General features: G+C 37.7%; 1 pseudogene; it reads right to left on the minus strand.

Moving 5' to 3' along the window:
* Positions 1-15,958: 15,958 nt before the first annotated feature.
* Positions 15,959-96,938, minus strand: LOC136386338 (maternal embryonic leucine zipper kinase-like; annotated as a pseudogene).
* Between the last annotated feature and the right edge of the window lie 47,241 nt (positions 96,939-144,179).

Below are 144,179 nucleotides of genomic sequence, written 5' to 3' on the forward strand. Positions count from 1 at the left end.
TGACCCCAAAAGTGACTGACTTGAACCTCAAAGTTGCTTGCTACCTTTAGCCCAATGTTACTGGTTTAAGCAAGAATTTACTCACTGTGCTGTAGCCCCTAGTTCAACGCATATATGAGAAAGCAATCAATGAACAACTAAGGTGCTGCAATGAAGAATTGATGCTTCTCAATTCTCTCCCTGCCTGCCTGTACTTATCTGTCTCTGTCTCTGTCTCTCTATTTCTCTCTCTCTCTTACACACACACACACACAGAAATCAATGGCATTTTTATATTCTAATAATAAACTTTCAGAAAGAGAAATTAAGAAAACAATTCCCTTCACTATTGCAACAATAGAAAAATAAAGTAACTAAGGATAAATTTAATCAAGGAGGTAAAGAAACTTGTACTTAGAAAGTTATAACACATTGAAAAAAGAAATTGAGGAAAATACAAATAATAAAAGAATATAGCGTGTTCACGGATAGGAAGAATAAACATGACTTAAAACGTCCATTCTACCTAAAGCAATATATAGATTCAATGTGTTTCCTAGTAAAATACCAATGGCATAGTTTACAAATCTAGAACAAATATTCCAAAAATTTATATGAAACCAAAAAAGAATCTGAATAGCTTCAGTAATCTTGAAAATAAAGAACAAAGTGGGAGGCATCATATTTCCTGTTATAAAGTTATACCACAAGACCACTGTAATCAATAAAGTTTGGTACTGGCATAATAACAGGCAGACACATCAAAGTAACAGATCAGAGAACCCAGAAATAAACCAAGACTTTACAGTGAATTGATATTTGACAAAGAAAGCAAGAGTATACAATGGAGTAAAGACAGTCTCTTTAATAAATGGTGATGAAAAAATTGAACAGGTACATGCAAAAACTAAAACTAGACTACCAACTTACACCATTCACAAAAATAAGCTTAAAATGGATAAAAGACTTAAGTGTAAGGTATGAAATATAAAAATCCTACAAGGAAACATATGCAGTAGACTCAATATTTCTCATGGCAATATTTTTGCAGATATATCTCTGTGGGCAAGTGAAATACAGGACAAAATTTAAAAATGGTACTATATCAAACTAAAAAGGTTTTTCACAGAAAAATACATCATTAACAAAATAAAAAGACAACCTAGTGAGTGGGAGAACATATTTGCTGATACATCTAATAACGGGTACAACCAAAATTTATAAAGAACTTCTAAAACTCAACATCATGAAGGTAAATAATTTAATTAAAAAGTGGACAAAGTTTCTGAATAGTCACTTCTGCAAAGAAGACATAGCAGATGACAAATAGGCATATATATCTGTATAAAAAGTTCTATGTCACTAATCATTAGAGAAATGCAAATTAAAACCACAATGAGATATCATGTTACACTGGTCAGAATGGCGCTCATCAACAAAACAACACAGAAGAAGTGCTGGTGAGTATGTGGAGAAAAGGGAACCCTCCTGCACCGCTGGTGGGAATGCACAGTGGTGCAGCCACTGTGGAAAACAGTATGGAGATTCCTCAAGAAATTAGAAATCAAACTGCCTTTTGACCCAGCTATCCCACTGTTAGGAATATACCCCAAGAACACCATAGCATTGTTTGAAAAGAAGAAATGCACCCCCTTGTTTATGGCAGCATTGTTCACAATAGTGAAGATCTGGAAACAGCCCAAGTGTCTATCAGTGGACGAGTGGATTAAAAACTTTGGTACATATATACTATGGAATACTACTCAGCAATAAGAAATGATGACATCGGACTATTTACAACAACATGACAACATGGATGGACCTTGATAACATTATACTGAGTGAAATAAGTAAGTAAATCAGAAAAAACTAATAACTATATGATTCCATACATAGGTGGGACATAAAAATGAGACTCAGAGATATGGACAAGAGTGTGGAGGTTTTGGGGTGGAGGGGAGGAGAGGGAGGGTGTTAGGGAAGGGGAGGGGCACAAAGAATACCAGTTAGAAGGTGACAGAAGACAATTGGACTTTGCATGATGGGAATGCAGCATAATCAAATGTCAAAATAACCTAGAGATGTTTTCTCTAAACATATGTACCCTGATTTATCAATGTCACCCCATTAAAATAAAGAAAGACCAATCAGGAAGAACCAGATAAACATTTTGATCAGTTAAATGCAGTTTGCATATCTAGTGAATAAAGATCATCTTGAGTCAAATTAAAAAAAATGTAATATATCAGTGGATTTCTTTTCTTCAACTACAAAATCAGGGTTCATTCATTTATTCAATACTTATTAACACCTTCAATATGCCAACCACTTTTATAGGCAATAGAGGTACACTATCATTGTTAGAAAATTTTTAGTAGCCTATAATTCTATTACATTTATTTATGACACATAGGTAATTTAAAAACAAGCAATTATATAAATATAATTTTGACAACTCATGAGCTTTCTTGACTGTGGAAAGGAGAGCTGAAGGTGAAGAACTGGAGATGTTTTAAAACTGATTTTAACAAAGGAGCCAAGTTCTTATTTGCTAAATCTAGAGGACATTTTCTTACTAATTTTGTGAGTATTGCTATGTGGCATGTGTGTTGAGACAAGATGGATAGATTGTGGATATTCAGGTGCAATTGGTAAGGTGTCACATGGTAAGCTCAAAAAAAGGAGGATAAGATTTGAGGCAGTTGAGATGGAAGGGATCAGGAAAGATGCTATGAAACTGAAATACAGTTAGAAATGAGAAATGGTAATCAAACCACAACTACAATACCTAGTTCTAGAAGACTTGGAGTTTGTAAAGATTAAGAGTTAAAGATATCCACTGAAGTCCTTCCTTTCAGGTAGTCAGTGCCCTGCATTCATTTTTTCTATCCTTAAATTAGTAGATATCTGTGCATAGCACTGCCAGTTAATATAGTCAGGAAACCCAAAGGACTCACTTTGCCTGAAGAACTAAGAAATGAACATTTTGTTTTGTTTTAAAGCAGAATGAACTGCTTTAAATACAGTCATTTGAAGTAATTTTTTTTTGTTTAAAGGAAATGAGAGATGAATGTGGGCAGAGAAAATTACTCTCCTGGTGTCAGGAAATCCTAATAGAAAAATAGTGTTCTGCAGGCACCCAGCTCATATAAGGTACTTATGTAAAACCTAGCAAAACACTGGGCTTGTTGCAGCTCAATATTAGCTCTGTTTCTGGAACCATAAAGGGGGCAGATAGTCTCAAGAGCATCTTTTTAAAAAGTTAAGCTTGACCAAGCAGTGGCACAGCAAATAGAGTTTCGGCCTGGGATGCTGAGGACTCAGCCTTGAAACCTTGAGGTTGCCGGCTTAAACATGGGTTCACCAGCTTGAGTTTGGGGTCCCTGACTTGAATGTGGGATTATAGATATGACCTCATGGTCACTAGCTTGAGCCCGAAGGTCACTTGCTTGAAGTTCAAGGTCACTGACTTAAGCTTAAAGTCTCTGGCTTAAGCAAGGGTCATTCACTTTGCTGTAGCCCCCCCATTCAAGGTACATATGAGAAAGCAATCAATGAACAACTAAGGTGATGCAACAAAAAACTGATGCTTCTCATCTCTCTCCCTTTTTGTCTGTCTGTCTCTCTCTCTTTCTCACTAAAACAAATGAACAAACAAACAAAAAAAAAGAAACCCCAACTTTGACTTACAATGTAACACTGAATATCATTTCATCACTTAACCTCTTCTGTTATGATGAGTTAAAGCTATAAAATCCACCACTTGAGGCTGGTGGCTCACTCAACAGGGACAATACAGAGTTCCTTCTTGTAATAAATGACACAATATTTGTGGACATGACTTAGTCTGTTCAAGCTGCCATAACAAAATACCATAGAATGGATGATTAAACTACAGAAATTTATTTTCTCACAGGGGTCCCCAAACTATGGCCCATGGGCTGCATGCGGCCCCCTGAGACCATTTATGTGGCCCCTGCTGCACTTCCGGAAGGGATACCTCTTTCATTGGTGGTCAGTGAGAGGAGCACTGTATGTGGTGTCACGTAGAGTACTACTTCCAGTGATGAAGGACACATGTGTCACAGCTCCGGAAGCATGTCATATCACTTGTTACGGCTAGCAGTGACAAATATGGAACTGGACATTGACCATCTCATTATCTAAAAGCAGACCCATAGTTCCCATTGAAATACTGGTCAGGCCCTGGCCGGTTGGCTCAGCGGTAGAGCGTCGGCCTAGCATGCGGAGGACCCAGGTTCGATTCCCGGCCAGGGCACATAGGAGAGGCGCCCATTTGCTTCTCCACCCCTCCGCCGCGCTTTCCTCTCTGTCTCTCTCTTCCCCTCCCGCAGCCGAGGCTCCATTGGAGCAAAGATGGCCCGGGCGCTGGGCATGGCTCTGTGGCCTCTGCCTCAGGCGCTAGAGTGGCTCTGGTCGCAATATGGCGACGCCCAGGATGGGCAGAGCATCGCCCCCTGGGGGGCAGAGCACCGCCCCTGGTGGGCGTGCCGGGTGGATCCCGGTCGGGTGCATGCGGGAGTCTGTCTGACTGTCTCTCCCTGTTTCCAGCTTCAGAAAAATTAAAAAAAAAAAAAAAAAAAAAAAGAAATACTGGTCAGTTTGTTGATTTAAATTTACTTGTTCTTTATTTTAAATATTGTATTTGTTCCCATTTTGTTTTTTTACTTTAAAATAAGATATGTGCAGTATGCATAGGGATTTGTTCATAGTTTTTTTATAGTCCGGCCCTCCAATGGTCTGAGGGACAGTGAACTGGCCCCCTGTGTAAAAAGTTTGGGGACCCCTGTTCTGGAGCCTGGAAATCCAAGATCAGGGTACCACTATTGTCAATTTCTGGTGAGAACGCTCTTTCTAGCCTACAGATAGTGTGTGCTCACCTGGGCTTTTCTTTGCTTGTGCATGTAGAAAGTTTACAAGTTCTGTTCTTGTAAGGGCCCCTATCCTATCATTCAGGCTCTGCCATTCACCTCATATGACCCTATTTATCATTGACAAGCCCCCATCTTCAAATACCATGCCATTGCAGAGGTAGGACTTTCACATATGAATTTGGGGGTAAGGGAGACATAATTCAGTTTATAGCAGGATGCTTCTTGCTTCTTGACAGCCTTACCTACATGTAAACTGACAAGGATGAGGTCCTTTTTGGCTGCTGCCATGGTTTTTATTAAAGGATAAAGATTACCACAAACTCCAGAAACACCTAAAAATATGCACAAGCTCTTTTTGTTTAGGGATTAGTGTCAAGAATTACCTCTTCCTCTTTCTCTTATATCTTAAAGAAGTTACAAACACCAACTTGACACCAATTTATTTTTAGGACTACTACCATAATTTGTGAGAAAGAAAAAGCAACCTCTGACATCCAAAGCTAATTTGACATCCACAGCTAGAACTCAATATTTACAAGCTGGTCTGATGCTAGATTATTTTGCTTTTCTGATGGGCACAAATAATCTAATTTACTTCTCACAAAAATTAGGGGATATTTCAAAATAAATATGAAGTGATAAAATATCCCCTAATTTTTGTAAGCAGAGTAGAATATCATTTATCAACAAAATTATTCTGAAACCATGATGATATAAAATAAGACAAGGTCATTTCATAATTTTGTCTAAACACAGACAAAATCAAGGTCATTGTCCCATTTACAAAACATCTAATCATATAATTCCTCCACCATATTTCACTATCCAACCTAAAATAAACCCTTACTTTCTTAGATCCTTCTATAAATCAGCCATCCAAGACCCAAATTCTGTATAAGTTCTTTTGACCACTCTCTTACATATGGTTCCCCATGGTATAGGTTCTCTCTTACTGCAAGGAGTAATCAATCCAAATTTTTCAACTACAGATGTCTTCCTGGTGGTCTTTGACTAAAGGGCTTTGGTATAAGTGTATTTCTGACCTCCGATAAAAAGCAGAACAGAAGCCAAACGTCCATCTGACAGCAGGTTATGTATTAAGAATTGTAGTTCTTCCAATCTTTTTTCCCAGATACACTATCCACTGGCTAAATCACTGTTGTGTGTTCAAGTACTAAGCCCTGGCTCTATTCCCTGCTTCCTACCAGCCTTAGGGTGTTTTCTCTCAACCTTGTAGAGTTATTTGACTAATATCTATGACCTGGGATGGGCACTTGAGAAGTAAGAATCTAACCTACTTCCCTGAAGTCTAGGCAATATAAATGTTCCATTGGGTTCTAAAATATTTATGGTTATTCATCATCATCCTTAAGAATTAAACTATTTTGTTCATTAAGAGACTACTCAGTTCTATATCATTCTTTCTGACTTGTGCCTGACCCACATCAAAAGAAACTGAAATTTATTTGTTTAGTTAGTCAAACAAATTTGAGTTGAATGTCTAGGCTGGGTAGAGTACTATATAAGATACATTTAGAGCCAGAGTCAAAATGATGAAACAATTTTTTACCCAAGTATCTGTTTAGTAGGAAAGATACAATTATATTGGGAGGCAAAATAAAATGTTGCAATATAGGAAAATGGAAAGTGCAGATACTTTTAGTATAATTTAAAGGGAAATTGGTCCACATATTTATTTATTCCATTGTTATTTTATCTTCCTAAATAAATGGAAAATTATAGTTAGTTCTAGTTGTTTTACTTACTGTTGCAATAAACTGAATATTATGGAAATTTAGAGTTAAATTGATTTCTATCATGTGTGTTAAATTTAGAGTTAAATTGATTTCCATTCATATTTTGAAGAAGCTAGGAGCTTTAAAATATGGTTGTGCGATTTCTTACAATCACCAATAGTATCTTAATTTAATATGTACTATAACTAGTGCTTCTCTGGGATATGCTGCTTTTTCAATATTTTCTTAATGTCTTTGAGTAGACTTAAAAATAACTGAATACAAAAATTAAAACCCAGAATTGGGAAAACAATGGTTGTTTATCAAATTAAAACCCAGAATGAGGAAAACAATGGTTGTTTACCAAATTATATTTTGAAGTTATAAACCTTTTATTATATTTAAAGTGGGAAAATACACAGGTTGTCAAGCTAGTTATGAGTAAAACTAAAAATAGAAAACAAAGTACTTTTTAAAATTTTTATTAATTTTTAATTTATTGTGTTTACGTAGATTCAAGTGCCCTACTGAATACAACTCCCTCACCCCCATGCTCGTGTCCATTTTTATAATCCTTTTGCTCCCCTCCCCCTAACTCCATCTCCCCTTCCTCTAAGATTTGCTGTCTTGTTATCTGTATCTCTGTTTTACATATATAGTTTCAGTAATCCCTTTACCTTCTTTGGTCTCATCCCCTTATCCCTCTGACTACTGTCCCTCTGGTCCCTGTGACCCTACCTCTGCCTCTATTCCCTTCCTCAGTTCACTTTGTTCATTAGATTCCACATATATGTGAGATCATATGATAATTTTCTTTCTCTGCTTGACTTATTTCATTTAGCATAGTAATCTCCAGGCCCATTCATGCTGTCACAAAAGGTAAGATTTCCTTCTTTTTTACAGCTGTGTAGTATTTCATTGTGTATATGAACCACAGCTTTTTAATCCACTTGTCCACTGCCAGATACTTGGGCTGTTTCCAGATCTTTGCTATTGTAAACAATTCTGCAGTAAACATGGGGTGCATACCTTCTTTTGTATCAGTGATTTGTTATTAGGATATATTCCTAAAAGTGGGATAACTGGGTCAAATGGTCAAAAGGCAGTTTCATTTTTAGCTTTTTGAGGAAACCCCATATAGTTCTTCACAGTGGCTGCACAAGTCTGCATTCCCACCAGCAGTGCAGAAGGGTTCCCTTTTCTCCACACCCTTGCCAGCACTTATTGTGTGTTGTTTTGTTGATGAGCACTATCCTGACAGGTGTGAGGAGGTATCTCATTGTGGTTTTAATTTGCATTTCTCTGATTAGTGACATTGAACATTTTTTCATATGCTTATTGGCTATTTGTATGTCCCCTTTGGAGGAGTGTTTATTCAGTTCTTTTCTTCATTTTTTAATTGGATTGTTTACCTTCCTGGTGTTGAGTTTTACAAGTTCTTTATAAATTTTGGTTATTAACACCTTATCAGACATATTTGCGAATATGTTCTCCCATAGTGTGTGTTGTCTTTTTATTTTGTTCATGGTGTCTTTAGCTGTGCAAAAGCTTTTTAGTTTGATATATTCCTATTTGTTCATCCTGTCCTTTATTTCACTTGCCCGTGGAGATAAATCAGCAAAAATATTGCTACAAGAGGTATCAGAAAATTTACTGCCTATGTTTTCTTCATGATGTTTATGGTTTAAAGACTTACATTTAAGTCTTTTATCCATTTTGAGTTTATTTTTCTGAATGGTGGAAGTTGGTGGCCTATTTTCATTTTTTTTGCATGTACCTGTCCAATTTTCCAAACACCATTTATTAAAGAGACAATTTTTACTTTATTGTATGCTCTTACCTCCTTTGTCAAATATCATTTGACCATAAAGGCATGGGTTTATTTATGGGTTCTCTGTTCTCTTCCATTGATCTGTATGCCTGTTCTTATGCCAGTATCAAGCTGTTTTGAGTACAATGGCCTTGTAGTATAACTTGATATCAGGCAGTGTAATACCTCTCACTTTATTTTTCATTTTCAAAATTGCTGAGGCCATTCATGTTTTTTTTTTGTTCCATATAAATTTTTGGAATATTTGTTCTGTATCTTTGAAGTATGCCTTTGATATTTTAGTAGGAATTGCATTGAATTTATAGATTGCTTTGTGTAGTGTAGATGTTTTGCTGATGTTTATTCTTCCTATCCATAAACACCATACATGCTTCTACATGTTTGTGTCTTCCTTGATTACTTTTATCAATGTTTTATAATTTTCAGAGTTCAAATCCTTTACCTCCTTGGTTAAATTTACTCCTAGGTACTTTATTATTTTAGTTGCAATACTGAAAGGGATTGTTTCCTTAATTTCTCTTTTAGACAGTTTATTGTTGTATAAAAATACCACTAATTTCTGAATTTTAATTTTATATCTTGCCACCTTGCTGAATTTATTTACCAGGTATAGGTGTTTTTTGATGGGGACTTTAGGGTTTTCTATGTACAGTGTCCTGTCATCAGCAAATGATGATAATTTTACTTCTTCTTTTCCAATCTGGATGCCTTTTTTTTTCTTCTTCTTGTCTGACTGTTGTGGCTAGTACTTCCAGAACTCTGTTGACTAAGAGTGGTGAAAGGGGGCACCCCTGCCTTCTTCCTGACCTTAAGGGGACTTCTTTTAATTTTTGCCCATTAAATATGATGTTGGCAGTGGATTTGTCACAGATGGCCTTTATCATGTTGAATTATGTTGCCTGTATTCTCACTTTGCTGAGAGTTTTGATTATAAATAGGTGCTCAATTTTATCAAATGCTTGTTGTACATCTATTGATGCTATCATGTAATTTTTATCTTTTCTTTTGTTTATGTAATGAATCACATTTATTGGTTTGCTAATATTGTACCAGTCTTGTCTCCCCAGAATTAAATTCACTTAATCATGATATATATATTTTTTCATTTATTCCTGGATCCAGTTTGGTAATATTTTGTTGAGAATTTTAACATTTAATTTCATCAGGGATATTTCCTATAGTTTTTTTTTTTCTTTTAGTGTCTTTGCCTGGTTTTGGAATAAGAATTATGCTTGTGTCATAAAAGGATTTTGAAAGTCTCTCCTTCACTTGAATTGTTTGAAATAGTTTGAGAAGGATAAGTATTAGCACTTCTTTCAATATTTGGTGAAATTCTTCTGTGAAACCATCTGGTCCAGGACGTTTGTTTTCTGGGAATTTTTTGATAACTGTTTCAATTTCATTTGTGTAATCCGTCTGTTTAGGTTTCCTGATACTTCCAGATTGAGTTTTGGAACACTATATATTTCTAAGAATTTATCCATTTTGCTTAGGTTGTCCAATTTTTGGCATACATACCTTCATAGTATTTTCTAACAATCCTTTGTATTTCTGTAGTGTTCAGTTGTTACTCCTCCACCTTCATTTCTAATTTTGTTTATTTGAGTCCTATCTCCTTTTCTCTTGATGAGTCTGGTAAAAGGTTTATCAATCTTGTTTATCTTTTAAACAACCAGCTCTTAGTTTCATAGATCTTCTGTATTTTTTTAAGCCTCTATATTATTTACTTCCACTCTGACCTTTATTATTCCCTTCTTTCTTTTTCCTCTGGGCTTTATTTGTTGTTCTTTTTCTAGTGCTTTTAGATGGAGGATTATGTTGTTTATTTGAGCTTTTCTTGCTTCTTTTTTTGTGTGTGTATGTGTTTTTTTGTATTTTTATGAAGCTGGAAATGGGGAGAGACAGTCAGACAGACTCCCGCATGCGCCCGACCGGGATCCACCCAGCACACCCACCAGGGGGCGACGCTCTGCCCACCAGGGGGCAATGCTCTGCCCCTCCGGGGCATCGCTCTGTTGCAACCAGAGCCACTCTAGCGCCTGGGGCAGAGGTCAAGGAGCCATCCCCAGCGCCTGGGCCATCTTTGCTCCAATGGAGCCTCGGCTGCAGGAGGGGAAGAGAGAGACAGAGAGGAAGGAGAGGGGGAGGGGTGGAAAAGCAGATGGGCGCTTCTCCTGTGTGCCCTGGCCGGGAATCAAACCCAGGACTTCTGCATGCCAGGCCGATGCTCTACCACTGAGCCAACCGACCAGGGCCACAGGTTTTTTCTTGCTTCTTAAGGTATGCCTGTAATGATATGAACTTCCCTCTCAGGACTACTTTTTCTGTGTCCCATAAATTTTGAGTTGTGGTATGTTATTTTCATTTGTTTCAAGGAAATTTTTTATTTCTCCCTTGATCTTTAAATCAATGATCCTCTTTTTTCTCGATTTCTGTTTCTTTTGCTCTTTTAATAGCAAGCCCCTTAACATTTCTTGAAGTACTGGTTTGGTTGTAATGAATTCTTAGAGTTTTTATTTTTTATTTTTGTCTTGGAAACCTTTTATTTCTCTTTCAATTTTAAATAATAGCCTTGTTGGATAAAGTAGTCTTGGTTTTAGGTTCTTGCTTTGTCCATCACTTTGAATATTTTTTTCAATTTTTTCTTGCCTCAAGTGTTTCTGCTGAGAAGTCAGAGGTCACCTTATGGGGGTTCCTCTGTAGGTAAATAACTGCTTTTTTCTTGCAGTTTTTAGTATTCTTTCTTTGTCTCTTAACTTTTGCATTTTAATTATTATGTATTTTGTTGTGGGCCTCCTTGGGTTCACCTTTAATGGGACTCTCCATGCTTTTTCAACTTATGTGACTTTTTCCTTTATCAATTTAGGGAAATTTTCAACTATGATTTCTTCAGATAGTTTCTCTATTCCTTATTTGTTCTCTTCTCCTTCAGAAAAGAGATGCAATGTTGTTTCTCTTCATGTTGTCACAGAGCTCTCTTAAAGTTTCCTCTGACTTTTTGAGCCTCTTTTCTTTTTGCTACTCTGCTTTCATGCTTTCTTTAATCTTGTTCTCTAAATTGTTGATTTGATCCTCAGCTTCATCCAGCCTGCTGTTAATTCCTTCTAGTGTAGTCTTCATTTCTGATATTGTGTTTGTCATTTCTGACTAGTTCTTTTTCATGATTTCAATGTTCTTTTTAATGCTTGCTATCTCTTTATTTAAGTGTTCATTATGTCCATCCATTTGTGCTCTAAGATTTTTGAACATCCTAAAAATAATTGTTTTAAACTCTGCATCTGGTACTTTGGTTACTTCAATCTCATTTAGTCCTTTTTCTGGATATTTCTCTTGTTGATTCATTTGGGTTGCATTTCTCTGTCTGCCCATTTTGTCTGTGTATTAGGTATCATTGTCTGACTTTGAAATTTTTGTGTGGTCTTTATGAAGAAGATGGACTCAGTGGTACTTTCCTCCAAGCCACTTGTTGTTTTGTTTTGTTTTTTGTTTTTGTTCTAAGTATGCTTCTTGAGGGTATTATTTTTCCTCTTAGTGTATGTGAGTATTAGATGCAGTTGGTCCTTTTGTGGGTATTGTTATCCCTTCAGGCTCACTGGCTCTAATGGTCATCCTTGATTATGTTTATTACACACAGTAGATTTTTGTCCTGTTGGTCATATTTACTCTCCAGAGTGTATAATGCCTGCTAGACTCCACCTTTGGATGTGCTGCTTGTGTAGGTAGTTGAGTCTAGGGTTGGTGCTGTCTGCCAGCCACTACTAGTAGAGTTGGCTTTCGTCCTTCTTGGGTTTGTGTCAGCTCTTGTTTGTAACCTGCTATAGGCTACCAGTCTGCAGCTACTGCAATTTTTGCTATTTGTGTCTGTGTTTTCTGGGTCTGGGTTCTGTAGGAGAGGCCAACCTTTGTATAAGAATCGGCTTTCTTCTGTTTAGAGATGACAACCGCTTCATAAAAGACTCAAGTTCTGTAAAATTTGCCTCCATTTTTCAGCTGCTACTCTTCCTGTTGCAGTTGCTTGGTCGTTCCACAGAGTCTTCTGTAGTAAGACTGTAGTGTTGGCTCAGGTTGGCCTCACACATCCAATCTCTCTATATGTTGCACACTTGGTGAGTTAGGGCAGCTTAGGTTGTGAATCCAATATTTGTGGGATCCCCTAATTCAGGAGTTTCTTTGTCAGGAGCTCAGTACAGTGAATGTGGTCCTTACTCCATAGCTTGATCCCTCAGCCACTCCTGGATACTCAAAATTTATTTCTCTCCAACAAGATAAGCAGTAGGTTTAGACTGAGTGTGGCCAACAGTCCCCTCTGTGGATGTTCTTTCAGCCATTGAGACCCCATTCTCAGGGAGGAAGACTGAGAGAGTCTTGTTCTGGGGATGACTGTACCCCTCCCAAAGGTGGCTAAGCCCCTCGACCAGATCCAACAGTAGACTCACAGGGACCCAAAGTTTAAATGTTCATGCTCCAAGACTCTCTCCTGTCCTTCTGTGGACTCAAACCTAGCAGAAAAGAATATCCATCACCCAGGCCACCTGACTGTAAAGCTCCACCCTATCCAATGCACATGAGCCACTGTACTGGTGCTAATCACAGAGAGTGGAACTCGCATCAGCTGAGCCCAGTGTGATGAGTTTTCCTTAGGGATCCACTCTAGCAAGGGTTATTAGGTCTAAAACCAATGTTTTCTGCAGCTGGCTCCTGGATGTGCCAGCCATGGGCCTCCCAAACAGGAACTCAGCACAGGCCAGTGAGAGATACTGCCAGTGACTGGCCCTGAACAACCTTTTTGGAGATACAAGCAATTCAGAGTTTGTGGTTGCCTCTGCTGGACCAGGTATACATAGAAATACCAAGCTGCACCCCTAGGCTGGCTTTTACCCACCTGTTCCTGGGGGAAAGTCCATGCAAATGGCCAAGTTTCCCTGAGCCTTGCCTCCTACACCCTGTCTGTTGGCTGCTTGTTGGGCTCAGCCACTGGGGGGGGGAACCTCTGCTAGAGTCTGGAGCCTATGGCACTTCAGTGATTAGGAAGTGTGATGGGTGTGGTTCTGCCCCTTGGCTCCAGGTGTCAGTCTGTCTAGACTTTTTTCATGGACCTCAGTAGTGTGTGGCCCCAGGATTCTGGTGGGTGTGACCTCTGAGACCCAGATTTGTGGTATGCCCCTTCTCTAAACCATTTCAGCTGAGTCACTTGTGAGATGGAAACACCAGTCATAGACTCCGGAGAATGTATGGGAAAGCTCCAGTCTCAACACCAGAAAACTGAGTCACTGATGTGCCCCCTGCTTCCTGGCCTCTCAGAACGACCCATCGCCATGCCAGGTAGGAGAGACTCCTGAGTGCGGAGCAGCTGCTTTTCCCCAAACTGATGCCACTCAGAGGGGATTGCTCCACCCAAGAAATATGGCACCTGCAGTACTGGAGAATGACTCAGCACAAGGGTTTTGGGGCTGTACCCCACAGTGTCTCTCCCCGGGCTTCAAACTTTAAACTCTCCTTCTGCAACTCTAGTCCTCTCAGCTCTCCCCTGCCAGAGCCCTGAGTAAGTATATGAATGAGATTTTCTGCAAGAGCCCTTTAAAATGGAGTATGCATCTGAGAGCTATGTCTCTTTTTGCAGACAGAAACCTGGCTCTTTTCACAGCTAAATACTGTCTGGGCCCCTCTTCTAGGCTCTGGGGCTCTAGACTGAGACTCTGGGCCTGAGGCTGAGGACCCACACCTCTCAGGGCAACCCACCCCAATGTGAGAGTCCCTCTGGACCCACAGCCACTGCTTGCTCATGGGAGCTGGGCAGCCATTTCTGTGTCTTTGCTCTTGCTATAAGTCTCGGTGTGGATTCTTTGGTGATCCTTGGTTATAGACTCCTTTTAGTTTAATCAAAACTTGTTTTTTCAAGATAATTGTTCTTAAGTTGTAATTAAGTTATAATCCAGTTTGGTCTTGGGAAGTGGCAGTTGGAAAGTCTGCCTACTTCATCACCATCTTTCTTCTAAGAAACCAAACTTCTTAATTCCTAGTCAGTGCTGTTGGTATTAACTTTCCATATTAGCCAATGCAACACAAATTTTGATCATCATTATTTCTTTTACAAAATATTTCCAGTTCCCTGGGGCATATTGCAGAATCAATTTTTTTGAACCTTTGAAGTTAAAGTTGCTCTTTGAAGTTTGGGCTTCCTAACTATTTGAAGTTAGACTTGCTATTATGAACTGTGAGCAGAAGGAATGTGTGTCACTTCTGGGTAGAAACTTTAAGTGACAATATATGATTCTCTAAATTTTCTACTTTTACCTTCCACATGGGCAGGTATAGAGGTGGAGCTTTTCTCAATATGAATTACTGAGTAAGAACAGCATAGAACAGAACCTCTTGCTGACCTATAGTGAACACATAATGAAAATAAAAACCTTTGTTGTTCTAAGCCATTGAGATTTGGGAACTGTTTGTTATACTGGCATAACCTAGCTTATCCTCTTTGATATATATATGCATCTGTGCTTGTAGTCACATAATATACAATCTCCCCACCCACAGATATACACACACATTCAAGACTAAGAAAGTTGACTTTCACATAAATGGTATCTACTCCAAATGAAATAGTATTGTCTGAATGACACATTTTTCCTTCACACTTCTATTCCCCTTGCATAAAAAAGTTATAAGCTGCTCTAATTCAAGCATAGAATTTTCTGACAAGTGATGTTCATCCTGTAGTGGTTTCCAACATCTTAACTACTCACAAGTGCATTGTATAGCTTTCTCGGTGCCCTGGAAAATGCAATAATAGTCTTTTTGTCTACTGTGGAATAATATTCTTTCTAGTTAAAAACAAAGCTTAGAAACACCAGGCTCTTTTTTAATAGTCACAGATAATTTTATTGCAGAAAGAAATTATACATTAAAAGAAGACATAGCCTGATCAGGCGGTGGCACAGTGGATAGAGCGTCAGCCTATGATGCGGAGGACCCAGGTTCAAGACCCTAAGGTCACCAGCTTGAGCGTGGGCTCATCTGGTTTGAGCAAAGCTCACCAGCTTGGGCTCAAGGTCATTGGCTTGAGCAAGGGGTTACTCGGTCTGCTGAAGGCCCATGGTCAAGGCACATATGAGAAAGTAATCAATGAACAACTGAGGTGTCACAACAAAAAACTGATGATTGATGCTTCTCATCTCTCTCTGTTCCTGTCTGTCCCTATCTATCTCTCTCTCTGACTCTCTCTTTATCTCTGAAAAAAAATCATACTTAAGAGCTTACATTCACATATAGAAGTAAATCTAGGAAAGTTATTAGTTATTAATATACAAAGCCACATAATTAAAAAAAGAAAAAACAGATAATGACATATGAGCTGGCCTTAGATTCACCATAAAATGATATATTTTATTCAAAAACAAAATTATATGGGCCTTTAAGAACAAGTTTGTCATTCCAATGGACTTTGAAATAAACTGATTATATCAGTCTCTGTATCACACCCTTAGTCATCCAGCAGCATAAAATCCATTCATTAATTAAACCTTGAAGTTAAATAGGATGTCTTCCACTGAACTCTTGTAAACCCAGACATCACCCTTAAGTTGTTGCCTCCTGATACCCACTCCATCACGTTTTTGAAGCTGGCATACTTCTAGTTCAAAATGCATAGTCACTTTGCCAAAATCTGATGTTGTTAAACACTTCATTGTGTAGCCGTTTTGTACAAAGTCCACATTAAATAATAATTCAAGAGTTCATTTGAATTCACTAATCTGGCTATAGTAACACTGTAGTGTTCTTGGCCCAACTTTGGCAGAGTACCTCCTTCTGCTCCAAGTAAGCACAGTGATAACCTTATGCAACCTCCTTTCAAGGCTGCCAAACACTTTAATTCCTTTTCGTTTTGGAGTATCATTTACATTTACTTAATTGACATCCAGTTCCACTGAGCAACACTGCCTCTCAAGGCTAATGATACCTGTGATTAACTTCTCTGTTGATGCCAAATTTACTGGCATTTTAATTGAGGTTTCTTCAGGCTCTGGTTTCTTTTGAGGATGTAGTGTAATAATTTGGTGTAGTGAGTATTTCTTTTTTATGCTGGTTCTTATTAACTGAATGGCTCTGGAAGTATCAAGCACTCTTCATTCTTTTTTTTTTTTTAATAATTTTATTTTTTAATGGGGTGACATCAATAAATCAGGATACATATATTCAAAGATAACAAGTTCAGGTTATCTTGTCGTTCAATTATGTTGCATACCCACCACCCAAAGTCAGATTGTCCTCTGTCACCTTCTATCTTGTTTTCTTTGAAGCACTCTTCATTCTTTATAGTGGACTTAGGAGTATATGTACATCCTCTTTGTTCTTTAGTTTATTAGTAAATGTTTTGCATAAAACTGGAGTTACTGATTTAGATTCCAGCCCATTTATCCAATGCTTGGCAAACTGTGGTGTTTCAGGAGTAACCGTACCTGTTGATTAATCATCTTCACACTATTCATAGTCAATTAATCAAGTGATATAATTTTCATTACTTGTGGTCACATCTTTTAGACTCAGATTCATTAACTTGATGATTGTGAATGGAGAACCACTGACTTGTCCACAAAAAAAAGAAAGAAGCCTTAAACAAACTTGTTTTCCTTGAGCCTTCTTGGCTAGAAGCAGAATATAAGTATCTATGAGATGGTTATATTGCCACAATGAAATTAAATCCTCCAATATTTGCCTGTTTTTTTCTGTGATGTCTGGAAAGTTCTGTTACAAAACTTCATCAAGATGAATAAGATAATTCTTGCTTTGTCACTCAATAGGACAATTGTAATCTTGCATGATCCAGGATGTTACAGATGGATGTTTGTGCTTTTATGATGACACTGAGATTGGAAATTATGTAGTCACTGAATCAGTTTTATGTGCACTCACAAGCAGTTGTGCTAACCCAAATTAAACGTAGAGGTTACACAGTAGAAAAAGCCTTCTATACATATATTTTCTCCAAGCAGAGCTTTATGCCCTCATTCCTCTTATTAAAACTATGTGGTAGAATAAATAACTTTTTTTCTATTTATTTGGAGTTGATCAAGAAAATCAATAGAGACATTTATTGCTTATGCAGGTATCACACAGTGGTGGTTCTCAATACTCATTGCACATTAGAGTCACCTTAGAAATATCAAAATTGTAGATGCCTGGGCTTAATCCACAGACATTCTGATTTAATTAATCTGATGTGGGTCATTGACCTGAGAATTTTGTTAAAGTTTTTTAGATAATGCTAATGTATAGATCCTTTGAGAAGATTGTGTGAGTTTCTCCAGAAAAGAAACTTTGACATGAAGATGTACATGCTGACAATTTACTGGGGAGTACTCTGGAGCTCAAAATTAGTTGGGCAATGAAGACATAGAATTGATCATTAATGTTCCACTAATCTCCCTGGATATCTTACCAGCATCTCCATGTATCTTTTTGCTTTGAGAACTACTCTCATTTACTTCCCCTCTTTTTGGTGGTTTCCTGCCAGGTAAGAAATCCGTGTGTGTGTATTTGTGTGTGTGTGTGTTTATTTGTGTGTGGTGTGTGTGTATGTACCACTACATACAGTATAACTAATGTATAACTACATACAGTATCTACATAACTTTATAATTACATACAGTAAAGTTCATAATTTTTTGTGACAGAGACTGAGGGAGACACAGTGAGAGGGACAGATAGGAATGGAGAAAGATGAGAAGCATCAATTCTTTGTTGTGGCTCCTTAGTTGTTCATTGATTGCTTTCTCAAATGTGTCTTGACCCCAGGGCTACAGGAGAGTGAGTAACCCCTTGCTCAAGCAAGTGACTTTGGGTTCAAGTCTGCGTCCATGGGGTTATGTCTATGATCCCACACTCAAGCCAGTGACCCTGTGCTCAAGCTGGTGAACCTGCACCCAAGCCAGATAAGTCCCTCTCAAGCCAGCGAGCTTAGGGTTTCAAACCTGGGTACTCTGCATCCCAGTTGAACTATCTATCTACTGCACCACCACCTGGTCAGGCCATTAATCTTAAATGTATACACCTCAACAAAACTTTACATGTCTAGGCACCTGTATAAGCACATAACATATGAAAATATATAGCATTTTTAGATGTCCAGAGAACTCTCTCATATCATTTCCAAGTTAATATCTATTAATTTTCCTATTTTTGAATTTTTTAAAAGTGGAATTATACAGTATGTACTATTTTGTGGCTTCTTTTGTTTAATAACTTGACAGCAAGGTTTATGTTGGTATTTGTGACAGAGACTGATCTTTTTCATCATTGTGTAAATTATTGTATGAATACATAATAATTTATGTATCAGTTCTATTGTGTTGACAATTCTTTTTTCCCAGTGTTTACCTGTTTTAAATAACCCTGCAATAAACATGTGCTTTATGAACATAAGCTCTCATTTCTCTTGGATATATACTCAGTTGTAGAATGGTTCATTTAAAAAATGAAGGATTTTTTTTTAGCTTTGGTAGAAAATGCCAACCAGCTCTGTTTTTGTTTTAAACTAAATTTATATTACAATTGTCATACAATATTATATTGCTTTTAGCTGTATAAAAATAGTGATTAGACACTTTTGTCAGTTATGAAGTGATCACCCAAAAAAGTATAGTACCCATCTGACACCACACATAGTTATTATAATATTATTGACTATATTTCCTATGCTGTACTTTACATACTCATGAACTGTTTTTATAAAGTGGCAATTTGTACACTTTAAGCCATTTGCCTTTTATACTCATTACCCCAACTTTACTGCCAAATTTATTCTCTGTATCTATGGTTAGTTTCTATTTTGTTTTTTTTTGGATTCCATAAGACTGTGTGGTATCTGTATTTCTCTGCCAAACTGCTTTATTTTCTCATTGAATTTATGAGGTGACATATGTTTACAAAACCATACAGGTTTAAAGTGTACAACTCAACAAAACATCATCTGCACATTGTATTATGTACCCATTACTCCAAAAAAATCTCTTTCCATTCCCATTTATCCTCCTTTTGCCCATGTCCACTTACTGTAGCCCCTTTTCCTCTGGCTATCACAACACTGCCATATATGTTTATATATATATATATTTGCCTAATTCCTTCACCTTCTTTCATCCAACTCCTTAACTCCTTTCCCATTTGATTGCTGTCAGTCTGTTCCATGTATTCTGCTTTCAAAGTGGCTGTACAATTTTACACTCCCAATAAAAATATATAAGATTTCTCATTACTCTACATTCTCAACAAACTTGGTATTTCCAGTCTTTTTTAAGTTTGAACATTTTAGTACGAGCATCTGGGAACGAGTTTATAATCTGTACTCTTACCTTCTCTTTGAAGTTAAAATTTACCAACCCATATTTTGATAAAATAGAAATAGCACAGTAATATATGAGTAGAGTAGCAACAGAAAACAGTAATATAGGACAAACCCACTACATATATGCAATAAGTAATAGTCATTGAACATCATTTCAAACCTGACAAAATAAATAGTAGAAACTTAAGTCAGGAAAAATGGGACTAACAACAATATTTAATGAAATAGTATAATAAAAACCAATAGAATAAAAATACAAACACTGGCCCTGGCCAGTTGGCTCAGCGGTAGAGTGTCGGCCTGGCGTGCGGAAGTTCCGGGTTTGATTCCCGGCCAGGGCACACAGGAGAAGCACCCATCTGCTTCTCTACCCCTCCCCCTCTCCTTCCTCTCTGTCTCTCTCTTCCCCTCCCACAGCCAAGGCTCCATTGGAGCAGAGTTGGCCCTGGGTGCTGGGGATGGCTCCATGGCCTCTGCCTCAGGTGCTAGAATGGCTCTGGTTGCAACAGAGAAATGCCCTAGATGGGCAGAGCATCGCCCCCTGGTGCTCATGCCGGGTGGATCCCAGTCAGGCGCATGCGGAGTCTGTCTGACTGACTCCCCATTTCCAGCTTCAGAAAAATACAAAAAAAAAAATACAAATAGCCAACAAAATAATTTTAAAAATAAAAAATACACCACATAGAAAATTATGACAAATGTGGGATAATACCACAAGAAATATAAAAGAGTTGAGATCATATAAACTAGTTATATCAATGAATGTAAATGAGTTTGTCACTTTTTAATAGGAATTAATTTTCAAATTTGTTCTCAAATATTGTTTGCCTTATGCTACATATACACAAATAATAAAACAAAGTGATTCATAAAGATTAAAATAAATCTAAAAAATAGCAGAGTATATATCTTATTTAGATATGTGGAGATGTGTGAAAGTATCAAAATCTTAAAAAGGGGAAAGCAGTTGTGTCTATGGAGGGGTCTGTGACAAAGTTCTCAACCTTGGTGCTCTTTGAAATTTGCTATTTGCTGTGGCAGATTCTCCTGCCAGTATCTATCCCGGCCTCCAAATAGTGATAACTAGAAATATCTCTGGGCATTGCCTATGGTCTCCTGGGTGGCAAAATTATCAGTGGTTAAGAATCACTGGATGAGATAAAAGAACAGAATTCATATTTGTCATAAACACTTACAACTTAACTTTAAAAACTATGTACTTATATATAATATAATAAATACTAACTTTATTTTTTAAAGTATACCAAAAATAATACAAACCAGAAGAGCAAGGGTTGCATTCTTTGTATCAATGTGTTCAAGGAAAAATAAACAAAACACAATATTTACTGATGAATTTAACACATGAATCTCAACCAAAGACAAGTGGACCAAAAGAAAAAAATTATATATATGTCATGAAGATATATGTCAGTAAAGATATAGAAGACCCAGGAAATATTAATAAGGTAAGTCACAGTAAGTCATGTGGACTTATTTTTAGCTTTATACCCAAATGTTATAAAATATACCTCTTTTTCAAACACATACAAAAATTCATAAAAATGAAGCATAAAATATGTTACAAAAAAACCTCAATATGTTTTCTACACAGTTTTTCCCCCTTTTCCCCCCTTTTCTTAACCCCCTCCATTTTCCTCTGGCTATTGCTGCCTTGCTGTCTGTATATATGTGTTATGTATATATGATTTTGGCTAATACCTACAACTTTTTTGATCCTGCTCCCTTTTCTTGCTTCCCTCTGACAGCTGTCCATCTGTTCCTTTTCACCCTGCTTCTGTTTCTATTTTGTTCCTCAGCTTATTATGTTCATTAGATTCCACATATAAGTAAGATAATAAGATATTTGTCTTTCTCTGCCTGGTTTATTTCACTTAGTATAATAACCTTCAGGTTCATCTGTTTTAAAAAGTAAGATTTCCTTCCTTTTTATAGCCACATAGTATTCCATTGTGTAAATGTACCACAACTTCTCTATCTACTCATTCACAAATGGACACTTGAGCTGACCTTCAATTTGTTTTATAAAGTAGAAATATTATCACAAAATTTTAACAGTGCAGTAATAAAATCAGACAACAAAAAGAATTTTTTGAGAATTTTACAACTTTATAACTCATTCTTCTGTAGAAGGAGAAATATAAATCACAACTGTACAAAGACTTGACTTGAGGGTGTGAAAACACAATACTTTGTACAGAGATGTGTTGCAGAATTGGGCACCTGAAACCCGTATACTTATGTTAGACAGTGTGACTCCAATAAGTGTAGTAAAACTAAAAAACATCAAAACTGTTGAATTTCTCAAAAATAATAGCAGACCTGTGGCAGTATCTGCAAAGGTGCCCTTCATAATGCTGTCCACCTGAGCACTCAAGGGATAATATACTTCTACCTTAGGTGGCCAGGTGTGGGTTGCCAAAGGAGTTAACTGGAGGTTCACCTCTGGCCCCTTCCTCATGGTGTATGGTCCAGGACCAAGTCAAGGTCTCTCATTCACGCAGGACAGAAAACTATGTGGGCTATGGTTAAGGTGTGGAACTTGCCTGTGTCCTATGCAGAGGTACTTGCAGCCTGTGAGCAATGTGCAGTATGTTCCAAGGAGCACCCTCAGAGACCACTGGTGTCACCTGGAAAAATCCAGAGGGGTCATGTTCCACTGAAACGATGGCAGATAAACATCATTGGACCCTTACCAAAGTCAAAAGGGTACCAGTATGCAGCCACTTGTGTAGATACTGCGACCGGGCTGCTTGCTGCTTGCCCCGCCCATAACCCTGACCAGAGGGCAGTCATACAGGCTCTGGACTGCCTGAGTGCTCCATATGGGTGACCGCTGGTCCTTGGAAGTAAAAATGGTACCCATTTTACTGGTTCAATGGTGAGGCAATAGGCTCAAGAGCTAGGGGTGGACTGGAAGTACCATGTTTCCTACCACCCACAGACTGCTGGTATCATTCAGCAGTATAATGGACACTTAAAGCAGGGAATGTGACAGGAGGGGGGCACCAGCTCCCTTACTGGATGGACACGTCACTTGTGGACAATAATCCTGATTTTGAATGAGAAACCTTGCGAGGGAGCCAGCTCCAGTGGAAGCCCTCCTGCATTGTGCAGCTGCCTCCATTTAGTTAAAGATATGCACCAAGGACATTTTACTCAAGCCAAGTTTTGGACAGCAGGGAAACATGCTCTTGCCTGCCCCAACAGCCCTCCTTAAAGGTCAATAGCTTTAATGGACTTGGTCCTGGACCATACAGCATGGAGAAGTGGCTAGAGGTGGACCTCCAGTTAACTCCTTGGGCAACCAGCACCTGGCCACCTAAGGTAGAAGTGTACTATCCCTTGAGTGCTCACGGGGACAGCATTATGAAGGGCACCTTTGTAATTTCTTTATGGCCAATAATGAGTTCTCTTATTTTATTACACATAGAATCAGCAGATCGTGGTGTATTGGCCAATAAGTTTTGGTATGCCCACACAGGGTTGCCTCTGGTACCAGATACTATGCTCTCTGCAGACAAAACTCTGGCCTATATTCTGCCAGAGAAAAAAGATTAGCCTCTCTTGGTGCTGTTGACAGTTCATTTCACCCATAGCTTTTGATTTGTTAATTCTATTGCTGTAGATTTTTGTTGTTGTTGTTTATTTTTGTATTTTTCTGAAGTTGGAAACAGGGAGGCAGTCAGACAGACTCCCGCATGTGCCCGACCGGGATCCACCCAGCATGCCCACCAGGGGGCGATGCTCTGCCCATCTGGGGCATTGCTCTGCTGCAACCAGAGCCATTCTAGCACCTGAGGCAGAGGCCATAGAGCCATCCTCAGCGCCCTGGCCAACTTTGCTCCAATGGAGCCTTGGCTGCAGGAGGGGAAGAGAGAGACAAGAGAGGAAGGAGAGGGGGAGGGGTAGAGAAGCAGATGGGTGCTTCTCCTGTGTGCCCTGGCCGGGAATCGAACCCAGGACTCCTGTACTTCAGGGCAATGCTCTGCCACTGAGCCAACTGGCCAGGGCCTCTATTGCTGTAGTTTTTACTATTTCTGTTTATGCAATGTACCCCACTCCTCACACAGTGACCATCATGGAAGATACCAGTGATTTAGATTGTAAAGTAAGCAAAAGGGGTAGAATGTTGGTCAAGTAAGTTTGTAAATATGATATATATGTTTGCTCACTTTGCTGTGTGAGACAGGCTGTAAGCTGACAAAGTCATTATAGACTAAAGCTTAGTTTTAAGACTAAACCTTTCCCTTTCTTCTAATATTAAGGTCTTCTCAAAACTAAGCTTTTCCCCACACCCTTGACTGTTGCATGATAGGGGTGCTGCACTCTTATGAGGAATCTCATTTTTGCCTCAGATGAGTGACTTTGTATCAGAGACTTCCTTATTTGTATAATGGCTTAAAGTCTTTAATTTTTTTTTTCTTTTCATTTTTCTGAAGCTGGAAACAGGGAGAGACAGTCAGACAGACTCCCGCATGCGCCCGACCGGGATCCACCCGGCACGCCCACCAGGGGCGATGCTCTGCCCACCAGGGGGCGATGCTCTGCCCATCCTGGGCGTCGCCATATCGCGACCAGAGCCACTCTAGTGCCTGAGGCAGAGGCCACAGAGCCATCCCCAGCGCCCGGGCCACCTTTGCTCCAATGGAGCCTTGGCTGTGGGAGGGGAAGAGAGAGACAGAGAGGAAAGCGCGGCGGAGGGTGGAGAAGCAAATGGGCGCTTCTCCTGTGTGCCCTGGCCGGGAATCGAACCCGGGTCCTCCACATGCTAGGCCGACGCTCTACCGCTGAGCCAACCAGCCAGGGCTAATTTTTTACACTGTAAAATGAAGCAGACCAGGAGCTCTTGCTCACTTGCTCAGATTACTGCCATCAGCATTGCAGAGGAGAGGCAGCCAAGATAGTGAAGTGCTGAAAGAGAAGCCAGTTTGTGCAGAGTTTGTGTAGAGAGAAGGAGATGGGAAACAGAGGTGAATAAGGCTGGTGGGGCCTTTGATTCTAGGAATATTTAGATGAGTCAGTGGCTTTGGGAGCCATGAATGGAAAGGGAAATGTTTTCCCACTAAGTATTTCTCACCTGCCAGGTATGAGCTAGAATTAAAAGTAATGGCCAACCAGTTCTTGGCTCTGTTGTTTCATTACCATCTGTCCAAATCAAATGCAAACCTGCACGGGCCAGGAGGCTGTGATGGTGGCCGTGGCTACTGATTTTATAATATGGAAAACAAAGTCATGGCCAGTTTTAAAAATTGTAGTCTTAAATACTAAAACATAAAAATAAAAGAATGCCTATAAATGATCTCAAATCTATAAAACTAATAACACTATAATTCAAAAGAAAGCAGACTGAAGAAACCAATTAAGATAAAAGGAGGTATAAATGAGGTAGAAAACAGAAAAGCAACAGAAATAATAATTCAATCAAAATGCTGTCCATGCAAAGTCAACAAAATAGATGAACCACACTAATGAATCTAGTTAAGAAAAAAGGAGAAACATCCCAAATATGCAAAATAAAAATAAATATGTAGGAAATAAACATTGAGATAGAGAAATTTTTTAACCATGAGTCAGCTGTTTCTTATGTTACCAAATCCTGGATGTTGCAACTTAATATATACGATCTACTAGACTTGGTTGAAGTGGCTACTGTTGCCAGCATCAAAGTCACTTCTGCAGCAGAAAATCAATTTTCCTGCTACTATCTCCTTTGATACCCAGATGCTTCTTCTGTGACCCTCCACTGGAATGTAGATCATGGAAGCTGCTCCCTAACAAATTAAACTTTAGAATGGATATGTCTAAGTGCATAAGCATGACCTAGCTGAATGAACCTGAGAAAACAAGTTGCCTAGGTTTTAACATATAAAAATGAGATTCAAATTCTCTAGATATATCAAAGATACTCAAAAAGTTCTGGACAACCATGTCAAATATCAACTTCAAATGTTCAACGTCATGCCTGTCTCATGAAAAATTACAAAATCACTTGTATTAGCAAATAATTAGAAATAACTCAAATACCTATCATTAGAGAAATGGCTAATTAAATTCTGGAAAATTCTTACTTTGACATATTATGTAAAAATATAAAGATTGAGAAAGTTCTGTATATATTGACAAAGAATAGTATCTAATAAGACTGCAAACAAATTTAAGATATAAAAATATATGCACTTGTATGTACATATGTGTTTGTGAACATTAGTAGCATAATGTTATTTATATTCATAAATATATGTATAAATATATGCATATCATTTTATATAAACACAGAAAAAATACTGAACAAATATACATCTAAATGTTATGTTTGATTACATTTAGGTAAGAGAGACTATGGTGAGTGTTTGGGGCACATCAAATGGAACATTCATATTTAATTCTCTATATCTCTCACTATATAAATCTATTATCATAAGGTTATATTTGTATTTGGTTAGTGAATTAAAAATTAAAGGTATAGTGAAGAGAAAGATTTATAATTAAAGTAAGTAATACATATGATGAAGTTTGAGCCCAAGGCTGTTAGTGGCCAAAGTAAAATTAACAGCATTCTCGGGTTTTTTTGTTTGTTTGTTTGTTTTTGTGACAGAGAAAGAGAGAAAGACAAAGAGACAGAAAGACAGAAAGGGAGAGAGATAAGTAACATCAATTCCTCTTTGCAGCACCTTAGTTGTTCATTGACTGCTTTCTCATATGTGCCTTGACCGGCACGTTACAGAGTAACCCCTTTCTCAAGCCAGTGACCTTTGGGCTTAAGCCAGTGACCATGGGGTCATATCTATGATCTCCTGCTCAAGCCAGCGACCCTGCACTCAAGCTGGTGTGCCTGTACTCAAGCTGGTGACCTCAGGGTTTCAAATCTGAATCCTCCATATCCCTGTCTGAGTCTCTATCCACTGCACCATCAGGCAACATCCTCAGTTTTATACGTTTCCTTGTCTGTGATGAGAGGGAGGAATTTGAATCCAATTACGCTGGGCATCAACATTTTACCTGGTATAAAGGTATGGTGTATAATACAAAATAAACATTTGGCCTTTATTCCTATTTCCTGACACCAAACTCCTAAAACCCTTGGAATTCCCTGAGCAATAAGAGTGTCTTCTGTATGCTAATGAGATGCCTGGTAGTTGGGGCCCCTAGTTAGGGGCCTGGTAACCATAAAGTCCAAGCCATGATTAAAAGATTGAAACTTTTGGCCTGACCTGTGGTGGCGCAGTGGATAAAGCGTCGACCTGGAAATGCTGAGGTCGCCGGTTCGAAACCCTGGGCTTGCCTGGTCAAGGCACATATGGGAGTTGATGCTTCCAGTTCCTCCCCCCTTCTCTCTCTCTGTCTCTCCTCTCTCTCTCTCTCTCTCTCTCTCTCTCCCTCTCCCTCTCCTCTCTAAAATGAATAAGTAAAAAAAAAAAAAAAAAAAAGATTGAAACTTTCAGCCTTCACACCTCCTTCCTCTGGGTAAGGGAGAGTGCCAGATAAGTTTAATCAACAATGACCAACGCTTTACCTGACCTGTGGTGGTGCAGTGGATAAAACATTGACCTGGAAAGCTGCAGTCACCAGTTCAAAACCTTGGGCTTGCCTATTCAAGGCACATATGGGAATTGATGCTTCCTGATCCTCCCCCTTGTGTCTCCTCTCTCTCTCTCTCTCTCTCTTTCTCTCTCTCTCTCTCTCTCTCTCTCTCTCTCTCCTCTCTCAAATGAATAAACAAGGTCTTTTAAAAAAAGGAGAAAAACAATGACCAATGCTTTAATTACCAGTAATCACATATACATGGTGAAATCTCCTTTAAAAACCCTATGTGGTCTGGGCAGTTTCCAGATTGTGGAAAATACATCGATATTCTGAGAAAGTAACTCACTCAGAGAGGGCATGAAAACTCTCCAGCTCTTCTCCAACATCTTGCTCCATAAATCTCTTTTATTGGGCTGCTCTGAGTTGTAGTCCTTATAATAAACCAATAATAATAAGTAAAACACTCTCCTGAGTTCTGTGAGTCATGAATCTGAATTTGGCTATCAGATTTAGAGCCAGTCAGTCAAAAGTATGGGTAGCAAGCTAGAATTTCTGATTGGCATCTGAATTGGGGCCAGGCAGTCTTGTGGGACTGATACTTCAATCTGTGGGTTGTGTCAATTTGAGGTTGTTGGTGTCAGAATTAGATTGAATTGTCTGATATCCAGTTGCTGTTGCAGAATAAGAGAAATTATGCAGGTCACAGAGTTTTCTATGCTCTAAGTCTGAAATTAGTTCTGGAGAATAAAGAGAAATTTGCTTTTCTGGGTTATGAGGGTTTTTTGTTTTTGTTTTTGTTTTTTTTAGTGAGACAGAGAGGGGGACATATAGAGACAGACAAGAAGGAAGAGAGAGAGAGAGAGACAAGAAGCATCAATTCTTTGTTACAGTACCTAAGTTGTTAATTGATTGTTTTCTCATATATGCCTTGACTGGGAGGCCACAGCAGAGTGAGTGACCCTTGCTCAAAACCAGCGACCTTGAGCTCAATCCAGTGACCATGGGGTCATGTCTATGACCCCATGTTCAAGCCAGTAACCCTGTGCTCAAGGTGCTGAGCTTGCATTCAAGCTGCATGAGCCCAAGCTCAAGCGGCAACCTCAGGATTTTGAACCTGGGTCCTCAGCATCACAAGCTGATGATCTATCCACTGCTGGTCAGACAATGGGTTATGAGATCTTGAAACTCAATGAGTAATGTGTGGGTACATGACTGCTCTCTTAAGCTTGAGAAACAGCTAAGAAAAAATATATTATTATAAAATTTAGGTTGACTGAGGTAAGACAGGTTCAGAGAGGAAAATCAAATAAAAAGACAGTGGCTAACATTTTCAAGTATTTTGTTGTAAATGTGATTAAATTATGAAATTTCACTGCCCCTTGTTATACAAATCTCTAGTATGTAGAGCCTGACACTCGCCTGTAAATGAAGAATGTATCTTCAAGGGTCAGAAGGAGTTCAGTTCACATATGGTCACAAGGTTTTAAATCAGGGGTAGTCAACCTTTCTATACCTACCGCCCACTTTTGTATCTCTGTTAGTAGTAAAATTTTCTAACTGCCCACTGGTTGCACAGTAACCATGATTTATAAAGTAGAGAAGTAACTTCATAAAATTTATAAAGCAGAGTTACAGCAAGTTAAAGCATATAATAATAATTACTTACCAAGTACTTTATGTGGGATTTTTGCTAAGTTTGGCAGAATAAATCTTTATAATACAACTTACTATAGTTAAATCTATCTTTTTATTTATACTTTGGTTGTTTCGCTACTGCCCACCATGAAAGTTGAAATGCCCACTAGTGGGTGGTAGGGACCAGGTTGATTACCACTGTTTTAAATTGTGACTGATTTGTATTCATCCCCTCACTTGCTTTTGATTTTGAAAACAACATCTAATTATTTTCAATATGCTTCATTCAACACACAAGTTACGTGTCTGTGTTCATGGACAGAATACCTGTTTTGAAGTAAATGCCAAGTATGAACAAAATCTATTGTAATTGGTTGTTCATACCTGTTTATATGTATTTCTTTCTGGGAAGATAAGATTGCACTCAGAAATTGTGCAAACTTATTTTAAAAACCCTTATCATTTCCTGGTGTTAGTCCTTCCCTAAAATTAGCTACTATCCAGAAACAACTGTTGGGGATAATCAAAGCATATGGAAATGCTTTATTTCATCAGAATCTTAAGTTTCTTAAAGACTGGAAATTTGGATATTGTCATTATTTTCAGATCTAATAATGGTTTATTTTATTATTAGAGATAGAACTTCTTATTTTTTCTGTATCTCTCAACACAATGATAAAATTAGATAAAATCTATTTTCCTCTTCAGTTATATGAAATCATCTTAATCATTAGCCATTGAAAACATTTTAATTATCAATTTATGAAGAAAGTCAAGCTTGGCAGACAGGCAGAATGTAACATCCTCTGACATTTGGTTAATATCCTTCAATGTATTGCTATAATAGAGCTAATATATTTGTGAAATACAGATAATTTAATAATAAAGTTTTATCTAAATGAATAAACATAATATTTAGGTGTTGTCATTATGTAGCAGCAAAGAGTTACTGAATTTGTATCATGATTAGTGAGTGGAAAGTTGATGTACATTTTATGTTTGGGCATAGTAATGGGAAAACTTGTCTACTCAGTTAATTGATTAAATATGAAAGCTTTGTTGAGTACTTGTGTTTTAAAATCACTGATGACAAATGGCAGTGATATAATGAGGTAAAATGGCACTTATACTTGAAAATGACAGTGACCCCTCCATTTTATTAGCCAGATAAAGTGTTCTTTATTGTACAATGCTGGAAGGTAGACACAGAATACAACTTCTAAATTATGGGGGTGCAAATTATTCTAAAGATACTTCTAATTCAAGGCTGAAGTGAGTAGAAAACTAAGGATTAAGAGAATATTTTTAACTCTGATATTGTTTTCAACAAATTGTTATACTCTTGGTGATACTCCTGAACCCTTGAGGCTATCTGCTGTGCAAATTTATTTTAAAATAAGTATATAATGTCAAACTACTTATAATGAATAAATGGTTTTAAAATAGAGAGCAAACAACCATACTGGTATTTTAATAAAATTAATCTGAAGTGTAAACAAAAAGACTCACTTTTTTATTGGTTCAAACTCTAGGGAAAAAAGAGCTTTTTAAAGTTTTATTTATTGATTAATTTTAGGAAGAGATAAAAAGAGGAAGGGAGAGAGGAAGAAACATCAATTTGTTGTTCCATTTATTTACACATTCATTGGTTGGTTGTTGTATGAGCCTTGACCAGGGATTGAACTGGCAACCTTGGTATATTGGATGACATTCTAACCAACTGAGACCTGGCTGAGGCTAAAAGATCTTTAAAAATTTTTTTTATCAGTGCTCTTAAAATAAGATTTTAAGTCACAGCTTGTAACAGACAATAAGATTTTTCTAATAGTAAGCATCTCTGTTATGAACATTCTGTGAAATTCAAAGGGCATAAAAATTCATTTAATGAAAGTAAACTGCTTATGTGAGAGGGAAACTAAGAATCATTCAATGAAAATGTAAAATTTTTAGATCAGAAGAAAAAGTCATAAAAATGGGGCTTGTGCTATTATCAAATAAATTTGTTTCTATATCATATATGAGGAAAGGAAGCAGAATTTTGCAAAAGCAACTAAAACCTCATATCCACTTTACCTATTCTCAAGCAACTTGGACAAGCAGAAAAGAGACGAGATCAAGACACAGTATGTGGGTAACTAGTCCCTGAGTCTTCAAGTCTCAGTTATTACTCTGATTCATTTAAAGGACTGAGTACAGATACCTAGAAAGGGCAATTAATTATTGAAAGTTCCATATCAATTCCTTTTTACCCTACCCACCCTTTTGGAATATATACCTCAAAGATTTGTGTATTTATTATCACAATCAAGACACAGAATAATTCCATAACCCTACAAAATGACCTCATGCTATGTGTTGTTATAATCACACCTGTCTTTATCCCAACTTCTGTTATCCAGTGATCTGTCTTTCCAAAATGTCTTATAATTGGAATTATGCAGTATGTATGCTTCACAGACCTGTCTTATTCATGTAGCATAATGCCTTTGAGATTAGTTCATGTTGCTCCATGTATCAATAGTTTATTCTTTTTTATGGTTGAGTACTATTCCCTTGCATATCCCAGTTTTTAACACTTGGGCTGTTTCCAGTTTGTGGGAATTATGAATAGAGCTGCCATGAACTTTCATATACTGGTTTTTATATGAACATAAGTTTTCATTACTCTAGGATAAATATCAAATAGTAAGATATCTGGATTATAAGATAAGGGTATGTTTAAATTTAGTTTTTTAAAAACTGCCAAACTATTTCCAAGTGGATGTACCATTTTTTGTTCTCACTACTAATTTATGAGGGTTTCAGCTGCTCCACATCTTTGCCAGCATTTGATAGTGTCAGTACTTTTTTACACTACTGTAATAAGTACATAGTGGTGTTGGGCAGATAAAATATATTATGCTCACTTTGTTAAAGATGGCACTGCCCATGTGGAAGCCCATTGCCCAGGTGATGGTATTGGTTGCCCTTCTTCCTTGGGATGGGCATAATTATATTAATGTGCGTTGGGGGCGGGCTGTGGGCAGGCAGGATCGTTGTAGCCTGGGGCTTGGTTTTGGGACTAAGCCTTTCTCACCCTTTTTGATGTAGGGTAGTGCAATCCCATCATGCCTCAGATAAGTGACTTTGTATCAGAGACTTCCTTATTTGTACATTGGATTAAAAGTTTTGATTTCTACACTATAAAGTGGGGGCAGACCGGGAGCTTGCTCTCTCGGTTCCTGAGATTAGCATTAGAGAGGAGAGCAGAGAAAGGCCACATGGAGGAGGTCAGGAGAAGCAGCCAAGATGATGGAGTGCTGAGTGAGATGCCAGTTTGTGCAGAGTTTGTGCAGGTAGAAGGAAGGAGATGAGGAACAGAGGTGAATAAGTCTGGTGAGCTAGAAACCTTTGATTCTATGAAACTCGGATAAGTCAGTGGCTTTGTGAGCACTGAATGAGTAGATTTTGGAGCCCAGTGTGTGTTTTTACTTGACCACCAGGTGCAAGGTAGATTTAAAGATGATGGCCCACCAGTTTTTGGCTCCATTTTTTCTTTATCAACTGTCCAAATCCAATACAAACCTGCATGGGCCAGGCGGCTGTGATGGTGGCCCTGGCTACTGGCTTTGCAAGTGGTATCTCCTCATGGTTTTAATTTTCATTTCCCTATTGGCTAAAGATATTAAACATATTTTCTGGTGTTTATTTGCCATCCTCATAAACTTTTTGGTGAAGTATATGTTCTAGTACTTTACATTTAAAAAAATTATTGAGATAATTGTAAATTTACATTCTGTTTTAAAAAAATAAGATGAAGAGATCCTTCATATAATTTATTCAGTTGCTACCAATGGTAACAATTTGCAAAAGAATAGTATAATATCACAACCAGGATACTGATATTGATACAATATAATCTTATTTCTTTGCTGAGATTTTTAATTACTTTTCTGTGTTTCAAATGTATTTATAATTGTTTGTTGAAGTAATTTTATGATGGCTGCTTTAAAAATCTTTCTCAGATAATTCTAACATATCTGTAAGCTTTGCACTCAATTCTATTGATTGTATTTTCTCATTCAGTTTGAGATCTTTCTCGTTCTTGGAATAAGTTACCTTTTTTCTACTGTAACCTGGACATTTTGCATATTATATGAGTCTGGATCACATATAAACTGTTTTATGAAGTTTCCTCTGATAATTCAGAGGAGAAGGAGCACTGCCTTATTACTGCCAGTTGCAAGTAGAAGTCTAGTTTCCCCAGTTAGCCTTGGCTGACAGTTGAGGAAGATGGGCCTCATCATTATTACTGGACAAAAGTGGGAGTTTCAGCGTTCTGCCAGGCCTTCACTGATATCTCTGAGACTGTGATTGGTAGAAGTGCCTCATTACAGCTCCCCACATGATATCCACTGATGTCATGGAATGGGTGCCATTGGACAGTGTTGTAAATTTCAACTCTCTGGTAGGGCCTCTCTGATAACACCTCAGTGGAGAGAAGTGCTTTATTACTACCAGGTGCTGGAAGAAATCCAGGTACTCTGCATGGTTTCCATTGATTCTATGTTTTGGGAGAGGGCACTTATAGTGTATCGTGTGCATGAAAATCCCAGTTCCCTTACTGACCTCTGACATCACATTTGAGAGAGGATGAAGTGCTTTGTTATGGTTTGGTAAAGTTGTAAGTCTAGGCTTCCCAATTAGTCATTGTTGTCATGGGTAGAGGTCAGGCCACAATCTTTTTCCAGTGATGTTTGACTGCAGTAGAACAGTTATTTTTAAAAAGATTTCTCTCTCTCACCTGACCAGATGGTGGCGCAGTGGATAGAGCATCGGACTGGGATGCAGAGGACCAGATTTGAGATTCTGAGGTCGCCAGCTTGAGTGCGGGTTCATCTGGTTTGAGCAAAGCTCAGCAGCTTGGATCCAAGGTCGCTGGCTCAAGCAAGGGGTTACTTGGTCTGCTAAAGGCCCACGGTCAAGGCACATATGAAAAAGCAATCAGTGAATAACTAAAGTGTTGCAATGAAAAACTAATGATTGATGCTTCTCATCTCTCTTCATTCCTGTCTATCTGTCCCTATCTATTCCTCTCTCTGACTTTCTCTCTGTCCCTGTAAAAAAAAAAATTAAAAAAAAAAAAAAGATTTCTTTCATGCTAAGCTTCCTCTTTCCTAGCCTGTAGGCTAGAAAGGGTAGAATTTTTTGTTTTCTATTTTATCTGTGCCTATTTTCATTCTTTGGTTTCTGGCTTTTTCAGCACCCAGTCAGGGACATATGAGGGAAAAAGAAAATCCAGGGTACCTACCATTATGTCTCTCTTTGGGTCCTAGGTCCTTACCTGACCTGCATTTTCTCTCCACTTTTCAGAATCATATGTTTGTTATGGGTCTTTAGTTATTTTGTGAGAGAAATAGGAAAAAATATGTCAACTTCATATTCCCACATAAAGATCTTTTTTTACACCCTTTATTCTGTTTTATTGCTTTTCGTATGTATTGCTCTGCCAATGCCACAATTTTTTAATTCTTATAACTACATAGTAAACCTTAAAATATGGTAGTGAAAGTCATTCCATTTTATTCATTTTTTCCAAAATAGTATGTTATTATTTCTTTGCCCTTCTATATGAATTTTAGAAATAGTATCTGTAGCCATAAAAATAGTCTGCTAAGATTTTTATTAGAATTGTATTACATTAGTAGAACAACTTGTAGATAATTGGCATCTTTACTATGTTGAGCCTGTCAACCCATGAACATAGAATATTATTGCATTTCTTTAGGTCTCCTTTAATTTCTTTCATCAGCATTTTGTACATTCAGCACAGATTCTTACTTTTTAATATTTATTCCTAAGTATTTCAGTTTTCTTGCGACTATTATAAGTTGTATCATTGAAATTTTTTCTATTATAAATGCACATTGCTTCCGTATAAAAATATGCTTGATTTTTTTGTTTGTGCAACAGAGACAGAGAGAGGGACAGATAGGGACAGACAGGAAGGGAGAGAGATGGGAAATATCTTTCTTTTTTGCAGCATCTTAGTTGTTCATTGATTGCTTCCTCATATGTGCCTTGACAGGGGAGGGGGCTCCAGAGAGCTTGTGACACCTTGCTCAAGCCAACAACATTGGGCTCAAGCCACCGACCTTGGGCTTCAAACCAGCGACTTTGGGATCATGTCTATAATCCCACACTCAAGCTGGCGACCTCAGGTTTTCGAACATTGGTCCTCTGCATCCCAGGCTGATGCTCTATCCACTGTGCTACTGCCTGGTCAGGCTCATTGATTTTTTTTGTTTGTCAGCCTCCTAAACTCACTTATTAGTTCTAGTAGGATAATTTGTGAATCCTCAGGATTCTATAAGTAGACAATCATGTTGTCTATGAATAGGGACAATTTAATTTTTTCCTTTTCTTTTTACCATTGTACACTGGTTAAGAACTCTGGTACGATGTTGAATAGTAATAGAGGAAATAAGTGCCCTGTGTTGATCTTAGGTGTAAAATGCTGTCTTTTATGGTTAAGTATGTGGTTAATTGCATGATTTTTTTAAATATGCCCTTAATCAGGTTGTAAAAATTCCTTCTTATTACTAGTTTGCTGTGAATTTTAATCATGAATGAATTTGGAACATTTTCTCAATGATCTTCTGAATCATTTGATATGATTGTGTGATTTTTCAACTTAAATTGTATATATGGTGAGTTGCATTGATTTATTTTAAATATTTTTATTATAAATTTTTATTAATTTTAATGGAATGACATCAATAAATCAGGGTACATATGTTCAAAGAAAACATCTCCAGGATATCTGGTCATTCAATTATGTTGCATACCCATCACCCAAAATCAGATTGTCCTCTGTCACCTTCCATCTGGTTTTCTTTGTGCCCCTCCCCCTTCCCCTCTCCCTCCCTCTCCTTCCCCTCCACTCCTCCTAGTAACCACCACACTCTTGTCCATGACTCTTAGTCTTGTTTTTATGTCCCACCTATGTATGGAATCATGCTGTTCTTAGTTTTTTTCTGATTTACTTATTTCATTCGGTATAATGTTATCAAGATCAATCCATTTGGTTGTAAATGGTCCAATGTCATCATTTCCTATGGCTGAGTAGTATTCCATAGTGTATGTGTGCTATATCTTCTTTATCCAGTCGTTTACTGAAGGGCTTTTTGGTTGTTTCCATGTCTTGGCCACTGTGAACAATGCTGCAGTGAACATGGGGTTACATGTGTCTTTATGTATTAATGTCACTGAGTTTTGGGGGTATGTACCCAGTAGAGGGACTGCTGGGTCATAAGGTAGTTCTATTTTCAGTTTTTAAGGAACAACCATACTTTCTTCCATAATGGTTGTACTACGTTACATTCCCACAAACAGTGGATTAGGGTTTCTTTTTCTCCACAGCCTCTGCAACACTTGTTATTACCTCTCTTGTTGATAATAGCTAATCTAACATGTGTGAGGTGATATCTCATTGTAATTTTGATTTGTATTTCTCTAATAGCTAGTGAAGATGAGAGTATTTTCATATATCTGTTGGTTAATTGTATTTCTTCCTGGGAGAAGTGTCTGTTCAAGTCCTCTTCCCATTTTTTTTTTATTGGATTGTTTGTCTGTTGTTGAGTTTTATGAGTTCTTTATATATTTTGGATATTAGGCCCTTATCTGAGCTGTTGTTTGAAATTATCATCTCTCATTTAGTTGGCTGTCTGTTTATTTTGTTGTCAGTTTCTCTTGCTGTGCAAAAACTTCTTAGTCTGATGTGGTCTCATTCATTTATCTTTGTCTTCACTTCTCTTGCCTTTGGAGTCAAATTCATAAAATGCTCTTTAAAATCAAGAACCATGAGTTTAATACCTATGATTTCTTCTATGTATTTTATTGTTTCAGGTCTTATATATAGGTCTTTGATCCATTTTGAATTAATTTTAGTACAAGGGGAGAAACTGTAGTCGAGTTCCATTCTTTTGCACGTGGCTTTCCAGTTTTTCCAACACCATTTGTTGAAGAGGCTTTCTTTCTCTATTGTGTGTTTTTGGCCCCTTTATCAAAAATTATTTGACCATACATATGTGGTTTTATTTCTGGACTTTCTATTCTGTTTTTTGGTCTGAGTGTCTATTTTTCTGCCAGTATCATGCTGTTTTGATTGTCATGGCTCTATAAGATAATTTGAAGTCAGGTAGTGTAATGCCCCCAGGTTTGTTCTTTTTTTATTAGAATTGCTTTGGCTATTCAGGGTTTTTTATAATTTCATATAAATCTGATAATTTTTTGTTCCATATTTTAAAAAATGTCATTGGAATTTTGATGGGAATTGCATTAAATTTGTATATTGCTTTGGGTAATATGGTCATTTTGATTATATTTATTTTTCCTATCCAAGAACCAGAAATATTTTTCCATTTCATTGTATCTTTTTTGATTTCCCTTAAAAATGCTTTGTAGTTTTTGTTATATAGGTCCTTTACATTCTTTTTTATGTTTATTCCAAGGTATTTTATTTTTTTATTTGCAACCGTGAAGAGGATTATTTTTTTGGATTCATTGTCTAATGTTTTGTTGTTGGCATATAGAAAGGCTATGTAATTTTGTATAAATATAATAATTTTGTATCCTGCAACCTTACTGTATTGGTTTATTGTTTCTAGTAATCTTCTTGTGGAGTCTTTGGGGTTTTGACATATAGAATCATATCATCTGCAAAAAAGTGAAACCTTTACTTCTTCTTTTCCAATATGGATGCCTTTTATTTGTTTATCTTGTCTGAATGCTTGGACTAGAACTTCTAGCACCACGTTAAATAAGAGTGGAGAGAGTGAACAACCCTATCTTGTTCCTGATTTAAGGAAGAAAGTTCTCAGTTTTATGCCATTTAATATGATGTTAGCTAATGGTTTAACATAAGTGGCCTATATCATGTAGAGGTATTTTTCTTCTATACCCATTTTGTTGAGTGTTTAAACATAAAATTGTGTTGTATTTTATCGAATGCCTTTTCTGCATCTATTGCTAAGGTCATGTGGGTTTTGTTCTTTGTTTTGTTGATATGGTGTATTATGTTAACCGTTTTACATATGTTTAACCATCCTTGAGATTCTGGGGTAAATCCCACTTGATCATGATGTATTCTTTTTTTAATATATTGTTGTATTTGATTTGATAGTATTTTGTTTAGTATTTTAGCATTTGTATTCATTAGAGATATTGGTCTGTAGTTTTCTTTTTTTTTTTTTTTGCTGTCCTTGTCAGGTTTCAGTATGAGGGTTATGTTTGCCTCATAAAATGTGTTTGGAAGTATTGCTTCTTCTTCCATTTTTTGGAAGACCTTGAGTAGAATAGAAACCAAATCTTTATTGAATGTTTAATGTAATTCACTAGTATAACTGCCTGGGCCTGGACTTTTATTTTTGGGGATGTTTTTAATAGTTTTTTTTTCTATTTTCTCCCTGCTAATTGGTCTGTTTAGGCTTTCTGCTTCTTCATGACTCAGTCTAGTAAGGTTTTACTATTCTAAGAATTTACTCATTTCTTCTAGATTGTTGAATTTCTTGGCATATAGTTTTTCATAGTATTCTACAATAATTCTTTGTATATTTATGATGTCTGTGGTGATTTCTCCTCTTTCATTTTGAATTTTGTTTATATGAGTCCTTTCTCTTTTTTCGTGGTGAGTCTTGCCAAGGGTTTGTCAATTTTGTTGATCTTTTCAAAGAACCAGCTCCTTGTTTTATTAATTTTTCTATGATTTTTTTTGTTCTCTATTTCATTTATTTCTGCTCTGATTTTTATGATTTCCATTCTTCGGCTGGTTTTGGGTTGTCTTTGTTCTTCTTTTTCTAGTTTCTTAAGGTGTAAATTTAAGTGGTTTACTTGGGCTCTATCTTGTTTGTTCATATAGGCCTGAAGTGATATGAACTTTTCTCTTATTACTGCTTTTGTTGCATCCCAAATATTCTGATATGTTGTATTGTCATTTTTATTTGTCTGTATATATTTTCTGATCTCTGTGCTTATTTCTTCTTTGACCCACTCATTTTTTAAAAGTATACTTTTTAGTTTCCACATTGTTTTTTGTATTTTTCTGAAGCTGGAAACGGGGAGAGATAGTCAGACACACTCCCGCATGCGCCCGACCGGGATCCACCTGGCATGCCCACCAGGGGCGACGCTCCGCCCACCAGGGGTCGATGCTCTGTCCCTCCAGGGCGTAGGTTTGCCGCGACCAGAGCCACTCTAGCGCCTGGGGCAGAGGCCAAGGAGCCATCCCCAGTGCCTGGGCCATCTTTGCTCTAATGGAGCCTTGGCTGCGGGAGGGGAAGAGAGAGACAAAGAGGAAGGAGGGGGTGGGGGTGGAGAAGCAAATGGGCGCTTCTCCTATGTGCCCTGGACGGGAATCGAACCTGGGTCCCCCACACACCAGGCCGATGCTCTACCGCTGAGCCAACCGGCCAGGGCCTAGTTTCCACATGTTTGTGGGATTTTTTCCCCTCTTTTTTGCAGTTGAATTCTAGTTTCAAGGCCTTATGATTAGAAAATATGCTTGGTCCAATTTCAATTTTTCTGAATTTGCTGATGTTCTTTTTGTGGCCCTGCATATGGCCAATTCTTGAGAATGTTCCATGTACATTAATGAAAAATGTATACTCTGCCACTTTGGGATGAAATGTCTTGTAGATGTCTATCATATCCAGTTGCTCTAGTGTTTTGTTTAAGGCCAATATATCTTTACTGATTTTCTGTTTGGATGAATGATCTAGAGCCATCAGCAGTGCATTGAGGTCTCCAAGTATGATTGTATTTTTGTCAGTTTTTGTTTTTAGGTCAATCAGTAGTTGTCTTATATATTTTGGTGTTCCTTGGTTTGGTGCGTATATATTAAGAATTGTTGTCTTCTTGATTCAGTGTCCCCTTAATCATTATGAAATGACCATTTTCATCTCTGATTACTTTTGCTATCTTGTATTCAGTATTATTAAATATGAGTATTGCTACACCTGCTTTTTTTTGGATGTTATTTGCTCAGAGTATTTTTTTCTAGACTTTCACTTTGAATTTTTTTATCCTTGTTGTTTAGATGTGTTTCTTGTAGGCAGCATACAGTTGGATTTTCTTTTTAATCCATTCTGCTACTCTGTGTTTTTTTATTGGTGAGTTTAATCCATTTACATTTAGTGTAATTATTGACACTTGTGGGTTCCCTATTGCCATGTTATAAATTGCTTTCTGTTAGTTTTGTATCTTTTTGATTCTTCTCTTTTGTTTTTCTATCATTTGTTTTTGTTTGTTTGTAATCCATATTTCTTTCCTCTGTTACTACCTTTTTTAAGTCATGTGCTTTTGTTGTGGTTACCTTTAGGTAATAAAAAGGGTACCTACCGTGTTCATTTTAGTCCACTATCTTATGATTGCTTCTGCACTCCACTGTCCTTTGCTACTGTGAATCTCTGTGCTTCCCCTTTTTCTTTTTGTTTTTGTTGTTACAGTTTAAGTTTGATTTTATTGTGTTCTTGATGGAGCTCTTAATTGTGGTTTTGTTTTGTTCTTTGTATTCAATATCTGGTTGGAAAACTTCCTTTAGTATTTCCTGGAGTGGGAGTTTTCTGAGCTTTGATGGATATAGTATTATTGTCTGGAAGTTCCTCTCTTTCAGAACTTTAAATATTGGGGTCCACTCTCTTCTAGCTTGTAAAGTTTCTACTGAGAAATTCAATAATAATCTAATAGGCCTTCCTTTATATGTTGTATTCTTTTTTTCTCTGTCTTCCTTGAGAATTTTTTCTTTGTTGTTGGTTTGTGCCAATTTCATTATGATGTGCCTTGGAGTAGGTTTGCTGTGTTTAAGATAACTCGGTGTTCTGTTTTCTTCTTGAATTCAAGGCTTTATTTTTTTCCACAGGCTTGGGAAGTTCTCGTCTACTATTTGTTTGAATATATTCCCCATTTCATTTTCTCTGTCTTCTTCTTCTGATATACCTATTATTCTTATGTTACTCTCTTTGATTGAGTCAGACAATTCCTGTAGTGCTTTCTCATTTTTTCAAATTCTTCAGGCTCTCTCTTCTTTTCTCTGTTGTGCCTCAAGTTGCCTGTATTCTATGTCTCTAATCCTCTCCTCTATCTGGCCTGTTCTATTACCTAAGCTTCTTACCTTGTTTTTAAGTTCATGAACTGAGTTTTTCATCTCTATTTGATTTGTTTTCATAGTTTCAATTTTCTTGTTAATATATTCTTTGTGTTTGTTGAGTTGTTTTTTGAGCTCCCTAAATTGCCTTTCTGTATTTTTTTTATATCTCTGAGTATTTTTAGGATTTCTATTTTAAATTCTCTGTTATTTAACTTCAAGGTTTAAAATCTATTAAATTTTCTCTCCATAGAATTTTTCTCATCTATCTGTATTACATCTCTGCCTTTTGTATCCATGATATTCAATTTTCTTTTTTTAATGGTGTCTGATGGTGGTTTTGTTAATAGCACTAATGAGAATTAATAAAGAATAAAAAGTAAAAAAAAAGTAAAAAAATTATTACTTTTTTTTCCTCTTTCCCTTTCTCCTTGAGAAAATACTGTAAAAAACTGTGAATTATTTTGTGTTAAATGGAACAAAAACTACTTATAATGAACGGTTTCACTTGGGGAGAAGTGAAAAGGGGGCAAAAAATGCAGAAAAGTAAAAAATTTGGATCAAGAATAAAATGATTTTTTTATAAATGATGGTCAACTGAAAGATATAATAAAAGGGATAAGCAGGAAACAGGAAAAATAAAAAAATGCTATTGTATTAAGTGGAACAAAAACTAGATAGAATGGAGAGCTGGGGTTATGGGGGAATGCTTATGAGTTAAAAAGTGAATTAAAATGCACCCAAAATGACACAAAGAAAAAATTGTGTCCCAAATAAAATAATTTGTTCATGAGTGAGGATTGAATAAGAGGAAAAGTAATGGAGAAAAGAAGAAACTAAGAGAGAGATAGAAAAAAGAAAAAAAAAGAAAAGTAAAGGAAAAAAAGAAAAGAAAAGAAGAGAGAGTTAAGGGTTTTGGAGTGTAACCCTCATAGAAAGAAAGAAAGAAGAAAAGAAAAAAATGGGAAATGTAACACTTGTGGGTAATGTAATTCAAGATGAAGAGAAAAGAATAAGATGGGAAGAGAATAAAAGAACCAAGATAGAAGAAAAAAATAATAATAAAGACAAGAAGATGAAAGAAACAAATAAAAGTGGAAAAAGTTAAAAAGTCTGTGGATTTTTCTTGATTTTGAGAGGTTATCTTTTTTTTTTTTTCTTTTCTCTCCCTCTTCCTGGTTGGTGACTCTGTACCCCAGGGTTTGCCTCTGTGGCACACTTAGGTTGAGAATTGTAGTTGATGAGTCTCTATGGCGTTGTCATATACTAGGCATCAGTCTCATTGGTAGTCGAGGCTTGTTAGGATTTGCAGGCTCCAACAATGGAAGAGTCCATTTTCCTGGAGCCTCTCTCCTAGTTTCTCCTTCCTGAATTAGCAGTCTGATGATCCAGCTATGAGGTTGCCGCTGCCTCTGCCTGGAGAGTGAGAGGCTCAAAGAGCTGGCAAATCCCCACTCTATCCCCACTCCGCACAGGGCTCTGGGTAAGGCTCTGTCAGTCAGAACCGCCAGCATAATCTGGCAGGGCTGGGAGCCAGTTGCTCTCAAGTTGCCTTTCTATGAGCCTCCAGGCATGTTTAGTATGCCTCAGCACTCTGTGGGACCACTTCCCAGGTTTTTTGCACTTTGTAACCTGTTTTGGCTGGGAAGAAGATGCCCTAGCACCTGCCTGCAGAACAGGAGGTCTTAAAAGCTGCCAAGTCCCTCTTTTTAACATACATCTTTGAGTATGAAGGCTCTGCCAATCAGAGCCATCAGCTTAAGCAGGTAGGGGCGTGTGTTGAGTTCTGTTCAGTTCCCCAGGTATATTTAGTTAAATTTGCCTTAGCATCCCATAAAATTGTTTCCTGAAGGCTTCTTCCTTATTAAAAGTCTACAGCCTATCCTGTCTAACTTCTGCAGTGTTCTCTGAGGTTTGTTCCATAGGAATGTGTTTTTCACCTTGTATTGGCTGACAGGAAGTTGTCCCTGCCCCTACATGCATAGCAAGAGCACTAAAAAATATCACGTCTCTTGTCTTAGATTGCTGATCTGAGAGAGACCTTGTCAATTAGAGCCACATAAGACAGTTGGGCAGTGAGCATACTGTGGATTAAGCTAATTTGAGTGATTGGATTGCAGATCTGCTCCAGAGATAGACTGCAAGCTGCTTGCACTTCCCTCCTCCTAGTGCTTCCGTATTTAGTCTTCCCCAGGATGTTATCCTGAATAGCTGGGTGAGGCTCCCTGCCTGCCCAGAGAAGTTTGGGCATAGGGAAATTCACTTTTGCACACTCCCCGCATGGTGCTGGGGTGCAGGGACCACACTGAGGCTCTAGTCATAGCACATAAAGAGGCTTCTGACCCTGCCCCTCTGTCCAGGGACACGGGAGACCACTCCTGGGGTGCTAGGAGGAACCTCTCAAACACTATCCACACTCGCCGACCAGGATGTCAGAGATAATGGCGGCTGTGGCTCGCCTGCCTTTGCCTGGGTCCAGTGCGGGCATTAGCTCATGTGGGCACAGTCACCACAGGCACACTCTTTCCTTGGCTTAAATGTCTGTGCCACAGCCAGGTTTCCTCTGTGCTCCCAGCCCCCACTTTCTCTCAGTTCCAAATGAAAGCAGCCCTTGCTCAGGATAGTGAGGAAGGTGAAATGTTCCATTCTCTGTCTTTTTTCCTACAGGGATGATTATATATTTAATCAATTTTTTGCTTGATCATACCTTCGTGTTCAGTATGTGGGACTTCCAGACTCTGCAAGGATAGATTTTTCTGTCATTGGTTGAAGAATTTGTTGAAATTTTGGGGAGAGGTATAGGAAGCGCTCTTCATGGTGCCATTTCTCTGACATCATTTGTATTTTTAAATATTTAATTAGCCATTCATTTTGAAATTGAATCCAACTTACCCATGGTATATTATTTTTTATATAATATTAAATTCAATTTGCAAATTTTTGAGAATTTTTATATCTATATTTATGACAAATATTGTTATATAGTTTTCTTTTTACTTTTTTATTTTTTTCTTTGTTTTGGTTTTATAGTAATTAAGTATAAAATTTATTGGAGAATGTTTTGTCCTCATTTTTTGAATAGATTTGGAAAAATTGATGTTATTTCTTATTTAATGATCTACAGAATTCATCAATGAAAGAGAACACATACACATGACATTTATACTTTTGGAAGACTTTTCTTAGGGATTAAATCTCTTTAAGAGTTAAAAAACAAAGACCTGAGGATGACAGTGGAGTAGGCAGTCTCAAAGACTCCCAAATCATGCCACCAAACTGGACTACAAATTAACTTAGAAACAATCAGCATGAAAAACCAACTCTGAACTACAAGATCAGCTCTCAAAAACAAAAGAGCAAAGAAGAAGCCAAAACAAACCTGGTAGGGAGCACCTGAATCTCCCCTGCTTATAGGAACAGAGGGGGGTGAGGCTGAGAGCCCAACATGGCTCACACTTCAAGAAAAAGAGCAGAAAATACTGCTCACAGCCACTTGCCTGGCGAACAAGGAATGAGGTGTGTTGAAAGGGCTGGCTTGTCTTCCAAAGAGAAAGGGGGGAGAGAGAGACAGATGGTGAGGGGTAGAGGAATGCATGGGGTGACCTGAGAAGCTGATTCATCCAGTGCTGGTGGCAACCATAGCTGGGTGAGAGGCTGATTCTTCCACAAAAAAAAAGACTAAAGTTCTTCTGGGTCACAGATATCCAAACCTCTCTCCAGCTCCAAACAGCACAACAAGACACAGATGAAAACAAGAAGAGGGGAGAAGAGGCAGTAAATCAAGTCTCCATGGAAATCTGAGATACACCTCCCCCTAGTAAAGTTGAGAAAACACTCTGCTCCCAGACAGAGTAACTGGCAGAAGAGGCCTTCAGAGTCTCAGATTACACCCACCATATTACTGGATACAGTTTAAAAAAAAAAAAAACCCTGCTGAGATCAGTAAACAAGACTATCACATGTTAAAAAAACAAACAAAACAAGACTTCAAAGCAGCCCAAATCCAAAAGTGGATTACAAATAATAGCTGATGTCACCTCAAGAAGACCTAGAAACAATACAATTGAAAACTGCAGGCAGAGAAAACCAAGCCTCGACTCAACCAGCTCTACAAACAATACACCAAACACACAGACATAATGAGAAGACAGAGAAGTGCAATCCAAATAAAACCAAAAGAGAAACCTCCAGGAAATGACCTGAGTGATATGGAAATAAACAAACTTCCAGATGCGAAGTTCAAAATTATGATTGTAAGGATGCTTAGGGATCTTAGAACAACCAGGGATGGTCCTTATGAACACCTAAATAAAGAAATAGCAAGTATGAAAAAGACTATTAAAATATTAAAAAAACCCATCAGAGATGACAAATACAAATCAGAAATGAAGACCAAAATGGAAGGAATTTAAAACAGGATGGATAGAGCTGAGGATCAAATCAGCGAGTTGGAGGACAAGTGGAATGAAAGCATAAAAGCAGAGAAGAAAAAAGAAAAGAGACTAAATTGTCTGAGGAAACTGTTAGAGAGCTCTGTGACAACAAGAAGAAAAATAATACCCGCATCATAGGGGTTCCTGAAGAAGAAGAGAAAGAACAAGTGATAGAGACTTTGTTCAATCATATCATAGCTGAAAACTTCCCTAAATTAATGCAGTAGAAATTCTTACAAATTCAAGAAGCACAGAGAACTCCATTAAAGAGAAACCAAAGAAACATACACCAAGACACATCATAATTACAATACCAAAGCTAAGTGATAAAGAGAAAATATTAAAAGTTGCTAGAAAAAAAAGACTATTAACTACAAAGGAGCCCTCATAAGGATGATATTAGACTTCTCAACAGAAACACTTGAGACCAGAAGGGAATGGCAAGAAATATTCAAAGTAATGTAGAACAAGAACCTACAACCAAGACTACTTTATCCAGCAAGGTTACCATTTAAAATTAAAGGAGAAATAAAAAGCTTCCCTGACACAGAAAAACTCAAGGAATTTATTAAAACCAAACCAATGCTGCAGGAAATGTTAAGGGGTCTCTTGTGAACAGATCAAAGTGGGAAAAGAATATAGCAAAAAAGGAATACAGCTTTAAAGAATAAAATGAAAATAAACAACTATATATCAATAATAACCTTAAATGTAAATGAATTAAATGATTTGATCAAAAGACATAGGAAAGCTTCATGGATAAGAAAACAAAACAGAACCCATACATATGCTGTCTACAAGATACACACCTTAAAACAAAAGATGCACATAGACTGAAGGTAAAAGGATGGAAAAAAATCATTTCATACAAATGGGAATGAAAAACAAAGCTGGGGTAGCAATACTTATATCAGACAAAATGGACTTTAAAACAAAGGCTATAGTAAGAGATAAAGAAGGCCACTACATAATGATAAAGGGAGCAATCCAACAGGAAGATATAACTATTATAAATATTTACACACCTAAATACATAAAGCAGACTTTGATGGAAACAAAAGGGCAAGATCAACAGCAATACTATAGTAGAGAATTTTAATACCCCATTATCATCACTAGATAGATCCTCAAGGAAGAAAATTAACAAAGAAAGAGCAGACTTAAAGGACACAGTAGATCAACTGAATTTAATAGATATCTTCAGAACCTTTCACCCTAAAGCAGCAGAATATACATTCCTTTCAAATGTTCATGGTACCTTCTCTAGGAGAGTCCACATGTTAGGGCACAAAAGTGGTCTCAACAAATTTAAGAAGATTAAAATCATATCAAGCACTTTCTCTGATCATAATGGCATGAAACAAGAAATCAACCACAACAGAAAAACTCAAAAATTCTCAAGCACATGGAAACTAAATAGCAGGTTGTGAAATAATGAATAGGTTAAGAATGAGATGAAATAAAAAATAAAAAAATTCCTAGAAACAAATGATAATGAGCAAACAACAACTCTAAATTTATGGGACACAAAAAAATCAGTACTGAGAGGGAAGTTCATAGCACTATAAGCACAGTTTAAGAAACTAGAAAAGATCAAATAAACAACTTAACCTTGCATCTAAAAGAACTAGAGAAAGAATAGCAAGTAAAGCCCAAAAATAGTAGAAGGAAGGAAATAATAAAGATCAGAGCAGAAATAAATGACAAAGAGACTAAAGAAACAATACAGAGGATCAATGAAACTAGGAGCTGATTCTTTGAAAAGGTAAACAAGATTGATGAACCTTTAACTAGACTCACCAAGAAGAAAATATAGAGGACTCAAATAAATAAAATTGGAAATGAGAGTGGAAAAATAACAACTGAAACAACAGGAATACAAAATATGGTAAGAAAATACTATGAAGAACTGAATGCTGAAAAACTGGACAACCTAGATGAAATGAACAAATTTCTTGAAACATACAATCTTCCAAACATCAATCTGGAAGAATCAGAAAACCTAAACGGACTGATTACACCAAATGAAATCGAAAGAGTTATAAAAAAACTCACAACAAAGAAAAGTCCTGGGCCTGATGGCTTCACAAATGAATTCTACCAAATATTCAAAGAAGAACTAACTCCTATCTTTCTCAAGCAATTTCAAAAAATTCACGAGGAAAGAAGACTTCCAAGCTCCTTTTATGAGGTGAGAATAATTCTGATTCCAAAAACCAGGCAAAGACAACACTAAGGAAGAAAATTATAGGCCAATATCCCTGATGAATATAGATGATAAAATACTCAATAAAATATTAGCAAACTGGATACAATATATGGAAAAACTCCACCATGATTAAGTGGGATTTATTCTGGGGAGGCAAGGCTGGTACAATATTCGCAAATCAATTAATGTGATTCATCACATAAAAAAAAAAGAAAGAAGAAAAACCACATGATAATTTCAATAGATGCAGAAAAAGCGTATGATAAAATCCAGCACCCATTCATGATCAAAACTCTCAGCAAAGTGGGAATACAAGGAACATACTTCAACATGATAAAGATCATCTATGACAAACCCACAGGCAACATCATACTCAATGGGCAAAAATTAAAAGCAATCCCCTTAAATCAGGAAAAAGGCTGGGGTGCCCCCTTTCACCACTTTTATTCAACATAGTCCTGGAAGTCTTAGTCACAGCAATCAGACAAGAAGAAGAAATATAATGCATTCAAGTTGGAAAAGAAGAAGTAAAATTATCATTATTTGCAGATTGATATGATATTGTATATACAAAAACCTTAAAGTCTCATTCAAAAAACTAGTGGACCTGATAAATGAATTCAGCAAAGTGGCAGGATATAAAATTAATACTCAGAAATCAGAAGCATTTTTATACACCAACAATGAACAGTCAGAAAGGAAAATTTAAAAATCAATCCCCTTCACTATTAAAACCAAAAAAATAAAGTACCTGGGAGTAAATTTAACCAAGGAGACTAAAGGCTTGCACTCGGAAAATTGTAAAACATTGATAAAAAAAAATCAAGGAAGATACAAACAAGTGGAAGCATATACCGTGCTCATGGTTAGGAAGATTAAACATCATTAAAATGTTTATATTACCCGGCCCTGGCCGGTTGGCTCAGCGGTAGAGCGTCGGCTTGGCGTGCGGGGGACCTGGGTTCGATTCCTGGCCAGGGCACATAGGAAAAGTGCCCATTTGCTTCTCCACCCCCCTCCTTCCTCTCTGTCTCTCTCTTCCCCTCCCACAACCGAGGCTCCATTGGAGCAGAGATGGCCGGGGCGCTGGGGATGTCTCCTTGGCCTCTGCCCCAGGTGCTAGAGTGGCTCTGGTCACAGCAGAGCGACGCCCTGGAGGGGCAGAGCATCGCCCCCTGGTGGGCAGAGCGTTGCCCCCGTTGGGCATGCCGGGTGGATCCCAGTCGGGCGCATGCGGGAGTCTGTCTGACTGTCTCTCCCCGTTTCCAGCTTCGGAAAAATACCAAAAAAAAAAATGTTTATATTACCCAAAGCAATTTATAAATTTAATGCAATACCAATTAAAATACCGATGACATACTTCAGAGATATAGATCACGTATTCCAAATATTTATATGAAACCAAAAAAGAGCATGAATAGCCTCAGCAATTTAATAAAAAGAAAAGAATAAAGTGGGAGGTATCACACTTCCTGATATCAAGTTATACTATTGTACAAGGCCATTGTACTCAAAACAGCCTGTTACTGGTATAAGAACAGGCATAAAGATCAATGGATCAGAACAGAGAACCCAGAAATAAACCCACAGCTCTATGGACAACTGATATTTGACATAGGAAGTAAGGGCATAAAATGGAGTAAAGACAGCCTCTTTAATAAATGGTGTTGGGAAAATTGGACAGCTACCTGCAAAAAAATGAAACTAGACCACCAGCTTACACCATTCACAAAAATAAACTCAAAATGGATAAAAAATTTAAATGTTAGTCGTGAAACCATAAGCATCTTAGAAGAAAACATAGGCAGTAAACTCTCCGACATCTCTCGCAGCAATATATTTGCCAATTTATCTCCACTGGCAAGTGAAATAAAGGACAGAATAAACAAATGGGACTATATCAAACTAAAAAGCTTTTGCACAGGTAAAGACAATAAGAACAGAATAAAAAGACAAACTGCACAATGGGAGAACATATTTGACAATACATCTGATAAGGGGTTAATAACCAAAATTTATAAAGAACTTGTAAATCTTAACACCAGGAAGACAAACAATCCAATCAAAAATGCGAAAAAGAAATGAATAGACAATTCTCCAAAGAGGACATACAGATGGCCAATAGGCATATGAAAAAATGCTCAACATCACTAATCATTAGAGAAATGCAAATTAAAACCATAATGAGATATCAGCTCACACTAGTCAGAATGGCATTCATCAACAAAACAACACAGAAGAAGTTCTGGCGAGGATGTGGAGGAAAGGGAACCCTCCTGCACTGCTGGTGGGAATGCAGACTGGTGCATCCACTGTGGAAAACAGTATAGAGAGTCTTCAAAACATTAAAAATTGAACTGTCTTTTGACCCAGCTATCCCACTTTAGGAATATATCCTAGGAACACCATAGTACTGTTCCAAAAGGAGAAATGCACCCCCATGTTTATGGCAGCATTGTTCACAATAGCGAAGATACAAAAACAGCCCAGGTGTCCATCAGTGGATGAGTGTATTAAAAGGCTTTGGTACATATATACTATGGAATACTACTCAGCCATAAGAAATGATGATATCGGATCATTTATCATAACATGGATGGACCTTGATAACATTATACGGAGTGAAATAAGTAAATCAGAAAAAAACTAAGAAGTATATGAATCCATACATAGATGGGACATAAAAATGATACTCAGAGACATGGACAGGAATGTGATGGTAAATGGGGTGGGTGGGTGGGGGAGGGGGCGAGGAAGGAGAGAGAGTGGGTGGGGGAGGGGAGGGGCACAAAGAAAACCAGATAGAAAGTGACGAAAGACAATTTGACTTTGGATGAGGGGTATGCAACATAATCAAATGTCAAAATAATGTGGAGATGTTTTCTCTGAACATATGTACTCTGATTTATCAATGTCACCGCATTAAAATTAATTTAAAAAGTTAAAATACCATTCAGGGTATATATTTAATCTTGGTTGAGTTTAAGTAGTTTGTGGTTTTCAAAAATTGATCCATTTGTTTTAAAATCTTAAATTTATATAAATAGAATTTATTATTATATTCTCTTATTATTCTTTAAATATTTGTATTATCTTCTGTTATATACCTTTTTTGCATTTTTGATATTGGCCTTTTTGTGCTTTTTCCCTTTTTTAAGTCTTACTGGAAGTTTATCAATTTTATTGATATATTCAAGAAACAATTCTGTGTCCTATTGTTTTCCTGTTTCAAATTTTTTTACTATTTCTCTTATCTTAATTAATTCTTTCCTTCTCTTTTGGCTATATTTTCCTCTTCTTTTCATAGTTTATTGAAGTAGAAACTTACATTATTGATTTGAGACATTTTTATTTTTAATGTAAGCATTTTGTGATATATAATTTCTTCTAAGCTCCACCGTAGCTACATGCTACAAATTTTGATATATCTGCATTTAAAATATGTTATACTTTTATTGAGGTTTTCTGTTTGACCCATTAATTATTGTGAAAGTTTGTTGTTTAATTTTCAGGTGTTTAACAAGTTTTCTGTTATCTTTTTCTTATTAATTTCCAGTGTCTTTTTTTCTTTTTTAATTTCAATTTTTTAATTATTGTAGACATTTAACTTTTTATTAGTTTACAGTGTAGTACATAATAGTTAGACATTTATATACCTTTTGATGTGATCTCCCTGATAAGTCTAGTATCCACTTCACACCAAGAATATTTATTGCAATATTATTGACTATATACCCTATGCTGTAATTTATATCTGACAATATAATTTTAAGCTTGTTAAAGTTTGTTTTTATACCTATGATCTGGTCTATCTTTAAGAATATTTTAACTGTACTTTCTTTCTATGAGAATATTAAAGAAATACATAATTAAGCATGTGTGAGGAAGTAATCAAATCATACTCTAGACCTATATGAATAAAATTTATTTAAAAAATTTTCAGCTGATATTATTATACTTATTTGACTGCTTTAATAAAATTATGCTTAAAGACCAAGGAAGAGACCATTTTAATGATAGAGCCAAGAGAGTGAGCTCCTGGGTTTCTCCATAGAACATGTCTGTAGCCTGTGCTTACAACCAGGACCCATGACCATGAAATATCACTATCACCTAGATAAAATATTGTTTAAAGTCATAAGTAGAAAATAAATATGATTGTGAACATCACTATTATGCACCTTTTGAATATCACTTTTTGGAAGTAATTTAATTTTCTATAATATATATTTGTTTTAAAATTAAAGAGGGTATTGAAAACTTTTATGGTATCCAATATATACATCATAAAACTATATATTAGCAAGAGGGATTATTATCATGTTATTATTGGTAATTGTATCAGTAAATTGTAAAACATTAAGTAGTAAATTGTTAGTAAGCAATTAATAAACAATTGTTAGTAAACAATTTTTAGTAAATTTTAGTATAACATTTTGTAATTGCCCTCAGCAAAGCAAGATAAGTGACTTTTCTGTTCATTTTAAGAGCTAAAAGACTTCATGTGTCATTTTACACTGAATGGTCACTTTAAAACATGCAAGCTGACTTGGTTTCTATGTTTTGAAAAAGAACAGTGTTCTTTTTCACACTGTGTGTTTCTAATTATACCACATTGATTCCTGTCCAAAAGGCTATGTGTATGTTGTCTCCTTATATTCATGTCTTGTTATATTCGCTATCAGGAAATGCTTTCTTCATGACAGAAGAGAGCAACAGCCATAGTCTATCTTGAAGACAACTAATGTTAAGAAGAGGAAGAGGAGGAAAAAACAAAGGATGTTATAGAGACTTTGAGAAGCCTGATTTTAGGTAAATGCCTGTTATGGGTTGAATTCCCCCATAACAGGAACTCAATTTGTTTATTGAAATCTTAACCTCTAGTAAATGTAAATAAGGTCATATTTACAGAACTAATCATTTAAAATGATGTCATTACAGTGGGCCCCAATCCAATATGACTGGTATCCCTATAAAAAGAAAACATTTAGACATGGAGGCAGACACATACAGAGGGAAGATGATGTCAATACACCTGGAGAATACAGACATCTACAAGCCAAGGAGAGAGGCCTAGAACAGGTTCTTCCATCATAGCCCTCAGAAGAAATCAACCTGATCTATACTTGAATTTAGACTTTTAGCTTCCAGAACTCTGAGAGAATACATTACTATTGTTCAAATTTTGTTCCAGCAGCCCTAACAAAGTAACACAGTGCTCAAAAGCATAAAATCCACATTAGTATGTTTCCAGCCAAATACCATTATAGGAGTGTATTTCAGCATATTTTGTTTCTCTCTGGTCACTTGAGGGGGGGGAATAAAACAACAGAGAAACTGTTGGAAAGAGGGAAAGAGTTTTCTATTGCTTTTTGGGTTTTTTTCTGAGTTGGATGAGACTGTGAACTGAATAACTATTTACCCATCTAATATAGTATGTCTTGAAACCTTTTTCTAATAACAACTGAGAGTTCCTTTTATATGATAACTTCTAGATTTTTTCTTATTCTATGCTTTTATAGGTATTCAATAAATTAATCAGTTAAAGTTCAAAGATTTCTTTACTTAAAGACCCCCAACCTATAGAAAAGCAATAAGGTCAAGTAATTTTTCTGAGGCTTGACAAGCAAACTTTATGTTTCACAGGAATGCCTGTTGCCTTAAACAATGAAGATGGAAGAAACTAATGCAATGAAGATCTTTATATCACTTATCTCTTAGTGAAAATTTACTTAACTTGCATGTGGACTGGTGTAACTCTATGCTCAACTCTAGGAATGCTTAGCTAAGACAAGTATAAAATGTGCTAGTTAATGATTTATAATGTTCTATTTAAAGTTTAAAATTTCCATGGAGGCATCATGTACTATCTTGCTTATATTGATTAGGAATCTATAGATTGATTATTTGTACCTGGTTTTAATGCTTACATTTTCTGGTTATAGTTTTAACCAGAAGAATATTAAAGACCCCTCCATAAACTTGCTTCTCAACTTCCTTGAAACCAAAATCCCTTAAACATTTTAGTGGTCCATAATCTAAATACAAAACACATCCTTGTAACAAGAAAGAACTCTGAGAGGTAGTCCTGGACATATCAAACCCCTCAATGTTTAATGGTACTTTCTATCTCCAGCTGTACTTACCTTAATTAAAGCCTTATGTTTGAAATGTTGTAAATTCTTTCAATTGCCTGGCCTTGTGTACTTGCTACACCCTCAAGCCCCACTTTCAAGGTTACAATATTCAACCCATTCTAAAATTTACCACAGATTGGAAAGAAAGTAGCAAAGCAGTAGGGACCCTAAATTTTATGGGTCTTAAAGAAGACTCAAAATCTGGAAAAGAGGCCATTAAAATGTCTGTGGAATCCTGAATCTTAGTTCCAGGTATAAGTGAAGGACACTTGGTGAGTAGCATAGGCATAAAATAGACACTTTTGGGCCATAAAATCCCAGTCTCCACACCTCTCTCAGGAATATAACTTACAGTGAGAGGAGGGGTTTGAGCCTGCTGATGAAAATAAAATGGGGTCTAACAGTTATTTCTGCTGGTTCACATGATTTCTTGTGTTCTACAGACTGTCTCTATGGCCAAAAGAATTACAAGATATAAGAGAGTAAAAACTACATCACAAGTAAATCAAGCAATTATGTGCACTAGAGAGGCTCTAAATAAGATGTCTCCTGTAAAGCATATGTGAATAGAGAAGTTAGTTACAAAGTACAAGAGAACAGCAGAAACATTTACACACAGAAAATATCTTGTAATCTTAATCAGGTTAAAGTAAGGAATAAGCATTAAGAGCATACCTAACATTAGAGAAATAGTTTTAAAAATTTTGATACATCAAAATGGTGGACTAGTATGCAAACATTAAAATAATAATTAAGACTATGTACAAACACAAACAAGAAATTTGATATATAAGTAAAAAAACCCATAAACTAGCATATAAAATATGAGTGCATATAATTATATATAAGTTGAATTAAATATATAAAACAATGCAATATTATAATTGAGAGGAGACTATTGATTTGTTTTTAATTAAAATAAACTGTTGTATAGACTTTGGTACATATCCATATATATATATATATATATATATATATATATATATATATATATATATATATATATATATAATCTTCTATGTGTATATATACATATAAGTCATTTAGTAGTGGGCACATTCTGGACTTTTTGAAGATGTGTTCTTACCATTTAGAGCAACACTTTCCAATAGAACTTGCTGCAAGGATGAAAATGTTGTCTTGATTTTTTCCAGTTTCATTAATATTTTTTCTACGATTAATTAGAACATTTTAAAGTACTCTGTCATTCACTTCTCCCTTTGGATCAAGGTATTATGCAAAAAGTGTACCCTATTGAGCCACAAAGTATAATAGACCTCCACTTCCTCTTCACGTAACTGTAGTTTTGGCACATCAAAAGTTTTTACTGTATCACAAATATACCAAAGACCTTAAGTTACTCAAACAAGCTGTCCCCTTCTGGCTCAAAAACATAAAAGACCAGAAAACCACCATGTCCTAGGCGCCCTGGCTTACCCTGTCTTGAAGGTACGTGAACAAAGGACTCTTACACTCCCGACAATCAATATAAATGGGGGAAAAAGATTATTAATTATCCCACTTGAAATAATTTGAAAGCTCTATATAACTGTTTATCTTTGGAATCTTATTCCCATGTGGCTCTAGTAAGCAGTGCTCACCTCATTTAAGCAGATCTCATCCTGACTTCTGCATTGACACACCACCTTCTTTTATATTTTTGTGTAACCATCCTCTTGACCACATTTCTACACTCTTATTTCCAACCTTTACCTTGGAATGCCATTTTCATCTCCAATGGAATTATTGAGTTGGATCTTGATCAACAGAAGAATTTGGATTATTGATGAATAAAGAAAAATATTTCAAACCTTGTATAAGGTAATCCCCAAAATCCTTCATAGAAGTAATGATTATTATTGATAATATGTTTTGTGACCATTTTGATAGACCTAAACAAAATATTTTTTAATAATACTGTTGAAAATTGGTCAGAGTAATGGTGCCATGAAAGATATTCCTGATATCTCCCCTTGAAATTTCAACAAATTGAACAACTATAATGCAGTGAAGGAATCCCAGCTGGGCTTGTAGGCATGGCTTAAAGGTGGGACAGGTTGAAAAGGAGGACAGAAAATAAAACCCAGAGTGACTAGGTTTTATTTTTTTCTTTCTGTTGGACTTTGGGGAACAGGGAATTTTAGATTGTTTGAATTTTGTCTGAGAGGTATATAGAGAGAAACTGGAGTGACTGAGTCTCCTCCTGCCAGGAGGAGTGGTGAGATAGAAGAATAGAGGAGGAGATAAACCAAAACTGACAGTGCAGGGTCATGGTCACTGTTCCCACAGTTTGCCTGCAACTTACACTTGTTAGAGACAGAGAAAACTAAAGTTCAACCCCCAGCCTCAACAGATCTTGCCTCCCTTAACTCACAGAATGGAGAGTGGCAGAGACAAATCCCACAGCTAGCTCTCCAGAGCCACACTCTCAACTTAAAAACAGAAGTGTTCCATGTCTGGTCCCCAGGTCTGTGGAGATGTGGAAAGGAGCTCCTGGAAGCCTGAGATTGCAATTGCTAGAGCTGTAAAGCCATAAAGCCAAAGCCATAAAGCCCTCAAAACATGTCTCACCCATCAACACAACTAGGGCCCTTACCACATTATTACAGCAGCAACATCTCAGGGGAAGATGGCCCAAGAACTTCACAGAGCTAAAACTTGTAATATAGTGATACCTACAGGAAGAAAGTTTTCAAAACCAGAAATTATTTTTCTTCTTTTTTTCTTTCTTTTTTCTTGTTCTTTTTTCTCATTTGAATTTCATTTTTTTATTTTAATAGTTTTTATTCCTATTTTATGGGTGTTTTGTTTTTTTGTTTGTTTTTTTTTTTTCTGTTGTTTTTCTTCTTGTCAAAAACTTTTTCATATTTTTATTGGATTTTTAATTTTTTTAGTTTTAGCTGTTTTCTTTTTGTTAGGGCTCTTAACAATACCACTCTCAAATGTCATAAAGAAAGAAAAATTAAATACCATGTTTAGACAGATACATAGTTCAAGAAAAAAATGAAAATCTCCATATAAAAATGTCAATCACATGGAAACCTTAAAGTTAAATGATAAAAAATTCAAAATTGAAGTTTTTAAAATACTCATTGAGATGTGAGGAAACACCAATAAGCAACATAATTAGCTCAGAAAACAGATTAATTAACAAAACGAATACCTCACCATGGAGATTGAAACCTTAAAAACAGAAATGAAAAACTCAATAAATGAACTGAAAACTGAAGTAGCAAGTTTAACTAATAGAACCAGCCAGATAGAGGAAAGAATTGATGACATTGAAGACAGGCAACTAGAGATGCTACAGTGAGAACAGAAGAGAGAGACTCACCAATTATACAATTTTCTGAACCCATAAAATATACACCAATAATGAACACTAGTGTAAACTATAGACTTGGCTGATTATAAATTCATTAATTGTAACAAATGTACCTTGGAGAATATTGACAATGGCAAATACTAAGCACATATGAGGCAGGAGATACGTGGGAAATCTCTGTATTTTCCCTGCAGTTTTTCTGTGAACATCAAACTTTTCTAAAAACATTTTAATTTAAAATTTTATTTAATTAAAAAAGTAGATATGTTCTTTCTGATTTTATCACAGTGTAGAATATGCTATTAAGAATTTACAGTATTTGATTTCATTTTCCTACAAAATTGTCTAAGTATTAGGGACTTTCCTATACTCATCTTATGGGTCAGAAAAGTGAGTATTACTGATAAAAAGTGTTGAAATATGTAAGTATAAATATAGACTTTCTGCTAAATTGAATTATAATAATTAATATTCTTCTGATTTCTTTTTGTTTTTATGAACTCCAGCTAATGTTTTAAAATATGTAAGCAGCAAAATTACTCTACTTTCATTATGTAAGTAAGACTTCATTGTTCTGTACTTTTCTGAGAAGTTATTTAAAAAAATCAACAGTGATTATACAGATATTTAATTAATTTACAACTCATTAAAGATCTTGCAATTACAATTTAAGTTTTTCTATAAATTTTATATTGATATAATTAATTAATAATCTGAAATTACCCAGAAAATTTTTAAAGATTTTAAAGTGAATAGAGATAAAAAGAAAAAAATAATTAGTCACCAAATAATAGTTTTAATTTATATATTCTCAAATAGATGTAAACAGGTTTGTCAATATAAAAAAGTACTTACTTATATGTCTATAAAGATTAAAAGCTAAACTTTAAATTTTCAAATAATGTTATACTCTTTTATTTTTAAAATGATTATATTTATTATGACATTTTATGTTTAAGTGAGAGGAAATACTGGTATCTCTGGAGACAAAATATAATGTCATTGAAGTACTGTCTGTTCTGAATGTGAGACAATAAAAAGTCATTTGCTTTCAGCATATACTTTTTAGATGACAAATAATTTTTGCTTCATCCAACCTGACTATGCATTCTAAAAATAATATGTTAATTTTTATGTTATTTTATGCTTTGAGGATTTTCATAACTATAGACAAGTGTAAATAACTGAAATAAAGGAGTAAAACTCCTAGTGTTTTTAATGAAATTATTTTGTTATTGTTGTTATATGATATTGGTAGTTTTTGGACCTTCCTTATCTTCAAACAATCATACTCTTATCGAAAACTATTATAGTGTTGCTTTCCTCTAAGTTCAGATATCATATTTAGAATAACACAGCTGAAAAGATGGCTTTTTTGCACACATACCATGTTCATTGCTTCCAAGACAGCTGCTATATTTTACCAAAGGAATTTTCCTCATTTTAGAACCCAGAAAGTGGCACTTGTCAGCAAGAAGAAATAGGAGAAATAATTATATTTTCTTAATATGTTCATTATTTCTTAAATTGACTCAATAGAATGCTACTTTACATAAATACAATTAAACAAATTTGGGGCTCAGCATACTAGGGCCCATGGGCCAAATATAGCTCATTTATGTATGGTTTTAAAAAAAACACATTTATTTCTATTTAAATGGCTGGGGAAAAAAAACAAAGAAAAAAGTACTTCATGACACATGAAAAATTATATAAAATTTAAAACTAAAGAGTTGTGGCATGCACCATATGGCACATAAAACCTAAACTATTTACTGTTTGGCCCCTGACAGTAAACATTTATTAAACTTAGTAGTAGATAATGTGACTCAGGTTTCTTACTGTTGGAGAAAGAAAGTATAAATCAGCAAAAAAGGAAGATGAGAATGAACCTTGTGGTGCTGCATTAGTCAGAAATATCAGTATGAATTTATTTTTACATACAGATATATATAGAAAAGTAGATATGTGTGTATATGTGAGTTAGTATATCTATATATATTTTCTAACACTGTCCATTGAGGTAGCTGCATTGTATTAAATGAACCTATTTCTTTCAACTGTCTGTATTAAAAGTAAAATGTGTTTGCCTAAGAAAAAAAGTTAGTGAACAAACAGCACAAAAATACAATTTATACAGACCTTTTTCTATCAAGAGCAGATCTTTAAAGATTGTTTAAGTCAAAGCAAGATCTGGACATTAAAAATTGAACCAAACATGGTCAACAAATGGATATTTTTACATAATATATTTCAAAAATTTGAAGAATAATATGCATTTCTTATAAAATGTCTGGTCAATTTTCTGATAGACCTAAATAAGATTTATACCTGTTGGGAAATTCTTTACTCTTCTACCTCAGTTCATCAATCAAGAGGGTAAATAAATCAACCAGATGTTATTTATCATTTGTTTACTTATTCTTTCTTGTATCTTATTGAATAGAAATTACCTCATCTCAGCTGGTTCTCCTTTAAATGTCTTTAAGAAAACTTTTTGATCCCTGGCTCATTGGCTCAGCAGTAGATCATTGGCCCAGCGTGTGGAAGTCCTGGGTTTGATTCCCGACCAGGACACACAGAAGAAGCACTTATCTGCTTCTCTACCCTCCCTCTTCTCTTTTATCTCTATTTCTCTCTCCCCCTTCTGCAGCCAAGGCTCCATTGGAGCAAAGTTGGACCAAACACTGAGGATGGCTTCATGGCGTCTGTCTCAGGCACTAGAATGGCTCTAATTGCAATGGAGCAACACCCCAGATGGGCAGAGTATCGCCCCTTAGTAGGCATGCTGGGTGGATCTTGGTCCAGCACATGCAGCAGTCTGTCTCTCTCCCTCCCTGATTCTCACTGCAAGGAAATACATATATATATATATATATATACACACACACACACACACACACACACACACACACCAAAAAAACCCCCTCTGAATTGGTTTGCATAAAATCTTGGAAGAAAAATGACATATAACTTTTATACATTCTTATAAAAGTTTATACATTCTTATAAACTACATAATATTTCAAACAATGGGGATTTGTAAAAGAGTCAAGGAAAAATATATGTACAAAGGAATTCAAAACCTACTACATGTTCACATATCTATAGCCACCCCTCTCCATTGGCCTCATGCACTTACCCTCAAGCAGAAAAACTTTTCCTTCCCCAACTCTCTCTAGTTTAATTTTTTCATGTACAAAGATTGTCCCTCTTTTGACTATGTGGGCCTGCTGGAAGGCAAATTAATTCTTGTACATATTCACAAAAAGGCAAAATGATATTAATTTGCTGAATTAATGTACTTTGTATAAATAGAGATATTATATTTATGTATGGCTCATCACAGAAGAAACATAGAACTATCACATTTACTAAGATTATACTTCTCCTCCTTAATATATGCTTTACACATATATTTTTTATTCAGAGAGGTGAAGGCCTGGAATGCTGTTTTAAGCAGTCAAATCTCTTTGTAGGATTTTTCTGGCTAATCAGAATTTCAAAGAACACCTACAATGCTTCTGCTCTTTACTAGCTCTCCTGAGGTGTTTTACCTACTTATTTTCATCCTCCATCCCCCAAATAAGTCTTAGATCAGGGGTCCCCAAACTACGGCCCGCGGGCCACATGCGGCCCCCTGAGTCCATTTATCCGGCCCCCGTTGCACTTCCGGAAGGGGCATCTCTTTCATTGATGGTCAATGAGAGGAGCATAGTTCCCATTGAAATACTGGTCAGTTTGTTCATTTAAATTTACTTGTTCTTTATTTTGAATATTGTATTTGCTCCCATTTTGTTTTTTTTACTTTAAAATAAGATTTGTGCAGTGTGCATAGGGATTTGTTCATAGTTTTTTTTATAGTCTGGCCCTCCAACAGTCTGAGGGACAGTGAACTGGCCCCCTGTGTAAAAAGTTTGGGGACCCCTGTCTTAGATAATATTAAAAGGTGGGAGATAATTTTAGACAGATTTTCTTTTAGTTTTACCTCTAGAAATAGAAAGGGAAAAAAACCAAAAAACTTAGTGGTAGCTAGTAAAGGTAGCAGAAAATTTATAATGGAATTATTTAATAATTTCATTAATTTAGTCATTCATCAATATGTGTTGAATAATTCTTTGTTGCAGCTGATATTGGAATCAACTATCAAAATTAACCTATTCCATGACCTTAAAATATCTATGACCTGTAGAGAGGAAAAAGATTTTCTAAAGCCTCTTAGTGTCCATGGCTGGCTCTGAATGGTAAATTGGAAAAGACAGACTAACAAGAGAAAAAGCACATAAATTTATTTAATATAACTTTTGCATAACAGGAGAGTCTTCATAAGGAAGAAATAGTTTTACCTGTGGCCTGATCAAGTGGTGTACAGTAGATAAAGCATTGGCCTGGGATGCTGAGGACCCAGGTTTAAGACCCTGAGGTGTCTGGCTTGAGTGCGGGTTCATCTGTCTTGAGCATTTGCTCACCAGCTTGAGCACAAGATCGCTGGCCTGAGTATGTGATCATAAACATGACCCCATAGTCACTGGCTTGATCCCAAAAGTCACTGGCTTGAAGCTCAAGGATGCTGGATTGAGATCAAGGTCACTGGCTTGAGCAAGGGGTCACTGGCTCAGCTGGAGAAGGCACACATGAGAAAGCAATCAGTGAACAACTGAGGTATGGCAAGAACAAGTTGATGCTTCTCATCTCTCTCCCTTCCTGTCTGTCTGTCTGTTTCTATCTATCTCTTTCTCTCTTGCTTGCAAAAAAAAAAAAAGAGAAAAAAATAGTTATACCTGTGTATTTTTATACTAGGTTTCATGAAGAGTAGACAGTCATGAAGAAATGTAATAGGGAGTGTGAGGTAAGAATAGTAAACTGAGGAAAATTTAAGAAGCCCAATTTTTTCAGATTATTCTTGGCACCCATATGTCTTCAGAAATAAAAGTGTTACTTTTCTGCAGAAGTACAGAAGGCACCTCTCACATGAAGATTTTATGACTTATCAAGTGAGAAGTATGAGGGCAAGGTCAGAGTGAGATTCCTGCTTCTGCTGTTTTATCAAACTCTTTCAGCTTAAATTATTAATATATTAATACTTTAATATTCAATATTAAATTATTCTAAGGTGCTATATTTTAGAATAGCACGTCATGAACCCCATCAAAACCATTTCCACAATTGTAAATTGGAAAGTACATATAACACTAATGTGAAATATTTCATTTCAATAAATTTTATCAGCATGAGAATAAATTGAACTGTTTCTTTGACCCAAATGTACAAATTCTTTATTACCATTAACAAACAGATAATTAGCCAAATATCTAGCCATTCTCCTACCCCACCCCAAATAGTAGAAAGGGGAAAATTTTTCTAAATTATACTTTATCCAGAAATGTTGTCAGAAGTAATCACCATAATAAAACAGAGAATTCCAGGGCCTGAGTATAAACTGGGCTCAGGTAATATACCAGTTCAGGTATTTAGACTAATTCTCCCACTACAAATAATTTAAAAATCTAAACAAAGTTAAAAATTCTTAGAGGTATTAAAAAACTGTCAAGAAGTAATTGTCAAGGCAAATCTAAGTGAAACAGAAAACCAGAGGAGAAGGATAGCACTTAACTTACCATTACTATGAGGTAATGCTCATAGCTTACCATTACTAATGGTAATGCTCTCCCAAACCTGGGAGAGCAAATAAATCCCAGGATTTTCCCAAATGTGAAAGCATAATAAGGCCTCTACTCCATAAACTAGTAGTCTTAAAAAGCTATACCAACACACATTTAATAAAAGCTGAATGAGAAGGAAATCTGTCTCAGTCCCTTGACACTAGAGAACTAAAACTGAAAGTAAAACATCCCTGAAAAGTTGTAACCACAAGTGAGGCCTTTTATGACTGCAACCTACATCAACTAGATCAGTGGTAGCCAACCTGGTCCCTATGCCCACTAGTGGGCATTCCAGCTTTCATGGTGGGCAGTAGTGGAGCAACCAAAGTATAAATAAAACAATAGATTTAACTATAGTAAGTTGTTTTATAAAGATTTATTCTGACAAACAGCAAAAATCCAACATAAAGTACTTGGTAATTATTATTATATGTTTTAACTTGCTGTAACTCTGCTTTATAAATTTTATAAAGTAAAATTACTTCCCTACTTTATAAATCACCATTACTGTGGAACCGGTGGGCAGTTAGAAAATTTAACTACTAACAGAGATACAAAAGTGGATGGTAGGTATCAAAAGGTTGACTACCCCTGATCTAGATGGTCAAAATGTTTTCAGCCAATAATTTAGATTAAAGTTGTTGAAGACTGATAATGTTCCCAAGTATTGAGTAGAAGTAGATGCAAGTTCTTTCTGTGGGAATAATATTTATGTTAACCCAAAGAAGTCTTGCAAATAAATTCACCAAAATTGAGTAGCTTCCACTAAATAAATGAATAAATAGATAATAACCAAGTGTGCGAGTGCGTGTGCGCACGCACACACACACACACGTTACAATGAGTAAGAAAAAGTAAAAAAAAAATTACAGAAATTTATTGCCCCCACCAGGACTTCAGATAATAGATATATCAAAAAGAAATTTAAAAATACTGTATCATCTTGACCAGGTAGTGGCACAGTGGATAGAGCACTGGACTGGGATGCAAAGGACCCAGGTTTGAAACCTCATTTGATGGTGTGAACGTGAGCTCATATGGCTTGAGTATGTGCTCACCAGCTTGAGTACGGGGTCGCTGGCTTAAGCCCAAAGGTTGCTGGCTTGAGCAAGGGGTCACTTGCTCTGCTATAGCCCCTGGATCAAAGCACATAAGAGAAAGCAATCAATGAACAACTAAGGAGCCACAATGAAGAATTGATGCTTCTAATCTCTCTCCCTCCTGTCTGTCTGTCCCTATCTGTCCCTCTCTCTGACTTTCTCACTGTCTCTGCCAAAAAATATATTGTGCCAAAAATGTTTAATTAAAGACAAACTTGAAATAATTTTCAGGGTACAGAAACCTGTAAGTGGCCAAACATATTCAATTAAATTATACTAATGAAATTTAAAACTAAATAGAAAGATTCATTAGCCAATTAAGTATAAGTAAAAATAGAATTAGTAAAATGGTGACTACATCAAAACACATATTTCAGAATTAAAAACAAAAAAAAACACAAATGAAAAATAAAAGAGATATTAGTGACATAAAAGATAAAATAACAAGATATTTTTCATTTTATTTTTTAATTAAATCTATTGGAGTATTATTGTTTAATAAAATTATACATTTTAAGTATATAATTCTAGAATACATAATTTGGATACTGTATGTGTATTCATCATCCCAAGTCAAGTCTCCTCCCATCACCATTTATCTTCCCTTTGCCCTTTTCTACCTCCCTCACCTTTCTTTCCTTCTGGTATATATCATACTATTTTCTGTGTCTATGGTCTCTGTCTATGACTTTTTTCCTTTTTGTTCATTCATTGCTTTCAGTTTTATGCACCAAAAATGAGTAAAATTATACAGTTCTTTAACTTTCTCTGTCTGAATTATTTCACTTAGCATAGTATTATTAAGATCTATCCATGTTGTTGCAAATAACAGTATTTCATCTTTTATTATGGCTGAATAGTATTCCATTGTATACAGCACGAGGCAAAAATAATTTACACATTTTTGAATCTTACATTATTATTTACTATTTATTGTATTATTTTATATACAAACAACTGTAGACCTACTTTTGCCATTCCCTGTATGTGGACCACATCTTCTTTAACCAGTCCATTTATAGAGGAACTGGATTGTTTCTATGTCTTAGTTACCATGAATAATGCTGCAATTAACATAGGGGTACATATGTCTTTGTGAATGAACATTTTCAAAATTTTTGGTAGATACCCAGAAAAGGAGTTGCTGAGTTATGTGAATCTACTTGTAGCACTTTAGCTATTCATTGATTGCTTCTCATAAGTGCCTTAACTTGGGGGTTGAAAAGCTCCAGTTGAGCCAGTGACCCCTTGCACAAGCCAGCAACCTTAGGCTCAAGCCAACAACCTTGGGCTTCATGCCAGTGACCTTGGGTTTCAAGACAGTGACCTTTGGGCTGAAGCCAGCAACCATGGGATAATGTCTCTGATCCCATGCTTAAGCCAGAGACCCTGCACTCAAGCTGGATGAGCTCGTGTTTAAGCCAGTTACCTCGGAGCTTGAACAGCGTTCCAGGTCAGCACCTTATCCACTGTACCATTACTGTTCAGGCTGTTTCAGGTCTTATATTTAGGTATTTGATCCATTTTGAATTAATTTTTGTATGAAGGGACAAATTGTAGTTATTTGCCCATATACATGTGGGTTTATTCTGGGCTTTGATTTCTGTCCCATTGGTCTGTGTGTCTCTTTTCCTGCCAATACCATGATGCTTTTGTTATTGTGGCTTTGTAATATAATCTGAAGTCAGAGAGAGTATGATTTCTCCAGCTTTGTTCTTTTTTTTTCTGAGGATTGGTTTGTCTATTTGGGGTCTACTGTGGTCCATACAAATCAGATGATTTTTTGTTCTATTTCTTTAAAAAATACAGTTGAGATTTTTGATGGGGGTTGCATTAAAAGTGTATATTGCTTTTGGTAATATGGACATTTTTAACTATGTTGATTCTTCTAATCAAAATTCAGACTGAATATTGGCCTGGAAACTCAAGTATTAGCCTGGTAACAGCACAAACTCTGAGGTGTTACTTACTGAAGATCAGACTAGGGTTGGAACCTAGCCTAAAGTTACAACCTTGCTTACTTTCTTACCATTCCCAGCATGTTTCCTCCTCTTCTGCTAGGCTCCCCTGGGAACTTTTCCTTCATACAACACTTACATAAGAATCCTCAAGCAGGATCTGCTCTTGGATAACTGATGGGGATAGTCAACAGGTAAGACAATGTCTTAGAATGTTGGTACCTCTATCCAAGAAGAAACTTTAAGTAAACAGGTTGTCTTCTTTAAAATTACTCCATCCAAAAGGATAAAATAAATTTATTTAAGAAGAAAGTTAGTTGGATACTGAAATAACCAAGTTACATGTCAACTCATTGCATGTGTTTAGAGTCACAGATAATCACATTCCATAACTAGGTTAGTAGAAGAAATAAAATAAAAATGATATTCCATGCCTTTCCATTTATATATATATATATATATTAGTAACTGTTTGGAAAATTCAACTTTTAATCAGGTTCAAATTGGCTGCTGCTAAGAAGAAACAGATTGTTCTTTTTCAGGTTGAATTATAAGAAGGAGAGGAATAAAGATTACCACCTAACCAGGCAGTGGTGCAATGGATTGACTGTTGGACTGGGATGCAGAGAACCCAGGTTTAAAACTCTGAGGTCAACGGCTTGAGCAAGGGGTCACTCAGTCTGCTGTACCCCCCCCAGGTCAAGGAACATATAAGAAAGAAATCAATGATTAACTAAGGTGCCACAACAAAGAATTGATGCTTCTCATCTCTCTCCCTTCCTGTCTGTCTGTCCCTATCTTTCCTTTTCTCTGTCTCTCTCTCTGTCTCTGTCACAAAGATAAAATAAAGTAAAATAAAATAAAATAAAATAAACTTCCCTTAACTTCAAGTTTTCTTTTTCCTTTTGGAGTTGGCTTAAAAGATAAAATACTATTCTGCTAAATAAATTCATACATGTACTGGTAAGATTTATTTTATTATGTTTCAAACTCTGAAACAACATATGATATAAATTAACTTCAAGTTTCACTTTACAGAGAGAATTTTGGTTCATTTTGAATTAATGCTATTCTGTAGCATGCATTGTTGCTATTGATAAATAAGGTCAAGAAATCAAAATGGCAACATTAATCAATTTTGAAGTTTTTTCAAATCTCATGTTTTGGAAACTTTATAAATTTGGAACATTTTCTGAATTTGAAAATGTAAACAAATTCCTTCACCAATTCTTTTGTACATATGCCAGTTTGGCATTAAGACTGTACAAAAGACTATAGAATTTACATTCTGAGAAATCTTTTTATAGTAGGCACTTTGAAGATGTCTCCCCATTTCAGTAAGCAAACAATGCTTCCCTTTTCTATGTGAACTGTTTCTTCTTAATGGCAACATTGATGTTTTTATGATATTACTCTATACCTTAGAAATAGTTGAAAGGCCTGGATTATCCAGTCAGAATCTGCACCATGACAATTTGGAATAGGAGCTAAGAGAATCTAATGTCAGTCTATGCTGATCTCTTAAAGAGAAGAGATGGAAAAACTTGAGAGCAGAGTTATTGATTAGTGTATCGGTTGCCATAACAAAGTACCAAAAAAACAGATAGTTTAAAACAACATAATTTTTTATCATATTCTGGAGGCCAGGAGTCTGAAATCAAGACCATGTTCTCTTTTAATGACTCTAGAAACAAATTCTTCTTTGTCTCTTCTAGCTTCTAATGTTTGCTGCCATTCTTGTCATTCCTTGATGTGTAGATGCACCACTCCAGTTACATGGTCCTTTTCTCCCTGTGTGTCTTTCTCTCATAAATAACTATTTTTGGTCAAATAGGTTTATAAAATATAATTTTTATGTTTGCATGCTTATAGCTTTTATTGGAGGACAAAAGAGAAGAAGGAGAAGAAGCAGAAAGAAGCCATGTTGGCAGGGAAAAAGAAGGTGTGCAGATGGGGAACCAGAGCTGAGGGGCTTTGAGAGCTCTGTTAAGACTGGTGGGGCCTTTGATTCTTTGATTCTAGGAGAAACCAGAGAAAATTCTTCTGATTGTGGAAAGGGAGAATTTTTTAATGGCTTTGGGAGCCCTGAGTGGAAGGGAAGTGTTTTCCCTGCCTGTTTGCTCATCAGCCAGTGTAAACTTTAATAAAGGAATGGCCTACCATTTCTTGGCTCCACTGTTTCTTTACCATCTGTCCAAATTCAATGAGAAAGTGTATGGGAATAGCCATTGCAGCAGTGGCCCCTTGCCTTACATTTATCTATGTTGAAATTTTCTCTTTTTATAAAGACATCAGTCATATTGAATTAGAGTCCACCATAATGACCTCATATTAACTAATTACATCAGCAATGACATTCCCAATATGTATTTAGGGCAACAAAATTCAATCCATAACAGTTGGAGTCTTCTAAGTAGATTTTAGATGAGGGTACATCTACAAACAAACCATGAAGAAAAATCATAAGAAAAATTCATAAAGGACTGATGGAAATAGGGTAGAAAAAGGGAGGAAGAAAAAATCCCATAGAGCAGGGGTCAGGAACCTATGGCTCATGAGCCAGAAGTGGCTCTTTTTATGGCTGCATCTGGCTTGCAGACAAATCTTTAATTTAAAAAAATAACATTAAAAATATAAAACATTCTCATATATTATAATCCATTCATTTTCTACCACTCATGTTTATTGCTACGGATGGCTGGAGCCAATCACAGCTGTCCTCCGGGACAACAACAAATTTTTATTGGATAATGCGTAATGTACACGAGTTGTTGTATGGCTCTCATGGAATTACATTTTAAAATATGTGGCATTCATGGCTCTTTCAGCCAAAAAGGTTCCTGACCCCTGCCATAGAAGGTAGGGTGAAATCTGTCTTATCTTGCAGCAGAACCCTACAATATAAGTTATGCTTTGCAGTTTTACTGATTAGAATTAAGAAAGCAGGACATTCAAATACTTTTAGCCACTATCATTGGCTAAGGGCTACCCTGGCTGGGGTAGGATGTAAATTTTCAGGCACTTTCATTTATCTGTGCTACATTCAACAAGCAGTATTTTATGTTCCCTTTGTCAGCTCTCTAAATAGAGTTGCAGGTGCTAACTCAAAAGCTCCACAAAAGGGGAAAAAAACAGGATTGGAGAAGATATGGGAAGAACACAGACATCTGCTGCAGGTGACATGGTCATCTCCCAGCATGTGACCTGACTAACAGAAAAGGCTGGTCTTCAGCTAAAGAATAAGGAAGCCAACCCAAGAAAAAAGACCTTGAGATAGTCCTTCCTGGACACCTGATAGCTTTCCTCCAAATCTATAATCTGTTTCTGTGTCTCTGCTTCATTCTTCCCAATTAATACTACACTATTTCTTTGTATTACAAAAATAAATTTCTGTACCCTCCTTCTTCTACTCCCCAAGGTAGTTACACTTGTTTCTATGAATTGCAGCCATTCAACCAAACCACCAAATATGCCACTTAAAATTCTTTTAATGCAATCTTGATTATAGGGTTTTTGGGGTTTACAAGAGATCTTTTTGGATAAACATCCACTCTTTCAGATTCCTTATAAGAATAATTACCCAAATGTTCCAAACTCAGCTCCTCTCTCCTTAAGTTTTTCTCCATTCTATGAATGGCACCACCATTCACTTAGTTATCCAAGTTTACAGCTTTGAGTTATCTCCACTCCCCACACCCTGTAAAATTCCAAGTCCTGTGGAACTATCTATGTAACATTTCAGAATCTTATGTGCCATCTATTTTCAGTGCTGTCCCCAATTCAAAACCTCATTACTTATTTTTGTGTGTGTTATTATTCTAGTGGGTTCCAGAGTCTTTCTGCATCCCTTATGTTCTAATTTACTTTGCACACCACTATTGTTCATGTTTATGTATGTATTCACCTCATTCCTTAACTATTTACTGAACACCTTATATTACAGAAAGAAATGGGAAATACAAATATGAATTTGATGTTGATAACAATGGCATTTATCATTGTGTTTTGTCCTGCTTAAGTATTTTGCATTTCTTAGCTCCTTAATTCTCTTTTAAAAATATGAATAAGGTATAATTTTTACTCACACTTTAGAAATAAAAATTAAAATAAAAACATTCATAGAAAGGGTAAATGTTGTTTTAGCCTGCATCCACTTTCATAAGGATTCAGTGAGAGAATTAAGCCCTAGGGTAAAGAAAATAATTTGAGCAACTATTTTCTCAGTTCTTCCAAGGAGGGCACATAGCTGCCACCATTCTAGGTATATATGAAAGAAATGAATGCATTGAATTCAATGACTGGTTTGAGGCATTAAATTTTAACTCTTTGATGGTACTCCCATTAAGAAGAAAATTCAGGCCACCAGGCTGACAAATGTGGATACAATATTTTATCTTATTCTGTTGACATTAGTGGCTATGTTCTCATACACTATGGATTGCTATGGCATGCTGTAGTGGAATATTTCATGGTTATCCAGCATCCAATCTCTTCTTATTTTTTCCTCCACCTTTCTAGGTTCTTGGCTAGAACAACCCACACACCTTCTCTCTCTCTTTCTCTCTCTGTTTCTCTTTCTCTCTCTCCCCATCCCTCTCTCTCTCTCACACACACATACACACACACACACACACACACACACACACACACAATAAAATACAGATTAACAGGAGGGAGAAAAAGGGGAAATTTGATAACAAGTATGCTACCTTGTTGTAAAGTACTAAAAAGCTGAAAAATTAATATTGATATTCTAGGAGGAAAGGTCAGGCTTTCCTGTCCCATCCTTCCTTTGGAGAAAGGAGGGAGAAGAATGCAGAAGTTTCTAGCTTGCAAGAACAATGGGTCATTTAGTTTTAAATCTAAAATAAAGGTTAACTGAGAAACTTCTCTTTCAATGGGAGACAGAATTTACATACCACCTTGCATTGATTGTAGTTTCTCCCCCTTCCTGGAATCTTGAGAATAAAATACCTCTAGGCTAGTGAGGGAAGATGAACCCTAAAATATTTGTAAACATCTTTGATTGTGTTACCTTGAAAGTCTTAATGTTTCTGTATATCCCCTAAACAAATGTTATCAGCTTGTGCCATGATGTCATGCTCTCCCCTGCCCAGTGTATGATCAAGGGTATTATATAAACAGCCCCTGAAATATTTGGGGGCTTGCACACGATTTAGGTCTGCTGCCCCGTGTAAGCTATATGTGGCCGGCATGTTTAATAAATCTCTTCGTTTAATAAAATTCTTCAAAATTCATCTGGACTTGGTGTCTCTACATAAACCCGTGGAATTGAGGTATGGGAACTTTACAACATTTAACACCCAGTGCGGGGCTATGGTGTTTTGTGTCACCTGATAGAAACACCCCAAATTGAATGGACTCTCTGGGGAGCTGCCCAACCTGCTTTAATCTCAAGGAGAGGCACCACCTGAGACATTCCTGGGCTCTCAGTTTTCCTGTGGGTCCCAATAGTTCTCTGGTAGACACTTCCTGGTTTCCAAATTCAACAATTTGGAAAATTTGGCAGAGAAATCAAGGAAGTAGGTGAAGCAACTCTTTTTGCTTTACTGGATTCTGGCTTTCCTTTGAATTCTTGCTTTCACTTTTCTATTTGGGACTGGTACTGGTCAAAATTGTTTGGGACTAGGATGTAGGTAAGGTAGATTTGAATGCTTTGCTGAGTTGTGGCTCTGGGGATGTAGAACCCTGGTTTGTAGGTAGGGCCTTCAGAACTACTTGCTGTTTGTAGCTAGTCTATCTGGATCTGGGACTCTCCAAAGACTGAGACGTTGATATGAAGTCTATTGGTCCTGCCTTAGGGTTCTCTGGGATGCATCTGGTTGTATTCTGGAAAGTGGATTTCTGGAGATGTCCATTTGTGTTTGCACATTTAGTCGTACTCTAGAAAGACAATTAGTGGGGACTTAGTTATTCAGTTCCGCCTTGGGCTTTCAGAGACATCTATTTTTGTTTGCACACTTGTACATTTCTCTAGGAAGACAATTAAGGGGACTGAGTAGAGACCCCAAACTTCCAGAGGCATCTAGTTGTGCTCTTAGAGAAACCTGAGTGGAGACATTTGGTGGTGCCAAATTTGGTGGTGTTCTCAAGAAGAAACCTGAGTAGGGACTGAGTTGATACTGAGCTGATTAGTCCTGTTTCAGGACTTCCAGGGGCACCTTTGTATTGTCGAGATCTCAGTCTTTGTTTTAATGTGTCTGTCTAGAAACTCCTGGTTTAAAGGAATCTCTGGTGTCACTGCCTGAGTGCACCTGAGAGGCCAAGAGGGAAAGCCCTTCCATTCATCTATAAAGCATTGTCTTTATTTGTCAAAATATCCGGTATTATTTTAATTGAAATAAAGTGTGCTCATGATTTGTTTGTGTATGTGAAGTCCTTTGTCTAATGTCCTTTGTTTTAAGGCCTGGCTTGACTTTTGTGTCAAAATTGAAGTTTCTGACTAGAAAGTAATCTTAAATGGTAATTTGTGTACACTTCAGATTTTTTTTGTTCCTTTGAGAAATCTCTCATAACATTTCATGGTATGGACCCCTATCCCCTGATCCACTACATATCTTTTCTTGGATTCAAGATCTCTGGCTTCAAGGGGCCCTGTTAGATTTCTCCACTGAAAAAATTATTCTCTTCTGTTGTCTTTGCCTTTTCTGGTGTAATAAGTCAAACAGCCTTTTATTCTGGGTGTTAGTTAATTATCTGTCTTATCTTCCTTGCTTTTATTAGTGCACTAATTTCTGGATTTTCCTGAAGTAGTTTTAGTTTTGTAATTGGTAGCCTTAGCTATTAAATATGGGAAGAGGAACCAGTTCACAGAAGACCCCTTTAGGTTGTCTCTTAAAGCACTTTCAAGAAGCTTATGGAGACAGCTGTGAATATGGAATTAAATGGTCCAAGAAAAGGTTTTGTTCTCTCTGTGAATCAGATTGGCCTACTTTTGGGATAGGATGGCCATTGGCTAGAACTTTTAATCTCCAGCTAGTAAGGGCAGTCTGGAATATCATAACTGAGGATCCAGACCACCCTGATCAGTTTTCATACATTGATCAATAGCTAAATTTAACAATAAATCCACCACAGCAGCTTAAAAGCTTGCTTGATACAGAGTGGGTGTCATATCTTCTTAGTCAAGCCAAAATTGAGTTGGAAACAGAAAAAAGAATAGCTAAAATAGTATTAGCAATGCTCCAAGAGACAAACTCTTTTAAGAATAAGGGGCCTCCAAGGGAGAAAAATAAAGAAGGGGAAGAAGGAAGCAATTTTAGAGTGACTAGAGCTCTGCTTGGAAAAGTTCAATGTGCATATTGCAATAGGAAATACATCCAGGAAAGTGTTTCTTCAGCCTCTAGGGGAAAGGGCTGGCAAGTAAACAGTTTGAGTGAGAAAAAGGCAAGGCTGGGACGTGCTGTGGGCAGAGCAGCAGGGGAAGGGTGCTAGAGAAAGGGTAAGGTAACTGGAGGAAATATAGAATAAAAACTAGTTTCAAATAATCAGATATTCACCTACTGGCCAGAAAAGGTTTTGCCCATTTGACAATACAAGGTAAAAATAATATTAAATCTTAGAACTTCGCTTTAGAAAAATCTTAAAGAAAAGAAAAAGAAATTAGAAATTAACAAACCATGGGTATGGACCTTGCTAGTTATCAGTTACTTGAAATAAATTGCAAATACAGAAGGAGTGATAGAAGCATGAGCAATAGGAATATAGGGAATAGAATTATTAGAAACGAGCCCTCTGTGTGTTGGGAATGATGGCTTTTTGCTTTCCACTAGTGTAAAAATTATAAAAAGGAAAATAAGTATAAAATATACAAAACTAGCAATGAGAGAAAGGTTCCAACACTCTCCATCAAGGTTGAGGTGGGTGTTGGTTCTCCTCCAAGTCTCTCAGTTATGTAGAAGGCATGGAGTTCATAAGGGAGACCCACTGCATTAGCCATAATAGTAAAAAGAATTTTCAAGGAATTGTGGGAAAAAAGTTGGAAACCTCATATAGGCTAAAGCAACTCACTATTGGGAAAGTAATTTTGTGAAAATTGTATGTAACTTCTCAAAGCAAGGCAGTTAGTTACAGGTAGTAAATTAGATTATACAAGACAAACAGCAGGAAAGAAAAAAAAAAGATAAAAGTGGCAGACTCCACTCCCAGTCCTTGGAATCTGTTTCCCCTTAGGCATCTCGCCCCTCATGTTGACTTAATAGTGTAAATTACTGTGGGTAAAAGAGTTAATATCTCTTTGCCAGCTGGGTAGTTTGAACCAATAATCCTTTATTGTGTAAAAAGTATTTTCCAAGTTAGAAATGTATATATGTTATTTCAAAGGCTTTTTTCTAATTCTTATTTACTGTTTTATAACCCTGTAATATCAAAATCTTGGTTTAAATATTAGGAATTGTTAATAATGTCTTTTTTATGTAATGTTTACTTTATTATCATTTTGAAACAATATTGTTAAATGCTAAGTAATTTAAGGAAAGAAGTCATATCCTGGAATTCCTGCAAATCTATTTTTATTATGCTCTTTGTTTGAAATTTCTTTTGAATACTAATGTACTAAGTTATTCATCACCAGAGAGACTCTGGAATCTTAAGGAGACACCAAATCTGTTTCTCTTGCAAACCTTTACCCTCTTTTATTTCATTCAGCTAATAACACTGGTTTTTGTCTTTCTCCCAAAATTTATATTGACAGAAAAGAGCCCTCAAGCCCCTCGGCAAGATCTTCTGAGAATGGTGTTTAAGGTCTACAATGACCAAGATAGGAAAAGAAAAGGCAAATAGAGCCCAAAAGAGATCAGAAAAATACCAGCTTTTGGCATACGCCCTTAAAGGCTCCAATGCCCCAAAGGAGCTTCATAGGATTCCATCAGGGCCGTGCTTCAAGAATGGAAAGAAAGGTCATTGAGCTAAAGCCTGCCAGGTTTCATGTCCCTCACCAAAGGACATGCCAATGCTGTGGGAAAAAGGGTCATGAGAAGATAAGCTGTGCCCTTGCTCCATTGAGGGAGGGTTCAATCTCTTCCAGCCCTAATTCAGCTACCTGTGACCTGACCTTGCCCTACCTGCTGGGACTTGCCACTGAAGGCTAAAGGTTCCCAAGGTCATTGGACCATCTCACATCACCATGAATGAGCCTAGAGGATTTCTTCCAAGTAGCAGGTAAACTGATATAATTTCATGTAAAAACGAGGGCCACTTACTATGCCTTGTTTAATATTCAAGTTTTACTTATCCCTCAAAGATCTCTATTGCGGGTACAGTCTGATTTCTGTTCTTTTGTTTAATGTATAGTGTCTACTTTATTCCTCTTGTCTCAATGCTCCATGCCTATTCTAGGCTGGGACATGATCCTAATTCCAGCTAAAAGCAATGGTCATTAGGACTTTGACTCTAATTGTAGAGTGTAGAATGTAACCACAACTTTAGTGCCTTGTGGACTTTTCCTGAATATATGTGACTCATATTCTTTGGGACATTTATCAAAATGAAGTAAAATTGAGTTACAATTACAAATAATATGAAGCAGTGATGGTGTCAACATAGACTTTGTGAAATTACTTTAACATATTAAGAACATATGAGACTGTAAGAATTTTACTTTGAATTCTGTTACATTGGTTAGAACTTTGTTTAATAATCTAGTGCTCTTTAGTCATTTTATTGTATTAGGACACTTGTTATAGTATTTGTTAACATTAACTATTTGAATTTTATTGTTAATTATATATTTTTTCAGCATGCTCAAGATCATAGCATAGTAATTCAAATAAATAGAAAGATGCCACCAAAACCTATGGGGTTTTGGGAACCTTATTGCCAAAGGTTTATTCAAAACCAATTAGAAAAAGATTTTGCCAACAGGAAAAGGATAATTAGGGAAGACAGACTTAGAATCTATTACAAAAGGCATAATATCTGAATGTTTAGTTTGTGTCCAAGTGAATAATAAACAAAATAAATTATAGAAAAAAAAACAGAAAGAAACTTTTTCCAAATAAACATTTATAAATAGACTTTAATAAAATAACTGACAAATAAATAAAAGATTTTTCTTCTAAGAAATAGGGTACACTAATAGAAAGATGTTATATAGAATTCTTTCCAGATTTAGCTCACCCATTATAGTGTTGGGCCTACATTTGTATCCACTGTCTCAAAGCTGGTAAGAAAGGAACCCAATATTAATTAGAAGCTAATTTGAAGTTACATTGTGCCTACAGGCACCAAAAAAGTTCAAGAAAAGTAAAAAGTATGAATCAAATTGTAAAGGAAACATAACCATCCCTTCCTTAAGTACTTGTAGAATTTACAGGTTACACAGCAAACTGTTCAATAGACTGTACAAGAGGCACTTCCTGCATGATCATGAGATCCAATACATCACCCAAGGACTGACTCTTATGTGGACAGGTCCACACACCATAATCCTGACAACTCCCACTGCTGCCAAGGTAGAAAGATGGCATGCCCTACTCCAACCACAAATCAGAATCTGATTGGTCTACATACAGTGAATGCATGAAGAAACTTACTAAGGACTCTTTTTAAATCAGGTTTTAGGGAAAAGAGAAAGTAGGGTAAAATGAAAACCAAAATAATTGTCACTAAAGGTTAAAAGTTTTAAAATTAAGAGTTCTGACTAGAGGTAAATTGTTATAAAAGCCAGTTAGTTTTATGTAAGTTGTAAAAGGTTTGTGTAACTTATAGAAAATTAACCAGTAATATTTGTTTCTTTAGTAAACTGTATTGCTATTAATGCTGTCAAAATATCTATTACATGTTATAAGTTAATATTCCTACACAACAGCCTCATGCTCATCATTAAATTAAGTCAAAGATTTGACTTAGGAAATAAAACCAGTAGAGATTGTTGTAAGGTACCAAAAAGCTGAAAAATTAATATTGACATTCCAGGAGGAAAGGTCAGGCTTTCCTGTCCCATCCTTCCTTTGGGGAAAAGAGGGAGAAGAATGTAGAAGTTTCTAGCTTGCAAGAACAATGAGTCATTTAGTTTAAATCTAAAATAAAGGTTAACTGAGAAACTTCTCTTTCAATGGGAGACAGAATTTACATACCACCCTACATTGTTTGTAGTCCCTCCCCCTTCCTGGAATCTTGAGAGTAAAATACCTCTAGGCTAGTGAGGGAAGATGAACCCTAAAATATTTGTAAACATCTTTGATTGTGTTACCTAGAAAGTCTTACTGTTTCTGTATATCCCCTAAACAAATGTTGTCAGCTTGTGCCATGATGTCATGCTCTCCCCCACCCATGTGTGATCAAGGGTATTATATAAACAGCTCCTGAAATATTTGGGGGCTTGCACACGATTTGGGTCTGCTGCCCCTTGTAAGCTATATGCGGCCAGCATATTTAATAAATCTCCTTCTTTAATAAAATTCTTCAAAATTCATCTGGATTTGGTGTCTCTACGTAAACCCACCAAATTGAGGTACGGGTACTTACAACAACCTGTATAAACGGGAGAGACCAAGGAACCTGAGTAACTCCTTGAAATGACTCATGCCACCACCTTAAATAACTTCTTTAGCTAAAGATGGGAATGGAGAGGTGGTTGGGTCAGTTATGGGAGGCAATCACAAAAGCACAGTAAACAAGAATAAGCTAAGATTGTTATGAAAATTTGAGTTGTTGCCTTTTTCATGTATAAGCTTTTCTAGAAATTTAGTCATCCTCCTTTTCCTGGTACAGAGAAAAAGAGATTCTTAAAAATGAATATTTCTTTTTTTTTTTTTTATTTCTGAAGCTGAAAACGGGGAGAGACAGTCAGACAGACTCCCGCATGCGCCCGACCAGGATCCACCCGGCACGCCCACCAGGGGCAATGCTCTGCCCACCAGGGGGCGATGCTCTGCCCCTCCTGGAGGTCGCTCTGTTGCGACCAGAGCCATTCTAGCACCTGGGGCAGAGGTCAAGGAGCCATCCCCAGCGCCCGGGCCATCTTTGCTCCAATGGAGCCTTGGCTGCGGGAGGGGAAGAGAGAGACAGAGAGGAAGGAGGGGGTGGGGGTGGAGAAGCAAATGGGCGCTTCTCCTATGTGCCCTGGCCGGGAATCGAACCCGGGTCCCCCGCACGCCAGGCCGACGCTCTACCGCTGAGCCAACCGGGAAGGGCCAATATTTCTTTTACAAATGTAAATGTTTAAAAAATTGTAACTTGCCAGTTTTTAGAGCTTCTACTCTGTCTGCTGTTTATTAAAAATAATTAGCAAAAATTAATCCTTATGCGAAAGACGCATAGTTTGGGATGGCATATTCGCCTCCCCTTCATTTTATAAGAGGAATTGTGTTGGTCAAATAAGTTTGTAAAAATGATATATATGTTTGCTCACTTATACTTTGCATTGGGTGTGGGGACAAGCTGTAAGCAGGCAGGGTGGTTGTAGTCTAAGTTTTAGTATTAAGACTAAGGCTTTCCCCACACCTTTGACTGATTGCATGATGTGGGGTGGTGCACTCTCATGAGGTATCCCATTATGCCTCAGATAAGTGACTTTGTATCAGAGACATCCTTGTTTGTATATTGGATTAAAGGTTTTCATTTCCACACTATAAAGTGAGGTAGACTGGGAGCTTTCTCTGTCAGTTCCTGAGATTAGCATTAGAATAGAAAGCTGAGAAAAGAGAGCAGAGAAAGGCCACATGTAGGAGAGGAGAAGTAGCCAAGATGGTGGAGTGCTAAAGGACAAGCCAGTTTGTGTAGAGTTTGTGCAGAGAGAAGGAGATGGGGAACAGAGGTGAATAAGACTAGTGTGGTTAGATACTTTTGATCCTAGGAAAACTCAGATAGGTCAGTGGCTTTGGGAGCCCTATCTGGAAAGGGAAGGGTTTTCCCACTGTGTATATTTCTTCTCCACTGGGTGCAAGCTCGGATTGAAGGTGATGGCTCACCAGTTTTTTGCTCCGTTGTTTCATTACCGACTATCCAAATCTAATGCAAACCTGCACTGGCCAGGCGGTTTTGATGGTGGCTGGCCTACTGGTTTTATAAAGTATTTTTAAGTCTTTATTTATTTATTTATTTATTTATTTATTTATTTATTTATTACAGAGACAGAGAGTGAGTCAGAGCGAGGGATAGACAGGGACAGACAGACTGGAACAGAGAGAGATGAGAAGCATCAATCATTAGTTTTTCATTGCATGTTGCGACACCTTAGTTGTTCATTGATTGCTTTCTCATATGTGCCTTGACCACAGGCCTTCAGCAAACCGAGTAACCCTTTTTTGGACCCAGCGACCTTGGGTTCAAGCTGGTAGGCTTTTGCTCAAACCAGATGATCCCACGCTCAAGCTGGCGACCTCGGGGTCTCGAAACTGGGTCCTCTGCATCCCAGTCCAACGCTTTATCCACTGGGCCACCACCTGGTCAGGCTGGCCTACTGGCTTTACAGATTGTTTTGCTGTGATTCAGCATATACTCAATCACAATTTGACTGTCTCTGAAAGTCACACCTTAAAACACACATACATACAGTGTTTATTTATTTTTATTTTTTAATTGAATTTAGTGGGATGTCACTGGTTAATATTTCCCTTTTTAGCTCCTTATTCTGATCTAACCTTTAGTTAATTGTCTGACTTCATCTCCTGTAAAGCCAGTAGCCACAGTCACTATCACAGCTGCCTGGCCCATGCAGGTTCACATTAGATTCCTACAGACGGTAATGAAACAACAGAGCCAAGAACTGGTGGGTCATCAGCTTTAATTCTAGCTTATACCTGGTGGGCAAGAAATACACACAGTGGGAAAACACTTCCCTTTCTATTCAAGGCTCCCAAAGCCACTGACATATCCAAGTTTCCCTAGGATCAAAGTATCTAACCTCATCAGTCTTATTCACCTCTGTTCCCCATCTCCTCTCTGCACAAACTGGCTTCTCCCTCAGCACTCCACTATCTTGGCTGCTTCTCCTGGCCTCCTCCACATGGCCTTTGTCTGCTCTCCTCTCTAATGCTAATCTCAGGAACCAAGAGAGCAAGCTCCAGGTCTGCCTCACTTTATAGTGTAGAAATCAAAACCTTTAATCCAATATACAAACAAGGAAGTCTCTGATACAAGGTCATTTATCTGAGGCATAATGGGATTCCTCATGAGAGTGCACCACCCCACATTATGCAATCAGTCAAGGATGTGGGGAAAAGCTTAGTCTTAAAACTAAGCCTTAGGCTATAACCACCCTGCTTTCTTACAGCCTGTCCCCCACATTCAATGCAAACTATAAGTAAACAAACATATATCATATTTAAAAACTTATTTGACCAACATCTCCTATCACCTGCTACTCATGTTCACTCAATTCCAGGCCCAGGAACATCGTTGCTGTTACTCAAACAGCAGTAAATACTACAGGTATACTACTTCTACAGGGTTATGAACTTGCTAAGCCCTCCATATATCTATATGACTTATCCTTTCATTTCCTTCATTTCTTTCTTCAAATATCACATCATCAGAGTGATTTTTCTAACTACCTCTGAAAGAGGAAAGGCCCTAAAGCTGAATAAGTCAGTTTAAAAATTAACAAGCTACAGTTAAGCAGTTCTTTTGTCAGCTTCCTGAAACTGCTTGCAACACAAAGCAAGAAAAACAGGATATGTAAATAGCCAGCACAAATGATCTGAAACTTTTCCCTTGTGTCCTTTCCCCTCCCTGAGACACTAGAAGCACATGGGAGTATAAACAAAGAAATCAAGTGCCATGTGCTTGAATACTGTACAGGTAGGTATATAAGACAAAGAAGCCAACTTCCAGGAACTTATGACTTGGTATCTATTAGACCACATTGTTCTGCTGGCTAATGAATCCTTTTCCTCCAGCATGTTGTCTGAACATCTTTGTCCTCCAGAAGTCGTTTTTGTTCCTTCAACACTTCATATAAAATTGGCTCTGATGGTGCTGGTCATTGTTGACTTGTTTTTCTCCATAGCACTTTCTATAACTTAATGTGGGAATGGAAGACATTTTTTTTACCCTGAAGGTTCTTTCAGCAGGTCTAATAATCAAATAAGCATGAGACAGATTAGCAAAAGAAAATTTTCAAATTTAACCCTTTGAGGAGTGAGTTTTTCATGCTCGCTGACCCCTGGGAGTGAGTTTTTTTCAAAAAATGAAAACAGTTCCACTTCAGTTTTATTAACTTACAATAATGTTTGTTTGATAACCAACTTATGGAAACAAGAAAAACATACATTTGTCTTTTTTAATTGTTGCTTTGCACATTTTTAAATAAAATTTTTTGTACAATTGTACTCTGGGTGATCAGTGATAGGGTTTCAGGTGGGGACCATGACCCCCTCCTCATGGACAAAGGGACATTGACAAACTAGATGTTCCAGAAAACCTTCCCCCAGGCATCCAGGTGACTAATCCAGGTGTGGAAGGTTCCCTTGCTTATTTATGGTTATTTTTACATAAATTGCTAAAAGAGACATTTTTTCTTAATGATTACCAGCCCCCACCCTCAAATTCCCTATTTATTCCTACCTATTAGATAACTGGGGGCTGCTCTCTCTTATGATACAGCTCAGCAGGTTTCTTTTCATTAAAACCTGTTACACTGGTCTTTCAGACTTTGTTTGATTCTATCATTTGGTGCCAAAAGCTGGGACAGGGCTCCTGTAGCCTACACTGTTATAAAATACCCAATTTCACAATTCCGTGAATGTTTGTAGAGTCACATAGTCCAAATCAGTTTTTGAAAAGTTTTATTAAAGGAGGAAATTTATTAAATATGCCAGATGCATATGGCTGACACAGGGCAACAGACTCAAATTGTGCAGACTCAAAAAATAGTTCAGGGGCTGTTTATATACTAATTATACATGGGAAGGGAAAAAAACCTGACATCACGGCATTTGTTTATACCTTTTATTTAGAGATACATACATTAACTACATGCTTTCAGGAGGGGAGGGCTAGTTTCCGTAAGGACAAATACCTATAAATGGTTCATCAGTATAAGAAAATATTTTAATTTAATTTTCTCTTCCTCTACTTGACTAAATATTCACCCTTTCCCCATAGGTATGTGGAAGGTCAAAGAATTCAAGTCTCCTTCCTTCTTATGCATTTACAACACAAAGACATCAGCCATATTGGTTTTATGCTAATCACACAAGTACAGAAATCACACTTAAAAAATCTTTCTGCATGCCTAGCCTAAACCAATAAAATGTTCTTTAAATTTTCTAAAATATTAATATTAATTCTGTAGCTTTTGGCACTTTACAACATTTCTTACTGATTCTATTTCCTAAGTCAAACCTTTGACTTAACTTACTGATGAGAATAAGTCTATTGTCTAAAAATATCAACTTATAACATGTAACAGATATTTAACAGACAGCATTAATAGTAAGTAATACAGTTCAGTATAGAAACAAATGTTATTGATTAATTTCTTATAAACAGCACAAACCTTTTGCAACTTACATAAAACTAACTGGCTTTTATAACAATTTACTTTTAGTCAAAACTCTTAATGTTAAACCTTTAAACTTTAGTGACAATTAAGTTGGCTTTCCTTTTACTGTAGTTTCCCTTTTCCCTAAGCTCTGATTAAAAAGAATTCTTAGTTTCTTCATATATTTGCCATACATAGACCAAACAGCTTCCTGTTTGTGGTTGATGCCTTCTATTTTGGTAGTAGTGGGAGTTGTCAGGATCATGGTGTATGGACCCATTCACATGAGAGTCAGTCCTTTGGTGATGTACTGCATCTGCTGGAAGCACCTTTGGACAGTCTTTTGAACAGCTTGCTGAATAACCTGTAAATCCTGCAAGTACTTAGGAAAGAGTGGTTAAGTTTTTTATTATTATTATGTAATTAACTTGCCCTAACCCTTTAGGTAACTGTGGGTACAATGTAACGTTAAATTAGCTTCTAATTAATATTGAGTTCCTTTTCTACTAGCTTTGAGACGGTGGACACGAATGCAGGTCCAATACTAGAACAGGCAAGCTAAACCTGGAAAGAACCATATGTAGCAATTTCCTCTAACAATTGTCAATTAATTTATTAAAGTTTATTTCTAAATGTTTACCTGAGAAAATTACTTTCTTCCCTGTTTCTTAATCTTTTCTAATTGGTTTTGAATAAAACTTTGGCAATAAGGGGCCTGTAAGGCCAGCAGGCATGGCCACCATCATAGCCACCTGGCCCATGCAGGTTTGAATTGGATTTGGACAGTCAGTAAAGAAACAAGGAAGCCAAAAACGGGTGGGCCATAGTCTTTTAATCCTAGCTCACACCTGGCAGGCAAGTAAAAACACACACTGGGCTCCAAAACCCACTCATTCAGTGCTCACAAAGCTACTGACTTATCCGAGTTTCCCAGAGTCAAAGGTTTATAGCTCACCAGACTTATTCACTCTGATCCCCATCTCCTTCCTTCTTCCTGTACAAACTCTGCACAAACTGGCTTCTCACTCAGCACTCCACCATTTTGGCTGCTTCTCCTGGCCTCCTCCACATGGCCCTTCTCTGCTCTCCTCTCTAATGTTAATCTCAGAAACTGAGAGAGCAAGCTCCTGGTCTACCCCACTTTATAGTGCAGATATCAAAACCTTTAATTGAATATATGAAATAGGAAAGTCTCTAATACAAAGCCACTTATCTGAGACATGATGGGATTGCACCACACCACATCAAAAAGGGTGGGAAAGGCTTAGTCTTAAAACAAGGCCCCAGGCTACAAGGATCCTGCTTGCTCACAGCCTGTCCCCAGCACACATTAATAAAACCTGAACTATGGGCTTCCACGTGGGCAGTGCCATCTTTAACAAAGTGAGCATAATATATTTTATCTGCTCAACAGGGCCCAAAATTTCACTGATTCTGGGTGGTATCTATTCATTTGAATTACTATGTTCTGATTTTGAGGCAGACTGGAAGAATATATAATTAATAATAAAATTCAAATAGCTAATGTTAAGCATTTTAATACAATAGAATGACTGAAGTCATAGTGACGTCAGAGAAATGGTGACATAAGGAGTGATACCGATAAATCTCCCCAAAAATTCAACAAGATCTTCAATGAGAGACAGAAAAATCTATCATTGGACCCTCCAGAAGTTCCACACTAAATGCAAAGGTATGATTGAATGAAAAATTTACTAAATATATAATCAACCCTGAAGGAAATAAGGAGGAAGAAACACTCTGCCTTCCTCACTAACCTAAATAAGGGCTGCTTTTACTGGAAACTGAGAGTATAGGAACTAAGGCAGGCATAGGGGGTGAATAGAACCAGATTGCGGCACAAACATCCAAACCAGGCTGTGGCACGGACATCCAAGCCGAGGAAAAACTGTGCTTGTGGCAACCCAATCAACACAAGCTAATGCTCGTGCCAAATCCAGACAAAGAAAGGCACTTGAGACAGCCATCCGCCCTGATCTCCTGGTCAGCATGTGCAGATACTGGGTGAGAGATTTCTCCTAGAGCCCCGGGAGTGGGCACCCGTGTTACCGGACAGAGGGGCAGTGTCAGAGGCCTCTGTGTGGGCTGAAACCAGAATCTCAGGGTTGCCCCTGCACCTCAAAAAGCAGCACACAAGGAGTGAATGGGAGCAAAATTTCCTATGCCCAAACTTTTCCATGTGGGCGGGGCGCCTCACCAGGAGTGAGAGGCGGCTGGACGGATATCCAGGCTGGCGAGCGCGGATAGTGGGCGAGAGATTCCCCTTGGAGTGGGCACCTGTGTTCCCAGACAGAGGGGCAGAGTTAGAGGCCTTTCTTTGGGTTGAACCCAAAGTCTTGAGGTTGCCCCTGCGCCCCGAAAAGCAGCGCACATGGGGAGTGAGTGGGAGCAAAATTTCCTATGCTCGAACTTTTCCATGCAGGTGGGGAGCCTCACCGGGAGTGAGAAGTGGCTGGCCGGATATCCAGGTTGGTGCGCGCAGATAGTGGGCGAGAGATTCCCCTGGGAGTGGGACCCATGTTCCCAGACAGAGGGGCAGAGTCAGAGGTCTTTCTGTGGGCTGAAGCCCTGCCTGATTATGCTAGGGGCTCTGACTGATTGAGCCTTACCCAGAGCCCTGTGCTGAGTGGGAATAAAGGGGGGATTTGCCAGCTCTTTGAGCCTCTTACTCTCCAGGGAGAGGCAGCAGCAATCCAATATCTGGATCATCAGGCTACTAATACATGAAGGAGAGACTAGGAGAGAGGCTCTGGGAACACGGACTCTCTCATTGGCGGAGCCTGCAATGATAATGAGCCTCGACTGCCAACAAGACTGAAGCCCAATACATGACATCGCCATAGAGACTTATCAACTACAAACCTCTACCTAAGCATGCCACAGGGGCAGAACCTGGGTGAAGCCCAATACATGACATCGCCATAGAGACTTATCAACTACAAACCTCTACCTAAGCATGCCACAGGGGCAGAACCTGGGGTACAGAGTCACCAACCAGGAAGAGGGAGAGAAAAGAAAAAGCAAGAAGATAACCTCTCAAAATCAAGAATAATCCACAGACTTTATAACCTATCCCATTTTATTATATTTGTTCGTTTGTTTCTCTTATCTTCTTGTCTTGATTATTTTCTTCCTCTTCCAATTTGGTCATTTAATTCTCTGCCGGTCTTACTCTCTCCTCTCCTTGAACTACACTACCCATAAGTGTTACATCTCCCATTAACTTTTCTTTCTTTTTTCTTTCTCTTTATGAGGGTTGCACTCCAAAACCCTTAACTCTGTCTCTTTCTCTTTTTATTCCTTTTTCTTCTTTTTGTGTTTTCCTTTTTTTTTCCTCCCTCTATATTAATTTCTTCCTTTCTCCTTTAATTTCCTCTCATTCAATCCTCAATGACAAACAAATTAATTTATCTGGGACTCAAATTTTTTTTTGTGGGGTTCTTTGGAGGATTTTTACTTTGCTTTTTTTTAACTCACGAGCAGTGCTCCCAACCCTGGCTTTCCATTTTATCTAGTTCTTGCTCCACTAAATACAATAGTAATTTTTAAATTTTTTCCCCTTTTTCCTGTTTCCCTCTTATTCCTCTCATCATATCTCTTAGTCAACCATCACCTAAAAGCAAATCATTTTATTCTTGACCCAAATTTTTTTCTTTTTTTCATTTTGTGGGTCCATACCCCATTTTTTGTCCCTTTATCACTTCTCCCCAACTCAGGCCCACCATTATAGGTAGTTTTTGTTCTATTTAGCACAATATAATTTACAGTTAACCACAAGATTTTCTCAAGAATGAGGAGAGAAGAGAGGAGAGGGAAAAAAAAAGAAGGGGATAATAATTTTTTTTATTCTTTTTTATTTTTTTAACTTTTTATTTTTATTAATTCTCATTAATACTATCAACAAAACAACCCTCAGATACCATTAAGGAAAAGTAAATTGAATATAATGGATACAAAAGACAGAGAGGTAGGACAGATAGATGAGAAAAAATCTATGGAGAAAAAATTTAATTTATTGGAAACCTCAAAGCTAAATGACAGAGATTTTAAAATAGAAATCCTAAAAATACTCAGAGATATACAAGAAAACACAGAAAGGCAATTTAGGGAACTCAGAAAAAAACTCAATTAATACAAAGAATATATTACCAAGGAAATTGAAACTATAAAAACAAATCAAACCGAGATGAAAAACTCAATTCATTAGGTGAAAAACGAGGTAACAAGCTTAGCTAATAGAACAGGCCAGATAGAAGGTAGGATTAGTGAAATAGAAGACAAGCAACTTGCACAACAGAGAGAAGAAAGAGACTCAAAAATTTAAAAAAAAATGAGAAAGCCCTACAGGAATTGTCTGACTCCATCAAAAAAGAATAACATAAGAATTATAGGTATATCAGAGGGAGAAGAGAGAGAAAATGGAATGGAGAACATATTCAAACAAATAATAGATGAGAACTTCCCAAGCCTGTGGAAAGAACTAAAGCCTCAAATTCAAGAAGCATACAGAACTCTGAGTTTTCTTAACTCCAAGAAACTTACTCCAAGGCACATTATAATGAAATTGGCACAAACCAATGACAAAAAAAAAAATTCTCAAGGCAGCCAGGGAAAAGAAGAATACAACATATAAAGGAAGGCCCATTAGATTATCATCAGATTTTTTAACAGAAAGTCTACAAGATAGAAGAGAATGGACCCCAATATATAAAGTCCTGAAAGAGAGAAACTTCCAGCCACAAATACTATACCCATCAAAGCTATACTTCAGATATGAAGGAGAAATAAAAACATTCACAGATACAGAAAAGATGAGGAAATTTATCATCAGAAAACTCCCACTCCAGGAAATACTAAAGGGGGTTTTCCAACCAGATAAAAATAACAAAACAAAACAAAACAAAACAACAAGTAAAAGCTCCAATAAGAACACAATAAAACCAAATTTAAACTGTGACAACAAAAAAAGGGGGAGGGGAGAGGACAGAGATTAACAGTAGCAAAGATCGATGGAGTGCAAAAGTACTCACAAGATAGTGCACTACAATGAACAGGGTAGAAACCCTTTTCATTACTTAATGGTAATCACCATTGAAAAAACCACCACAGAAACACATGATTTAAAAAAGATAGCAACACAGGAAAGATGTATGGAATAATGGAATACAATCAAATAAAAACAAAAGATAGAAAAACAAATGAGGAATCAAACAAGACAAAAAAATAACAGAAAGCAATGTATAAAATGGCAATAGGGAACTCACAAGTGTCAATAATTACACTAAATGTAAATGGTTTCAAATCACCAATAAAAAGGCTCAAGTAGCAGAATGGATTAAAAAAGTAAATCCAACTGTATGCTTCCTACAAGAAACTCATCTAAGAAACAAGGATAAAAAAATTCAAAGTGAAAGGCTGGAAAACAGTACTCCAAGCAAATAACATCCAAAAAAACAAACAAACAAAAAAAAGCAGGCATAGCAATACTCATATCTGATAATGCTGACAACAAGACAGCAAAAGTACTCAGAGACAAAAATGGCCATTTCATAATGGCCAAGGGGACACTGAATCAAGAAGACATAACAATTCTTAATATATATGCACCAAACCAAGGAGCACCAAAATATATAAGACAGCTACTTATTGACCTTAAAACAAAAACTGAAAAAAATACAATCATACTTAGAGATCTAAATACACCGCTGACGGCTCTAGATAGGATATCTAAACAGAGAATCAATAAAGATATATTGGCCTTAAACAAAACACTAGAGCACCTGGATATGATAGACATCTACAGGACATTTCATCCCAAAGTGACAGAGTATACATTTTTCTCCAACATACATGATCATTCTCAAGAATTGACCATATGTTGGGCCACAAAAACAACATCAGCAAATTCAGAAAAATTGAAGTTGTACCAAGCATAATTTCTGATAATAAAGCCTTGAGATTAGAATTCTACTGCAAAAAAAAAAAAAAAAAAAAAAAAAAGGAAAAAATACCCCACAAAAATGTGGAAACTAAACAACATACTTTTAAAAAATGAATGGGTCAAAGAGGAAATAAGTGCAGAGATCAAAAGATATATACAGGCAAATGAAAATGACAATATGACATATCAGAATCCATGCGATGCAGCAAAAGCAGTGATAAGAGGGAAGTTCATAGCACTTCAGGCATATATGAACAAACAAGAGAAAGCCCAAGTGAACCACTTAACTTCACACCTTAAGGAACTAGAAAAAGAACAAAGACAACCCAAAACCAGCTGAGGAAAGGAGATAATAAAAATCAGAGCAGAAATAAATGAAATAGAGAACAGAAAAACTATAGAAAAAATTAATAGAACAAGGAGCTGGTTCTTTGAAAAGATCAACAAAATTGACAAACCCTTGGCAAGACTTACCAAGGAAAAAAGAGAAAGAACTCATATAAACAAAATCCAAAATGAAAGAGGAGAAATCACCACAGACATTGTAGATATACAAAGAATTATTGTAGAATACTATGAAAAACTTTATGCCACTAAATTCAGGAACCTAGAAGAAATGGATAAATTCCTAGAACAATACAACCTTCCTAGACTTAGTCAAAAAGAATCAGAAAGCCTAAACAGACCTATTAGTAGAGAAGAAATAGAAAAAAACATTAAAAACCTCTCCAAAAATAAAAGTCTAGGCCCAGATGGCTAAACCAGTGAATTTTATCAAATATTCAAAGAAGACATGGTTCCTATTCTACTGAAAGTCTTCCAAAAAAATGAAGAAGAAGCAATACTTCCAAACACATTTTATGAGGCCAACATAATCCTCATACCAAAACCAGGCAAGGATGGCACAAAAAAAGAAAACTACAGACCAATATCTCTAATGAATACAGATGCTAAAATACTAAACAAAGTATTGTACTAGCAAATTGAATACAACAACATATTAAAAAAATAATACATCATGACAAGTGGGATTCATCCCAGAATTTCAAGGATGGTTCAAAATATGTACAACGGTTAACGTAATACATCATATCAACAAAACAAAGAACAAAAAAACCACATAATCTTATCAATAGATGCAGAAAAGGCATTCGATAAAATACAACACAATTTTATGTTTAAAACTCTCAACAAAATAGATATAGAAAGAAAATATCTCAACATGATAAAGGCCATATATGATAAACCATCAGCTAACATCATATTAAATGGCATAAAACTGAAGGCTTTCCCCCTTAAATCAGGAACAAGACAGGGTTGTCCACTCTCTCCAGTCTTATTTAATGTTGTGCTAGAGGTTCTTGCCAGAGCAATCAGACAAGAGGAAGAAATAAAAGACATCTATATTCGAAAAGAAGAAGTAAAGGTATCACTTTTTGCAGATGATATGATCCTATACATCGAAAACCCCAAAGAGTCTACAAAAAGACTACTAGAAACAATGAGCCAATACAGTAAGGTCACAGGATACAAAATTAACATACAAAAGTCCATAGACTTTCTGTATGCCAACAATGAAACATTTGAGAACTCAAAAAAATAATCCCCTTCACAATTGCAACAACAAAAAAATACCTAGGAATAAACATAACGAAGAATGTAAAGGAGTATATAATGAAAATACAAACCATTTTTAAGGGAAATAAAAAAAGATACAATGAGATGGAAGAATATTCCTTGCTCTTGGATAAGAAGAATAAATATAATCAAGATGGCTATATTACCCAAAACAATATACAAAGTTAATGCAATTCCCATCAAAATTCGAATGACATTTTTTAAAGAAATGGAACAAAAAATCATCAGATTTATATGGAACTATAAATAACCCCGAATAGCCAAAGCAATTTTTTAAAAAAAGAACGAAGCTGGGGGCATTACGATACCTGACTTCAAACTATATTATAGAGCCACTACAATCAAAACAGCATGGGGCCCTGGCCGGTTTGCTCAGCGGTAGAGCGTTGGCCTGGCGTGCGGGGGACCCGGGTTCGATTTCCAGCCAGGGCACATAGGAGAAGCGTCCATTTGCTTCTCCATCCCCCCCTCCTTCCTCTCTGTCTCTCTCATCCCCTCCCTAAGCCAAGGCTCCATTGGAGCAAAAATGGCCCGAAGCTGGGGATGGCTCCTTGGCCTCTGCCCCAGGCGCTAGAGTGGCTCTGGTCAAAGCAGAGCGATGCCCCGGAGGGGCAGAGCATCGCCCCCTGGTGTGTAGAGCATCGCCCCTGGTGGGCGTGCCGGGTGGATCCCGGTCAGGTGTATGCGGGAGTCTGCCTGACTGTCTCTCCCCGTTTCCAGCTTCAGAAAAATACAAAAAACAAACAAACAAACAAAAAAAACCCCAGTATGGTATTGGCAGAAAAATAGACATTCAGTCCAATGGAACAGAATAGAATAGAATAGAAAGTCCAGAAATAAAACCACATATATATGGTCAAATAATTTTTGATAAAGGAGCCAACAACACACAATGGAGAAAAGACAGCCTCTTCAACAAATGGTGCTGGGAAAACTGGAAAGCCACATGCAAAAGAATGAAACTGGACTACAGTTTCTCCCCTTTTACTAAAATTAACTCAAAATGGATCAAAGATCTAAACATAAGACCTGAAACAATAAAGTACATAGAAGAAGACATAGAAGAAGACTAATGGACCTTGGTTTTAAAGAGCATTTTATAAATTTGAGTCCAATGGCAAGGGAAGTGAAGGCAAAAATAAATGAATGGGACTACATCAGATTAAGAAGTTTTTGCTCAGCAAAAGAAACTGACAACAAAATAAACAGACAGCCAACTAAATGGGAAATGATATTTTCAAACAACAGCTCAGATAAGGGGCTAATATCCAAAATATACAAAGAACTCATAAAACTCAACAACAAACAAACAAACATTCCAATAAAAAAATGGGAGGAGGACATGAACAGACACTTCCTCCAGGAAGAATTACAAATGGCCAACAGATATATGCAAAGATGCTCATCTTCTTCAGTTATTAGAGAAATGCAAATCAAAACTGCAATGAGATACCACCTCATACCTCTTATATTAGCTATTATTAACAAGACAGGTAATAGCAAATGTTGGAGAGGCTGTGGAGAAAAAGGAACCCTCATTCACTGTTGGTGGGAATGTAAAGTAGTACAACCATTATGGAAGAAAGTATGGTGGTTCCTCAAAAAACTGAAAATAGAACTACCTTATGACCCAACAATCCCTCTACTGGGTATATACCACCAAAACTAGAAACATTGATACTTAAAGACACATGCAGCCCCATGTTCATTGCAGCATTGTTCACAGTGGCCAAGACATGGAAACAACCAAGAAGCCCTTCAATAGAAGACTGGATAAAGAAGATGTGGCACATATACACTATGGAATACTACTCAGCCATAATGATGACATCGGATCACTTACAACAAAATGGTAGGATCTTGATAACATTATACGAAGTGAAATAAGTAAATCAGAAAAAAACAAGAACTGCATTATTCCATACGTAAGTGGGACATAAAAATGAGACTAAGATATATTGATAAGAGTGTGGTAGTTATGGGGGGAGTTATTCAAAGGGGGAAGGGGAGGGGCACAAAAAAACTAGATAGACGGTGATGGAGGACAATCTGACTTCGGGTGATGGGTATGCAACATAATTGATTGACAAGATAACCTGGACATGTTTTCTTTGAACATATGTGCCCTAATTTATTGATGTCATCCTAGTAAAATTAATATAAAAAAATAAAAAAAGTAAAAAAGAAAAAAGAAAAGAAAAAAAGAAAAAAAAAAGAATGACTAAAGTCTACTAGATTATTAAACAAAAATAAAATTCTAACTAATATAACAGGATTTAAAATAAAATTCTTACAGTCATAAATGCCCTTAACATGTTTAATGTAATTTCACTAAATCTATGTTGACACTATTGCAGCTTTTTATTCATAAATGTGACCTGGTTTATATTTCAATTTGAGAAATCTCCAAAGAGCAGGAGTTATACACATTCAGGAAAAGTGTACAAGGCACTAGAACCATGGGCATATTTCTACAGTTTGCAGCTAGGGTTTAAAGCCCTCATGATTATTGCTTTTAATTAGAATTAGGATCAGGTCCCAGCCTACAATAGGCATGGGGCATTGAGACAAGTGGAATAAAGGAGACACTATACATTAAATAAAGCAACAAAAATCAGACTTTCATTACCCTCAGTAAAGATCTTTGAGGGATAAATAAAACTTAAATATTCAGGCAAGGCATAGCAAATGGCCCTTGTACTGTATTTAGAAGAAATGAGATCAGTTTTACCTGCTTCTTGGAAGAAATTTCCTGAGGCTCGTAAATGGCCTTCAGTGGCAGGTCCCAACATGCTGGGCAAGGTCAGGTCACAGGTAGCTGGAAAGGGCTGGAAGAGACTGAACCCTCCCTCCATGGAGCAAGGGGGCAGCTTACTTTCTCATATTAATTTTTACTGCAGCAAAGGCATGTTACCCAGTGGGGCCAAAAACCTGGCAGGCCTCAACTAAATGACCTCTCTTTCCACTCTTGAAACAAGGCCCAGTGTGTTTATAGCCTAGTAAGTCCCTTTGGGATTTTGAAGCCTTTTAATGATATATGCCAAAAGCTGATATTTTTCTGATCTCTTTTGGGCCTTATTTGCCTTTTCTGTTTCTATCTTGGTCATTATAGACCTTAAAAACCATGCTCAGAATATCTCGCTGAGGGACTTGAAAGCCTTTTTCTGTCTATATAAACTCTTAAAAAAAGATAAAAGCAATGTTAATAGCTGGATCAAATTAGGACAAATGTTTTTTGGTTTTTTTTTACAGTGACAGAGTTAGAGAGAGGGATAGATAGGGACAGACAGACAGAAATGGAGAGAGAGATGAGAAGCGTCAATCATCAGTTTTTTGTTGTGACCCATTAGTTGTTCATTGATTGCTTTCTCATATGTGTCTTGAGTACGGGCCTTCAGCAGACCGAATAACCCCTTGCTCAAGTCAGCGACCTTGGGTCCAAGCTGGTGAGCTTTTTGCTCAAGCCAGATGAGCCAGGGCTCAAGGCGGTGACCTCGGGTTCTCAAACCTGGGTCTTCCGCATCCGAGTCCGATTCTGTATTCACTGCACCACCGCCTGGTCAGGCACAAATGGGTTTTTGTTTCCTCCTTTAGAATTCCAGAGTCTCTTCACTTCTGAATAACTCAGTACATTACTATTCAAAATAAATTTCAACAAAAGCATGACAAAATACATTTGCAAGGGTTCCAGGATATGACTTCTTTCTTTATATTACATAATATTGTTTCAGAATAATAATAAACTAAACATTACATAAAAAGACATTATTAAAAGTTTCTAATATTTAAACTAAGATTCTAATATTATAGGGTGGTGGTCAAATAAGTTCTTAAAAATGATTTATGTTTGCTCACTTAGAGTTTGCATTACATGTGAAGACAGGTTGTAAGCAGGCAGTGTGTTTATACCTAAGGCTTAGTTTTAAGCCTTTCCCCACACCCTTGACTGATTGCATGATGTGGGGTGTTACACTCTCATGAAAAATCCCATTATGCCTCAGATAAATGACTTTGTATCAGAGACTTCCTTGTTTGTATATTGGATTAAAGGTTTTGATTTCTACAGTATGAAATGGGGCAGACCAGGAGCTTGCTCTCTGTCTCAGTTCCTGAGATTAGCATTAGAGAGGAGAGCAAAGAAAGGCCATGTGGAGGAGGCCAGGAGAAGCAGCCAACATGGTGGAGTTCTGAGGAAGAAGTTAGTTTGTGCAGAGTTTGTGCAGAGAGAAGGAGATGGAAAACAGGTGAATAAGGCTGGTGATCTAGAAACCTTTGATTCTAGAAAACTTGGATCAGTCAGTGGCTTTGGGAGCCCTAAATAGAAAGGGAAGTGTGTTCCCACTTTGTGTATTTCTTGCCTCCAGATTCAAGCTATGATTGAAGCTAATGGCCCACCAGTTCTTGGCTCTATTATTTCATTACTGTTTGTCTGAATCTAATGCAAACCTGTATGGGCCAGGTGGCTGTGATGGTAGCCGTACCTACTGGCTTTACATGGGGCTATAAAATGGTAAATAAAGAATTAACAAAAGGCCTTTAAAATAACATATACATTTTAACCTGGAAAATATTTTTTTTTTACACAGTAGTGGGGGAAGACAAGAAATCACTACTCCTAACCCAGTGGTTGGAAAACCTATAAGTTAATAGAGACAATTACTATTAGTACAATAACTGAATTTTCTTTAAGAACCAAATTTTAAATTTAAACTATATATGTAGAATCTTCCCTATTGAGGCAGCACCTACACTTAGCACTCTGTTAGAGAGCTATACTATAAAGCCAGTAGCCAGGGCTGCCAACACAGCAGCCCGGCCCATGCAGGTTTGCATTGGATTCAGACAGTCGGTAAAGAAACAAAGGAGCCAAAAACTGATGGGCCATCTTCTTTAATCCTAGCTTGCACCCAGAAGGCAAGTAAAAACACACACTGGGCTCCAGAACCCACTCACATTCAGTGCTCACAAAGCTACTGACTTATCCGAGTTTCCTAGAATCAAAGGTTTGTACCTCACCAGCCTTATTCACCTCTGTTCCCCATCTCCTTCCTTCTCCCTGCACAAACTCTGCACAAACTGGCCTCTCACTCAACAATCCACCATCTTGGCTGTTTCTCCTGGCCACCTCCACGTGGCCTTTCTCTGCTCTGCTCTCTAATGCTAATCCCAGGAACCGAGAGAGAGCAAGCTCCCGTTCTGCCCCTATTTTATAGTGTAGAAATCCAAACCTTTAATCCAATATACAAAATAGGGAAGTCTCTAATACAAAGTCACTTATCTGGGGCATGATGGGATTGTACCACCTCACATCAAAAAGGGTGGGAAAGGCTTAATCCCAAAACCAAGCCCCAGGCTACAAGGATTCTGCCTGCCCACAGCCATCCCCCAACACACATTAATATTACCTGGGTGAAGGCTTCTATATGGGCAGCACCATCTTTAACAAAGTGAGCATAATATATTTTATCTGCCCAACAATCCACCCCTATGCTCACTTTACTACCCACAATCTACACCACCGGCATTCCTGTGTAAGGAAATTAGACACATTACACAAATTACAACAGCACAAATCATACAGTTTCAATAATCACAAAGGTACACTTCACTAGTCTCTGAGCACTTAACCCAAAGCACAAAATGTCCTCGGCCTTCTTCCTAGCCATGGGAAAAGCTTCCCGGGGCAGGGGAGTGCTTCCAGCAAAGCCGCCCCCACCCCCATCAGGGTATTTCACATTGTTCAAAATCCGTAAATCCATCCAACAAAGGAGCCAATGCCTACTCCAGACATAGTCCAGGAAATCAGTCCATGCACATGAGACCTCAGCCACCCCCCTCATCCCTGCCATCCTGGCCGGTCTTACAATGTCCCAAAGAGGAGCACGTGGCAATGGCACTCAGCATTTCCATCTTGCCTCTGGAGAGCATGTTGGTGCCCAGCCCTATATCCCAAAATTGCAGACCTACCAGTGCCGTAGTAGGTGCTCCTTCCAGCTGGGCTCTCATCTTATGGAGACTGCGGATTGCAACTTGTTGGGCAGATAAAATATATTATGCTCACTTTGTTAAAGATGGCGCTGCCCATATAGAAGCCGTCACCCAGGTGATATTAATGTGTGTTGGGGGCTGGCTGTGGGCAGGCAGAATCCTTGTAGCCTGGGGCTTGGTTTTGGGATTAAGCCTTTCCCACCCTTTTTGATGTGGGGTGGTACAATCCCATCTTGACTCAGATAAGTGACTTTGTATTAGAGACTTCCCTATTTTGTATATTGGATTAAAGGTTTGGATTTCTACACTATAAAATAGGGGCAGAATAGGAGCTTGCTCTCTCGGTTCCTGAGATTATCATTAGAGGAGAGAGCAGAGAGCAGAGCAGAGAGAGGCCACGTGGAGTAGGTCAGGAGAAGCAGCCAAGATGGCGGAGTGTTGAATGAGAAGCCAGTTTGAGCAGAGTTTGTGCAGGGAGAAGGAAGGAGATGGGGAACAGAGGTTAATAAGTGTGGTGAGCTAGGAACCTTTGATTCTAGGAAGCTCGTTTAAGTCAGTAGATTTGTGAGCACTGAATGTGAGTGGGTTTTGAAGCCCAGTGTGTGTTTTTACTTGCCCCCTGGGTGCAAGCTAGGATTAAAGACAATGGCCCAGCAGCTCTTGGCTCCATTGTTTCTTTATCGACTCTCTGAATCCATTGCGAACCTGCATGGGCCAGGTGGCTGTGATAGTGGCCCTGGCTACTGGCTTTACACAACTCCAGCCCGATTCTCCTCATCCTCCAAAGAGGAACTGAAAACACCAGCTCCTGCTGCCAGGCTCAAGCCCCGGGCTGCCGCAGGCTTCTGCTCGGCAGACCTTGTAGCTCCGGACCTGATCTCAGCTTTAGCCTCAGCCTCAGCCCGGGCCTTCTGCCGCTGCTGGCTCTCCACAATATCCAGGGCAATCTGCAACTCACGGACCTGTGAATCCTCCAGCAGCTGCTCCATTTCCAGGCGAATCTTGCAAACCTGGTCAGCCTCCTCCTCCAGCTCCCTTCAGGGTCAGCATCTGTTTCTCCCACGTTTGCTCCAGCTTCTTCCACTTCTAGGTTTGCAGGTCCCGAGCAGCCTCTTCCACAGAGCTCTCCTCTCAGTTTCTTCACACATGGCTGTAAAAGTCAGCCAGCCTATGGCCCCCAAAAGGACAGCCATGGGGAACCATAACAGCAGGCAGTCCTCTACTCCACCACTCAAAGGTGGTGGTGATGCCATACCGATTTGTATCGAATCCTGCCACAGACTACGTCAAATGTAAAGCCAGTCACCAAGGCTGCCAACACAGCAGCCCAGCCCATGCAGGTTTGCATTGGATTCGGACAGTCGGTAAAGAAACAAAGGAGCCAAAAACTGATGGGCCATCTTCTTTAATCCTAGCTTGCACCCAGCGGGCAATTAAAACACACACACTGGGCTCCAGAACCCACTCACATTCAGTGCTCACAAAGCTACTGACTTATCCGAGTTTCCTAGAATCAAAGGTTTGTACCTCACCAGCCTTATTCACCTCTGTTCCCCATCTCCTTCCTTCTCCCTGCACAAACTCTGCACAAACTGGCCTCTCACTCAACAATCCACCATCTTGGCTGTTTCTCCTGGCCACCTCCACGTGGCCTTTCTCTGCTCTGCTCTCTAATGCTAATCCCAGGAACCGAGAGAGAGCAAGCTCCTGTTCTGTCCTTATTTTATAGTGTAGAAATCCAAACCTTTAATCCAATATACAAAATAGGGAAGTCTCTAATACAAAGTCACTTATCTGGGGCATGATGGGATTGTACCACCCCACATCAAAAAGGGTGGGAAAGGCTTAATCCCAAAACCAAGCCCCAGGCTACAAGGATTCTGCCTGCCCACAGCCAGCCCCCAACACACATTAATATCACCTGGGTGACGGTTTCTATATGGGCAGCGCCATCTTTAACAAAGTGAGCATAATATATTTTATCTGCCCAACATATACCTAAGAGCGTAAGACGGCCTTTTGTGGCCCACAAGCTGTTTGCAAATGGCAGTTTGCCTACCAGAGTTCTTAGCAGAAGGGGAAAGGAAAAGACATTCAACATGTTTGTCCCTCTTGGCAGAAATCAAGGGCTGACCTGAACCCTAGCCTGGCCAAGTGGCGAGGCTGTGGGCTCAGACCAAAGAAGCACCCAACCTTTCCAGAATTCCTGCTCCCTACTCCTTTGCCAGATTAGAGACATGGTTGCCATGGGAGTGGTGGTATGGATGGGTGGGCATTTGGACCTAGCATTTCCAAAAGCCACGCCAACTTTTATTCCCTCCCCTGGTTGCTATTTAGCTTATTTCTCACAATAAAGCAGGGCTCAGGAAACTTTTTGGCTGAGAGAGCCATGAACTCCACATATTTTAAAACTAGAAAGCCCAGCAGTCACACGAAAAGACCGCTGTTCTAGATATTATAAATTGTATGTCTTTCTCTGCTCAGTGGTTTCTTTTTGTTGAGAAAGCCGTTTTTGTGCAGCTTTAGCTCCTTTTCTCTCCTCTTCAGTGCTGTATTTTCTAGGAGGCATTCTTAAAAGAAATTACATTAAGACGTAGTTTTTATGTAAAACAGATGATTGCCAATGCAAACAAATGTTCACCTTCCCCCTGACCCGCTCTATTTGCATTCAGCTGTGGCAACTTCACCCCATTGGCTAGTACAGTTACGCAAGCAACCAATAAGCTATTGGTGACAAATAGACACTTAAGCCACATATAATAAAGATGTAATTCTTTGAGAGAGCCATACAATGAACCATGTGAGAGCCATACAATGAACCATGTATGTTACACATTATCCAATAAAAATTTGGTGTTGTCCCAGAGGAGAGCTGTGATTGGTTCCAGCCACATGCAACCATGAACATGAATGGTAGGAAATAAATTAATTGTAATACATAAGAATTTTTTTATATTTTTAATGTTATTACTTTTTTATTAAAGATTTGTCTTCAAGCCAAATGCAGCCATCAAAAGAGCCACATCTGGCTCACGAGCCATAGGTTTCGGACCTCTGCAATAAAGGCAGAAAATTAAATACAATTTTTATAAATTTATTTTTCTAATAATAGGCTGCTTTTTAGCCTATATGAGGTTTCCAATCTTTTCCCGCAATTTCCTGAAAATTTTTTTTACAGTTTTTACTATTATGGTTAATGCTGTCAGTTTTCCTTATGAACGCCATGTCTTCTACGTAACTGAGAGACTTCAAGGAAATTCTACAACCCCCTCGGCCTGTGAGAGAATGTTGGAACCTTTTCCCTTATTTTTACACCAGTGGAAGGCAAAAAGCCATTATCCCCAACCCATGGAGGGCTCACACGACTCCTATGTCCATTGAGGGAAATGGAGAGGAAGCTGGAGGGCCTGTCTCTGATAATCCCATTCCCTATAATCCTTTTACTCATGATCCCATCACTTAGTCTGGACTGCAAATTTATTTCACAGAACTGATAACTAGCAAGTTCCACACCCGTGGTTTCTTAATTTCTAAATCCTTTCTACCTGGTCTTGTTCTTTTTCCAAGATTTTTCTAAAGCAAAGTTTCAATTTTAATACTATTCCTGTATTTTCCAAATGGGTAAAACTTCTTTTGGTCAGTAGGCAGACATTTGAAACTAGTTTCCATTCTATATTTTCAGTTACCTTATTCTTACTTTATTGCCTTTCCTGTTGCTTCACACACAGCAGGCTGAATCTTAGCCTAATCATGCGCCTGATGGCGGCGGTTTGTTTACTGTTTGCCTGCTGCTCTGGTGCAGCACGACTGTGGAGACCGGAGAATGACAGGGAGGGGAGGGGGCTTGCTTACGTTTGCCTCTCCTCGGCCACAGCCCCACCCCCTTGCTTCACACACCGTGCAGCTTGGCCTGGTATTTCTTTTACTCAAACTGCTTATTTTCTAGTCCATTAGCTCCAGAGTTTGGAGAAACACTTTCAATTTTTGGGCTCCGCTTTTCTTTCATTTAAATCGCTTGCTTGCCAACTCCTTTTTTTGTATTGAGCAAATTTTTATTCACTTAGTATATTTCAGACTGCTTTCACTATCTGGAGTTTAAAAGTTCTAGCCAATGTTACTTATTACAAAACTGAGACTTGTTTCAGGAGAATCTAAAAATTAGTGCACCAATAAAAACAAAAATATAAGACAGATAATTAACTAGCACCCAAAATAAGAGGGTGTTTGACTATAAAGATATTAATTAATGCAAAGGGGAAGAAGCCAAATGAAGAGAATGATTCTTTTCAGAGAAAAAACCTGACACGGTGCTCAAAGCTAATTTGAGAACAAAGAGAGGACAACGATTCTCTACTTAAGATTGGATTTTAGTCAGAAGCTTCTAATTTTGATACAAGAGACTCAAACAGACATTAAAACATTAAACAAAGGACTTATACACACAAACAATGCATGCCTATTTCAATTAAATAATACTGGATAATTTGATGAACAAAGACAAAGCCTCATAGATGAGGGAAGGGCCCCCCTAGTGGCCTCTGAGGTACACACAATCCACAGCACCAGAGATTTCTTAACCAGGGGTTTTAGGTAGGAACTTTAAAACAAAGACTGAGATTTCAACAAACACAGAGACATCTCTCAAAATATTGGGTTGAGATCAATCAATCCAGGTTAGCTCAGTCTCCACTGATTCAGTACAATGTGAGACTGACTAATCCTGGACAAACTTAACCTCTATTAGCCTTCCTAGAGATAGACACATTGTCCCCACTTCTATTTCTCTAGAGAACCTGACGTCTCTAAAAGCCTGAGGCAGAACTGGTGGACCCGGTCCCCTCAGTTCCTAATAATGACCAAATGTGCAAACACAAAACTGAGATAGAAGCTGAAGGACCTGGTCACTTTCAGCTCCTACTAATTGTCCTTCCAGAGTACAAGCAGATATGCCTCAGAGTCTGAGGCAGGACCTAAAAACTTTCCACCGACATCTCAGTCTTGGAAAGACTGTGCAAATTTACAACTGTGTCTGATCTGTTTCGCTGCAGATCAAAACAGACTGTAGACTAGTTACAAACAGCAAAGTAGTCTCAAAAGCCCTACTTACTCCAATGAGGTTCCATATCCCCGGAGTCCCAAATCAGCAGAGCTCCCAAATGCACTCTACTTACTTCTAGTCCCACACAATTTTGACCAGTACCAGTCTCAGACAGAAAAGTGAAAGCAAGCATTCAGAGGAAAGCCAAAAAAATTTAGTAAAGCAGAAAGAGTTGCTTTACTTACCTCCTTTATTTCTCTGCCAAATAGTCCAAATTGTCAAATTTGGGAACTGAGAGGCATCTACCAGGGAACTGTCTGGACCCACAGGTAGACTGGGATTCCTGACAACATTTCAGGTGGCGTGCCTCTCCTCAGGACTCAAGTAGGACTGGACAGCCTCCCGGAGAGACCAACCAGTTTGGGGTGCCTCTACTGGGTGACACGACACACCATAGGCCCCGTGTGGGCGCCAAATGTTATAAAGTACCCAATTCTACAATTCTGTGGGGTTTTGTAGAGGCACATAGTCCAAATAACTTTTTGAAAAGTTTTATTACAGGAGAAAATTTACTAAATATGCTGGCTGCATATGGCTGACACAGGGCAACAGACCCAAATTGTGCAGAACCCAAAAATAGTTCAGGGACTGTTTATATACTCTTAATTATACATGGGAAGGGAAAAAACTGACATCACAGCATAAGTTTATACCTTTTGTTTAGAGATAGATACATTAACTACATGCTTTCAAGAGAGAAGGGGTAGTTTCCATAGGGACAAATGCTTGTAAATGGTCCATCAGTATAAGAAAATATTTTAATTTAATTTTCTTCTTCCTGCACCTGGCTAGCTATTCACCCTTCCCCCATAGGTATGGGGGAAGATCAGAGAATTCAAGTCTCCCTTCTCCTCTGCATTTACAACACAATGCCATCAGCCATATTGGTTTTATGCTAATCACACAAGTACAGAAATCACACTTACATAATCTTTCTGCATGCCTAGCCTAAATCAATAAAATGTTTTTTAAACTTCCTAAAATATTAATATTAATTCTGTAGGTTTTGGCACCTTACAACCGGACAATCTCCCAGCTCTCACCCAAGCTTACTACCAGGGAAGCAGTGGACAGTGGCAGCTTGTTCCAGGCTTACTCCCTGATTCTGCTTGGTCCTGGGAGTAGGGATGGATTGGCTGGCTCCGTGACCCTGTTCCAAACCTCTGCCAGACCAGGATTAGGGATCCTTTTACACCTTTTCTTCCTTCCTCTGGTAGACTCTCTTCCAAATATTTCATCCTAAATATTGGGGGAGGTAGACCTCGAAATTTTTTGTCTACTGGGACTACTTTTTCGAAAGCCCTGGTGCCTGGCCAAGAAACATCCTACTCCTACTCACTGGGACTGAATTCTCAAGGGTGATGACCCCGACCATTCTTCCCCTTTCTTTCTCTAGTGTTGGAAGAGGAAGAAGGTGAATGCTCCTCCTTCTTCCCCAACTCCAGTCTACCGCCTTTATCTATCATGGGGGCTGTATGGCCAATGCCACGGCGAACATCACAGCCACCTGGCCCATGCAGGTTTGCATTTGATTCGGAAAGATGGTAATGAAACAATGAAGCCACAAACTGGTGGGCCATTGCCTTTTAATCCTAGCTTGCACCCACCAGGCAAGAAATACACAGTGAGAAAACACTTCCCTTTCCATTCAGGGCTCCCAAAGCCACAGACTTATCCAAGTTTCCTAAAATCAAATGTTTCTACCTCACCAGCCTTATTCACCTCTCTTCATCATCTTCTCTGCACAAACTGGCTTCTCCTTCAGCACTCCGCCATGTAGGCTGCTTCTCCTCTCCTCCATGTGGCCTTTCTCTGCTCTCTCCTGCATGGGCTCCTCTGCCCCATTTTATCATCTAGAAATCAAAACTTTAATCTAATTATACAAATAAGGAAGTCTCTGATACAAAGTCATTTATCTGAGACATAAAGGGATTCCTCATAAGAGTGCACCATCATGCAGTAGTCAAGGGTATGTTTAAAAGCTTAGTCTTAAAACTAAGCCTTAGACCAGGGGTCCCCAAACTATGGCCCACGGGCCACATGCAGCCCCCTGAGGCCATTTATCCGGCCCTCGCAGCACTTCCGGAAGGGGCACCTCTTTCATTGGTGGTCAGTGAGAGGAGCATAGTTCCCATTGAAATACTGATCAGTTTGTTGATTTAAATTTACTTGTTCTTTATTTTAAATATTGTATTTGTTCCCGTTTTGTTTTTTACTTTAAAATAAGATATGTGTAGTGTGCATAGGGATTTGTTCATAGTTTTTTTTTTATAGTCTGGCCCTCCAACGGTCTGAGGGACAGTGAACTGGCCCCCTGTGTAAAAAGTTTGGGGACTCCTGCCTTAGACTATAAGGACCCTGCCTGTTTACAGCCTGTCCCCCACACTCAATGCAAACTATAAGCGAGCAAACATATATATCATATTTACAAACTTATTTGACCAACAGGAACCTACTGTGTGGCCCCAATATAAACTACTTTTGATTACAATACACTCAAATTTCTCAATAATTTTTGCCACCACACAGGGAAGGTCTCAGAAATTTCCTATGTGCAGGCTTTTTCTTTCTCTGATATCAACTCTGCTTCTGTTCCTCTTGCTCAACCTACCAAATACTTTTAGCAAGAACCCCTTCTTCCCTGTCCTCTTCCAACTCTCCTCTAAGCTATAATCTTTCTGACTGCTCTGACCACATGGCACCACCACCAGCACCTCAACCTCCTCCTGCAGATTTTGTCCCTCCTTCTTTCCATCCAGCTGATCACACTGTCCATTTGTCTGCTTCCTCTCTTCCTCCACCCTCTATGCTGACAACTCCCTGCCATCTAGAGAAGCTTAAAAAGCAGAAGAAGGCCATCAAACCCCTCAACAGATCTCCTGAGCATGACTTTTAAGGTATATAATAACCAAGAGGAAAATGAGAAGGCAGACAAAGCCCAAAGAGATCAGACAAAATACTTCCTCTTGGCAGCTGTTCTTAAAGACTCCAACACCCCTAAGAGGCCTCGTCAGACTCCATTGGGGACCTGATTGAAGTGTGGAAAAGAAGGTTATTGGGCAAAAAGTCTGTCTGGCTCCTCAGCCCTGCCAGGGCCTTGCCCTCTCTGTTGGAAAAAGGGACACTAGAAGGTAGACTGCCACCTTGCTCCTCCAAGGGAGAGTTCAGTCTCTTCCACCCCTACCAACTGCCTACAACCTAACCTTGCCCAGTCTACTGGGAATTGCCACTGAAGACTGAAGATGCCCAGGGCCACTGGCCCTATCTCAAGTCATCATGATGAGCCTAGGGTAGCCATCCAAGTGGCAGGTAAGCCAATCTCATTTCTTATAGACACAGGGCCACTTACTCTTCCTTGTCCAAATATTCATGTCTTGCTCATCCCTTAAAGATCTCTGTTGTGGGTGTTGGTGGTCTTATTTCCTCCCTGTTGTCCATGGATCCACTGCTTGTCTAATACGTGGTGTTTCCTTTACACACTCTTTTAACTCTTTTCTCCTTCTACCTCAATGCCCTATGCCTATTTTAGGCCAGGACCTACTCTCCAAATTCATGGCTTTTCTCTTTCTCTCCTTTCACCTTCCATCCTTGGAGTCAGCTCTGTTACTGCTTCTCAGCCAGCCAGGTTTACCCAATTCTGTTATAAATTTACCTCTACCATCCAGCATAGTGAATCCCAAGGTTCTTCTCACCAACCCCATGGCTGCAAAACTCCAGGGAGAGGCCTCCTAGTTTCATGTTGCCAGGTTAAAGAAAACAGAAGCTCCATCCCCACATAAGCCTACAAATGACTCTTCCAGTTAACCTGAATCACCTCCCAGATATGCCTGCTCCCCCTTAGGGCCCACCAAGCTCAAACTGATTAAAATCCCAGAAAAAAAAGAACAGCCTGAACCATGAGTAACTATGATTACCCCCTGACAACATACAGGAGGGAAATTCCAGCTTTCTCTATTCTTTCTTATCTCCTTAGCCTTAAAGCATACTCTTCCCCAATACCCTCCCTGTTGGAATCCTCACATCTAGAAAGCTCTCTTAATCTTATTTAAAATCTAACCAGGACTAACTTCTCCTATGCAGTTGACTGCTGGATATGTCTGTCCATGTCATCTTCAGTTATTCAGCACTCACTATTCCTCTTAATAATACTCATCTCCTTCACATCACTCTTATGGACAAGATTCAGAAAGGGATCACCTTCTTTGAGAGACAGAGCACTCTCATAGGAGATTACCCCAACTCAGCTGCAAACTAAGCAAACAAGCTGTACTAAACCTATTATTTCCAACTTGAAAAATTAAAACCCTGAACTTCTCCTGCTCAAAGACCAGTAACTTTAAATACCTCTCTCCTTTCACGTGCTCCCCTATGCTTCAAGGCTTAGGATGACATCCCAGTTGGTCACCTCCCCCTTAACCTTTGCAACACCACAATAACTATTCAATTTCCCAAAGACCATCAGAACCATCAAGTTAACTATCAAGTCTCTCCAGAAGCAAAGGGTTTATTTTATAACTCTTTTTAATTCACAGGACCCCCTACTCTTATAGCTTCACAACATAAATGCTCCTATCCCACCACATGACTCTGTCCCTGGCTCACTACCCCTTCCACAAGGTTGCAATATTAAAAGCAGGCCTCTGACCATGTCTGCTCCCTATTTGTGGCTGCATTTTCCTCCACCTTGACTGTCTGGAATTTAGAGATGGATGGACAAAACTGACCCTTGTCCATTTATTCTCTATTCACCTCTCAGCCTGTCTCACCCAATCAGGGGCTTTCTATATGCATGGGACCAACACCTATATGTGTCTCCCAACTAATTGGATAATAACCTATATCCTAGTCTATTTCACCCTGAATATCAACATAATCCCACCCCACGAGCCTATCCCAGTTCCTAGTACTCTACTCGTCAATCTAAGGACTAGACAAACCATACAGGTAATCCCTCTTCTTATTGCCTTAGAAATCTCTGCAGGAGAAGGTATGGGGGCTGGGGGCTGGCTACTTCCCTGTCTTATTTCCGCTCTCTCCCTGAAGACCTCCAAAACTCTCTAGAAGAAATTGTCTCCACTCTAGTAAAACTATAAGATCAACTTAATTCCCTAGCCACCATCGTGCTACAAAATTGCCGAGGCTTTGATCTCTTAATGGCAGAAAGAGGAGGTATTTGTGTCTTTCTATGGGAAGAATGTTGCTTCTACTTCAACCAGTCAGGGCTGGTTAGAGATGTGACAACCAAATTGAAGAAACGAGCTCAATGAATTTGTGAAAAAAAAAAGACAAATCCTGGGACCAGTGGCTCCGCTGAAACTGGATGTCTTGGTTATTACCATTTATTGGTCTACTCACTCTCATATTTGCCATTTTAGCTTTTGGGCCCTGTCTCCTATGCCTATTCTCTAGCTTCTTACAGAACCGCATGCAGGCCTTCACCAACCAGAAAATTGGAGAAATCTACCTAGCTCTACACACCAACACTGAAACCTATAATCACCCGGCAGAAAAATCCAAGCCCCTAGGACTATACCCATAAACAGCAGGAAGAAGTTACAGAAAATAAACCACTGCACCCTATAACCCTACCCTGCATTCTTCCTTCTCAGCACATGGTCTTTCTCCTGTATCTTTTCTCTAATTTTCTCCAGGACTGCCTAAAAGCCTTCATTAGCTGGACTGTCCATGAACTCCTGTTACTCCAAGCCACCTACAAGAAGGTCCTTATTTCGCCACTGCAGCCCAAGGCCAGCCATCCCTTCCCCAGACTTGCCGCCCCTTACCAGCAGGAAGTAGCTATAGAATAATAATCATCGCCCCTCAACCATATAACAAAAGGCTGGAATGATAGTGTTGCAGGTGAGGGCCATGTCACCCTCCTCATGGACAAAGGGACAGTGACAAACTAGATGTTCCAGATAACCTTCCCCCAGGCATCCAGGTGACTAATCCAGATGTTGAAGGTTCCCTAGTTAATCTATGGTTAAAATTACATAAATCACTGAAAGAGACATTTTTCCTTAATGATTACCAGCCCTCGCCCTCAAATTCCCTATTTAAACCTACTTGTTAGAGAACTGGGGGCTGCTCTCCCTTACAAGACAGCCCAGCAGGTTTCCTTTCATTAAAGCCTATTACACTGGTCTTTCAGACTTTAATTGATTCTATCTGTCAGGAAGCATGAGACATACATGAACGTTTATACTATTCAAAGGGTTAATTACATACATTTATATGGGAACTCCACACATGCATGAGAGAGCCAGAGACCATTCACACATGACAGGTTCCTGAAAATCAGAAAGGAAAAATGAGGCATACATGACACTCTGAACTAAGGATTACCCTGGAGCTTTATGAAGAAAGAAAGTTATTGCATGACAATAAGAAAAGAAGATGTTCAGTTATTAGAAGTTTGCTCTGTTCTATATATAGGTAAAAAAAATGTTAGCTTTGATAATGTTATTATGGGTAAAGCTCATATTTTAAATGCTTCTAGGACATGTCAGAAATTTCTCTTTAGCTCACATGTTCTTGTTGGCCTTTAGCTCAAAACAATCTGCATGGCCTTGACCGGTTGGCTCAGTGGTAGAGCATCGGCCTGGCGTGCAGAAGTCCCGGGTTCGATTCCCGGCCAGGGCACACAGGAGAAGTGCCCATCTGCTTCTCCACCCCTCCCCCTCTCCTTCCTCTCTGTCTCTCTCTTCCCCTCCCGCAGCCAAGGCTCCATTGGAGCAAAGGTGGCCGGGCACTGGGGATGGCTCCTTGGCCTTTGCCCCAGGCACTAGAGTGGCTCTGGGCAGAGCATCGCCCCCTGGTGGGCAGAGTATCGCCCCTTGGTGGGCGTGCTGGGTGGATCCCGGTTGGGCGCATGCGGGAGTCTGTCTGACTGTCTCTCCCCGTTTCCAGCTTCAGAAAAATACAAAAAAAAAAAAAAAAAAAAAAAAAAAAAAAAAAAAAGAAATAAAACAATCTGCATGCTACAGAGGCATATCTCGAGGTGACTGATACTGAACCCCTAAACTATTACATTATATCTATTGTGTTTATGTATGTGTTTGTTTCCCCACTAGGATGTAAGTATTATGAAAGTAGTACTTTATTTTTGTTTTTTCTTATATTTTTCATGCCTAAACAGTGTCTGGATTATTGTGCGACTTCAAGAAGTATTTGTGAAATAAAGAGGCAAAATAAATGAGAATTGAAAATATGAGGGGACAAAGTCTCGTTACAACAACAGACCTTGTTATAAAGTGCCAAAAGCTACAGAATTAATATTAATATTTTAGAAAGTTTAGAGAACATTTTATTAATTTGGGCTAGGCATCCAGAAAGATTTTGTAAGTGTGATTTCTATGCTTGTGTGATTAGCATCAAAACTAAGATGGCCAATGGCAATGTGTTCTAAATGCAGAAGAGGAAGGAGACTTGGATTCTCTGACCTTCCCACATACCTATTGAGGGAAGGGTGAATAGCTAGCCAGGTATAGGAAGAAAAAATTAAATGAAAATATTTTCTTATACTGATGAAACATTTACAGGCATTTGTCCCTATGGAAACTACCCCTCCCCTCCTGAAAGCATGTAGTTAATGTATGTATCTCTAAACAAAAGGTATAAACTTATGCCGTGATGTCAGTTTTTTCCCTTCCCATGTATAATTAAGAGTATATAAACAGTCCCTGAACTATTTTTGGGTTCTGGACAATTTGGGTCTGTTGACCTGCGTCAGCCATATGCGGCCAGCATATTTAATAAATTTCCTCCCTTAATAAAATTTTCAAAAAGCTATTTGGACTATGTGCCTCTACAAACACCACAGAATTGTGAATTTAGTTACTTTACAACATTTGGCACCCACGTGTGACCTACGGTATGTTGCGTCACTCAGTGGAGGCAGCCCGAATTGGCTGGTCTCTCTGGGAGGCTGCCCAATCCCGCTTGAGTCCCAACAAGAGGCCTGCCACCTAAAATGTTGTCAGCATTCCCGATCCTCCTGTGGGTCCAGACAATTCCCTGGTAGACACCCCTGGTTCCCAAATTTTACAATTTGGACTATTCCACAGAGAAATAAAGGAGGTAAGTAAAGCAACTCTTTCTGCTTTGCTGAATTTTTCTGGCTTTCCTCTGAATACTTGCTTTCACTTTTCTGTCTGAGACTGGTACTGGTTCAATTGGTTTGGGACTACAATGTAGGTAGGGCATATTTGGAGGCTTTGCTGATTTGGAACTCCAGGGATGTGGAACCCCGGTGGAGTAAGTAGGGCCTTCAAAGCTGCTTTGCTAAGACTCTCTGTTGGTCTTGATTAGAATTCTCTGGGTTGCATTTAGTTATACTCTGGAAGGACAATTAATAGGAGCTGAAAGTGACCAGGTCCATCAGCTTCTATTGTGATTTTGTGCTTGCACATTTATATATTTCTTGAGAAAGATAATTAAAGGGGACTGAGTAGAGACCCTGAACTGTCAGAGGCAGCTAATTGTGTTATGCTCTCAGAGAAACCCGAGTAAAGACACCTTTGTATTTATCGAGATCTCATTCTTCTTTGTTCTCCTTACTTTTAAATTCTAAAATTCCTGGGTTTAAAGTCTTAAGTCCTTGCAGAGACATGGCCTGAGTACACCTGAGAGGCCACGAGGGAAGCCCTTCCCTCATCTATGAAAGCGCGGGCAGATAAAATATATTATGCTCACTTTGTTAAAGATGATGCTGTCCACTTGGAAGCCCGTTGCCCAGGTGATGATATTGGTTGTCCTTCTTGCTTGGGATGGGTATGATTGTATTAATGTGTGTTGGGGACGAGCTGTGAGCAGGCAGGATCCCTGAAGCCTAGGGCTCGGTTTTGGGACTAAGTCTTTCCCACCTTTTTTTTTTTTCCTCCTGGGATTTTCCCACCCTTTTTGATGTGGGGTGGTGCACTCTCATGAGCAATTCCATTATGCCTCAGATAAGTGACTTTGTATCAGAGACTTCTTTGTTTGTATATTGCAGGGGTAGTCAACCTGGTCCCTACAGCCCACTAGTGGGCATTCCAGCTTTCATGGTGGGCAGTAGCAGAGCAACCAAAGTATAAATAAAAAGATAGATTTAACTATAATAAGTTGTTTTATAAAGATTTATTCTGCCAAACTTAGCAAAAATCCAACATAAAGTACTTGACAAGTAATTATTATTATATGCTTTACCTTGCTGTTACTCTGCTTTATAAATTTTATAAAGTAAAGTTACTTCCCTATTTTTTAAATCACCATTACTGTAGAACTGGTGGGAGGTTAGAAAATTTTACTACTAACTGAGATACAAAAGTGGGAGGTAGGTATAAAAAGGTTGACTACCCTTGGTATATTGGATCAAAGGTTTTGATTTCTACACTATAAAATGGGGGCAGACTGGGAGCTTGCTCTCTCTCAGTTCCTGAGATTAGCATTGGAGAGAAGAGCAAATAAAGGTCATATGGAGGCAAGGAAAGGCAGCCAAGATGGCGGAATGCTGAAAGAGAAGCCAGTTAGTTCAAAATTTGTGCAGAGAAGAGATGGGGAACAAAGGAGAATGAGGCTGGTGAGGTATACACTTTTGATTATAGGAAACTCAGGCAAGTCAGTAGCTTTGTGAGCGCTAAATGAGTGGGTTTTGGAGCCCAGTGTGTGTTTTTACTTGCCCAACGGGTGAGAGCTAGGATTAAAAATAATGTCCCACCAGTTTGTGGCTCTGTTGTCTTATTACAGTCTGTCCAAATCCAATGCAAACCTGTATGGGCCAGGCAGCTGTGATGGTGGCCATGGCTACTAGCTTTACAGTGCTCATGTGTGGTTGTGTGTAAGTCCTTTGTTTAATGTCTAAAATGTGTCTGTTTGAGTTTTTTCTTTCCTCTGAACTCTTACTTTTGCTTTTCTGTTTGGGACTAGAAATAGGTAGAGTGGATTTGGGGGCTTTTGCTGATTTGTGACTCTGGGGATGTGGAACCCTGGTGGAGTAGGTAGGGCTTCAAAGCTGCTTTTTTGTTTGTAACTAGTCTATAGTCTTTATGTTTTGGGGTATGGCAAAATAGATCAGATGTGGTCAGCATGTTCGCAATATGCTTTCCAAGATCGAGATATCAGTGGAGGGTTTCTAGGTCCTGCCTCAGACTCTGAGGGATGTCTGCTTGTACTCTGGAGGGACATAGGTGAGAACTGAGTGGACCATGTTCACCAGTTCTGCTTCAGGCCTTCAGAAACATCGGGTTCTCTAGAGAAATAGAAGTGGGGAAAATATGTTTATCTCTAGGAAGGCTAATTCATTCAGGATTAGTCAGTCTCACATCACACTGAATCAGTGGAGACTGAGCTAACCTGGATTGATTAATCTCGACCCAAGACTTCCAGAGATGTCTCTGTGTTTGTTGAGATCCATTATTTGTTTTTATTGTTTGTCTAAAACCCCAGAGTGTTTGGTGTGGGAATGAGGATCTCTGGTGCCTAAGCCGAAGTTCCAGGAATGTATCAATACGTAGGAGAACACCTGAGAAGCCCCTGAAAGTGGAACCCCTTCCTTTGTTTATTGAGCTGTGTGAGTGAGTAATCTGTTTTATCTCTTTGTCAGAAAATATCTCTAGTATAATTTTAATAGGAATAAGTAAAGTGCACTCATTTAAATTTCTTAATTTATAATTTATATATGTGAAGTCTTTTATTTAATATGTAACTGTGTCTGTTTCTAAAGCCTGAGTTAAATTTTTGCGTGCAAAAGTAAAAATTTATGGGCAAAAGTAAAAGAAAATTTGTAAAACAAGCTAAAAAATATAAAATCTCTTTTCTTGGATCCAAGACCCCTTGATACAGGGCACTCTGTCTGATTTCTTCACTGAAGAAATTATTCTATTCTGTTGGTTCCTACTTCTTATTTTGTGTCCTCTATAGTCAAACACCCTTTATTCTGGGTGCCAGTTATTGTCTATCTTATCTTTCTTGCTTATTGTGTATTAATTCTTGCCTTCTCTCTGGGCAGTTTGAAGTGTTTTTGAAGCCTCTGGTGTGAAGGGCTTACATGTAAGCAGTTTGGGTAAGAAAAGAGCAGAAAGCAGGGCCAGGATGTACTGTGGGTGGTACAGTGGAGGGAGGGTGCTAGAGTAAATTGGCAGGGACAACTAAGGGTGAAGTAACTAAAGAAAGAATAAAATAGAAACTAGACTCAGTTTTACCTATTTGGAAAATACAGGGTAGGAACAGCATTAAAGATTAAAACCTTGCATTAGAAAAATCTTAGAAAAGAAAAAAAAATAGGTAAAAAGATTTAGAAATTAACAAACCATGGGTGTGAACCTTGCTAGTTATCAGTTCTTTGAAATGAATTGCATCTCCAGAATAAGTGATGAAATCAGGAGTAACAGGATTATAGGGTATGGAATTATCAGAGACAGGCCCTTCAGCTGCCTCTCCCTTTTCCATCCCTAGGACATAGGGGTCATGTAGGCCCTCCATGGGTTGGGATCAATAGTTTATTGCCCTCCACTGATGTATAGAAAATTATAGAAGGGAAAATAAGTGTAAAGTGAACAAGACTAGCACTGAGAGAAGGGTTCCAACTCTCTCCCGTGGGACCAAAGCAGGTGTAGCGTCCTCTCTAAGTTTCCCTTCCCCTTCCCCAGCCCAGTTCCTTCATGTGGCATAGTTGTTATCTGATGTGGGAGGCATAGGATTCATGGGGAAGACCCACTGTTTTAGCCATAATAGTAAAAATTGTAAAAAAAAAAAAAGGACTTTTCAGGGAATTGTGGGAAAAATTTAAAACCCCATATAGGTTAAAGAAACCCATTATTGGAAAGTAATTTTGTGAAAATTGTATTTAGCTGCTCAATGCAAGGCAATTAGTTTACAGGTGGCAGATTGATTCATGTCCTGCTTGGGAAAAGCTCCATTATTTTGCTAAGAAGCCTGGCTACAGGACAAACTGAAGAGAAAAAATAAAAGTAAAAGTGGCAGACCCCGCATTCAGTTCTTGGTGTCTGCTTCCCCCTCAGGCATCCATCCTGCCCCTCATGATTGACTTAATAGTGTAAATTACTGTAGGTCAAAAGAAAGTTAATATCTCTTTGCCAGCTGTAGTTTGTACCAAGAATCCCTTAATGTGTAGAAAGTATTTTCCATGTTAAAAATGTAGGTTATTTCAAAAGTTTTTTGATAATTCTTTATTTGCTGTTTTCTAGTCCTATAATATTAGAATCTTAGTTTAAATATTAGAAATTTTTAATAATGTCTTTTTATGTAATGCTTAGTTTATTATCATTTTACAATAGTATTTTTTTTTGTTTTTTGGGTTTTTTTTTTTCTGAAGCTGGAAACGGGGAGAGACAGTCAGACAGACTCCCGCATGCGCCTGATTGGGATCCACCCGGCACGCCCACCAGGGGCGATGCTCTGCCCCTCCGGGGCATCGCTCTGCCGCGACCAGAGCCACTCTAGCGCCTGGGGCAGAGGCCAAGGAGCCATCCCCAGCACCCAGGCCATCTTTGCTCCAATGGAGCCTTGGCTGCGGGAGGGGAAGAGAGACAGAGAGGAAGGAGGGGGGGTGGAGAAGCAAATGGGCGCTTCTTCTATGTGCCCTGGCCGGGAATCGAACCCGGGTCCCCCGCACGCCAGGCTGACGCTCTACCGCTGAGCCAACTGGCCAGGGCCAACCGTATTGTTTTATGCTAGGTAATATAAGAGAAATAAGTCATATCCTGGAACTCTTGCAAATCTATTTTATCATGCTTTTGTTGAAATTTATTTTGAATACTAATGTACTGAGTTACTCAGCAACAAAGAGACTCTGGAATTCTAAAGGAGGCACTAAAAACCTGTTTTCCTTGATTTAATCTAGCTACTAATGCTGTTTTGTCCTTTTCCAAGAGTTTATATAGACAAGAAAAGGGCTCTCAAGCCCCTCAGAAAAAGCTTCTGAGCATGACTTTTAAGGTCTATAATGACCAAGTTAGTAACAGAAAAGGCAAATAAAGCCCAGAAGAGATCAGAAAAATATCAGCTTTTGGCATATACTCTTAAGGGCTCCAATGTTCCAAAGGGCTTCATAGGATTCCATCAGGGCCCTGATTCAAGAGTGGAAAGAAAGGTTATCGAGCCAAGGCCTGTCAGGCTTCCCAGCCCCACCAGGGCAAATGTCTTTGCTGTAGAAAAAGGGACACAACAAGGTAAGCTGTTCCCTTGCTCCATGAAGGGAGGGTTCAGTCTCTTCTAGCCCTTTCCAGCTACCTGTGACCTGACCTTGCCCAGCCTGTTGGGACCTGCCACTGAAGGCCATTTACAAGCCTAAGGAGATTTCTTACAAGAAGCAGGTAAAAATAATCTCATTTCTTGTAAATACAATGGCCATTTACTATGCCTTACCTGAATATTTAAGTTATATTTATCCCTTGAAGATCTTTACTGGGGGTGATGACAGTCTGAGTTTTGTTGCTTTGTTTAATGTATAGTGTCTCCTTTAGTCCTCTTGTCTCAATGCCCCATGCCTATTGTAGGCAGGAACCTGATCCTAATTCTAATTAAAAGCAATAATCATGAGGGCTTTAAACCCTAGCTGCAAAGTGTAGAAATAAGACCATGGTTCCAGTGCCTTGTACACTTTTCCTGAATGTGTATAACTCCTGCTCTTTAGGACATTTCTCAAACTGAAATATAAATCAGATTACATTTGTAAATAAGGAGCTGCAATAGTGTCAACATAGATTTAGTGAAATTACATTAACATGTTAAGGACATTTGTGACTGTAAGAATTTTATTTTAAATCTTGTTATATTAGTTAGAATTTTATTTTTGTTTAATAATCTAGTAGGCTTTAGTCACTTTATTGTATTAAGATGCTTGTTATAGTATTTTTTAACATTACTTATTTAAATTTTATTGTTAATTATATAATCTTCCAGTCTTTCTCAAAATCAGAACATAGTAATTCAAATGAGTAAATGCCACCCAGAATCAGTAAGGTTTTGGGACTCTTATTGCCAAAAGTTTATTCAAAATCAATTAGAAAAGATTTAAAAAAACAGAGAAGAAAAAAATTTTCTCAGGTAAACATTTAGAAATAGATGTTTTAATTGATTAATTGATAATTGTTAGGAAATTGCTACATATGGTTCTTTCCAGGTTTAGCTTGCCCATTCTAGTATAGGTCCTGTATTCATGTCCATAGTCTCAAAGCTAGTAAAAAAGAAAGTATTAATCAGAAGCTAATTTAAAGGTACATTGTACCCACAGGTACCCAAAGGTTCAGGGCAAGTAAAATACATGAATCAAATAATAAAATAAACATAACCACTCTTTCCTAAGTACTTTCAGGATTTACAGAGTATTCAGCAAACTGTTCAAAAGATTGTCCAAAGGTGCTTCCAGCAGATTCAGTACATCACCCAGGGACTGACTTCCATGCAGACGGGGCCACACACCATGATCCTGATGACTCCCACTACTACCAAAAATAGAAGGCATCAACCACAAACAGGAAACTGATTGGTCTACATATGGTGAATATATGAAGAAATTAATGACTCTTTAATCAGACTTTGGGGAAAAAGGAAACTAGGGTAAAATGAAAGCCAACTTAATTGTCACTAAGAGTTAAAGGTTTTAAATTAAAAGTTCTGACTAAAAGTAAATTGTTATAAAGGCCAGTTAGTTTTATGTAAGTTGCAAAAGGTTTGTGCAGTTTATAAGAAATTAATCAATAGCATTTGTTTCTTTAGTGAACTGTATTGCTATTAATGCTGTATGTTAAATATCTCCTACATGTTATAAGTTAATATTCCTAGACAACAGCTTTATGCTCATCAGTAAATTAAGTCAAAGATTTGACTTAGGAAATAAAATCAGGGGGGAATGTTGTAAAGTGCCAAAAGCTACAGAATTAATATTAATATTAATATTTTAGGAAGCTTAAAAAACATTTTATTAATTTGGGCTAGGCATGCAGAAAGATTTTGTAAGTGTGATTTCTATGCTTGTGTGATTAACATCAAAACTAAGATGGCCGATGGCATTGTGCTGTAAATGCAGAAGAGGAAGGAGACTTGGATTCTCTGACCTTCCCACATACTGATGGGAAAAATGGTGAATAGCTAGCCCTGTACAGGAAGAAAAAAATAAATTAAAATCTTTTCTTATAATGATGAACCATTTACAGGCATTTATCCTTATGGAAACTACCCCTCCCCTCCTGAAAGCATGTAGTTAATGTATGTATCTCTAAACAGAAAGTATATACTTATGCCATGATGTCAGATTTCCTCCCCTCCCATGTATAATTAGGAGTATATAAGTAGTCCCTGAACTATTTTTGTGTTCTGCACAATTTGGGTCTATTTCCCTGTGTCAACCATATGTGGCTGGCATATTTAATAAATTTCCTCCTTTAATAAAACTTTTCAAACACTTATTTGGACTATGCGCCTCACAAACACCAGCAAAATTGTGGATTTAGTTACTTTACAACAATATAAACAGCCCCTGAACTATTTTTGGGTTCTGAACAATTTGGGCCTGTTGCCCTGTGTCAGTCATATGCAGCTGGCATATTTAATAAATTTTCTCCTTTAATAAAACTTTTCAAAAACTTATTTGGACTACGTGCCTCTATGGACACCTGCAGAATTGTGGATTTTGTTACTTTACAACAAGTTGAGTAGTTACAACAGAGACCACATGGCTCACAAAATCTGATTATTTATGATCTGGTATTTTATTAAAGTTTTATGACCCTTTGTTGGGCAAATAAGTTTGTAAAATTTGTATTTTTTGAGTTTGCTTACTTTTATTGTTAAAAAACGGCACTGGGAACCATGTGTGTGCTTGCCCTCAAAGCAGGGCAGTTGATTGCAAATTGCAGATTGCATTCCAGCTTGGGAAGAGCCATTGTTTTGCTAATGTTTGCTGGAGGAGGGGTCTCTTTGTGGGCCCAGGCAGTTTGTGCAGGGAGAGCAGAGAGAATGCAGAGTTCTGAGGAAGAAACCAATTTTGCAGAGAGAGGGAAGGTGTGTAGATGGGGAACCAGAGCTGAGGGGCTTTGCAAACTCCACTAAGATTGGTAGGGCCTTTGATTATAGGAGAAACCAGAGAAAATTATCCTAGTTGTGGAACCAGAGAATGCATCAGGGATTTGGGAGCCCTTAATAAAAAGGAGGTGTTTTCCCTGGGTGTTTGCTTGTGGGCCGGTGTGAGACTCTAATAAACAGAATGACCCACCATATTTTGGCTCCACTGTTTCTTTACGATCTGCCTGAATTCAATGAGAACCTGCATGGGCATGATGGCAGTGGCCCCTGGCCTTATACCCTTGCTATTTATTAGATGAATAAAATATTCTTCAGACATGCCTCATATCTAGAAGAAGAGTATGGGATTTGACTAAGACTTTTGAACCACATAAGTTCAAATGTCAACTTTGTCAATTATTAGTTGTGGGTACTTGTGCTGACTTATTTAACATTTCTGAGCCTCAGTTTCTCATCTGAAAAATAGATATAATAATGGTGCTTAACTCAGTTGTTTTATAATGAAATTATCTGTAAGTTTGGTTCTTACCACAGAGCCTGACATATGACATGCACACATGCAACTTAAGCTATGATTTTATTACTTACTCTCTGGTTACTTCATGCCCTGTGCTTCATTTACTATTAACATTCAACTGCTCAGTATTCTTGTATACTACTGCAAATTGCTTCCTATGTCCATAACTTGGTTACCAATTTCCTTTGCCTAGAACACATAATTGAAACTTTGCTTGCCTTTAAAACTTTCATTAGGGCTCCTTCTCCCTCAGAAGACTTCTCTGAAAACCATGGTTAGTTTCACTGAGCCATCATTGTCTTGTATTGAAAAAATATATCAAATTAATAATGTAAGTCGCTGTCTCCCAAACTAAAGTACCTGGTGGTGGTGGTAATAGTGGTGGTGGTGGTAGAAAGCAGATATGGGAAGTGTAAAGCCAGTAGCCACAGCCACAATTGCAGCTACCTGGCCCATGCAGGTTCACATTTGATTCAAACAGATGATAATGAAACAATGAAGCCAAGAACTGGTGGGCCATGGTCTTTAATTCTAGCTCACACCTGGCAGGCGAGAAAATACACACAGTGGGAAAACACTTCCCTTTTCATTCAGGGCTCCCAAGCTATTGACTCATCTGAGTATTTCTAGAATCAAAGGCCCTACCACCCTTATTCACCTCTATTCCACATCTCCTTCTCTCTGCACAAACTCTGCACAAACTGTCTTTTCCTTCTGCAATGCTGATGGCAGGAACTGAGTGAGAGAGCCCCCAGTCTGCCTTATTTTATAGTGTAGAAATTAAAGCCTTTAATAAAATTTACAAATAAGTAAGTCTCTGATACAAAGCCACTTATCTGAGGCATAAATGGGATTTCTCATAAGAGTGCACCACCCCACATCATGCAACAGTCAAGTGTGTGGGAAAAAGCTTATTTTTTTTGTTTTTGTTTTTTTTTCATTTTTTTTACAGAGACAGAGAGAGAGTCAGAGAGAGGGATAGATAGGAACAGACAGACAGGAATAGAAAGAGATGAGAAGCATCAATCATCAGTTTTTTTGTTGCGGCACTTTAGTTGTTCATTGATTGCTTTCTTATATATGCCTTGACCATAGGGCTACAGCAGATCGAGTAACCCCTTGTTCAAGCCAGTGACCTTGGGTTCAAGCTGGTGAGCTTTGCTCAAACCAGATGAGCCTGCATTCAAGCTGTCAACCTTAAGGTCTCGAACCTGGGTCCTCGGCATCCTAGTCTGATGCTCTATCCACTGCGCCTCTGCCTGGTCTGGTGGGAAAAACTTAGTTTTGAGAAGATCTTAATATTAGAACGATATTGAAAAGATCTTAGTATTAAAAAGGTGGGAAAGGATTAGTCTTAAAACTAAGCCTTAGGCCAGGGGTCGGGAACCTATGGCTCATGAGCCAGATGTGGCTTTTTTGATGGCTGCATCTGGCTTGCAGACAAATCTTTAATAAAAAAGAAATAATAACATTAAAAATATAAAATATTCTCATGTATTACAATCCATTCATTTCCTACCACTTCTGTTCATGTTTGCAGGTGGCTGGAGCCAATCACAGTTGTCCAGGACAACACCCAATTTTTATTGGATAATGCATAACGTCCATGGGTCGTTGTATGGCTCTCATGGAATTACATTTTGAAATATGTGGCATTCATGGCTCTCTCAGCCAAAAAGGTTTCCGACCCCTGCCTTAGGCTATGAGGACCTTGCCAGATAACAGCCTGTCTCTCACACCCAATGCAAACTATAAGTGAGCAAACATATACATCATATTTACAAACTTATTGGATTAACAGGAAGAAAGTGGTTCTTGGTCATTTTTCTATTCCCAGTACCCAACACAGTACTTAGAACATAGCTAGTGGTTTTGACTAAATCAGTTTCTCTAAGGGGTGGATAATCTTATTTTTTAATTTTCTTTTGTTCATGTGTAGCCTGAAGCTATTTTTAATTGAAAGGAGAACATTAATGCTGATTTAAGATTACTGTAAAGAAGTGAGGAGGGATATGCCTCAGCTCAGAGTTTGCTTTGAAAGGCTCTGTTTTCTCAGGGCAGACTGCAGGGACAGAGCAATCAATTTCTTATACAGAGGGCTGTGACAGAGTGAAATATGCAATGCATTATTTTTCTAATGACATTTGGTAGCATGAGTTCCACCTCTGCCACTTAGTGATATGATTTTAGTTTTTAAGTTCTTTTAGCCTCAGGCTTCTCATTGTAAAATTATTCTTTCACTTAAGGTGAGGGCTATGAGCGATGAGGTTAGTAAAAGTTCTTGGAAAACTGGTCTATACACATTAAACACAATTATATTTAAGCTATTTAGATGGGATCATTGTCCTGGCTCATCAGTGGAGATCAGAAATTGGACCACCATGGGTTGGTTTATAAATAATTTCATTCAGTAAAGAAAAGTCTGACCCTATGTGGTTGGCTAATTCCAACAGATTAATGTAGGTAAGCCACAAGGATTTATGTGACAAACATTGACACAAAGTGATTACTTGACCCAAAGATGCAGTACTTTTGAAAACATTTCTTTACAGAAGACAAGCTAATTATCAAAAAAAAAAAAACAAAAACAAAAACAAAAAAACAACTTTGAGGTATTTTATTGTAAAAAATGATAGTTATCACTGCAATCCAAAAACACAATAATTTTTGTATTAATCCTTTGGCATATAACAAAATTCTATGAACTTTGCTACATAAAATAACAAATGTTTATTGTCTCAAAGTTTCTGTTAGTCAGGAGTCCAGGCACAGCTTAGCTGGGTTCTCTTCTTAGTGTCTCACAAAGCTGTAGTCAATGTGTCAATCAAGACTGGATACTCATCAGAGGCCCAACTAGGAAAAGATCTGCTCCTGAGTTTCTTTAGGTTGTTGTCAGAATTTTTTTGTTTGAAGATATTGGATTTATGGCAATGTAAAGGAGAAAAAATATTTCCTTTACTCTTAGGATACTTGGTTGAATCTGAAAATTAAACTGATAAAGGCAGTTTAACATGAGAAAAGCATACAAAATTATTTAATATAAATTCTCCAGGCCCTGGCTAGTTGGCTCAGCGGTAGAGCATCGGCCTGGCGTGCGGGGGACCCGGGTTCAATTCCTGGCCAGGGCACATAGGAGAAACGCCCATTTGCTTCTCCACCCCCCTCCCCTCCTTCCTCTCTGTCTCTCTCTTCCCCTCCTGCAGCCAAGGCTCTATTGGAGCAAAGATGGCCCAGACGCTGGGGATGGCTCCTTGGCCTCTGCCCCAGGCTATAGAGTGGTTCTGGTCCCGGCAGAGCGACGCCCTGGAGGGGCAGAGCATCGGCCCCTGCTAGGCAGAGCTTCACCCCTGGTGGGCGTGCCGGGTGGATCCCGGTCGGGCGCATGCGGGAGTCTGTCTGACTATCTCTCCCCGTTTCCAGCTTTAGAAAAAAGCAAGAAAAGAAAAAAAAAATTCTCCATAACATGGGTACCTTCAGAAGAAAATGAAAACATAAACAAATATTTAGACATGAATAGTTTTATGCCAGGTTTGGTGTAGAGTGGAGCATCATAAAGAAATACAGTAGGTCACAGAGTATGAGGTAAATGTAGTCAACTGGCGACACTTAACAAGGCCTGTTTGTTAAGATTCTTCTCAGTGTTCCTTTGTCTTCAGAGATAAGGATGTTTCTTTCCTCTGTGTGTTACCAAACAATAACCAGTCCGGGTTCAGGTCGTCCGCCATCACAAAAGCCAAAAGCAGAGGCTGGGTAGGAAACAGGCAACTTAAATCAATCTCAATTGTGAAGGCTGATTATATACATTTTCATGTGAGGTTACTCCAGTGGGGGGAATGCAGTCAGTCATAAAGTAAGATAGCTTGTTCCTAGCATTGTAAGAATTTTCAAGCAGGATGGCTGGTTCCTGGGAACATAATTTCTTCTCCATGGCATTCTGATCTAATCATGGTATTTATTGCTTCTTGGGGTCATCCATCTCCTCAGGGGGATTGGAGTGTCTGGCTTTAGTAGTTCTCCTCAGGGATGTGGGAGCATCTGGCTTCAGTAGTTCTCCTGCATTCCTAGGTGGAGATACTCAAGGAAATAGGTTACATGTAGTGTACTAGCAATCATATATATATATATATATATATATATATATGTGTGTGTGTGTGTGTGTATGTGTGTGTGTGCATGCATGTGTGTACATACATATACTATACGTATACATATACATATACATATACATGTTATTGATTGTATACGATATTGATACCCTATCATTGCTAAAGGAAGTGTACCTCTCTCACGAGGGTTTTATGACCTGTTTCAGGGAAAAATGGTGATGGAAGGTCAGAGTGACCTTCCTGCTTCTGCTGTTTTCTCAAATTTCTTCAGCTTAAAATATTCATCAATATGCCATATTTTAATTTTTCCACTGATTTGATAGAGAGAGAGAGAAGAGAGAGACAGAAAGGGGAAGGGAAAGAGAGAGAGAAAGAGAGAAATAACTCACTGTTTTACGTAGTTGTGTATTCATTGATTGCTTCTTGTACATGCTCTGACTGGTGGTCAAACCTGCGACCACTGGTGTGCCTGGTCAACACTCTATCCACTGAGCTGTTGCAGGAAGTGACCTAATGGAGGATAGACACTCAGATTACTTTATTGTAGGAAAAGAGAATTTATTAAAAGCCGGTGGAGCATCTGAGCTAGTGGCTCCAAAGACATGTGCTCTCCAAAGTTGATTTGGTTACAGGTTATATACCTTTTACAGAATACAGGTTTTCATGCAAGGGGCTTGTGATCCTTTTGCCTGGAGGTATACATCACTCTCATGACTCCAGGATGGGAGGGTGAGTTTAGGTGGGGTCAGAGAATAAGTCTTGGAATTTTTAAATTGAAGTATGTAAATATTGTTTCTTAAAAGCTTTTTTTTTTTTTTTTTCTGAAGCTGGAAACGGGGAGAGACAGTCAGACAGACTCCCGCATGCGCCCGACCGGGATCCACCCGGCACACTCACCAGGGGCGATGCTCTGCCCACCAGGGGGTGATGCTCTGCCCCTCCGGGGCGTCGCTCTGCCGCGACCAGAGCCACTCTAGCGCCTGGGGCAGAGGCCAAGGAGCCATCCCCAGCGCCCGGGCCATCTTTGCTCCAATGGAGCCTAGGCTGCGGGAGGAGAAGAGAGAGACAGAGAGGAAGTGGGGGTGGAGAAGCAAATGGGCGCTTCTCCTATGTGCCCTGGCCGGGAATCGAACCTGGGTCCCCCACACTCCAGGCCGACGCTCTACCGCTGAGCCAACCGGCCAGGGCCCTTAAAAGCTTTTAAGAAAAGAAAAGGGAAAGAGGATTTCAGACAAGTTCTATCTCCTTGCTCTGTGTAATAAGTGGCCCCAAGCACCCTTTGAATAAACTATAGGAAGTAGTTAATCCATAACTGGTTGTCTCAGCTACTCCTGCAAGCTCCCTTCCTTTGAATTTCTTTTGTTTCTTCCTCCTCAGGGAGGAGGGGTAGGGGGCCTGACTTCTCCTTTTTTAGAGACACCCATTCATGGCTCCAAGGTACCATTTTTTAGAGTAGTATGTCCAGAAACCCTTTAGCAGCCTGATTCTTCAAAGCCAGTAATGGATAGAGAATTTGGAGAGCAGAAACTCTAGCAAAATGAGGACTATACATTTATGGAAAAATGTACACATGGTCCCTTATGCCCTTTTACTTATGCCGCATTGGATTGGTTAAAAGCAAACCACAGCTCTCTCCCACATTCAGTGGGAGAAGATTACCCAAAGGTGTTTACAAAGGAGGAAAATAGTTTTTGATTTGTCTTTCTAAATTCTCTGCTGACACTTTTGTAACTGAAGACAAATTAACAAAAGAAAAACAAACAGAGGTTCATTAACATGTAAGCCTCCTGTGTACGTTGGAGATATCCAGGGGAAAATGAATAACTCGGAGGTGGCTTAGAAATTAGGCTTAATATTATCTTCAACTAAAGACAAAAAAAGAGAAGAGTCTGGAGGAGGTCAGTTTATAAGGAGGAGACCTGGAAAAGTAATATAAATAAGAGTAAAGTTTATTATGTAGATTTTATCCAGTGTCTTCTCTATTGATAAGATTCTTTTGTGATTTAAAGATATCTTTTTCTTTTTGGTACAGAGAGGGAAACACCCTTACAAAATGATTTTCTTTGTAATTATAAATGTCCTTTATAAAAGAGTAATATATACACTGTTTTCAGAATTTCTCCAGTGTCTGCTGTTTTACAAAACAATCAGCTTGAAATAATCTTCATAACCAAAAGGCATACTTTGGGTATCATATTCTGCCACATTTCAGTGTAAAACAAAGAGGGAGAGTCATGGGAGCCACACTGAAGTCTGTTTACCACCTTGTACAACCTCTAAAGTATGTCACTTTTTTAATTTAACACCAGTACTTGTGTCTGTTTGTGTGTTTCAAGAGGAAAAGAGAATTTATTAAAAGCCATGTGAAAAGAGATTTTTGTTTCTTTTGTCTATGATTGTATTATTAGCACCTAGAATAATACATGAGACATAGAAGATTCTCAACAATTTGTGGAAGAAATTAGTTAATGAACAGATGAATACCCATTATGTGTATAATGTTGAAAATTATTCTGGTCTTTGGCAATGCTTTATATATTTATTCTGCAGCATTTTGTACACCAAAATAGCATGAACTATTATCCTCTTAGTGATAGTGAATTCTAGATTATTGGATATAAAGCATTTGACAAAAGTTATAGAATTATTTAAATTTATTGAAGAATATATCTATTAAATTTCTAAAGTCCAGTGATTTTTATGATGTAAGATTTATGACCAAGTCACCTTTCTAAAACTAATTATGAGAAAATCTTTCAAGTTGGAGAATTCTAACATAATTAAAGAGAAATAGTTGACCCTGCCTCTATTCCATCAAATCTCTTTTCTTTTTTTGTGTGGGACAGATTTTCTTCTTAGCCTTTGAAGAGTTAGACTCCGCAGTAACTTGTAATGACTGCCATCTGTTAAGGAGAAATCCTTAACATGATAGAATATTAAAACTTTAGAGTTCCTTGATTCAGAATACAGTAAAATAACACCTCATGACTTCAACAGATGTTTTGTTGTTTGTTTTTGTTTACACTGAAATTTTAGTGTCAAAAGGCCAGTTCTTACTTCATCCTCACAAGTAGAAAACATTCTGCATTCCATAGTGAAGTATGAAGAAAAAAAAAAAAAACAAAACAACATTTTGGATGCTAAACTGTACACGAAATGTTTTGTATACCAGTACATGTGGGAAGATCAGTGACAGGATGCCTTCTCACAGCTGCTGGATCCCCTCTGATTAGAAGGCTTTATAGAAAAAAAATAGGCAATCAACATTTTGCAAAGGATGACATTTTATATTAATCTGTGCCTACTTTTTATATAACACAGCTGCAACAGCTTTATGTGGTTTTTCCTAATGATACCTCATCTTATAAGCATGCATAGTAGCAAAATAGTTTGTCAATGACTCCTTCTAAATTCAAAATATTTCATTGAAATAACTTCCTACTTCACTGAAAAATCTTCACTCCCACCCTGGAGAGTCCAATTGCCTGTATTTATGGATGCCTGCAACAATACAGAACTTTAAAATGGGCCACTGAATATGAAGGACAGACTCTTGTAAGTGGCATTCCGATAATATCTTCTTAATGTAGACAGTTTTTTCTTCAGAAAAGCTGGGATGTGGTTTGAACATTGAACATTTAGTACAGTGCCTTCTCTATCCATTCCATAAACACTTATTGAGTGAATGAATGAATGGTCAATTAACTTCTCTAGGTTTTCTTTTAATTAAAAAGAAAGGTAATTTTTTAGTTTTCATGTTTAGCAAGTTGCTATTAAGTGCAGTGAATGTAAATTAGTATGTCTTTTAAGTGCTCTCAGCTTTTGTTGATGCCCTTCCTGTACAATAAATTCTTATTGTTTTGTAGATGTGTGTAATACTCTAAATTATACATACAGTTGATGAATTACATCATCTTTTGAAGAAATTGTTCAGATTTTTCTTTTTCTTTTTCTTTTTCTTTTTTTTTTTTTTTTGAAACTGGAAACGGGGAGGCAATCAGACAGACTCCCGCATGCGCCCGACCGGGATCCACCCGGCATGCCCACCAGGGGGCGATGCTCTGCCCATCTTGGGGCATCGCTCTGCCACAATCAGAGCCATTCTAGTGCCTGAGGCAGAGGCCACAGAGCCATCCTCAGTGCCCGGGTAAACTTTGCTCCAGTGGAGCCTCGGCTGTGGGAGGGGAAGAGAGAGACAGAAAGGAAGGGGAGGGGGAGGGGTGGAGAAGCAGATGGGTGCTTCTCCTGTGTGCCCTGGCCAGGAATTGAACCCAGGACTCCTGCAAGCCAGACCGACGCTCTACCACTTAGCCAACTGGCTAGGGCCCAGATTTTTCTTGAATGAACACTTCTGGCTACGGAATTTGATATCTCATATTAAAGTGCTAATTTTGAAAATTAAAGGTATACTTCAAACCTTCTACCTTTTATTGTGCTTTAATGTTTAAAAGATATTCTTTAATTATTTGGTTACATATTAGATAGATTTTTAAAGCAATTTTATAAACTTAAGGCTCAGTTTTGCAAAATTTAAGTTAAAAGAAAATATGTCTCTTGTAATTTTCTGGTTTATATACTATTATTTTTCCCTGGTTTGTGCATTATTACTTGGGAAGCATTTTAATAACAAGGTAAAAACAAAAACAAAAATATGACTTCTATAAAGTAATTTACAATTTAAAATATTTTAAAAAGTAGTAATACTTTGTCATTCACATTATGATAGCCTAAAAGTTTCTTTAGGAAACACTTCTTTACCTCTTTTTGATATTAGGGACCCCTGTTATATTCTCTCAACTCAACTTATATTTCTCTTCCATGGTACTGAGTTATCACAAATTTTGATTATATATTTATATGATTTACAGGTTAATTAAGAGGAATCTGCATTAGAACAAGGAACATATCTGTTTTGCTCATCTTTGAGTCCTAGCACCTAGCACAGATTTTGGCACAAATGGATCTTTAGTAAATATTTCTTAAATGAATTAACTAGTAGAGAATTGCTAAGAGAAGTTAAGCTAATATATTTATTTTAATATTTGCATAGAGTTTAGTTGTATAGATAGGTATTTTATAATTTCTTGATCTCATCCTGTAAGGCACTTATTTTTGCCAACTTTTAACCATTTTAAATAATCTAATTGTTACTCATATTTTCCTATGAAATGTATCATAACATTTCAAACTAATATCAAAAGATTCTATAACGCATAATACAATAGAGCAAACACATGCTGGAAAACAGCAGAAAGAATGTTAGTTAATGTTAACTAATGTATTGGTCCCCAGGATATGCAACTGTATATATAAATTTCATAATTTAATATTTTGTTTTTCAAATAATTTGATACCAATGTCTCAAAATTAAAATATTCTTGATATTTTCATGCCTTTTTTACATTTTTATTTAAAATATTTAAATCAAGTCTGACCAGGCAGTGGTGCAGTAAAAAGAGCCTCTGCGTGGGATGCTGAGAACCCAGGTTTGAAACCTCAAGGTCCCTGGTTTGAGGCCAAGCTCATTTCGCTTGAGTTCAGGCTTACCAGCTTGAGTGCAAAGTCATTGTCTTGAATTTGAGATCATAAACATGACCTCATGGTTGCTAGCTTGAGCCCAAAGGCCATTGGTTTAAAACCCAAGGTTGCTGGCATGAGCCCAAGGTGACTGGGTTCAACAAGGGGTCACTAGCTTGGTTGGAGCCCCCAACACATTCAGGCACATATGAGAAAGCAATCAATGAACAACTGAGGTACCACTACTATGAGTTGATGCTTCTCATCTCTCCCTTCTTGTCTGTCTGTCCCTATCTGTCTCTTTGTCTCTCTCACAAAAAATAATAATAAAATGTATAAATCAAGCATATAATTATAAAACATATGACTTCCACTACAATCATACAAATAAAAAAATAAAAATTTTTCTCTGCTTATTACAATCTCACTTTTTTCTGGCTGCTCAGACATGCTAATATGGCAAACCTGACCTGAGAAGTAGCATTGTTTTTGGGTTCTGGTAAAAATAAAAATAATGCTACAGGTGCAATGTAATTTAGAGTCCAAATAGCATTGGCTTCCATTTTAAAAATATTATATCACAAGCTAATTGGTGAGATTAAAAATAATTTAACAACTGGCTCTCTGCCCTAATGACCATTTTAAATATAAAAAGATAATATACTTAAAGATAGTTTATTATTTCATGCATTTAATACTTAAATAAGAATAAAAGAAGTACACAAAACTAGTTTGTTATAAAAAAGAGTTTTAAAATATTAACAAAAAATATTAAATAATGCCAACAAAAAACAATAAATTTGCTATTTAAGATATTTCCATATTGCTTCTTGATTGGCATCTTCACTTGCAATTATTTTCACCTATAAAGAGAATGAACATTACTACTAGTACTTAGAATATACTGTTTCATAGATGACCATTAAAAAAGAGTAAGGAATGTAAATTTGTAATTTCCACATTGGGCGGCTGCCCAGGTGCCCACCTTAGAAAAAACCCTGATTACAAGTGTTATTTTAATAACTGATTCTCCAAACTCAACAAAAAATTATTTATCTCTTCTGCTGAACTGGTGTAAACCAACTGAATCCCACCACTACACAAGCTTGTGCGTAACTGACAAAATTACCCATTACTGTGTTGAGGAATAAATTATACAGGATAAAACTAAACACAAAGTATATTAATATGTTCAAAATCAAATAGTATTTTACAAACAAGTAGTATTTACTTCGGTTTTTGGTGCAGACTAGTCTTTTTTTAAATGGCAAAATACAATGACAGTGAAGAAAGAGCTAGGGCAATTTATCATTAACCACAGGGTAAAATGGCAAATGTTTAGTTCTTTTCACAATATGCTTCACAAATACACTAAAGCTTGTGCAACATGGAATAAAATAGACTTGCATTATGAAGGATAAAGAAAGAACAGTGTTGGTGATAAAGCAGGTAGCCAGTATTGCCAACCTTGATTTAAACCTTGGAGAAGGCAACACTATAGGACTTTCCAGAGGTTGGTACACGCTATATTGGTGGGAAAGAGGGGGTATTAATAGATACAAAATAAAAAAAATGGATGGAATCCAAAGGGGAAAGCAAAGAAAAGAAGGGTTTGCTGTGGTATAAACATGTAAAACTGAGTGTTACATGTTAAAAATAGGCATAATAAAACTTATTTTTGTTTTCTTCTGACTCAGTCACTGATCACATATACAAATCACTGTTTCTGGTTACATATTGCCTCAATTCTGCTACCTTCTGTAGACCAGAAAATGGTGGAGAAGACACTCATTGAGCAGTATTGTAAATTGAATTGGGATGGTAGTGATTTTAAGCAATTTCTTTTAGGGCCTCTTATAGTCCTATATCAAAGCTATAACCCTTTGATCAGTCTCTGAACAAGCATGACAGAGATTGCTCTGTATGATGAAAGGAGCAGATAAAAAACTTGTGAACAACTTACACAATAGTTTTCTATATTTAAAGTTCATAACAAACTCCTTATCTGTAATGAATATGTCATAACATATATTCATAGAGATATTTTCTTTCTCCCTCTAGCTCTTTTATTCTTTTTTCTGGGAGCTTTTTGTTTCCAGCTTCCATGGCTCTTTACGTCTTATTTCTGATATGTAAACACATGAACATGAACATTAACATAGAAGTTAAATGTGAAAATATTCAGTTACTAACACACACAGACTCATCTACATGCATTTGTACAAACTATAGAGAGAGGGTAAGTGTAGGTTCAGAATTGTTTGAGCTCACTTTATATGTTCTCATGAGCAGTGTAGAGTATTACATATGTTTCTATTTAAATAGCATATTTTATATAAACAATGATTGTAAAATGATCTTAAAAGCAAAAATAATGTGTTACTTCATTTGGTCTTAAAAATACAAACTTGTTCTTTTTAAATTGTTTTTTCTATTTAAAACTGAAGAATGAATAAAAAAGTAATAGTTATTTTTGATTATTATATGACTTTTACTGAAAGCAATTTTGTCATATGAGGAGCAGGAGCAGAAAAAACACACTGCAAATTTCAAATAAAGTAGGAATACCACTGATATAACGTTTTCCTAATTTGAAAAATGGGATAGCATTACTCTTCTCACAGGGCAGTATAGAAATCTAATGAGGTAAAACATACAAAAGCCTTATCTCAGTGCCTGGCACTGAGTAAAGTAGCAGTACTTATTTTGATGAAGATAATGATGTGGCACCTACTGAGAATAGAAAATGAGGTAAATAAATAAATATATGATATTTTAGATAGAAATATATACTAAAGAGAAAAAGTAAATTAGTGTGAAGTGGCAGGGTAGTGAGTTGAAATTTTAGAGTGAGAATGATTGTTGCATAAACTTCAAAAAGTCAGAGTTCATGAAAGAACTATATGCGGGGGTTAGTATTGTGGGTGGTGGGAAGAAGAAAAGAGAAAGGTAAAAGGCCCTAATCAAGGAGTATGTTTGAAATATTTGAGGCACAATAAGGGATCAGAATGACTGGAGCAGAGTGAGTGTAATAGAGAGCACTAGAACATATCTGGTAAAGTTCTACAAAAAAAAAAAAGAAGTATTTACATTTCTCAGAGGGACATGAGAAGCATGTGAAAGATTTTGATCAGGAAAATGAAAGGAATTTACCACATTTTAAGTACTCTGGACCCTGAGTTTAAAATTGACTGAATAATTAGATTATGCTGGGAGAGTGGTTGAAAGGTATTTCTGTGAGCCAGGTAAAGTACAATGACAGGCTGCACCAGGAAAATGGCAGTAGTAGCAGTGAGAATTAGCTTCATTCTGGATGATATACATGTACTTCAAAGGTAGGAATACATAAATTAAAAATGTTATAGTTATCTTCTCTTCTGTTATTCTTCCTTAACATATATTCTAGTTCTTTAAAATACCAGTTACATCGAAGAATTTGGGTAATCAGTACGTTCAACTGGTGGTCTCAGAATTAATTAAATAACTTAATGGTCTGCTTATTATGGGACAACAATTAACAATCAGTTAACATTATTGTTCAAGTGACAAAATAACATTATGTGTCCTAGTGTCTTGATAATTCTATTTTTCTCCTACCTACACATTATGAGGTCTTTAAACTGGATAACTCTAATCTTCATTTTTCTCTTCATGAAAATATTTTTTCTTTCTTGTTTCTGTGACAAGTCTTATCTAATCTACACTATTCATTGGTTTTTAATTTTTATTAACTTTTGATTTATCTGTATAAAGGGAAGATATTCATTTTCATAATTTTATTATCTCTAAATTTTTTTTTTAATTTTAATTTTTAATGGGATGACATCAATAAATCAGGGTACATATATTCAAAGAAAAGATGTCCAGGTTATCTTGTCATTCAATTATTTTTCATACCCATCACCCAAAGTCAGATTGTCCTCTGACACCTTCTATCTAGTTTTCTTTGTGCCCCTCCCCCTCCCCCTTTCACTCTCCCTCTCGCCCCACCCCCCCGTAACCACCACACTCTTATCAATGTCCCTTAGTCTCACTTTTATATCCCACCTACATATGGAATAATGCAGTTCCTGGTTTTTTCTGATTTACTTATTTCACTTCGTATAATGTTATCAAGATCCCACCATTTTGCTGTAAATGATCCGATGTCATCATTTCTTATGGCTGAGTAGTATTCCATGGTGTATATGTGCCACATCTTCTTTATCCAGTCATTTTTGATGGGCTTTTTGGTTGTTTCCATGTCCTGGCCACTGAGAACAATGCTGCAATGAACATGGGGCTGCATGTGTCTTTACGTATCAATGTTTCTGAATTTTGGGGGTATATACCCAGTAGAGGGATTGCTGGTTCATAAGGTAGTTCTATTTTCAGTTTTTTGAGGAACCACCATAGTTTCTTCCATAATGGTTGTACTACTTTACATTCTCACCAACAGTGAATGAGGGTTCCTTTTTCTCCACAGCCTCTCCAACATTTGCTATTATCTGTCTTGTTAAAAATAGCTAATCTAACAGGTGTGAGGTGGTATCTCATTGCCGTTTTGATTTGCATTTCTCTAATAACTAAAGAAGATGAGCATCTTTTCATATATCTGTTGGCCATTTGTATTTCTTCCTGAGAGAAGTGTCTGTTCATGACCTCTTCCCATCTTTTTATTGAATTGTTTGTTTGTTTGTTGAGTTTTATGAGTTCTTTGTATATTTTGGATATTAGGCCCTTATCTGAGCAGTTGTTTGAAAATATCATTTCCCATTTAGTTGGCTGTCTGTTTATTTTGTTATCAGTTTCTCTTGCTGAGCAAAAACTTCTTAATCTGATGTACTCCCATTCATTAATTTTTGCCTTCACTTCTCTTGCCTTTGGAGTCAAATTCATAAAATGCTCTTTAAAACCCAGGTCCATGAGTTGAGTACCTATGTCTTCTTCTATGTACTTTATTATTTTAGGTCTTATGTTTACATCTTTGATCCATTTTGAGTTAATTTTAGTATAAGGGGAAAAACTGTAGTCCAGTTTCATTCTTTTGCATGTGGTTTTCCAGTTTTCCCAGCACCATTTGTTGAAGAGGCTTTCTTTTCTCCATTGTGTGTTGTTGGCCCTTTATCAAAAATTATTTGACCATGTATATGTGGTTTTATTTCCGGACTTTCTACTCTGTTCCACTAGTCTCAGTGTCTACTTTTCTGGCAATACCATGCTGTTTTGATTGTCGTGGCCCTATAATATAGTTAGAAGTCAGGTATTGTAATGCCCCCAGCTTCATTCTTTTTCTTTAGGATTGCTTTGGCTATTCAGGGTTTTTTATAGTTACATATAAATCTGATGATCTTTTGCTCCATTTCTTTAAAAAATGTCATTGAAATTTTGATGGGAATTGTATTAAATTTATATATTGCTAGGGGTAATATGGCCATATTGTTTATAATAATTCTTCCTAAGCAAGAACAAGGAATATTCTTCAATCTCATTATATCTTTTTCGATTTCCCTTAACAATGGTTTGTAGTTTTCATTATATAAGTCCTTTACATTCTTTGTTATGTTTATTCCTAGGTATTTTTTTGTTGTTGTTGTTGCAATCGTGAAGGGGATCATTTTTTTTGAGTTCTTTCTCAAATGTTTCATTGTTGGCATATAGAAAGGCTATGGACTTCTGTATGTTAATTTTATATCCTGCAACCTTACTGTATTGGCTTATTGTTTCTAGTAGTCTTTTTATGCGTTCTTTTTGGTTTTTGATGTATAGGATCATATCATCTGCAAAAAGTGATACTTTACTTATTCTTTTCCGAAATGGATGCCTTTAATTTCTTTGTCTTGTCTGATTGTTCTGGCTAGAACCTCTAGTACCACATTAAATAAGAATGGAGAGAGTGGACAACCCTGTCTTGTTCCTGATTTAAGAGAGAAAGCCTTCAGTTTTGTGCCATTTAATATGATGTTAGCTGATGGTTTATCATATATGGCCTTTATCATGTTGAGATATTTTCCTTCTATACCCATTTTGTTGAGAGTCTTAAACATAAAATTGTGTTGTATTTTATCGAATGCCTTTTCGGCATCTATTGATAAGATCATGTGGTTTTTGTTCTTTGTTTTGTTGATATGATGTATTACGTTAACCGTTTTACGTATGTTGAACCATCCTTGAGATTCTGGGATGATTCCCACTTATCATGATGTATTATTTTTTAATATGTTGTTGTATTCGATTTGCTAGTATTTTGTTTAGTATTTTAGCATCTGTATTCATTAGAGATATTGGTCTGTAGGGTTTTTTTTTGTGTGTGTGCCATCCTTCCCTGGTTTTGGTATGAGGGTTATGTTGACCTCATAAAATGTGTTTGGAAATATTGCTTCTAATACAATTTCTTGGAAGACTTTCAGTAGAATAGGAATCAAGTCTTCTTTGAATGTTTGATAAAATTTGCTGGTATAGCCATTTGGGCCTGGACTTTTATTTTTGGGGAGGTTTTTAATGTTTTTTTCTATTTCTTCTCAACTAATAGGTCTGTTTAGGCTTTCTGCTTCTTCTTGACTCAGTCTAGGAAGGTTGTATTGTTCTAGGAATTGATCCACTTCTTCTAGGTTGTTGAATTTAGTGGCATAAAGTTTTTCATAATATTCTACAATAATTCTTTGTACATCTAAGATGTCCGTGGTGATTTCTCCTCTTTCATTTTGGATTTTGTTTATATGAGTTCTTTCTCTTTTTTCCTTGGTAAGTCTTGCCAAGGGTTTGTCAATTTTGTTGATCTTTTCAAAGAACCAGCTCCTTGTTCTATTAATTTTTTCTATAGTTTTTCTGTTCTCTATTTCATTTATTTCTGATCTGATTTTTATTATCTCCTTTCTTCGGCTGGTTTTGGGTTGTCTTTGTTCTTCTTTTTCCAGATCCTTAAGGTGTGAAGTTAAGGGGTTCACTTGGGCTCTCTTTATTTGTTCATATATGCCTGAAGTGCTATGAACTTCCCTCTTATCACTGCTTTTGCTGCATCCCATAGATTCTGCACTTATTTCTTCTTTGACCCATTCATTTTTTAAAAGTATGTTGTTTAGTTTCCACATTTTTGTGGGATTTTTTTTATCTTTTTTCCAGTTGAATTCTAGTTTCAAGGCTTTATGATCAGAAAATATGCTTGGTACAACTTGATTTTTCTGAATTTGCTGATGTTGTTTTTATGGCCCAACATATGGTCAATTCTTGAGAATGATCCATGTACACTGGAGAAAAATGTTTACTCAGTCACTTTGGGATGAAATGTCCTATAGATGTCTATCATAACCAGGTGCTCTAGTGTTTTGTTTAAGGCCACTATATCTTTGTTGATTCTCTGTTTGGATGACCGATCTAGAGCCGTCAGCAGTGTATTGAGGTCTCCAAGTATGATTGTATTTTTGTCAGTTTTTGTTTTAAGGTCAATAAGTAGCTGTCTTATATATTTTGGTGCTCCTTGGTTTGGTGCATATATATTAAGAATTGTTATGTCTTCTTGATTCAGTGTCCCCTTAGCCATTATGAAATGGCCATTTTTGTCTCTGAATACTTTTGCTGTCTTGTAGTCAGCATTATCAGATATGAGTATTGCTACGCCTGCTTTTTTTTTTGGATGTTATTTGCTTGGAGTATTGTTTTTCAGCCTTTCACTTTGAATTTGTTTTTATCCTTGTTACTTATTGTAGATGAGTTTCTTGTAGGCAGCATACAGTTGGATTTTCATTTTTAATCCCTTATGCTACTCTGTGCCTTTTTATTGGTGAGTTTAATCCATTTACATTTAGTGTAATTATTGGCACTTGTGAGTTTTCTATTGCCATTTTATAGATTGCTTTCTGTTAGTTTTGTGTCTTGTTTGATCCTTCTCTTTTGTTTTTCTATCTTTTGTTTTTATTTGGTTTTATTTCATACATCTTTCCTCTGTTGCTATCTTTTTTAAATAATGTGCCTCTGTGGTGGTTTTTTCAATGGTTGTTACCATTAAGTAATGCAAAGGTTTCCTACACTGCTCATTGTAGTGCACTAACTTGTGAGTACTTTTGCACTCCATCGTCCTTTCCTAATAATAATGTCCATCCTCTCCCCCCCCCTTTCTTTTTGTTGTTGTAACAGTTTAAATGTGGTTTTATTGTGTTCTTCTTGCAGCTTTTACTTGTGGCTTTGTTTTTTTTTTTTGTTCTTTATATTTGATTGGAGAACCCCCTTTAGTAATTCCTGGAGCGGGGGTTTTCTGATGATGAATTTCCTCATCTTTTCTGTATCTGTGAATGTTTTTATTTCTCTTTCGTATTTGAAGGTTAGCTTTGATGGGTATAGTATTCATAGCTGAAAGTTCCTCTCTTTCAGGACTTTAAATATTGGGGTCCACTCTCTTCTAGCTTGTAGAGTTTCTCTTGAGAAATCTGATGATAATCTAATGGGCTTTCTTTTATATGTTGCATTCTTCTTTTCCCTGGCTGCCTTGAGAATTTTTTCTTTGTTGTTGGTTTGTGCCAATTTCATTATGATATGCCTTGGAGTAGGTTTGTTGGGGTTAAGAAAACTCAGAGTTCTGTTTGCTTCTTGAATTTGAGGCTTTAGTTCTTTCCACGGGCTTGGGAAGTTCTCATCTATTTTTTGTTTGAATATGTTCTCCATTCCATTTTCTCTCTCTTCTCCCTCTGATATACTTATTATTCTTATGTTATTCTTTTTGATGGAGTCAGATAATTTTTATAGGGCTATCTCATTTTTTTTTTAATTTTTGAGTCTCTTTCTTCTTCTCTCTGCTGTGCCTCAAGTTGCTTGTCTTCTTTTTAACTAATCCTACCTTCTATCTGGCCTGTTCTTTTAGCTAAGCTTGTTACCTCGTATTTCAGCTTGTGAATTAAGTTTTTTGTCTCTGTTTGATTTGTTTTTATAGTTTCAATTTCCTTGGTAATATATTCTTTGTGTTCACTGAGTTGTTTTCTGAGCTCCTTAAATTGCCTTTCTGTGTTTTCTTGTATATCTCTGAGTATTTTTAGGATTTCTATTTTAAATTCTCTGTCATTTAATTCCAAAGTTTCCAATTTATTAAATTTTTTCTCCATAAGTTTTTCCTCATCTATCTGTGTTACCTCTCTTTCTTTTGTATCCATGATATTCAATTTTCTATTCCTTAATGGCATCTGAGGGTGGTTTTGTTGATAATATTAATGAGATTTAATAAAGAATAAAAAGTTAAAAATAAAAAATAGAAAAGAGTTTTTCTAAAAAAGTTAAAAATTAAAAAAAAAAAATTATTTCCCCCTTCTTTTTTTCCTCTCCTCTCTTCTCCCCTCTTTATTGAGAAAATCTTGTGGTGAACTGTGAATTATATTATACTAAATAGAACAAACAATGCCTATAATGGAGGGCCTGAGTTGGGTAGAAGTAATAAAGGGGCAAAAGAAGGGGGTATGGATGCACAAAATGCAAATAAGGAAAAATTTGGGTCAAGAATAAAGTAATTTGCTTTTAGTTGTTGGTTGACTAAGAGATATTATGAGAAGAATAAGAGGGAAACAGGAAAATGGGAAGGAATATTAAAAAATTACTATTGTATTTAGTTGAACAAGAACTAGATAAAATGGAGAGCCAGTGTTGGGAGCACTGCTAGTGAGTTAAAAAAGTGAAGTAAAAACCCCCCAAAATGCCACAAACATAAGTTTGAGTCCGAGATAAGAAAATTTGATCATTATTGAGGATTGAATGAGAGGAGCTGTAAAGGAGAAAGGACAAAACTAATATAGAGGGAGAAAAGAAAGAGAGAAAAAAAGAAAAAAAAGAGTGGGAACCACTAAAAGAAGAAAAAAGAAAAAAAGGAGAGAAAGAGAGAGATTTAAGGGTTTTGGAGTGCAACCCTCATAGAGAGAAAGGAAGAGGAAAGAAAAGATAATGGGAAATGCAACACTTATGGGTAGTGTAGTTCAAGGAGAGGAGAGAGTAAGACTGGCAGAGAATTAAATGACCAAATTGGAAGAGGAAAAAAAATCAAGACATGAAGATAAGAGAAACAAACGAACAAATATAATAAAATGGGATATGTTATAAAGTCTGTGGATTATTTTTGATTTTGAGAGGTTACCTTCTTGCTTTTTCTTTTCTCTCCCTCTTCCTGGTCAGTGACTCTATACCCCAGGTTCTGCCCCTGTGGGATGCTCAGGTAGAGGTTTGTAGTTGATAAGTCTCTATGGTGATATCATGTATGGGGCTTCAGTCTTGTTGGCAGTCGAGGCTCATTAGCATTTGTAGGCTCCGGCAGTGAGAGAGTCTGTGTTCCCAGAGCCTCTCTACTAGTCTTTCCTTCCTCAATTAGTAGCCTGATAATCCAGCTATGGGGTAGCTGTTGCCTCTGCCTAGATAGTAAGAGGCTCAAAGAGCTGGCAACTCCCCACTCTATTCCCACTCAGCACAGGGCTCTGGGTAAGGCTCAATCAGTCATAGCTGCTAGCATAATCAGGCGGGGCTTCCGCCCACACAAAGACCTCTGACTCTGACACTCTCTCCGGTAACACGGGCGGGCGGGCGGGCGCCCACTCCTGGAGCGCTCGGAGGAATCTCTTGCCCACTCTCCGTGTGTGCTGACCAGGATATCAGGCCGACAGTCGCACACTCTGAGTGAAACCCACGCCCGCACAGAAAAGATCCAGTGTTGGAAGTAGCCCTTGCTCTCTCCCCATGCGCAGCTTTTTCAGTGCACTGGGGTGGTCTCAAGATTCTGCTTTCAGCCCACACAAAGGCCTCTGACTCTGCTTCTCTGTGGGATAACATGGGCACCCACTCCTGAGGTGCTCGGAGGAATCTTTCGCTCACTATCCGTGTGCTCCGACCAGGATATCAGGCCAGCCGTCACACAGTCCGAGAGAGACCTCCGCCCACATGAAGAAGTTTCATTGTTGAAATTAGCTCTCACTCCCTCCCTGTGCGCGGCTTTTCCAGGGCACTGGGGCAGTCCCAAGATTCTGCTTTTCAGCCCACACAAAGGCCTCTGACTCTGCCTCTCTGTGGGATAACACGGGAACACGGGCGCCCACTCCCGGGACTTTCCGAGGAATCTCTCGCCCACTATCTGCATGTGCCAACCAGGAGATTGGGGCGAATGGCTACCCCACTTGTCTTTCTTTATCTGGGTTTGGCACGAGTGTTAGCTTTTATTGCCTGGGTTGCCATAGGCACAGTTTTTCCTCAGATTGGATCTCCGTGCCACAACGTGGTTCGGCCAATTGTGCCATGGCCTGGATCTATTCACCCCTTTGCCTGCCTTAGTTTCTATACTCTCAGTTCCCAGTGAAAACAGCCCTATTTAGGTTAGTGAGGAAGGCGGAGTATGTCTTACTCCATATTTCCTTCGGGGTTTGATGATATATTTAGCCAATTTTTTGCTCAACTATACCTTCGGGTGTATTTCGGAACATCTGGAGACTCAAAGGATAAATTTTCCTGTTTCTTGTTAAAGATCTTGATGAATTTTGGGGGACATTTATCGGTATCGCTTCCTACCACGCCATTACTCTGATGTCATCTCTCTCTAAATTTTTTATTCACAGAGAAAAGCCATGTTCTAGTTGGTAAAAATCCTGAATCTTTATTTTAATTACATTATATTAATTTCAGGCTCTGGGCAGATAGTTTAGTTGGTTAGAGTGTCATCTGAATATGCTAAGGTTAAGAGTTTGATCTTTCATCAAGGCACATGTAAGAATCAACCAATGAATGCATAAATAAGTGGAACAAAAAATGTCTCTCCTTCTTTCTCTTCCCTTCCTATCTCTCTAAAATCACTCAAAAAATACATTTAAAAATAATTTTATCATGAAATCTATTGAGCATGATAGCCAGAAACTAAAACTTAAGGATGAGTAAGATATGGTTGCCTCCCACTGGTAACTTCTGATTTCAGTGGCAGATTTAAACTGATTGAAACTCTATAAAACAAGTATGTTCTCCCACTGTGTAGTTTGTCTTTTTATTCTGTTCTTATTGTCTTTGGTTGTGCAAAAGCTTTTTAGTTTGATATAGTCCCATTTGTTTATCCTGTCTTTTATTTCACTTGTCCGTGGAGATAAATCAGCAAATATATCTCTGCGAGAGATGTCAGAGAGCTTACTGCCTATGTTTTCTTCTAAGATGCTTATGGTTTTATGGCTTACATTTAAGTCATTTATCCATTTTGAGTTTATTTTTGTAAATGGTGTAAGTTGGTGGTCTAGTTTCACTTTTTTGCAGGTAGCTGTCCAATTTTTCCAACACCATTTATTAAAGAGGATGTCTTTACTCCATTGTATTTCCTTACCTCCTTTGTCAAATATCAGTTGTCCATAGAACTGTGGGTTTATTTCTGGGTTCTCTGTTCTGTTCCATTGGTCTATATGCCTGTTCTTATGCCAGTACCAGGCTGTTTTGAGTACAACGGCCTTGTAGTATAACTTGATATCAGGAAGTGTGATACCTCCCACTTTATTCTTCTTTTTTAAGATTGCTGAGGCTATTCGTGTTCTTTTTTGGTTCCATATAAATTTTTGAAATATGTGATCTATATCTTTGAAGTATGTCATTGGCATTTTAATTGGTATTGCATTGAATTTATAGATTGCTTTGGGTAATATAAATATTTTAATGATGTTTGTTCTTCATAACCATGAGCACTGTATATGCTTCCATTTGTTTGTATCTTCCTTGATTTCTTTTATCAATGTTTTATAATTATATGAGTACCAGTCTTTAGTCTCCTTGGTTAAATGTACTCCTCAGTACTTTATTATTTTTGTAATAGTGAAGGGGATTGTTTCCTTAATTTCTCTTTCTCAGTGTTCATTGTTGGTGTATAAAAATACCTCTGATTTCTGAGTATTAATTTTATATCCTGCCACTTTGCTGAATTCATTTATCTGGTCCAGTAGTTTTTTGACTGAGATTTTAGGGTTTTTTATATACAATGTCATATACATCTGATAAGGGATTAATAACCAAAATTTATAAAGAACATGTAAATCTCAACACCAGAAAGACAAACAATCCAATCAAAAAATGGGAAAAAGAAATGAATAGACACTTCTCCAAAGAGAACATACAGATGGCCAATAGGCATATGAAAAAATGATCAACATCATTAATCATTAGAGAAATGCAAATTAAAACCACAATGAGATATCACCTCACACCAGACAGAATGGCGCTCATCAACAAAACAACACAGAATAAGTGCTGACGAGGTTGTGGAGAAAAAATAACCCTGTTGCACTGCTGGTGGGAATGCAGACTGGTGCAGACTCTGTGGAAAACAGTATGGAGATTCCTCAAAAAATTGAAAATCAAACTGCCTTTTGACCCAGCTATTTCACTTTTAGAAATATACCCCAAGAACACCATAGAACTGTTCCAGAAGGAGAAGTACACTCCCATGTTTATGGCAGCATTGTTCACAATAGCAAAGATCTGGAAACAACCCAAGTGTAGATCAAAGGACGAGTGGATTAAAAGGTTTGGTATATATATACTATGGAATACTATTCAGCAAAAAGAAATGATGACATTGGATCATTTACAATAACACGGATGGACTTTGATAACATTATACGGAGTGAAATAAGTAAATCAGAAAAAACTAAGAACTATATGAACCCACACATAGATGGGACCTAAAAATGAAACTCAGAGACAAGGACAAGAATGTGATGGTAACGGAAGTGGGGGGTGGGGAGGGGATGAGGAAGGAGAGAGAGGGAGTGGGGGGAGGGGGGCACAAAGAAAACCAGATAGAAGGTGACAGAAGACAATTTGACTTTGGGGGAGGGATATGCAGCATAATCAAATGTCAAAATAATCTGGAGATGTTTTCTCAGAACAAAGCTACCCTGATTTATCAAAGTCACTGCATTAAAATTAATAAAAATAAGATAAAAAAGAAACTCTATAATATAATGTGGTAAGTTCTTCAGAAAAGAAGATGCAAATAATTTTGCCTGGCTAGAGTGGAATTTTTTAATAAGGGAAAGCATCTGAGAAGGAGTTTGACAAGTGGTGAATGAAGGAAGGGGGCTTTTTGGAAAAGTGAAACAGGAAAAAGTTTCAGAGTTATGATGATATGCATCCTGTTCAAGATAGGGGGGATGTTATGCTGTACGTGCGGATACTACTCAGCCATAAGAAATGATGACATCGGATCATTTATAACAAAATGGTGGTATCTTGACAACATTATACGGAGTGAAATAAGTAAATCAGAAAAAACCAGGAACTGCATTATTCCATACGTAGATGGGACATAAAAGTGAGACCAAGAGACATTGATAACAGTGTGGTGGTTACGGGGGGAGGGGGGAGAGGGAGAGGGAAGGGGGAGGGGGAGGGCCACAAAGATAACTAGATAGAGGGTGACAGAGGACAATCTGACTTTGGGTGATGGGTATGCAACATAATTGAACGACAAGATAACCTGGACATGTTATCTTTGAATATATGTATCTTGATTTACTGATGTCACCCCATTAAAAATAAATAAAATAATAAAAAATAAAATAAAAAATAAAAGGCGTATATTAGTATAATTGTAATTTGAATATCCATTTCATTAATGCATAGTAATTTTAAATATTTTTATGCCCTTCTTGTCATATGCATGCTCTTTCTGTAGAAATATCTTTTCATGTTTTATATACTTTTTTTAATTTTTTTATTTTTCTGAAGTTGGAAATGGGGAGGTGGTCAGACAGACTCCCACATGCGCTTGACTGGGATCCACCGGGCATGCCCACCAGGGGGCAATGCTCTGCCCATTTGGGACGTCGCTTTGTTGCAACCAGAGCCATTCTAACACCTGAGGCAGAGGCCAAAAAGCCATCTTTAGCATCCGGGCCAACTTTGCTCCAATGGAGCCTTGCCTGCAGGAGGGGAAGAGAGTGACAGAGAGGAAGGAGAGGGGGAGGGGCGGAGAAGCAGATGGGTGCTTCTCCTGTGTTCCCTGGCCGGGAATTGAACCCGGGACTCCTGCACGCCAGGCCAACACTCTACCACTTAGCCAACAGGCCAGGGCCTTATATACTTTTTGGGTTTTTTTTTTATTTTTTTTAACTTTTTAAAAAAAAATTTATTCATTTTAGAGAGGACAGGGAGAGACAGAGACAGAGAGAGAGGAGAGACAGAGAGAGAGAGAGAAGGGAGGAGGAGCTGGAAGCATCAACTCCCATATGTGCCTTGACCAGGCAAGCCCAGGGTTTCAAACTGGCGACCTCAGCATTTCCAGGTCGACGCTTTATCCACTGTGCCACCACAGGTCAGGCATTATATACATTTTTTTTTTATTAAATTTAATGCAGTGACATTGATAAATCAGGGTACATATGTTGAGAGAAAATATCTCTAGATTATTTTGACATTTGATTGTGCTGTATACCCCTCCCCCAAAGTTAAATTGTCTTCTGTCACCTTCTATCTGGTTTTCTTTGTGCCCCTCCCCTCCCCTAACCCCTCTCTCCTTCTTCACCCCCTCCCCCCTCCCCCAACCTCCCGTCCCTGTTGCCATCACATTCTTGTTCATGTCTCTGAGTCTCATTTTTATGTCCCTTCTATGTATGGATTCATCTTAGTTTTTTTTTTTTTTTCTGATTTACTTATTTCACTCCGTATAATGTTGTCAAGGTCCATCCATGTTATTGTAAATGATCCGATGTCATCATTTCTTATGGCTGAGTAGTATTCCATAGTATATATGTACCAAAGCTTTTTAATCCACTCGTCCTCTGACGGACACTTGGGCTGTTTCCAGATCTTCGCTAGTGTGAAAAATGCTGCCACAAACATGCGGGTGCATTTCTCCTTTTCGAGCCGTTCTATGGTGTCCTTGGGGTATATTCCTAAAAGTGGGATAGCTGGGTCAAAAGGCAGTTCGATTTTAAGTTTTTTGAGGAATCTCCATACTGTTCTCCACAGTGGCTGCACCAGTCTGCATTCCCACCAGCAGTGCAGGAGGGTTCCCTTTTCTCCACATCCTCGCCAGCACTTATTCTGTGTTGTTTTGTTGATAAGCGCCATTCTGACTGGTGTGAGGTGATATCTCATTGTGGTTTTAATTTGCATGTCTCTAATGATTAGTGATGTTGAGCATTTTTTCATATGCCTATTGGCCATCTGTATGTCCTCTTTGGAGAAGTGTCTATTCATCTCTTTTGCCCATTTTTGGATTGGGTTGTTTGTCTTCCTGGTGTTGAGTTTTACATGTTCTTTATAAATTTTGGTTATTAATCCCTTATCAGACGTATTGTCAAATATGTTCTCCCATTGTGTAGTTTGTCTTTTTATTCTGTTCTTGTTGTCTTTAGCTGTGCAAAAGCTTTTTAGTTTGATATAGTCCCATTTGTTTATCCTGTCTTTTATTTCACTTCCCCATGGAGATAAATAAGCAAATATATTGCTCTGAGAGATGTCAGAGAGCTTACTGCCTCTGTTTTCTTCTAAGATGCTTATGGTTTCACGGCCTACATTTAAGTCTTTTATCCATTTTGAGTTTATTTTTGTGAGTGGTGTAAGCTGGTGATATAGTTTCATTTTTTTGCAAGTAGCTGTCCAATTTTCCCAACACCATTTGTTAAAGAGGCTGTCTTTACTCCATTGTATTTCCTTACCTCCTTTGTCAAATATCAGTTGTCCATAGAACTGTGGGTTTATTTCTGGGTTCTCTGTTCTGTTCCATTGTTCTATATGCCTGTTCTTATGCCAGTACCAGGCTGTTTTGAGTACAATGGCCTTGTAGTATAACTTGATATCAGGAAGTGTGATACCTCCCACTTTATTCTTCTTTTTTAAGATTGCTGAGGCTATTCGTGTCCTCTTTTGGTTCCATATAAATTTTTGGAATATGTGTTCTATATCTTTGAAGTATGTCATTGGTATTTTAATTGGTTTTGCATTGAATTTATAGATTGCTTTGGGTAATATAGACATTTTAATGATGTTTATTCTTCCTAACCAT

Source organism: Saccopteryx leptura, chromosome X (genome assembly GCF_036850995.1).
Source record: "Saccopteryx leptura isolate mSacLep1 chromosome X, mSacLep1_pri_phased_curated, whole genome shotgun sequence".
Classification (NCBI taxonomy): Eukaryota; Metazoa; Chordata; class Mammalia; order Chiroptera; family Emballonuridae; genus Saccopteryx; species Saccopteryx leptura.